Raw genomic sequence first — 144179 nt, forward strand, 5'->3', positions numbered from 1 at the left:
ACTAAAAAAGCAACAGAGTAGGTGGGTGAGATAGGAAGAAAGGGGTCCTTTTAACGGGTGAAGAAAAAGCAGGTGGGAAATAGGTCACTTGCCTATTTCCACAATTTTGACATGGTCCGTCTGCTTCTATTCAAAATTTCATGCGTAAATTCAAGCTAGACTCATAAATGCCTGTACTTTATTCATGAAGTCATGGGCATGCCATATTGGAGAGTTTAATTTGATTGGCATAAAACTGGTACTTGGTGGATTGACTACATTTATATTTGCTTCAATGCCTATGGCTGACACCTTAGTCTTTATGTGGACATTGGAAAATGGTGTAGCACCATATTTGTGTGCTGAACAAAGACACTGAATGGGTGCTGGTTTGAACAATGAAAAAGTGAAAAAGAGAGGAAAAACAACTGTTCGATGTCCCCACAACCAGGTTGAAGCATCGCTCATTTTCTGTTCCATCACTTGTTAATTAGTAAAATTATGATGACACCGCCATGAAGAGAAGAAAGTTTAAACATGTCACTTTGCCCAGAAATAAACAGTCTTCATTACATAAACTGAGAAAACATTAATTTGAACTAAAGGGAAAAAAGGCAAGGTACCAGGAGGAATAGAACCACGAGACAAGGTTAGGGGTGAAAGAGTAAGGGCTGGTCATGGTTCCCATCATCATATAACATCCTATCAGGTAGATGGAGGCTTGGTATCCCATAAACACAAAGCTGATGTCTCAGTATAAGAGCAAATGATAAGGAGACTCTGGGAACAAAAACATAAGTCAAAATTCAACTTGTTAAGCAAGTGAAACCAAAGCACCAGAAATTAATGACATGCTTCTCGTACGTTGATAAGGCTTGTGTTCTGACATCATAAATCTCGTGCCAGAGTGACAGGCAACAAGATTTTCTGAAGTTTCTATAATATTTACCTGAACTCAGAAGCTAGTAGGTGATGATAGACACATATAATCTCTTAAGATTATTATGGCAATTTATTAATAGCAGACATTATGTATTTTCTGAAAATAAATTGGGGTCTGGGAGAAACTTAATTCGCCTAAACACATCAATTGTACATAGCCAAGTGATTTAAAAGTGAGGGCTGATATAATGGCAAAATATCCCATCTCAGGCTAAACTAACACAATAAGGAAAGCAAATTGTAATTATACCCAAGAGATATGAACAAAAAAAAAGTTAACCTCAACTATGTGGAATTATTTGGTATTGCAACAAAGAGAATAGGAAAGATTTTGAGATTACCTTCTCTTTGGGATTTATTAGACCTACTATTTTCTGTATAATATTCCTCTACCAGAGTGTGTGCAGTAGTTCTCTTTTTTTCTTATTTCATCCCTGTGAAAATAGTGATTACATTAGATATCCTGGTATTATCCCTGGATCAATTTTGTCCTTAAAGCTAGAATTTGGCTGCATGAAGAGAACGTTAAAATATGAATCTAATCAAGAATTAAAGATAATGAATTGGAAGAATTTGACCAGGACATGTAATTTAGTATAACACTAGAATTTTCTCATTCAAATGATTTTACCAGAAGCTTTTGCAATAGTTCTCAGGAAATATGTCTATGGCTAGGATAGTGGAGAATAAGATAATGATATTGATTATAGCCAGGTGTGTGTGTGTGTGTGTGTGTGTGTGTGTGTGTGTGTGTTAATAGATGGAACTGCTTCAGTATCATGAAAGTTAGCCTAATAAAAATACTATCAATAAATCTTCACCACAGTCAATGAAATAAGCATTACGATAACCTCAGTTTTACAAATATGTTAACTGAACTTTAATATGCTTAATTAATCAGGCCAAGATCAAACAGTTAGTAAATCATTACGTGAAGCCCTGTTTCTGAGAGGCCATGTTTCCACTTCCTTTCTTACCCAATCTCAAAATTACTGCCCAGGGGTAAAACATAACAAACATTAGAGAGTCAAGGGTGCTTGATAACAAGAGCTGTCACCCTGAGCAGGACACTTAACACATTTGGTCCTCTGCAGCAAAATACAATGGTTGGACTGAATAATTAATTGGCAAGGTCTGTGGCAGAGCTCAGAGGTGTAAAAGGCATCTCTATCAATGAGAGATAGGCATTCACTTACACTGTTTTTGCTGTAAAATGTCTTAAGTGAATTCCTGTTTAACAACAAGAAGACAAACCTCATGACATTTTTAACTCCCTATCCCAGCCCTCTGCATGGTAGCACCAGTAAAAGTATGACAAGTAATGTTGGTCACATGGTGCCCCACATTGGAAGGCCAAATTTATCACAATGAACAAGACCTAAAAGTGGGAGATGCTCAAGATTCCATAGACAATGTGAGCTCAAGAAATACCCATGCCCCGCATTGCTTTGAAATGCTTTTTTTTTTTTAAATGTCAAAGCGATTTGTAGGAAGCACTGTTTAAAGAAGAAAGATGATTAAACGAGGGGTCAAACTAGTTGCAGCCCTGTGAGAAACTGAGACAGTGACCTTGGGCAAATTATCTAAATCTCTGGGTCTCAAAACATTCATTTTCAACATAAAAAAATTGTATGAATCTCTAAAGTTCCACCTTCTTCTAAAATCATAAGATCTTCTATCTACGGGAAAATGCCCATGTGGGGGAGAGCATCAGAAAGTGGCACTGCGTGCTGAGTGCTGTTAAGAAGAATTTACTGTTGCTGGTCTGTGGAAGTTTCGTGTGCATTTTCAGAGAACAAAAACATTTCCTTCATAAATTTAAGACAACTATGATGCTATATTATAGTTTAAGAACTGGCTCCGGATACTAAAACTCATCCATAATTGCGAAACATAAAGTAGATTTAACGTAACATTAAAAAGAAACATTAAGAATTCCAAGTTTTAGTTGCCACATTTCCTTTTTAACATCACAAACTTGATTTTTTTGACAAATGCACATGAAATCTATGTAATTTCCCTAAGAAGAAAAATTATATCAGGACCACTTAAATTTTGAGTTCATAATCCAGTTAAAGTGAAATATTATTGTTCAGGAATATAGTCCCAAAACTATTTGATGGAGATAAATTGCCTCGCAGGCTCTAGCTGGGATTTCTTTACTGTACACATGGTTTTTCAAGGTGTTTCTCCTATTGTCCCAATCCTTTTAGGAGAGTGTTATATGAAGGGACTTAGTTTAATATTCTTTGAGCTATGTCTTGAGTTATTTGGATAATAGGTGAGAGTTAAATATAATAAACAAATGGTAAACTTTAGAAAACATTAAATGGGAATACATTAAAATGCACTTTCATTAAGCTGTGTTTGGCTTTGACACTGTACATAACCATTCTATTATAGATTAAAATCATTTCTACCCTAATACCAGCTCACCACATGTTTTAGACATTATTTTAAAAAATGTGATCTTCCTTGAGAATGATCACACTTTTCCTAAATATCTCAGCTTTAAGCATTAGCTGAAAAAGTTTCGGTTGTAATACTCCAAATTTTCGTTAATCAATGGCACACAGTATTTGTAATGTCTGTATATGAAAATTATAATATCATTGGGTACCAATAGTTATATTTTAATTTCTCAAAGTTCATAGGTTTAAGTGGGAAATATATTCAAGCATATCTCATACTATGGTGATAAAAGTCTGAGAAATACGATGTAAAATGGCATAAACTTTTTCTTCAATTAGGAATTACCAACACTTTTCCATATTTGATGGATTACATATTATTCAAGCACTAAGTATACATTAATTTGAAAACAAATGCATTCAAATAAGAGTTGGTTATCTTTAGTAGGATAGTCAATCAGTGAGGTGAAAATACCTTTCCTTTGCTCCCATACATTTTACAGAAACCTGATTGTTCATGGTCCATCTCTATGTATGTATGCGTGTACCATCACAGACTAAAAGTGATGAAAGGAACTTAATTTTCCTCTCATCCAGCATTACCATTTTATAGTTGTCAAAATCGAGGGAAAAAGTGCCTACCTTATACGTAGTCAAACAAATGTAATAATGGCAAACTCATCACTCGAGCTCACAGTAAAGAGGATAACTCACTATGAAATAGAGGGGATCCCTAAGCCACTCCTTTATTCCTATATGAGCTTGCACGGAATATAATGCAGATGCTAAAAGTAAGGCATATCTGAAATACACTATACAAAAATGTGTTGAGGAAGTCTGGTTCTTAGGGAACATATCAGGGATGTAGTGTTCATTTCTTCGGTGACAGAATTTAATCAGTGGAAAAGCAGGATATATGAAGCCGGTGGAACTGGATAAAAGAAGACAAAGTGTCCCTTTTATATGGAAAATTTGTAGTTCAATGGAATATCTTCGAATACATGTGTCAGTGAAATATGGGACCCAGACTGAGGTCAGTAAACACATGTCAAGCACTATGGAGCAAGGTCATAATTTTTGCCTTCTGATAATTAAGAATTGGGGTTTTACATGTAGGTTGACAGGTAATCTACAGTTTGGCCAGAGACTGTGTGTGTATATAGTGTGTGTGTGTGCGCGTACACACATTTTTGGGTGGAGGAATGCTATCATTGTTTATATGTAACATTCAGAGCTTTCTGATACAGGTAACATCAGTGTATGAAGAGTAGGAAGAGAGGGACGTTAGACAGTGTTGGTCAAAGGCAAAACCTACTTCAAAAAAAAAAAAAAAAAAACGTGAAATTAGACCCAAACCAATAGCACTAACAAAAGAGTACCAGACAAAAGAAATTTTATAGTTTAATGTACAACTTGGTTAAAGTAAAGGCAACACTTTACGAAGATCAGGGCTTCTACTCTCGTAGAATACATGCTAAACTCTCAAAATCACTTGAAACAGTCCTACCTTGGCAATAGTAATTAAATGACATCCTTTATCCCTTCTACCAGTGTTATAGAAACATGAAAAGCAAATATATATATGTATATGTATATATATAAAAATTAGTGTTTCCTATTTTCTTGTTGAATCTCTTTTCTCTTAGGGAAAAGTCTATATAGATTGTGAAAATGGAAACAAATCTATGAAATAGCTCTAACACTTAAGATAATTATAGCTTACTTGTGTGATATCAGAGGGATATAAACATGCAAATATATACAGCACATGTGAGGTCTGACAATTATGTTTGCGAACTCATCCTAGAAAAAGTGCTGCATATCTCAATGCTGAATATCACTATGGTCACCTCTGAAGTACTCCCATTGGTAAGCTATGCACCGACGCTAGTGCCTAGTCCACCCTTGAAAGGAACTCTCAAAGAGTTTTGGAACTCTCTTTGTGGAATGGCCATCAGAGCTATCCTAGTATTACACTTGATGTCCTGAATATCATCAAAATGTCTGCCTATCAATATTTCCTTTATCTTCAGGTAAAGAAAGAAGTCATTTGGATCCAGATCAGGTGAGTAGGGAGGGCGTTACAGCACAGTTATTTGTTTTCTGGCTAAAAACTCCCTCACAGACAGAGCTGTGTGAGTTGGTGCAGTCTTGATGCAAGAGCCATGAATCGTGGGCAAAAAGTTCAGGTTGTTGAACTTTCATGGAGCCTTTTCAGCACTTCCAAATAATAAACTTGGTTAACTGTTTGTCCAGTTGGCACAAATTTATAATGAATAATCCCTCTGATATCAAAAATGGTTGGCAACACTTTTGCAACAAGTTTGCGATCTTAATCGTGAGACCTAGTATATCCAAAATTACATATGAAAATATTCCTATCTTTATCTTGTGTGCGTAGAAGATTGTCTGCCAGTTAATACATTGCCAGCAAATATTTTCAAATAACAAAAGTAATAGTTTAAACTATAATTGCCTTTGGAGATCAGAAATGATATGAGTCACTGTACACTAAGGTAGAAAGATCTTCACAGAAAAGACCAGTGTGACACAGGAGTAGAATATTGGCACCAGTTTGGCACAGGTAGAGAGGTTTATGGAAGATGTTATATGACAGCAAAGATGTTATATGACAGCAAAGATTCAGGAGTATAATAAGCATGATATATGTGAAGGGAAGTGAGGGCCAAGGCTTAACTAGAAGAGTAACTTTATCTGGTAGTTTATATCTATATTGGGCCAACAGGGTCGTATGAGGTAGGGGCAAGTTATGGTTTGACTTTCTGAAAAGATCGGTTATAGTGCTTCTGAATGAACTCTGCTTTGTATTTGGTGGTTATGTGGTATACAGAAGATACAAAACTTGGTGTTTGGGACTTTTTTATAAGATAGATTTTTATTGTTACTGTTGCTATGAAGAGCAAAGTAGATCTTTCAAGTTTAGTGTGACTTTATCAAATATTTCCACACCAGTTGTTCACATAGTGTGCTAGAATGTCTTACCCGGTACAATTCCTACTTTTCCTTTTCCTAAATTTTTCCTAACTTTATTCAGGCATACCCCTCCACACACACACACACACACACACACACACACACACACACTTAGACCTGTGCTCTGGAGATATTAGATATTAACAGTAATCTCTGCAGGGGCCAGAACACTTTGAAGGTACTTCACTCCTCTACCCCTGTGTCATAATGATTTTCTTTAGGAATTAAGGTCTAGGGTAACTATCTCTTACTTTATTTTTCACTTGATTGCAGGGACACTTTCAAAAATATCAACGCAACCTAATTCAAGCAAGGAGAAAGGGGGAATTTTTGTTATAGAACATTGGGAAAGACATCTCCTTACCTTTAAGAGAAAAACACCATAAAACAAGCTCTCTCTTCCCCTGAATTACCAAGTATGTTACTGAGAAGCCTGAACCTCCTGCCTCCATTTTGCAGTCAACAAGAAGGTCAAAGTCCACTGGGTTAAATCAAACATCGGACATGAGCCAACTCCAGATTCCCAATATATGAATCACGGAATTGTGAAGCATATATCTGGTTTTCTGTTACCTACAGCTGAAACCATCCTAATTAAAACACAGAACTTTAAAAGAAAATCCAATTAGAAGAGTAAGCACTAATTGCGGTTTTGTTCATATGTTATTCTATGCCAATCCTTCATAAAACATTTATGTGCAGGCTTTTTTTTTTTTGCAATACAAGTTGACCTTTTAGTATTCTAAAATCTTCCTATAATATGACACAATTTCTTGTTAGCATAAGACAAATTTAATTAACTCTGAACATTTCTGTTACTTTAGATAAATCCAATGGCATGTCCTTAGAGTAAAGTAATTGCCTTCCCAGTATAATGCACATTATACTAATTATAATATATCTTCTAAACATGACAGAATACAGGTGCCTTAAATTAACTTCATTTGAATTTTGGGAGAGTTGGTTGAATTTAGGGGGAGTTGGTTGATTCCTCCAAATTTATATTCTTTTTTTTTTTTTTTTTTTTTTTTTTTTTACATTAGACCCACTTCTTCCCAACTCTAGTTATTTATCCGGTCAAATAAATATATTTCTCTAAGGTAATCAAAGTGTCAAGGAGAACCCACAGTATCTGTAGAGTCTAAAAAGAATCATGGCATCAAACTTGATTTAAACATATTTCAACCATGAGAAAAATAAATTGCTAGTTGGCTTTGTTTTGAAAAATACTTTTTCATAAGTTTATTGAAACATTTAAAAGACTTTTATGGATTTTAGCTTTATGATAAATAAGCTGCACATTTTGCTTGCATACACTGGAAATCACTTAAAGTAAAAGCAGCACTGAGTATATATATGATGTCATTTGAAAATGCAGTGCTTGATTTTCCTGTTTGTAGTTGCTTGAGGGCTGCCTTTGTGCTACCAGAATGATTTCATTTACTTAAAGTATGTGTTCTGTTAAAAGATTGATTTTCTTCTATACATTTTCCATATCATCTCTGCTTTAAAGAAGCAAAGTTTATATTTGGTGGTGTCATGATCAGACCAACTGTGTTTTGCTGTTACTGTTATCATTCCCATCATCTAGGAATCCCATGTTTATGGCAATGATAAGATGGACTCAAACCGGAGATAGTTCAAGGAAGTGAAATCAAGCTACTCTTCCCAGATGGGTTCATTTGCGGGAAGACGGCATGACTTGCCAAAACCACAGAGCTACTTATTGTATGAACTGCTACAAAGATCCTGGACCTTCAAACATCAAACTAGCTCAATCCATCACTGCTTATCTAAATATCCAAAATATGAAAGGACAAAGAAGCCATGGTCCTAAAATCATTATGATTTTAATAGTATCTGTATAGTATAGTACTATTTGTAATAAACTTATACAGATGCTATTTATATACTCTCAGACTATTACTAAGGTCGTCTTTCTTTTAAGATTCCTTTGATTTTTTCTTTCTTTCCCTTTCATAAAGTCATAGGTCTAAATGTTGCAATTTCTTTTGGGGTACAATTCAAGATCACATATATCTTTCTCTGAACATTGCAACTATGTTTATATTATTTAACCCTGAAGATCTCCATCCACAACTGAGTGGTCAAGGGGAGAATGACTGAAGTAGCCAACCAAAATTGGGCCCTTTTATTTTCTGTACAAAAAATTAGAATTTGGACACTGAGGTTCTCATTCATCTGTGTTGAGTTTGAATTAAAAAAATCATTGAAAGTCAATTGTCTATGTTAACTCCAAAGTAGAGAAAGCTGTTTTTCAGAGAGGGGGATAAAAAAATAAAGAAAGCCATCTGGACCAGGAGAAACTGAGAAAAGAAACCATAGGTCAGAGTGAGGGGTAGAGTAAGAACATGGATACCTCCAAGAGAAACCTATCCATGCAATAAATTGCCTTTATTTAACACATTTTTTTTTTTTTTGCAATCAAATTCCTTGGGACTCTCACATATAAAAACCATCTTTGTATGCACAGAAGTCCATGTAGCATTGGCAAACAGGCATGATAAATAAAAGCAAAGAAATAAAACCAAAGACGGATGCATTTTTTTATTCTCAAAAATTATCATGTTGGGTTTAAGAATATTACTTATTCTTTGGGCTTATGTTAGATCAGAGCTTGGTGTACTTGTACATTAATTTATTTAATTATTAATTCAAGAATGCTTACTCTGAGCCAAGCTTCATTGAAAGGCATTGAAAGGCATATATAACATAAAAATTCTAGCTCTCATTTTTGACAAATTGATTCTAAATTTTATATAGAAATGAAGGAACGCAGATTAGCCAACATATTCTCAAAAAAGAAGAACAAAGTTGGAGCATTCACACTTTCCAATAACCTAACCTCCTCAAAGCTAAAGTAAAAAAAGATAATGTGGTCTAGTCACAAGCGTAGATGTATAGATCAATGGAATAGAACTGAGAGTCCAGAAATAAATCGTTACATTTATGGTTGATTTGGGACAAAGGTGCTATGCCATTGCAATAGGGTAAGAACAATCTTTTCAACAAATGATGTCAGGACAACTAGAATCCACATAAAATTAAAGCTGGACTCTTAACAGAACAACAAAAATAATGATAATCAAAATAGATTATAGACCAAACGGAAGAGCTAAAATTAGAAAACTCTTAGGAACAAATAGGAATACATTTTTATGACCTTAGATTAGGCTGTAGTTTCTTGACTGTTACACCAAAAGCTCAAGTGACAAAAGAATAAAAGTTGGACTTCACCAAAAATCAGCTCTCTTGTGCTTCATGGCTCACCATCAACACAGTGAGAATACAACCCAGAGGATAAGATCAAATAATTGCAAATCATATATCTGTTACAGAACTTGTATCCAGAATATAAAGGACACTTATAACTAAACAATACAAATGATAAATACCCAATTAAAAACTGGACAAAAGATTTGAATACCCATTTTTCCAAAAGGGATACAGAAATAGCCTATGAGAAAATAAAAATATGCTCAGCACCATTCGTCCTCAACATCATTTGTCATTAGGAAAATATACATCAAAATCACTATAGAGCCAATAGCATGGCTTAAATAAAAAGGAAGACAATAGCAAGTGTCGGAACCATGTGGAGAAATTTGAACTCCCTTACAATGATGGTGAGGTTTTAAAATATTGAAGCAATTTTTGAACAGTTTGGCAGCTCCATAAGATCTTATACATAGAATTTCCATATGAACCTAAAATTCCACTCCTGTGTGTGTAACCAATAGAAATAAAACATGTGTCTATGTAAAAATGTGTACATGAATGTTTATAGCAACTTTATACATGGCAGCCAAATAGTAGAAACAATTCAAGTATCCATCAACTATAAATAGATAACCAGAATGTAATATATCCATATAATGAAATATTATTTGGAAATGTTAAAAAAAAAATGTAATGACTACTGACACCTGCTCCAATATGGATGAACTTTTAAAAGATTATGGTAAGTGGCAAAAACCAATCACAAAAAATGACATATGATTCCCTTTGTCTGAAATGTTCAGAATAGGCAAGTGCATGGAGACAGACAGCAGGTTTATTGTTCTAGGGTCTTGGGGCAGGGAAATGGAGAGTAGCTACTCATGGATGCAGGGTTTCTTTTTGGGATGTGAAATATTCTGAAATTAGATAATGGCTGTTGTTACAGAACTCTGTAAATATACTAAAGAAAAATCTGAACTGCGCATTTAAAAAATGTGACTTTTATGACATATGAATTATATTTCAATAAGCCTGTATAAAAAGTAAAAATTAATGAAACACCTAGTAAATTACAGATTTGGACCATGAACCCATGTGATCTTGTCTCAGAACTGTATACATATGTCAACCAACCTTCAAATGCAACATTAGTTTTACAGACATCCTCTGCAAGTGTTGATCCTTTCGATGGATCTGTGGGTACCCAGGTAGCAATTATTGTCTTAATACTGAGGGTAAAGTTTAAAGGGAAATAGTTTAAAATAAATGACAATAAAGAAGAAAGAACTCATGAGTATATTGGTAGTAAGACTGAAAGCCCGGTGTTTGCTTTCTAAATCCAAGATGGTTTCTTTCATCTCACTACTCCATGTTGCTACTAAGTAGATTAAGTACTGAATAATTTTTGTACTTGTTTTTGTTCATATATTAATAGTTTTTAATTCCTGCAATTTGTTTTAATAAATTATGAATTATTTATATTGCCTTCTAAAATCTGGGCAAATGCTGAGTGTTGATATAAAATTTAAATACCCATGACTAGGTATGATAAGATTTATCACAAGTTTATATTTATCATAAGTTTGTATTCTGATGATAACAACAATTTCACCTCCTAAGTCAACTCAGCTTCAAGTCTCAGTCCTTTGAAAAGGAAGGTTCCTAACAATTATACTTCTTTAAGCATGGAGTTAATAAAGAAGTCAACACACACACACACAAGGTGTGTTCCAAGCTAATGTATTAAACCAATATGAAAGTGTAGCCATGACCAATATATTCTTCTAAATATTGGTTCACTGGCACACCATTAACTTTTCCCTAAAGTGTTTCAATTTACATGGAAACCATTTATTCTCCCAGTAAACATCCAAAGCACAAACAAATCAATAGACTGTGCACACAAACCAATACATTAAACTTACAGTTCAATAAAACTTGCATGCAACAATTTTTTCACACATGTGACATTCTAATTTTGGCAATATCTTACAAATGTTAGTTGATTTTCCCCAAATGACACTAAATTTGAGTAGTTAATATATAATTTAGGGTTTCTCCCTTTCGTTGTAAAAAATATGCACACAATCTTACGGCTCTATCAATTTCTAGTAACTTAGTTGTTCCTATGCAAGTACCATCTTTACTACTTTTTAACTCTAGAATATAGATATGTAAGTATCAAAAAAGCCAGTGATTCCAGTTGGATATCATTTCCTGGTTCATATAAGAACAGCTTATAAAAAGAAAGTAATTACTGCTTTATGCCACTAGGTTATTATTGAGAAGTGATTAATTTTTTTGGTTCTTGCAACAATAAGAGAAGCTCTTATTTTTACTTAAAACCGGTTTGGAGATTTTTCACGTAGGTGGTAAACCTTATATTTGGTGAGCAATGAGCACTATTTGCTCATGGGGTTGTGTTTTTATCTTTCTATTATATTTTTACCAGTTTTAAATGTGACTTCATATCCAAGATGAAATTGCAACTAAAATGCAATTCATTAGAACTCATGCAGGCTGGCAACCTCAGTGGGAAAAGGCAGCTGCCATGGAGACCCAAGCAACTCCTCTTCCTGGGAGAAAGGGCTCCAGCTTGACATTTTGCGTGATACTTTCTGATGTCTCCATGCCTAATAAATATACCAGACTTTATAGGCCACCTTTCTGTACATCTGTTTAAAACAGCCAACCTACTATAAAAAGTGACATTAACCTTTAATTTTAATTCCTTTCTCTCTCTTAGTCTAGGCCCCTGGATTGCTCACTCAGTATAAAATCATGTTGCGTGTTATTGAAATGTCATCTGCATGAAAAATGGATCCCGTACTTGTAGAGATGAAACTCATAAAGAAGGTTTACCAGTGTGGCCACCATTGTTCATGTGGGCATTTTGAATGCAATGTCTGGATTGCTGAATTATCCCCTGTAGTTTCCCTATACCTACACGTTTATAAATTAACCACTTCATGAATGAACCCTCTTTGTTTTATCCTGTTTCTGATAGGTCCTCTGTTTCTTGTTAGGACCCTACTGATCCCATAGCATAATTTAGGATCAAATGGAGACCTGCTTTTTCTCTGAAATCTCTACATAAAGTGAAAAACTTACTCAGATGGCTAGATCTAGTCTCTGTAGAATATGAAGAGTTAAATATCCATTGAAATGCTTAACTGTCTTTTCTTTTAGTTTTCTTTTTTCCCCTTCCTTTTTTCGTTTTTGATGGAATTCTTAGGTGTTTCACAGCCAAAGACTTGCTTACACAAAATGGGAAAATCCAGGAAATTTCTGGTGTTACTATCTAATATCATTCTTCTCATGCAGAGATATCTTTCTAAGCTGAGAAAGTTGTTAGACACACATCTAAACTGATTTAATTGAGACAAAACCTTTTATGTATAGCCCAACAAAATTAATATTCAAGTTCCTTGCACTTTAAAATATTTTTACATAGTATCATTAGATATACTTGACCTGCTTCATATAAAGTTGAAAAAAAAAGTATTGATATCTTCTTGGAGTACAATTTATTTAAAAAAATCTTTATGAATTTTCTCACTAACATATTTATAATAGAATTTTTATGTAATAGAAAGAAGCCAAAAATTCTGGTTTCCACAAGTCAACTCCCTCTGGATCTTGCTAATATTTCACTGATTGCTCTTTTTCATCACAATTTGCTGCTGATTCCCGCTCTTATTATTGGCCTCTTAACTTTGAGGTAAACTTTCCCTTGTCTACCTACACATCCTCTCTTAGTGTCTGACCAATCTTATTACTTTAAATACCTTTTCTATGCCAATGACTCAATTTCTCTCCAGCATGAAACTCTCCCTGAAATCCGGATTCGTATATTAAACTACCTACTCAATAATGCATCTTGGAAATCTCATAAACATCTCATATTTATATGATGTCTCAAATCAAACTGCTGATCTTAAATCCAAATGATGTCTCATAGTCTTTTCTGTCCTTCTGGATACTCAGTCCGAAATTGGACTTATTCTTAACTGCTCATTTTCTTTCACATCCAATCCATCAGCAAATCTTGTTAATTTATTTTCAAAACATATAGAGGTTCCAATTTCTTCTCACTATTTCCATTGTTATCTCTCTCTGGTCCAACCTGTTATCATCTCGGTTGTACTGGCCTTCTAATTTGTTTCCTGCTTCCCCATCCCTCCCTCACCACAAAATTTTCTATACTGCTATACTGCTTCTAGAGCCACTGATTTAAAACTGAGGTCAGAGGGAATCCCTCTATTTATAATCACCAAATGACAGCCTCTATATTCTTTCCTAGAGCTGCCCAAACAAAGTATCTCAAACTAGGTAGCTAAAACAACAGAAATTACTTCTGTGAAAGTTATGGAAACTAAAATCAGAATTAAAGTGTCAGCAGGATTGTATTCTCTCTGAATACCCTAGGAAAGTATCCTTCACTGTCTCTCACCTTGCCTCTGGTGATTGGCAGTAATCCATAGCACTTCTTGGCATGTTGACTGCATTGCCTCCATCTTCTCAAGGTCTTTTTCTTATGTCACTTCTGTGCCTTTGTATACAGAAGTACCTCTCATTTCTTTTATAAAGACACCAGTCATTGGACTTACGGCCCACCCTTATCCAGTATGACATCATCTTAACTTGATTATTCTACAAAGACTCTATTTCCAAATAAGGTCACATTCACAGGTTCCAGGTAGACATGAATTTTGGAGGGACTTTATTCAACTCATATTCAACTCCTCCATTCCAGTTCTACTTAGAACAGTGGTACATAATTGGGGCAATATTGTTCCCTAAGAGATATTTGACAATACTTGGAGGTATGTTTGTTTGTTTGTTTGTTTGTTTTTAATGTGTGTGGGTGTGTGTGTGTTCACAACTGCAGTCGTTATGGGAATCTAGAAGTTAATGGCTTAGGATGCTGTTAAACATCCTTCAGTGACCAGGACAATGTCCCAAAACGAGGTATTATCAGGGCCAAAATGTCAATACACCAAGGCTGAGAAACCTTGTGCTTGGAGTGAAAGTCAAGATACTAAGAATGGCCTAAAAGCCCATATTTTCTGTTTATTCCACTCAAGCTCCAATGACACCTTCCTTTATCATCAGTAGACCAGTCATGCTCCAACACTCACTATTTGCTTTGTTTGGAATTCTTACCTTACAGATAACAGCATCTCGAAATTCTTCACCTCCTTCTGATCTTTTTTTCTCAAATGTCACCTCTTGATGAATCCTATCCTGATAACTCCATTTCAATTGCAACTGCTATCCTGAAATGGTATCAAGTTCCATTATTCTTCATAACACTTATAACCTTCTTTCATACAAAGCCGTGTGCTTTTTTATTAAAATTATCAGGCTTTTATCTTCACTCACTAAAAAGAAGTTACATAAAAATAGGGATTTTAGTCTGTTTATCTCAGTGATATCTCCTTAGTGCCTAGAGTGGTGTTTGAAACACAGTGGCGCCCAATATGTGTGTGTAGAATGAATATTTGAATAAATAAATTAACCAACAAATAAAAACACTTGTCATGTACTACCCAGAGATAACCATTGTATCTTCTAAAAGTGCACAAATGGAATTAAACTGTGTATACTAATGGGTTTAAAATGCACAGAGGTACATGTTGTCCAAATATTAAAATTTTATTTTGCTTCAAACAAGTTCTGATCGTTTCCTTTATTACTATAAAGAAATGATGTATAATATTGTTTTAATTCATCACAAACTACACAAAGTAGTTATAATGAGATGCCATATGGGTATTCATATGATGTTTCCACAATTCAAAAAGGCTTTGTAAACCCTTCTTGTGGTATGGTATTTCTGTCTTTATGGCATATTATTCTAAATAGCACCAACAGGGGAAAAACAGTGGTCTATGGAATAAGCTAGTAGTCAAAACAGGCAAGTCTGATGAGTAAAAAGAGAAAATGAATAAACTGCGTAATGTGTTTTGGTGAGACTATAAAATATGATAGAACCTTGTGTAATATCATCACCTATAGCTAAATGAAGGTGCTCCTTTTTAAAAAATATCTTTGGAACTTTATTCATTTATTCTAATTCATTCAAATTTTACATTAATATATGATGACAACAATGAAATATATGCAGAATATATAAAGTAACATTAAAACACTGGCTGAAATGTGAAGCAAAGCATTTTAACATTTCAAAAATAATAGATAAGTGTGGAATACAAAAATAATAGATAAGTGTGGAATACAAAAATAATAGATAAGTGTGGAAAACAATAACTTACAGATATACCTAAATCAATGTGACAAATCACTCTTAATATATGCTGGAAAAATAGTAGCAACTTCATAAGTACTCATTGAATTAATAAATATATATTGATCAATAAATGAGAAGATTGTTCTGAAGTTTATTTCAAAATTGAAATAATGGCTTTCTATTTTCCTTGGGAAATGGTAAGTCCTCTGTGAAAAGTCTACTATTCTCTCAAAGCCCAGGCCACTTCTAAGCCAGAAGCACCATCTGCACAGTTCTGTATTTTCTTGAAAATATATTGCTTAGATTTATCCTATAGATTGACCCACAGTTTGAGATTCTATAATGCTACAATATCCTTCTCAAGTATCTAATGCTCAAGTCATGACCCAATGGACAAGCATGTAAGATTTTTGTCTGCATAAAGGTAATTAGTACAACATGGTCTATATTGCTTCAATAGCATTCAAATGTGCAAATTATTATTGATTGGGAATTTGAAAATAATGATTATGGGCGATGCTAAGTAGTAGTCACAATGTTGAGCTGTTTATGCTTGTTGATTTTGGTTCTCAACAAAATTAAGTACATAAATGTTATGAGGAAAATGATACACATCCATTGTTTATTATGTGGGATGTTACACAAATTAACTTTCTAGAAAATATGATTGTTGTCTAAAAAAATTACATTGCCACCAGGACAATTTATGATGTGAATGTTTGTTAAATAATTGCTAAATGATATTTGTATCTCTTAATGAATCTTGTGCTTAAATTCTAGCTCTGATGATAACTAAGACAGACCAATAAAGTACATTCTATTTCTGAAGCCTGTTTACCCAACTTATAAATATCTACAATAGCTGCCTTCCAAGACTGTATTCAGATAGTAGATATACCTCCTAACAAAGAACACTGGGGCTCATAGTGTGTAATTCATAATTACTAGTTCTCATTTCCCACCCTGTAGCTCTTCATTCTTTCTTGAGTAGAGAAATTGTACATAGCAGAGTCTTTGTAGATGATTGTTGTATTGACTTATGGAATGACAAAAACTAATGGGAAATGTTATTTAACCCATGAGACAAAATTAGGTCTTTATGAAGTATAAAACCATTCTTTGCTTGGTTGTACCATTTTATTATTATTGTTAGTGTCATTATTGTTAGTATTATTTTAGTTTTATCAATTTTACCATTCATTTTAAGTCTCAGTTCTGTTCTGAAGGCAAATAATAACTAAATTATCTCACTTTCATTCCAATAGACCGCTGAATGTAGCACTATTTAAGAAATCAAAATATGCTGCCATTTTGGCTCAATCCCTGTTTGGGGCACTCAGATACAAATTTAAGTAGAATTTGGAAAAGAGCAATGAAAATATGAAAAGGCCTGACAGACATGATTTATGAGTTCAGATTAACCTAATTACAGATAACATATCTTAGGGATTAAAAAAATAATAATACTAAGTGAAACTATCATGAAAAAACATGCATAACTACTACAATTGTGCCAGATAGTGAATTACATCACAGAGAAAGAGAAATAATGGATATATTTGTTAAGAAAGTTTAACACCACAGTGCAAAAAAACAAAAATCCTAGAAAAAGAACGTTTAGACTAAAGATCAGAAATAATAACCTAAGAGAACCTAATGCCAGCTGTAGGATATTTTTCCTGGGGAAGCAAGTGGTGGGGGGGAGTAAGCAACAACATCTCAATTGCTTACAATGAAATGAAACTAAGAAATTAGAAATCATTTTATTTTCGATCACAGAAATAAGACTACTTTATGAATTCCATTTTTTAAAATTATACCCATGTAAGTATACTAGAAATCATTCTGGGCAGAAGCATGATTATGAAACTGAAAAGAGAGGCTATTTAAATTTCAATTTGAGTGATGGTAGATAAATGCAATATCAGAGCACACAGCTGCTTCTTTTAGATAGAAAAAAAAAAGAACCAGAAGTCAACTTTTCCTTTTTTTCCCTTGTTGGTATTTTGCCAAAGGCTAAAATATAAAATCCATAAATGACCCTTTCAGCAGGTAAACAGAATGTTTCATTGGCATGATTAAAGCAAGAGTTTGCTCTACCTGGATAGATAGTCTAACAGGGATTTATAGCTTTCCTCAAAGCGATTCCAAAGACGTGTAAATCCCATTCTATCCGATTTCTCTTAACCTTTTCATTAAAATCTTTCCATCTTTCAAGTATCTCAAGTATTTTTAACAGCCTTCATTAAAGTGTTTTAAACAATGTGAAAATAAATAAAAAGAAATGGCATATAATAAACTTAGTGTAATAAAGACCACATATCTTAGCTTGATTCATCCTTTCTTCCTCTCTTTGATAGTAAGAAAACATGTTCTATGACAGGATGGGTCACCACAGCCATGAATATGACACATGATAATTTATGGTGTGAATGTTTGCTTGTCAGTTTTCAGTGGGCTGTACCCTGAACACTGATCTTCTGAGCAATCCATTGACGTTGAGAGAGGAAAGGGAGATGGGAATAATCTCTGCTTGAGCCTTTGCATGCTGTATTTTCTTTACTTTCAAATGGAAAGATGCCCAGTTTTTTGTTTTTTGTGTTTTTTTTTTTGAGTTCTGTTTTTTTTTTTTTTTTTTTTTTTTTAATCAAACGGGAAGAGTTCTTATTTGAAATGTGAAATTCAGTTCTTACTCCAACAGCGTGGTCAAGATCATGGTGATTTACGAGTTGTTCAAGACAGACATCCAGTTCCCATTCTGAGCTAATTTTGCCATAAATGAGGCAAGGGGTGAAGAGAGCTGCCCTGCCCCTTGGTTCCTGTGGGAGTAGCTTATGCAACTAAAAAGTAGCATCATTTTATGTCTCCTCACATCACTGAACACATGTTAGACTCTGGATTTATACTGTTGATTCCATTTTTCCATCTGGTTTATAGTGAATGCACTTAAGTTTCATAAAATAAATAGACTCAGAAATAAACTTTAAATAGATTCAATCTTTACATTTCTTAGCAACTGTAAATACACATGGTTTCTAGGAATTTCTTTTCTCATCTTTTCAAATATTTGGGCAGATTAGATGTGTTCCCCTTTATACATCAGAAATAAGGAATAGGCACACATTTCTAATAAGTTCAAAGAGATAATATTTGGGGAACCAAGAGAGATTTTATTTCAAAACACTAGTTTCTGATTGGAAATAGATTGTGACACTTAAAGTCCAGTTACCTTTGATGAGATTTAATGAATATGCAAACATTGGTAAAACTGCCAAGTATTAGCATTGATCTTGACTAAGGTTCATTTTCTACTTAAAAACGTAAATAAGCTTGGGGTTTCAGTATCTGTGAGAGTATCTGAGCTTCAAACTTGACAAAAAAATTATTTTCTTGTTCTCAGTTTTCTTTCTTTCCTGGACTATGTTTTAAAGTGATAAAAACTGCAGTGATTAGATTACTTCTTAAAGCTTGATAATGGTCCAGACAGCTGAATTTGCACAATGGAGGCTAATAATAGAAATGAAGAAATCTTAGTTTAGGATGAGTTCTATTCCTTGAGACCAGGTTCACAAACCTCTGGGCTAAACTAATGTAATTCCCGTTGATAAAGTAGGCTAATTAAGCATTGTTTGAGTTATTTAATGCAAATTAATTGCCAAAGTAATAATTTGTTTAGTGTAGGTAAACTATTAATTTATAGGCTCTGATTAGCAAAATTAAAAGATAGAGGTGCTATTAGATATAGTAAATATATACATTATGATTCTCATACATTGATTTTCTAAAGATTATTATAAAGTATATTCATTTGACATGATATTTAAGAGACTTGTTCAACTTACATGTTTGACGATTAATTTCAACCATCTCTAACATGGGAATCCCTCCAGTGCTGTAGATCTGAAATTGAGGTGACTGTGTGTCGTGCAGGGGACCCTGCTCGCTTCGCCATTTGTCCTGCGGGGCGGCCTGAGGGGTCTCTGCTCCCGCTCCCCCCATTAAGAACGCAAGACATGGTGAGGCCAAAAAGGAACACCCACGGAGCCATAGATAGGGGAGTCAAACCAATATATTTTTGCTGGCGGCTGGGCTGGAGACACAGGAAGCAGGATCTACATAATCTGCCTAACAGCAGTCCGCGCTTGCCAGCCACCATCTTCTTGCTAGCCCCCATTCCTCTTCTGCTAGCGTAGTCACAGCCGTTATATTAGTGGCCAATGGCTTACGGGTTACAGCTGACGGCCAACTAGCCACAGCTGCTGGCCATCTGATCACAGTTGATGGCCATTTACTACCTGAGCCAGCACCTTTCTATGTGAGGCCGAGAGCCTGGAAACTGTTTTGGGGGGCTTTGTCCCCACACTGTGTGTTTGTGTGTGTATGTATAAATTTATATGTATGTAATATTCTTAAACATATTATAGCATATATATATATATACATACATATATATATGTGTGTGTGTATATATATATATATATATATATATATATACATACTGAGGTTGCAAAAAATGTATACACATTTTAAGAGTTGTCAACACTTTGGTCAACATTGCTCAAGCAGTAGTTTGCTGTAATCAGAACTGTCTGGACGCTGATGGTAACCACTCTGAGCACCTCTTATAATTGCAGAAGTCAAGCCTGTCTTGTATTCATCTTTTGTTATTGGTATATATTAATACAGTTTTTTTTCTGTTTTAAAAGGTGTATACATTTTTTGGTACCCTCTTGTGGGGACAAAGCCCCAAAAAGCAGTTTCCAGGCTCTCGGCCTCACATAGAAAGGTGCTGGCTCAGGTAGTAAATGGCCATCAACTGTGATTGGATGGCCATCAGCTGTGGCTAATTGGCCATCAGCTGTAACCCGTAAGCCATTGGCCACTAATATAACTGTTGTGGCTAGGCTAGCAGAAGGAATGGGGGCTAGCAAGAGCAGATTGCAGAGAGGCGGATGCCGCTGGTGAGAATATAGTGATATGACTCCCCTACTTATGGCTCCGTGGGTGTTCCTTTTTGGCCTCACCATGTCCTGCGTTCTTATGTGCAGAGCAGGAGCAGAGACCCCGCCGGACGCCCTGCACGACAAATGGCGCAGCGAGTAGGGTCCCCTGCGCGACACCTCTGTATATGTTAATCTCGTGATATACATGTACTCCAGATCTCAGAAATCACATGCATTTATTTTTTTTATCATTCCCTAATTTAAATTATGAATAAAACATATATTGTGACTTCACTGTTTTAGAAATAATATCACTTCTTCAAGAAATAAAATTTCTTCCAGCATAATTATAATTGGTGGATATTATATATTTATATATGTCTGTTTCTTAATACTTTTGCTCTTGGATTTAATTCAGCAGCTTAATGTTAGACTACACACTATGGTATGTCTGTTAAATGAGAACATTTGTAATTAAAGAAGCTACAGCTCTGTAAGATTGGCATTAAACATCCATTTTATAACACACCTGCTACAACCTGTGTATACTTTCTGTCTCCTTATTTGGAACAGTTATTTATCACAAACACATCTTTTGGTTCCTAAAGCCCTTCTGAAAATAATGGTCACAATGGTCCATGCATTTAAAACAAGCAGCCTATTCAATGGTTTAATGGCAGCTTCAGTCTCAGAGAGAGGGGAGGCGTCCATTCACAGCGTAAATGACAGCTGTCCCTCCTCCTCTATGCAAAGCACTAGACTCTGTTCTGCCCAGTATCACAGCTGCAAGGCTCTCACTTTCCCCGGTCTCCTGAAGGAAACATACATTATAAGTGAACCTTTCATGGATTGGCTTTTAATTTTATCTCAGATTAGAAAGTAGCAGTCATTCATTTATTCAACCAATCAATTAGTCAACACATGTTAAGGTATTTACATGCTAGACATATGCTCTGTGCTGGGAAACACCGTAACTGAACCCAAGGATCTCACAGTGAAGTTCGGACAACAGCCTCAATCTAGGTCACCTGTGTTGTGGACACAGTTTCAAAATAATTTTCATGCACCACCCATGCAAGCTTTCAACATTCCTGATGTTTCTTGTCTTATTTCCTTTGTATGTCTGGAAGACGCCTAATGGTTCTCTGAAGTCTTTCTCTGAAGGCTTCTCCAGACAGTTTCCATCCCCTGAAGCCTCGGAACATGTTAGGACTTCTTTTCTCTCTGCACCATAGACCCTGCATGCACCAATGAGAGAACACTTACCACATTGTTTTGTAGCACTCTGTTTATCTGTCTGTCTCCCCCACAGACAGTGAGCAACGTGAGAGCAGGATTTTCTCTCTGATCATCAACATATCACGAAAGCCTGTCTCGGAGTTTGGCAGAACATATATTGGAAGAAAAGAAAGAAACGAAGTGAAATGAAACGAAATAGACATCCTTGGCAAATGAGTCCATGGAGTCTCCTTGTCAGCTTCCTATGATGGAATTTCAGTTTCTCCAGAATGTGCAGATTAGGAATGGGGGTAGGTGGTGTTGCTGTTTAAATATTAGATTCAAACACTTTTCAAAATATTATTTTAATCCCTTAAAAATAAAAAGAAAAACTAAAGCATAGTGCTTTGTCATTAAAGGTACAAAGTAAAACAAAAATACATCACCAACAATCACAACTGAACACCTGGTATGTGAAATTTTGGCAGAGGCAATTTCCCAGGAGAGGCTCAGAGCTGAGCCCCACTCCAGCCTCTTGAGGTTGTCATTTGGCACTTTAGGTTAAATAGAACAAAGAAGACAATCTACTGCCTGGTGGCCACCTGGTGTTCTTTCAACCCAGTATCTGTCAAGATAGGAAGAAGATAATGCCACTTTACATCATTTACAGTGAGTCTGGAGCAGCAGGAAGCAGGCAGGTTGAAAGTGCACAGCTCACATTGCTTCCTTGAGGTTATCCTATTTTCAGAAACAATGCATATTTCTCTGAAGATTAGCTTGCTGAATGGCAAGAGTCACACACACACACACACACACACACACTCACACACACACACACACACTCCCTAAAGAGAGCAAAGACAGAAGCAAATTGAAAATCCTGTGCAATAAGATGAAAAATAAATTTAAATTTCCTACTAAAACAAGGTGACAATATCTGAATGTATTTCAACTTGATGTGTAAAAAAATAGTGAAGGGAAATGAAAATAATTATTTTAAAGTGAGGTTTTTTTTTAAAGCAGTAGCATTAATTCAAAAATATAACTGAACTATCCATACCTAATCACCCAAACACAAAACAATTTGTATTATTGCATATTATCCAAAACAATTATGTATATTTACATAACAGTACATTCGATATATAATAGATTACTTAATTTTAATTATCATATCATTATTTTGTCTTTATTTTCTTTTAGTTGCTGAATAAATTTGTATTGTATCCAAGTGACTTGATTTATATGTCTTATGGAAATCGCTGCATCCAGTTTGGTGCTACATTAGTTAATCCTGCAATGAACATCTTTGTATTATATATTTTGTCTGCTTAGGATAAAGTCCAAGGGTGGAGTTCCTTAATCACAGGACATGACGATTGTTAGGGCTCTTGTTTTGCCCTGCGTATTGCTTATTAAAAGTCTGCTTTGAAGTTATTATGCCAAGAGCAATAGTTGAGCACATGGGCCTCATGCACTCACAGTAATGCCCTTTCATTTTTAAATAATCTGTTTACTTAATAAATCTAAAGAGTTGTTTTGGATGCTTATGATTTTTAAATTAAGTGTGACTTGTCTATTCATGTGCTAGTCTCATGTATTTACTAGGACATTGATGTTAATAGATTTAGCAAAGTGCAGACTAGATGTAAACTGTTTGACATTTTTAAAGTTGTAGGTATATAGAACGTTTGCATTTCTATATATTAAATCTACAAATTTCCGTTTGTGATATCACCATCATTACAAACAGCTAAAGGTAAATTTCTCCTAAGTTTGATATATTCAATTCTGTTTTGGCTAGTTTTGTTTTCCTCATACGTTATTTTTTAGTGTAAAGCTCTTTAACCATTTAAAATTTACTTAGAATGATGGTACGATGAGTGGATTAAATTGTATCCCTTATAATTTTGTAATCAACATTGTTATTCATTTAGCTTGCCTTCATTTAGCATGTAATCTTCTCTTACTCCACTGATTTTAAAGCTTACTTTTTCATAGATATTGAGTTTGTATATGTCATTGTATCTATTTATGGCTTTCCATTGCTTTGTGCAAGTATTCTATTATTTAAATATTGTGGTGTTTTAACGGGGCTAGTATCAGCATATTGGGTTGTACCTCCATTTTCCCTTAATATCATCTTTGAAAGTATTCTTGCCTATTAATTTTGTGACACCACTTTATTTTTTTTTTTATTTTTTTATTTTTTTTATTTTTGTTGAGAGCCCACTGGCCCATGTGGGAATCGAACCAGCAGCCTTCGGAGTTAGGAGCATGGAGCTCTAACCGCCTGCGCCACCGGGCCGGCCCAAGTGACACCACTTTAAAAACTCAGATTTTAAATTACCATCATTGGAAATGATCTTTAGATTCTCTATCTTTTCCAATATCAAGTCGATATCATATTATACTGAGTAAATCACAGAGCATTTTAAAGTTATATTTAGATTTGACTTTTTAAAAAAAATCAGTTTGTTTGTTTTTTTTAATTTATTTCAGTGGTTCATGTATTTACGAGTTTTTCCTTGAAAGAGACATTCAGTAACAGTCACTCAAGAAAGTCTGTTTTATTGTTTTGTCATCTATTTAGATTTTAGAATCTCCTTGAAAATATTATCTAGCTTAATAATTCACATAATTTATAGGACTGGACATCAAAGGACAATTTTTTTTTTTATATTCGTTAACTATAGCAAAATAATGCACTGATATGTATTTGGTTAAACTAGACATTTTTGATATACGTTTGTATTATTGTTTATTTATATTAAATAAGATAATAGAGATTATTTCTAACCACACGTTATACAAAGCTGAGTAACATAATGTAGAGCTAACATAAACTTTTACCTACAATATTGGGTTAATTATACATGATTAGATTGATTGAGACAAAATTATACCTATATTTAGTCCTTCAATAGTTAATATGGGAGTGATCAGACAAAATATATGGTAATAAGACCATCTTTAAATGAATCTTCTATGACCTATGAAGAAAAATCGGGACACAATGTACTTTGAAAATAAATTGTTTAGCATTTTCTGTGTTTCCTCTCTGGATTTATAAAGCACAGCAAAGAACCTATGTCCCTTAGGTATTTGTCAAGAGAGAGGCAGGGAGAGATGCCAAGACACAGAACACTCTTCATGGCCAAGCAGTTAAGATCATTAGATCTGCAGTTCATTGATTATAGACTCAGAAATTCATAACTAAAAGAAATCTTGAGAGAACGTCTCATTTAAACTCCTCAAATGATTTGGCAATTATGTCACAACAAAGACGCTTGATGTCTTAATGCTAACTAGTTGCTAGACCAAAACTCTGCTCGCATTTCAACTTCTTCAGTTTACCATCATAATTTGATTGGATAGTTTTTATTTTCTTATTCATACTTGAATAAAGAACAAAGCAAAAATCCCAAAATAGGCTTAAAATTGCATTTATAATAAGGTTAATAATAATGTAGCTTAATCATGTACTGTAAAAAATTAGGTTTAATCTTCATTTTATCATTCTAATACAGTTATGAAATTCAACTTTATAATTACAAGCAACACTAAAATTTTAAATAAGAATGTCAGTTTAACATGATAAATTTTTTTACTGACACAAAATCAGTTCTCATCAATCAAACATGGGGTCGGTTTGCTTATCTTAAATACCATGGGCCAAATTAACCGAGTTCTATAGACACTTCCATCTATACAACTGCTTTAAAAGCTCTATTCACAAAGCACAGATTGATATATACGAGCTTCAGTTGGTGTGATGGTATCATTTATGTGTTTTGTCTCCCTAAAATAATTTCTATTTGCCTGCAATAATTAAGTAGCACATTACTCCACCAAATGTGGGACAATCCAAATTTGTGGTGTCTGAATGTTACACAACTTAGGGAGACCTTTAAAATTTGAAAAACAAAAAACACAAAATTAGATATAAAACTAAATGCTATTAGAATGAGAAAAAATGTCACAACAATTTATATATTTGGAAAATGCAAACAACTCAAATATAAAAATTGAGAAAATAGCAGATGTTTATCATTAAGCTCTTGATGATTAGAAATACGTAAATTTAATTGAAAATCAAAGCATGCACCATAGTAATCCAAATGTGCTACATTGTCAATGCATTGTTTTGAGCTACACAATTTAGTAATAAAATTACTCTTATACCCCATCCATTGCCACATTAATGACTGTGTTTGAGAACTTTTGTCACTGGAACTCCTGTTTCTTCAGGTTGTTGTGCAACATTGCTAGAAATTTTGCATGTTTCAACTGGAATTATTATTAGATTTTAACAGTGCAAGATGAGTTGGTACTCAAAGACGGACTCTGAAATGTTGAAATGTATAAAGTGTGTGACTTTAGACACAAGCAGAATCTCTGTTTTTAATAGTCAGGTATGTGCCCAATTACAGAGAAATTTCAATGAATTTTATGTGATTTCCATAAAAAACATTTATATGTGTTACATTGATAATTGTGTATGTTGCATGATTGATACTCCTGATAGCAGATATGTTCCCATTTGACAAGATGCGAATCAGAGCTGAATTTTTAACTTTCAGGTTCATACACTGAACAATGAAAGGACTTCCCATAGAATACTTTTTGCTCTGTATGTTTTAAACCTCGTTTCTTTCTGCTTATTAATATCCTTTTGATATTAATCACTACTTACATTAAGACCCTCTGTCTGGATGTAGAGAGGTGATGCAATGGGCCCAATGTTACAATACATGCCTAACAATAATTTCACTTTATTTGGATGTTCCTATAAACATGTGTATGCATATATGTATATATAGATTTATTGGTTGAATTCAGTCTTACCAAAATTCATATGTTGAAGCCCTAACTCCCAGTACTTCAGGATATGACTGCATTTGGAGACAGGGCCTTTAAAGTGGCAATTAAATTAAAATGGGTTCTTAAAATAGGTTGTAATCCAATCTGATTGATGTTCTTATCAGAAGAGAGATTAGGACACAGCGAGAGAGAGAGAGAGAGAGAGAGAGAGAGAGAGAGAGAGAGAGAGAGAGAGAGAGAGAGAGAGACCAGACATGTGCACACACAGGGGAAGAAACATATGAGGACACAATGAGAAGGTGGCTAAGGAATGGGGCCTCAGGAGAAATCAGTCTGCCAATATCTTGATCTTGATCTAGCCCCCAGAACTGTGACAACATAAATGTCTGTTGTTTAAGCCGCCCAGCCTATGGTATTTCTTATCAGAGCCCTAGCAAACTGCTACACTATATCTACACCCCAATTAGTCCCACTGTCACTCCATTCCCTACCTGACATGAAATGAGATGTTCCAGGAAGGAAGCAGCACTAGAAAGAGACCACGGTATTAAGAAGTGTGTTAAACGCACCTTAAATTTCTAATTTTTACATAAATATATGAGAGTACAGTAGTCCACGCTTATCCATGGGGACATGATCCAAGACCCTCGGTGAATGCCTAAAACTGCGGATAGTACCACCCTATATATACTATGATTTTTCCTGTACATACATACCTATGATGAAACTTAATTTGTAAGTTAGGAACAATAAGAAATTAATAACAACAATAACAAAATAGAACCATTATAACAATACACTGTAATAAAAGTTTTGTGAATGTGGCATTATTAAGTAAAATAAGGGCTACTTGAACACAAGCACTGCGTTACTATGACAGTCGATCTGGTAACGGAGAAGGTTACTAAGTGACCACTAGGCAGGTAGCATACACAGTGTAGATACACTGGACAAGGGCAGGATTCATGTGCTGGGGTGACAAAGTGGGACAGCGTGAGACTTCACGATGTAACTCAAACCGACAAGCAAATTAAAACTTACAGACTGTTTATTTCTGGAATTTTTCGATTTAATGCTTTTGAACCATGGTTGACTGTGGGTAACTGACATGATGCAATGTGAAACTTGGGATGGGAGCTGGAAGGGAGAGGATTACTATATATACCTAGTTCTACGATACTTCCAAGGACTTTGGAAGTGATCCATGCAATTTAGGGGCCCTGAAACTTCAGTATAAGCTCCCCGGTAAATATGCCCTGACTATATCGTAAGAAGATTTTCACGATGCCGAATCAAAGTTTTCATTTATTAAAAGACTTAAAGTGATATTCAATGAAAATAAAATTCAACTTCAAATTTCCACTGAAAAGTACATATTTTGTCTGTATAACTGGTACAAGAATTCAAAATGTTTGTACTGGCAGCGATGGACGTTTTCTGCCATTTTAATGTTAAAATATGCAAGCCTTGTCGCAGCCAGATAGGAAATCATATTAAAAATATTGCTATCAATACAGATTAATGTCAATATAATTTAAAAAACACAAACGAAGATCACAAATTACATAATGATGGTGAAATTGAGCTGCAGTGTAAGGTTGTAATAGACATCAAGATGACCCAAAATATAATTATCATATCATTTTAAAATTGTCATTGAAATGGGAAATAATTAAAAAACAAATACTTACAAGGGGGGATTTTGGACCCTTGGATTTTTTTAGCCTCAATTTGACAAGGGTGCTCTGGATCTTACTGCTTTTCCTATTTCCTTTAGGCATAAGAAATTTGTAATGTTCCTTCTTGTTAATATAATTTAAAAGTTGAAATTTTGTTTGTGTGGTGTCTAGGACAAGTCTGCATAATTAAATTCCAGAGAGCCACTGGAGCATTTTTATTTAGATTTACTCTAAGTTACTAGCTTTTCAGCTTTTCTGGAAAGATAGAGCATGGATGAGAACTGCTACAATTATGATCTGTAAGCCTTGGAAAATGTGTTGTTTGTAGAATATTGTATTATTTCTAACTACTGAGGAGAATTAAGTTGGCTTAAGGCTAACAGTGCTAAATAGGATGAGAAGATACCACAGAGAACATCTATCTATATGAGACGTTAAGTAATGAAATTAAAAAATAAAAAAAAAAAAACACGTGTTCATCATTGCATCTGAGCCCAGCATTTAGCAAGATATATGGACAACTAATTTCCCTACATCATGAGCCTATGGGAGTACAGTGAATATTACCAACATCTACATTTATGCAGATTAGAAAATGACAAGGGACCTAGGACATCATAAGTGATATATAGGTATTTGTTATATAAAATAAACATAAATCATCCAAACAATTGTATTTTTTTACTTAGAAGCTTAAATATTGTCTGTTTGTATGTTACACATCAATACAGATCTATTTATATATCCAATTGATATTCATTAATGTGCCAATATGTATAAGTATCCAAATAGAGGTGATTTCATAGTAAAACTATATACATAACATTTTTTCCACTCTATAATCAATATTTAATGGATGACTAATGGCCAATGACCTTAAAAGCTTTGGTAATTATTTGAAGTACTTGCTTAATGTTCTTAAAAATCTAAATTAAGTATAGCAATTTTAAGATAAAATTATCCAATCAGCCACATATATTAAAGATATTTTTCACTATTAATATAAGATAAAATGCAAAATATCTCACATAATAGGGTGTTCAAAGATGTTGAATCTCTCTCTCTCTCTCTCTCTCTCTCTCTCTCTCTCTCTCTCAGCTCTTTATTTTTGTGAAACATCTTTGTGAAATTTTACAAAAAGAAGACAAGCAATATTTAATAAGGCAGAATATAATGCATATCAGATAATACTGTCATCAGTGGGATAGTGCTCTCAAAAGAGTGCATAATTTTAAACGTGTTATAGTATTTTAGAACTGTTTGACCTTGGAGGCTTTGGGGTCATAAAGTCACTCCTGGGTATATCTTCCTGGGCATATAAATCTATCCTTGAGGACAACACCTGATTAACTTCTCAGAGCTCTTTGTTGAAAAGGAATATACAGCATTTTATCAACTCTGTAAGGAAGGAGTTCTGTGACCTATTAGTGATGTCTTCTGTGGTACTAGACAGATTAACTGTGTATTCTCATCTGTTAACTGGGGATGATAATTTCTGCCCTGTTTAGTTCACACTGGTTTCTAAGAAGAAAATGAACTAAAATGTGCTAATAACAGCAATCACCATTTAAATGTTTACACATGGTGTTATTCTTTGCACCCCTTCTTTTAAAATGCTTAGCCAACAACACTGAATTTACCTCCTGTATCATGGTAGAAATACCAACTAAAGCCTGCTAAAAATGCCAATTATTCAAATTAGACTTTGTATTTGTCCGCTTTTATAACTGCTCACATAAAGGAAAGACTAACCATATTGTCCTCCACTAGCCCTTGAGAGTGGAGCTGTCAAATTTCTCCCCATTGCTGTTCTGTCAAGGGAAATCTAGATACTCTGTTCACGTATTATTGTCATTTATTTTCATTCTAAACGTGCTAGGTGCTGCAGAGACATTCTGTCTCTCAAATAATAAAACAAATGATTTTGTCCATGTAGCCCTGAACTTAACATGGGCACTTCCCCACAATAGAAATTCTCTTAGCTCCGAAGGAGCAAAATGACAGGGATGTTCAATCGAATAATACGTGAATAAAAAAATGGTAGAGCAAAATGAACATATTTCTTCCCGTGCACAAAGCTATTATTTTCCATAGGATTAAAATTTGAAAACCAATCAGAAGTCTCTTCACCTGTGCAGTCATGAATTCCACTGTAGCCACATGGCCTCAGATGATCTTCCTCTTAACCCATTCTTTTTTTTCACAACACCCTCACCACCTCTACAATGCTGAAGTCCATTTAGTTTAATTAAATTTACCTAATTTTAAATGAATAACATTCACTACTTATCATTTGATATAAGCCACTTGAGGGACAGGTATCATTAGCCATTTCTGCCTTATTTATTACACTTATCTTGACACAAGGACAATCACAAGGTAAATCACCATTCACTTGTTCTTTCAACGTATATGTCGTGATAGCTCACTATTTGTGCTAGGTGCTGGGCACAATTAATATAGATCTATATATGTATATGTATGTTTAATTAGAATTCATTGAGTATAACACTACACAGCTCACACCCTTATAGAGTTTATGCTCTTGGTGATATTTGGAGGTATCAAGGGGAGAGAGCATCATTTAGAAAGAGGCTCATTATAAGATAAGTTTTCAGAGGGATGTACTGAGCTGAAATTATAAGATGTTAGAGAACTAAAAATACAGAAGATGTATTCTTTGAGAAGGGAACTTCTTGTGAAAGACAGGTACATATAAAATAACAGGCGGTCAGGCAGCTTTGGAGGGTGGTATCCACCTGAGGGATAAGGTGTGTGTGTGAGGGATAGACGGATCAGGATAACTTGCTCACCAGAGCCAGCAAGGGCTAAAGAGTATGACCTGACACCAACAGGTAGGCCATTGTCATGATAGAGTACCATATGTGACTGTGATGGACTGGGACCCAAACTAGACACTTCCATAAGCATATTGGAGCACAGACACAGCAGACTGCGCAAACCACAAAAACGCTCAGACATCACAAACCTAGCTTACCTGAGTGAGTGCCATTTTTAAACCAGTAACACTTTTAGCCTTCTTTAATTACTTCCATTTCCTATATAATTTAAGATATCATGTCACCGAACTATCTCTGCTTCCTGACATTACTCAATCCACAACAAACTCTTACTTCCTTGAAGTCTTCCCCAAGTCAGCTAATACAAGCCCAAATCTTAGAGCTAGCCCTTTCTTTCTTATGGTGACACCCCATTGGTCCCATGTGGTGTGGCATATTTTGTGGCAATGAGTAATGCAACAAACTGTGTTTGATTACAGTTGTATTTCTTGTAGTCTCTGGCTGCTCAAAACTTAGTCATGACAATTGTTGGGTGAATATAAGAAATGATATTGGAAACTAAAAGGACCCCCAGATCTCCTGTAATAGTAACATGGTGCAATGTGGACACTTGTGATTAAAGATGAAGATGGTGCAACAGGTTATGAAGAGGAACGGAGGAAGAAAAATCACTTTGTGTTTTTTCTTTATTTTTTAAAATTTTTAAGTGTGTGTTAACCAAACGGAGATACTCAATAGATGTTTCAGAGTCAGTATACAACAGTAGTTAATCACATAGTTGTAGGATCAAATTCAAGTTCTATATTTCCATGAGAAGCATAAGTTTATTTCTATTGGCCTCAAATGCCTCAATATTAATGCAATGGGCTGAGAAAACAAGGACTATTTATTTAAATGATACAGCTATAGTCACAGTAAAAATAAGGAGTGTGAATATGACAGATGGCTGGGGAGTTCAAACTTTACAAGATAAAGTAACTTGTTTTCATTTAAAGCTCGTTGATTTTAAACTGTTTTTAACAATGGCCCCTGCTATTTTACATATATTCTGTCCAGAAAGAGGTTGAACATAGTCTAAGAATAACAAGAGAAAGATAAACACTATGTTCATTATCAGAACAGATAGTAAAATATAGAAACATAGACACTGCACTGCTTTCCTGAGAACATGACAAAAGACATTGAGGTTACAAATTGCAAAAGGAAAGAACAGCCCAGTGTGCTTAGTATTTTGGAAGTATTTCTGATTTGCTAAATATTTTAAGCAAATTATTTACTACAGTCCCTGTCTCAATTCTACTAGAGATTGATGCTTAAATGTTAGACATTTCCAAGAGGTGAACACCAGGTGATAAAGGCTTATGACACAGGCACATTTTTTCAGTGGCACTTTATGCCACCTCACAGCCAACAATTCACCTGTTACTCAGGAGAGTGTTTTTATAACAGTTCTTATTTTACCGACATCTGTACTTTTCTCTACCAGCTGCCCGGAGAAGAACTGTATGCAATGGTTCTAAGTTAGAGGGTCACAGAGTCAGAGGGCTTAGACCTGTAGTGGTGAGCTTGTCTGGGGAAAGAAGTGTCACTGGGCCTCTGATAGATGTAACTGCAAAAATCTTAACACAGGGCATCCTCTATTCTATGTTTTTAGATCTTACACATTCCATCCAGAAGACCCAAGAAGCAAAACTCAAATTCCTCATTCTCTGTTTGTAGGAATCCTGCTAGAGGAGAATGCTAGTCAATTTCAACAACTATGCAACATTTAGGTAAAGCACATAAACAAAGATTTAGGTAAAAATCACTGTCCCTTATTTGCAAAACTAGTTTTTGTTTGTCTTTCTTTGATACAATTCAAAATAGTGCCAGAGGTAAATATTACTAAATCTATTCTACACAGTGACCAAAACACAAAAATTCTGGTTTTTTTCCATGCAAACAATAACTCAAGTTGGTGAATCAGCAGACGTATTAGATGCTTTTTTTCACTTCCTATAGCAGCACTTCCTGTTACATCAGTGGTACACCTAGGGAAAGTGAAGCTTTTCTCAGGGCCTTTCTATGAATGTGGGTGTAGATGTGAGTATATCTAAATTTTTGCCTGAGTTTACTCCTAAGGTTTTACTAAGTGAAGTCACTTTGGCTGTTAATTCAAAGCAAGGAAAATGTTGGCTATTTTGTCTTTGGGTGTGGAAGACAAAGAGGAAACAATGTCTTTCCAGTGTTTATAATGTATCTTAGCCGGAAACATATTCAAGAGGATTCGTCAGCATTTCTTGGATGTACGCGGTAGAAATCAATCACAAAAACATATGTTGAATGCCCAAGATGTGCCAGCCGGTGTGTTTTACACTATTGGAAACATGTGGTAAACTACTTTCCTTCAAATAAAAAGATATACTACACTCCCCTTTTAGTAAGACGATGATGGCATAATAACTGTGATTGGGAACCCACTGTACCCACCAAACTATTGTCTCTGTTCTTTCAGTGGTTCTTAAAGTCTTCTTCTTTAGAAGCAAGGATAGAGACAAAGGAGGGTAAATTTTTCCCTTATCAATCATCTGCCGTTCTTTAGGAAATGCTAGCTCCAAGCTGAAATTTCTTTGAATTCCTTACTTTTGGCTTCCTTAAAGGTTAACTCTGCATTTCTTTTCTATTCCATACCCCACCATTTTTTGTTTGTTTTGTTTGCATGTATTAACTGTTCCCTTTCTTATTAGTTATCAAACATAATTTTTGTAAAAATGTTCAAGGAAAGGTTAGACTACTAAAAAGATGTCAGGTGGTTTAACATACTCAGTGTCTCAATTAAATAGTTCTTCATTTCATTCTTACATCACCTCCCCCTCCTCAGATTAAATAATGAAGGTTTCTAAACTTGTGTGACTTGTTCAAGACCACAAAGCTGGTGAGTGGAAGACAGAACTAGAAACATCGTCTTTTTTGTATTTTTCCCATGTTATTATAGGACTTCCTACACACAGAGAAATGGGATGCGGAAATCAAGCAGCACGGTCCAGGATGGGGCTCTTGATGGTGTAAGCTCTTAAAATGGAATAAAAGAAAAAGGTTTTCAAACTAAAATGGTTCCTTTTAATCTATTCCACTCTGACAAGTAGGCCAGATTTTTCTCATTGTGTAAGGAAGATGCTTTTCTCAACTCAGTCTCTTATGCTTACACAACTTTTTTGTATGTGAATCAATAAAATATCTTAATACTAAGTGTAACATATTTTTTTTAAGTAGGCATGGATATTGTTTACTTTAGTGCCATGTCCTCAGCATGGAAAACATGCTGATTGAATTAATGATTATTGCTTTCTTTAATAACATAACATAAGAATAACAGACTATTTAAGAAAATCCAAATTTACATCCAGAAAAATCATTGTAAATTAAGGTTTCCTTTGGTATTTTAAATATTTGACAGTATTCATCCATAACCATTATTTAATTTGCTTTATCTAATCAGCGTATGGAAGAAAAAGGGTTCAATTGGCGTTTACCACCTAATCAGAAAGAAGTGTCAGAAGTACAAAAAGAATTAGGTGTCAATCGAAGTTGGTGAACATTTTCACAGGGTGTTGGTTTCACACAGGACTTTCTACTAGATGCTGTTATGCTAAAGTAAATTGCTGTCACTATTCCTTTCTACCGAGATATCTAGGGCAGTAGTTTGAAACTGAATGCTGGGATCACTCTATCCTCTTATCTATTTGCTCTTCTCCCACCACAGTTCTATGCCAGGTATCTATTAAATATCGAGCCAGGGGAAGAGGAGTGGCATTTCTAAACTCCCAAGCACTGCTAAGTATAACACACATGCAGAAGAATGTTTTTAAATGTTCATATGTTATTGTATTCCCTTAGCTTCCACTGTCCATTCCTTTTTCCAAATTTCTTAACTATTCTTCTCACTTTCCAGCTCCCTCTAGATAAGTCATCCTATATTATGTCAGATTCCTTTACCCCAAACCCTGCATTTGCATGGTGATACTTTGTTCATAAAATTTCAATGAGTCTCCATGACTTTAACAAACTGTTAAGTTCTGATGTCAAACATTAACTCTCTCCCTATTTTAGCTCAAAATTATCCATGGAATTGTAGGTGACCCAGAAGGTACCCACAGTAATGTCAAGATCCCATGTTAATTTTTATCTGTGTATTTTTGTGACCCCTCAAATGTCTTTCACTCTTCCCATTCAACTATCTAAATATTTTTCAACTTGATTTAAGCCCCATTACTTTAATTATAGTCTTTTAAACCATTCTGATTATATAGCCTTTCCAACCATTCTAAACTTGCAAAATTAGTTCTCTACATTGTAAATTTTCATACCCATGTGTCGACACTAGTAGACTATCCTATAATATTTTAATTTTGTGTTTGAACATCTCAACACTTGTCCAGATAAATTGTCCACTATTTAAAGGAAGAGGGCTCTTAATGCTTTTCTTCTTCATAGCATTTATTCTTATGTTAAACAGATAGTGGGGTCTTTAATTGTTCATACAAATTAGATCTTTGAAATCTTGACTTTACTCTGAGCTATTTTTATTTTTTTTCAATAAGAGAATGAATGAATGAAATTTGTATTTTTAAAACATTGATCTAATTACAAATTCAATAGCAATGTCAAGATAATGATAAGAGTCCAGGATAGAACCAGTATGTATAGATATTTGAGTGGTATGAACTTGGACCAAGTGAAAGTAATGGGAACCTAAACAAGTAGAAATGTTTGGGAGATATCTTGTTACAACATAGCAGAAAAAAACAAATACCTTGTAGATCACCATATTTCCAAAAACCTGGGTTCAATTCCAGGTCCTTCAACACTAGTTGAATCAATTTTGGTTACTTTTCCCATCTATGAACCACTATTTTAACTATTCAATTGTTATAGTATACCTGATCGACAGTATAACTTTTTGGTGAAAATGTTATATAATACATGGGAAATTCTTATACAGAGTTTGCCAGAAAAGAAGTATGTTGTATTTTTTGTTGTTGTTGTTAAAATGGGAGTCCAAAGCAAGGTCATATGTACAGATATTGATAAAGTAACTCTATGGTTTTTGAGGTTTCAAACATTGAGAGATACTTTACAAGTATTGATGAAATAACCTTATGATGTTTGAGGTATGCTTCCTTTATCCGTCCATTTTCCTCCACCTTACTTCCTTACTCCTCCCACAATTTTAGTAGCAGTATATAAAGGAATCAGTCATACTCCTTTTCTTTCTCTCTTTCAGAGTTTTTAAAAATTTAATACTTATTGTACAAACAATTGCAAACATAATTGAATTAATATATTTTCATTGTGAACAATCTAAGATATAAGATAAAGCTGGGGGAGTGTTAGAGATAAACAGACAAGTAGATGATAGATAGATAGATAGATAGATAGATAGATAGATAGATAGATAGATAGATAGATAGATACAAATGGAAAAAGAAAGATTCTAAGATAATGCTATATTCAGATATTTTCATGAAAAATACCTACATTTGCTTTATATTTCAAAAGGAGAACATCCATGTGTAGAACATGGGCTGTGTTCACTGAGATGTGTAAGGTGTTCTGTACTCATAGAGTCGATACCAATTAAATCTTTAAAATAAATGAGAAAGACAGATTCTCTTGAGGTTAATCTATAATTTTAGAGAAAGAAATGATACATTGGAGATATTCAGCATATGGAATAAGAAAGGGAAAAGAAAGTTATCTTCAAGAGCCCTCTTGGTCTGTGAATTTTATTAAGCCTGGATCTCCAAGCAAAAGAATGAATTAATTTAGTTGAAGGAAAGCTTTAGTGACAATTGTGTGATTTTTTTGGCAATTATTCAGCAAATGCTTTTTAATATCTCATTTTGAGTAATTTCTCAGTGCAGAATCTCTCAGTGCAGAATCTCTGCAGGGTAGTTATGAAGTTTAGTGATCATACATGAACAGTAGACAGAAGGTACTAGAAATCAGCAAGACAAAACCCTTGAATGCTCAGTCATAATTGTTAGAGTGTTTCGAATTATTCCATATTTATCTTTAGAATGTCAATATTAAAGCATAGAATTCAATTATTAGACTTCTCTCATAGTTCAAGAAATATAACCCTACTTCATTCAAGTTTAGCTAATTTTATTAATTTTATATTGTTAATATAAACAAATTACCAAAAAAGATGGGGCTTAATCTAACACAAATTTATTATCTCATGGTTTCTAGTAGTCAATGATCCAGGCAGAATTGGTTGGTCATTCTGCTTGGTGTCCCACAAAGCTTTAATCAAAGTGGAGGCAGGGCTGCTGTACTCCACCCTTGAAGACACTGAGGCTGAATCTGCTTCCCACATCATTCAGTTTGTTGACAGAAATTCAGTCTACATGGCTGTAAGAGTAAGATCCCCATTTTATGGTTGTAGGGGTGAGTTCCCCTCTTCTTTGCCGGTTGTAGGCTGTAGATTATTCAGAGTTTCTAGAGGCCATCCATATTCCTTAGTCAGTGCCTCCAACCCCCATCCTCAAAGCCAGAAATGGTGGGCCAAGGCCTATTTATGCCACGGTCTCTAACTTTCACTTTGGCTATCATCCTGACTTTTTCCTCTGCCTTCTTTTTCTGTTTTTAAGAGGTCATGTGATTACATTTGGCTCCCTTGGATAATACAAATAATCTCTCTATGCTAAGGTCAGCTAATTAGTAACATTTATAACATCTGCAAAGTCACTTTTGTCATGTAAGATAACATTATCTTACATGGGGAGGCAAGATTCTGCAAGCCAAGATTCTGTCTATGATTTGGGGGATGATAATATAAAGGAGTAGGAATGAAGGAAGGGAGCCATGAATTGAAATAGGTTATTCTGCATTTATTTTCCCAGCACTTCATTGTAAAGAATGAAAGATTATTTTATTAAGGGAACTTCATAAAGGCAACGACTGAGCCTGTGGCTTGAATTCTCTGTATTATATTCAGGAAAGGGTTTCTCTTTCACTCTGCCTCCTCTCCCAACTTGGAGCATGTCTAGAACTATTTGGTTGAGCTTTCTCAAGAACCCTTATTTTTCCCTGGTTTTTAAATGATGAATTGAATATCAGATGCCCCTTCATGGAGCCTGCTGTATCAGGCTGAGGTGATCCTGAGGCAAGCGTTGGAAGCCTGGAAGGCAAGGTCAATGCCAGGTCAGCAACTGGATAGAAAATTTGGCTCATCACTCAAGGTTCTACAGCCAATAAGAAGCTCAGTCAGGGAGGATGAGTAGACCCTGACCAGGCTCTGGGTTTCACTTGCAGCAAAACTCAGCTACAAATGGTAGCAAGGCAAGAAGCTCTTGGTGGAAAATAGCCTGGCATACAGTCCAGAGGATGTTCTAACTGAGGACAAGTTGCTCATGTTTGACACAGGGATACAAAATGCTGTCTCTTCACACAGTGTGTTCTTATCTCACCTCAGGAATAGAAACAGGAAAAGGAGTAGCTATCTAAAGGATGAATTTTTTCCCCCAAAGCCAGCTAAACAATTCTTGGAGGAATAATTGAAATTATCAGAATAATGAAATTTAAACCAGTTTGGGCTTTTAAATAATTTGTCGCCCCTTGGATCACCACATAGGCGGCTAGAAGAAAAGACTAGTGTAGTAAAGCAAAATTTTTAGATTCTTTTTAGTAGGTAAGAAAAGTAATGTGTTTGAAGAGGGCGACTGTTAGCTATTCTGCCCACAAGTTGATAAGCACTTTTAGACTAATTGTTGCTACAATACAGTCATTTATCAGTTAAATTTTATTAGCAGAACAGACACAAACAGTTTACCGATCTCATTTTATTAATTTTATAAATTTAATGAAGTTCTGTTACAGAAGTGTTCCCCTTAGAAATAATATCAAACAGAAAGCTGCCAAATCCAGAGGCTGGAAGGACTATTACTGATTAATTTGTGGGACCCATTCCCCCAGGGTAAATTTATAGAATTTTCTGGATATCCATAACCTATTCACGCAAGAGTGTTGGATTTGTATAAGGAGTTTAAGTAGACCACACTTTGTTAATATCTTTAACTTTATAATGAGACCCCATCCTAAACATTCATCATTCCAGTTAAAAGGACACCAAGTTTGCCAATAAAATCTAATGTCTCAATGTGATGGCTGAAAGACTTATGGTAGTTCTCCCTGAAGTGTATACTTCCTGCCATAAAAGCAAATTTAAACCATCCCGGGAATGTGAATTTTGATTAAGGCAGTAGCTGCCCTTATAATCAAAGCTCAAGATAACTCGCACATATACATTATAAAACTGTGCAACTTGACACTTTTAAGTAAATTATGAATATCATAACACAAAGTCTCTTAATGTGAATGAATTTTAGCATTAGTAAAATCAGATGGTAATGGAAGACCTCTGTAAGGGTACATTAAAACCAAAACTTAAATGACAAGAAACAGTTGAAGAAGATTCACAGTGAGATTTAAATGAGTGACAATAAAAGCTAAAGCTCTATAGTAAAAAGAAGCTTGGCTTATTTGAGAAAAAGGAAGAAGAGTAAGGGCGCATGAGTAAAAGAAGCAATAGTAAGGTGGTGTGGAAGACAGTCACGGAGGAATGCAAGGTAGGTTAGCTAACATAGGACCTTGCAAGGACAGGGTAGAGTTTGTATTTTGCCATAAGTGCAATACAAGGTCATTGGAGATTATGAGGCAGAAATAACATGATGTGAGTTATATTTATACAGGATCATTCTGGTTCACGTGGACTATAGAGAAATAATATTTGAAAGGGAGACACATCAGCGTCTATTGCTGTATTCCAGCAGAGATACCATAGTGACAGAGGAAGCAGGGAGTAGTAATTTGATTTTGAATAATGTATAAAGCCACCATGACTTGCTGATGATTGTCTTAGGGGCTACTATTGACTAAGTGCTTGTAGCATCTCAAAATTCAGATTTGAAACCTAATCCTTAACTGTGATAGCATTTGTAGGAGAGGCATTTGGGAAATGATTAGGTAATGATGGTGGAGCTCTTGTGCATGGGATTAGTGCTGTAATAAGAGACCTCTGAGAACTTCCACAACTCATTCTTCCATGTAAGCACACACAAGAAGATGACCATTTATGAATTGGGAAGTGAGCTCTCACCAAACACCGGATCTACTGGCACCTTGATTTTGGACTTCCTGACCTCTAGAACTGTAAGAATAAATTTCTGTTGTTTATAAGCCAGCTGTCAATGGTACTTTGTTATAGCAGCCTAAACTGGCTGAGAAAGGGACAGTTAAAAAAATCAAGGAATCAAGGATATTCCTGAAGATAGTAAGAGGCCTATCTTATAGCCCAATGAGTATGAGAGAATGGCATCTGATCTGCAATGGAGAAAGAAGCAAAATTAATAACTTGAGCTTTTGGTCTGTGCAACTGGATTCATTTGGGATGCTAAAGAATTTCTTGAAAGATAATATTCATCTATTGATTCAAGTGACGTCAATTATTGAAGTAACAGACACAAACTATACTTTTTAGGGTCGATGTTTCATTATTTAAGAACCAAAACTCCAATGAAGAAGACACAAAACCAAGACATTTAATCCAAGCTATAGTCAGATTATTAATTTTTATGATTTATTTGTTGGAGAAACATTGTAAATGCTCCCTACTAATTAGTATACCAAATAGCATACTTCTACTCATTGATTTGTCAGTTTGGGGCATGTTATGTTTGAGATGCCTATTGGATATAAAGGTGGAAACAGAGAGGGAGCAGAGTGTAGGTGGAAGGTATGGACTGAAACATAAATTTAGGAATCATCAGCAGATTGATGGTGTTTAAAGCCATGAAACTTGAATGGGATCACCAAAAGAGTATGCTATTAGAAAAATGGAAAGGAGAAAGGATTAAGCCCTATAATAGTCTGGTGTTGGGAGGTCAGGAAGATGGAGAAGGACCAAGAGACAGATAGGAGCACCCAAAGAAGGAGGAGAAAACCAGATGAGTGTGGTGTCTTGGTAGTTAACTGAATTAAATGTTTACAGGAGGAGAGAGTGAACAACAACTAAATTCTATTTATTGGTCAGTAAAATAAGGACTATGTCAGTTTCCTAGTGCAGCCTCAACAAATGATCACAAACTGGGCAGTTTAAAACAACAGAAAGTAATTCTCATGCAGTTCTGGAGTGTAGAGTTTGAAATCATAGTGTCAGCAGGACTATGCTCCCTCTGAAGGCTTGAGGAGGATCCTTTCTCACCCCTGCCAACTTCTGCTGTTTGCTGATAGCCCTCAGTATTCTTTGGTTTGTGGCAGTATAACTCCAGTCTCTGCTTCCATAGTCACGTGGGCCTCCTACCTGCACGTCAACATTTTCTTTCTTCCTTCCTTTCTTCCTTCCTTCCTTCCTTCCTTCCTTCCTTCCTTCCTTCCTTCCTTCCTTCCTTCCTTCTTTCCTTCCTTCTTTTAAAGGGGTAGTTTTTTTTTTTTTATTTGAGTCATGTTTTTTTCTCTTTTTTCTTTTTATAAGGACACCACTCATTGGATCAGGGCTCACTGTAATCCAGTATGAACTCATCTTAACTCATTACATCTTCAAAGACTCTATTTCTTAAAAAGGTCACATCCTGAGGTTATGGGTGAACATGAGTTTTTTTTTTTTTTGGGGGGGGGCAATCTAAGTATAAGGACTAAAAATTAACTATTGTATATAGTCATATGGAAGTTACTGGTGACCTAAAAAGGTAAAGTGGAATGGAGTGGAGTGGAGTGGAGTGGAGTGGAGTGGAGTGGAGTGGAGTGGAGTGGAGTGGAGTGGGAGTAGAGTGGAGTAGAGGATGGAAAAAAAACATGAATTGGTTTAAGTTTAACAAGAGAGAAGAAAATAGAGAAAATGATAATTGATATCATAAGGTAAAGATAGGCCAGAAATCACATGGGATACAGATGATCAGTGAGGTCCCAACTGTTTTGTTTTGCTTTACTTAGTTTAGTTATATTTTGCTCTTTTTTTTTATTTGGAAAAATAGGAACATTTTTCTATGCTGATAGAAAAGATGTGGCATTAAATGTAACATTAATGGTAAAAAAGAGAAAAAAGAATTGCTGGAATGATTTCCTTGAATGGTCAAGAATGAGTGGGATCTGATGCCCAGATGAAGGAGTGGCCTCAGCAGGAACATGGGTATTTTATTCTGGGCAATGGGAATATGTTAGCAGAGAAGCAGGGAAATGGGTAGATGAGGTGGTGTGAGCCTGCTGATCTCTCCTCTGATTGCTTCAAATTTCTCAGAAAAATGGAAAGCAGTCTAGCAGCCTTACCTAGAAATGGCTGGAATTATCACAGCAAGCGAGTGTTACAAATATCTAATAAGGCAGGGAACATGTTAGTCTTAGGAATTTATAGACAGAAATCACAGCATAATATGAGCTGTGTTATATGGGATAGAAATAAATGGAAATTTGTATCACTCTCAATAAATTCTTGAAACAGCTAATGAGGATAAAGGGTAAGACTGATTAATGGGACTAAATAGTAAGTTATTTTGCAAGATTTTTTTCAAAATTACAATGTGAATAATTTTACTTTTTAAATATGAACTTATCAGTAGAAATGAAATGAAGATGTTATTCCAAACCCAAATACATGATAAAATTTATAGGTTCCTAATTTCCAAGACGGAATCAATAAACATAAGCAGAATTATTCATGCATCTTTGTTTCTTAAAATTCCTTTGACTATAATTGGAAACAAACAATAAAGAGAAGGAAACACTTAACCTCCATGTAAGTTGTTTGACTTACTTAATAATTGAAAACATTAATCTGATAGATCTATAACATGAACTTAAATAAAACATTTAGTTATCATTTGGCCTTTTTAAGACAGTTATTATTGAATGACTGTGTGCTCTTATAAACAGAGGAATACCCTTGAAAGAGGTTGATCTCTTAATAACACAACTGTTGTTTACTATTTTAAATAAATGTATCATTGAGTTGAGATAAATAGTAGGTCACTGAAGGCATAGGTGACAATCTACTCTTGGTAGATGTAATGATGCTACTTCTTTATTATTCTTGTGATAAAATGTTAAAGGAAAGCTCGGTGACACTAAGCTTAAAGAACAAGTCAGATATATACCACACATGCATAGATTTATTTCTCTTCTATATTCTTGTGGGTTCTGTAGAAATTGTATCTATCATTATACACACACTAATTCACCCTATGCATTTCTGCTACACAAAAGAATTGCAAAAATGACATGATGACATGTGATTCATATTGTGTATGTCCTTGCATTGGTTTATAAGGATATACTAATATAACTATGTACAAAATAAATAGATACTGTACTTCTGGAAACATATATACACATGCACCAGGTACATAATATGTATAATTATCAATAGCAACTCTTAAAATACATTGATAAATACATCTACTCAAAGCAAAATTTGTACATTTTAAATATAGACAATGTCAAAGATGCATACTTGTTTACAATTAGAAGGTAATTTCTTTAAAAAACGAAAACTCTATTTTTAATTGTGGAAAAAGTTTATGTCAGAGCACCATGCCGTTGTGTTTTATGTGCCAGTGTGTATATGGGAAACTGCCTGGATTATGTCCACCATCACAGTAGCGTGTATTTCCCAAAGTACACACCCACTGGAAATTAATTAACATTAAAACACATAAATAGCAATCTTGTTCTCAAAGGGTTATAGATAGCCTTTAGGCAATCTTTATTATTTTGTCAGTAAGCTTAAGTCAAAGAGAATTTATTTGCCAGGGATATGTAGATCTTACAAAAAAAATTAACATTCAACAATGGACAGTGCAATAATCAGCACAGTGAATTAGTGTTGTAGGGAGTAACCACAACAAATATAACCACTCCCAATAAATTGTTGTTATTCTTTAACATAGTTTTCGTTTTCATACACACACACACGCACACACACACACACACACACACACACACACGTTTCAATTTTTATTCATTTTAAGTGTGTTTTTCCAGGACCCATCATCTCCAAGTAGTTTCAATCTAATATGGAGGGCGCAGCTCACAGTGGCGATGCAGGAATTGAACCCACAATCTTGTTGTTAAGAGCACGGCGCTCTAAGCAACTGAGTTAACTGGCTGCCCCCTAACGTATTTTTCTGAACCTACTTAGTTGTTTGTTTAGCTTTGCTCTTCATTAGGACATGCCAGATTGATATATAGGAGACTACGTATTGAAATATTTTATTAATGAACAGAGTAAGTGGAAAGAAATGACAGACACCTGTAGGATATTATGCCATTTTTATGTGTGGAAAATTGGATGGAATTCTGACACTTCTAGTATACTGTTAAAGAGGCACCTCACACATTATGCCATTGACTTTCTAATAAACTATTAAATACATTTTTATTCGTAACATAACTATTTAACTGCTAGACCAACATAACCCTGCCTAAAGCCTCAGTAAATCGTGCAGACAAATCCAGCCTGAAGAGGTAGGATTCAATAGCCTGGGTGCAAAGATCAGGGATGAAGTGCAGATTTCAAGCGAGAGGTTAGTGTCTTCTAAATCGCAGGCATAAAACACTTGTTAGAGTGGAGATGTGCTGTTCGCATTTGCCTAGTTATTAGAAAATAGGTGCAGCCAACTCGGGTTTGAGGGGAGTTTGAGAGTTAGAAATAAAGGCGTAATCGCTATCATTTCAAAAGAGATGCTATGTACTCTGTCATTCCCATCAGGCAGTTGGAAAGACCAAAGACGATGTCTGAAAATACAGGAAAGTCATGAGTGCTACTATACTACTGCTTATCTCTTCTCAGAAATTGAGCCTGGTTCACCAGTCCAATTTAGCCCCCCATTCTTCTCTCCCAGAGCACACTGAGCATAACCCTAGCATGAGCAAGACGTTTTTCTTGCAGGGGTTTTTATTTTCTTTCACTGCAGGTAACCACCTTTCAAAGGTATCTTATTAATCAAGTGCGATTAACTTTGTAAGCTCAAAGATGAGTGATTGTTGAATAAATTAATGAATAAATACATGAATAAATTAATAAAATGTATACTGATAAATATAACAAAGGGTAGATTTTAAAAATAAAATAGAAATATTTGTGGTCACAGTGGTAATATGTATGCCTCATTAACTCTCTCATCACCTCACTTATTTAGTATTAAATTTTCCTTTTATTGAATATTTTCTATATATTCCCATTAGTTGTATATTTAACTGTCTATTTATTTATCGGTATTAATCTGAGTTCTCCAGAGAAACAATACCAGTAGAATATATACTATACACACACATACACACACATACACACACACACAAACGTGTACACACAAACATATATATACATACACATATATAAAGAAATGTATTATAAGAAATTGGCTCATGTGTTTATGGAAGCAGAGAAGTTCCAAGATCTGCAGTGTAGCCAATGGGAAACCCAGGAAAACCAAGTCCCAGGCCAAAGGGGTTGAGAACCAGGAGAGTCAATGTATAAATTCTAATCTAGGCCTGAGTCCAAAGGCAGAAGACCAATGTCCCAGCTGGAAGATAGTCAGGCAGCGAGAGAACGAATTCTCTCTCACTCACCCAACCTTATTGTTCTCTTCAGGTCTTCAATGGATCGGACGAGACCCACTCATTAAGAAGGGCAACCTGCTATACTCAGTTTAGTAATTCAAATATTAATCTCAACCAGAAACACCTGCAAGACTCAACAGAATATAGTTTAACCAAATATCTGGATACCCCATGGCCTAGTCATGTTGACACATAAAATTAATCATCATAACATCTCTGTATCTCTATATCTATCTATCTATCTATCTATCTATCTATCTATCTATCTATCTGACATCACTGATGTGCACAGTCCCCATACAAATAAACACTTCGTTACAACAAGATAATGATGGGTAAATATCACTTAGAATACAAAGAACGTATGATGATAACTCACCATTACTTAAAATTAACCACGATATAAATTTAATCAAAAACAATATGTCCTTTCTTTTTTTATGTAGCATGCCCCTAAATTAATATTTATTTGTTTTGAAAAACTAAGTAGTAAATATCAGCCACTGAACTAATTTTTAGGAATACAATAGGCAAATGTATAGTCATTTGTGTCCTTTTGAACCTTACACCTTAGTTGAAAGAACAAACGAGACACTAGTGCAATGTACATTTCATTCCCTTTACACAGTTTGGTCTTCAATCAAAAAATAAATAGAAAAATAGCAGTTTAAATAAATAAACAAGAAATCAACATGTATATGAAGACCATTTTCTATCTGTCCAAGAGTGAGTCTGAATATCCCTTAAAACAAACTCTTACTTAGGTCAAATCCACCTCTATTGTTTAACTTCCACAGTGACAAATCGTCCTTATATTTATACTTTTGTTGCCATAGCCACTAGCTTTCATTTTGTATTAAAAACCTTTTTGATGTGTAGTAGAAACCCTTTACCATGAATTGAGAAGTAGACTACCAACAAGAATAATATTATTTACCAGAAGGTAAGAGGGAAGTGGGTTCTAGAAGAGGGTAAATAGGGTCAAATATATGGTGATGGAAGGAGAACTGACTCTGGGTGGTGAACACAAAATGTGAAATATAAATGATGTATTACAGAATGGTACACCTGACATCTATGTAACTTTACTAACAATTGTCACCCCAATAAACTTTAATTAAAAAACAAGAATAATATTATTATGCTAATCATGGATAGACATTAACTGTCAGCATAAAGCAGATAACCTGATTCATACCATTTCTCAACAGTGGAAAGTGCAAATATCAGAGCAACAATGTCATCCAATAACCCGGGTCGTTCACTCTCCTTTGTATTCTGCAGTGTTACGTTTTTCTAAGGCTGGATCCTAGCCCAAAATTATGACAGATACATGGTTTTCTGGAGTTACTGCTTCCTCATGCATGTGCAGGAGAGAAGAGATTCAACACAATTGGCCTGCCTTAGATCTCATGCCTCCACTTGACCTTAGCATGGTAATCGGCAAGATGGGAGGACTAGCTGACTTGTCTGATGTCATTCACACCACACCAGAAGAAATCCTGGTGCCAGCTTCCCCATAATCACACTGCCTCCAAAATGAACACCTGGGGCTGTTGGAAAGTGGTTTGATGGTGGGGAACAGTTGACAAAGACTGTCATTGAGATCATGTACAGACAAATTTTAAGAAGGGGAAAATATGACCTCCGAATCAATTTTTTCTATAAGGAGGTCTTAAACACATGTGCTTTGTAATTGAGCTCCTTCAACTGCTGCAGCCAAGGTTTTAGAATTTAAAATTAACATCACTGATGAGTCAATCAACTTCTGTGTCCTATATTGTTTATTAGCAGAGATCCATAGAGTTAGATAAATTACAGTTTATGGAAAGTGTATAGGAAATCTTCTTGAAAAATCCAGTTTGAAGTAGGTTTAAGAGTTGGGACAAGCTTATTTATGACATGAGAAAGTTGTGTGAAAAAATAAAATTCTGCTATAATCCATAAAATGCTAACAGCTCTGCAAAGTCTAATTATAATCTGTCCTATAACTAAGTAGTAGTTCCCAAACATAAAATCAAAAAGGTGTTAACAGAGACTACCCAAAATCTGGGCTCCAAGACTGGTAAATCAGATTAACACAGTCAGTCCTATTCTTTAGTAAATGATCTTCTTTTACTTTCTCATATTCTGTATAAAAACAGGTTCATAAGCCTCTTGGAGGTGTTTTCTTGACTACTTCATTTAGATATTCCCTGCAGTAGTTCTTACCCAGATTCAATTCAGCGGCTACTTTGTCCTTAACAATTATTCTTGATGATCTTCAAGAGCCCCTCTAAGACTCACATTTCATGTTTTTATAAAAGTCAAATACCAAAAATGGACAATATGATTCCTCAGCAGAAGGATTTCTAAACCAAAAGTAATTTCAAATGAGACAAAAGAGTAAATATATTTCTTAAATTATTGTGAATATAAAATGACATTTCCATGTTAATTAACTCAAGTAGTTTTAATTAAGCTGGGTCCCACTCACCTTATGGAGCAGGGCATTTATTGTTTCTGACTACAACATCAAGCAATCCATTTCATTAGGCTCAGTTTAAGCTTTGTGGCAATGTCTCTCTCCTTTCCTTACTTTGTCTTGCTTTTCCCTTCTCTCCTCTCCTCTCCTCTTCTCTCGTCTCCTCTCCTCTGCAAGGAGTACAACTCTATCTCCTTCTATCATTCTCTACCAGACGTGTTACATTGCTCTACACTCTATCTGAGCTTATTCTGGGGTAGAAGTTAAACTGCTCTTAATGACTGCTGTGTGTGATGAGGTCTCAAAGCTTTCAAGAGTCTGAAACACATTGCTTTAGTCTCATTAAGATGTCACTTTGTCCAAATATGAATATATGTCTGCATTATCTCAATTCTTGGCATACTGCTTTAAAATAACATTGTTTTAAGTTTCTCAGACAACATGGCACTGTTCACAACATGTCCACAACATCCAGACAAGTTTGGAAATTCTTCCAGACAAACTGATCCACATTTATTTCTTACTTACTACTGATGACTCATGAGTGAAGGCAGAGCCCTTGGCTTGCTAATAGTTTCTGCCCTACACTCAAGTTCATTCAGCATGTCAGTTCAACAATGTGTGATGTATCAACTTCAAAAATTAAACAAACCAGACAACACAGCACTCACACTACAAAGAACTTTTTTTTTTTTTTCCCCAACCGTCCATTGCTAGCAAATCCCACATCTGGCTCAATTTCAACTTTTGTTTTCTGTTTATTAATCAGGAACTTGTTTCATCAGTTGATCAATATACCCAAAGATTTTCTCATTTAAATATCTCTTCTCTTTTGGTAAATGCTTTCATTTCTGACCCAAGGGTTACTGACAACGTAAGGTGCTCTTTTTGTTTTTTCTTTTAGAAACATTCATGTAACATCTAAGGGAGACAATTGTTCTTCAGTAAATTAAATTGTTAGTTATTGCCTTTTTTCTAAATCCAAGAAACTCATTTCTACATGTTGCTCTTTGGTATAAATAGAATGTGAATGGCCAGATTTAGAACTATAATTTAAAGGTGTACATGATAAATCATGCGCATCTATACGTGTGCACAGGAGAAAATGTGGCAAACTTGAAGGAATGCATCCATTCTGTGGTGTTGTACTCCTCTCTCCCCGCTCTAAGGAAGAAAGATTTGGGCATGTTTGGTCAGCTACATGACTCTCCTTTCAGAGACAGAATTCCAGCAATGTCATAACAGAAAAATTGCCAGAATACAGAGAAACTGCTACTCTGGTAATAAAAAGCTGAGTTGAAGAGAGAAAAGGGGAGATAGGAGCAATCCAGCTTGCTCTGGATTTGGGAAGCAGCCATTAGTGTGAACTCAAGTGAGACACAAAATCAACTGTGTGGAGACTGAGCCTGGAGGAAAAAAATATAAAGATACTTTAAAATATTTTGATTTATTTTATAAATGGCACTCACTATTTTCATGAAAGACTGAAACAAAGATGTTAATTTTAATTTGTATTGCATGCTAAATTGATAAATCTTCGACTGTAACCTTGTCGTGTCAAGACAGAGCAACAGACAATGAGATATTATGCAGGCTATGTATATTGACATGTACATTTAAAAACATTTACCAAGTGGTTACTTGTCATAAAAAAAGACTGAGGGCAGGTAAAGGCAGATTTCTATATTTATTTTGTATGGCCATATAATGAATATTTTAAATAAGCATACATTACTTTTTCAGTTTGAAAACAAACACATGTCCACGTTTTATGGCCCCTACAACATTGATACTTTGTTCATCTAATTGGTAATTATCATTCTATAAAGAGACAGTTATCACTCTGAAGGTATCACGTAGAGGACAAGAATATTATTAGCTAAAAATACAATTTTACAAGTTCTATTGCAGAAAATTCTAGAAATGTTTATATTATCCCAGATCCATGAGAACATCTACTAGTATCCACCTTACACCCCCCAAAAAGCACTTTTTTAAACGACCTTTTTGACCTAATTATTTCTAATCCTTCCTGAAGTGTTGGTTTCCTCCATGACCACAATTCACCTCCTAATCCATCAGAGTTTTATACCATATCTTTGAGAGCTGCCAAAAAAATTCTCCAGCTTATAGTCAGTTCTTGGAGGCTCTCAATCTCCTTTCATTTCAAGACACACTTTATTTTTTATGTAAATCCTGTTGAAAATTTTATTAGAAAGAGTCACAGATGGAAAAGGTTGAGATGTCTTACTGAAAAAAAAATGCTAAGATATTTTGGGTACTCCTTCATTTCTATGTTGGGAAATTCTCAAATAATACTGCCAGATAATAATGCTGCCATGTGCATAGATGCTCAAATACAACAGTAGTTCCTGTTACACTGATCACAATAAAACAGAAAGACCTCTACTACAGAGAGAAAGGTAGCACATCCTTCACAATAGGGAAACAAACACAAATCGGATCTTTTTAAAGTTGCACTTCCTTAAAATATAAATTAGTCATTTTGCATAGATATATGCTGCATGACTTAATGAAAATTTACATCTTATCTCCAAGCATGTGCTTTAAAAAGAGAAGTTAAGGATGACTTTTTCCTGCATGGAGGGTAGTTCGAGTATAGTATACTCCTCTGAGCGCTTTTTTGTCTAATTAAGATTCAAAATGAGAGGTGGAATTAGAAATCTTGGTATCAGTCTAGGAATAGAGGAATAGAGTGGAACTCCCAAATCATGCTGCCGAAGGTAATTATATGGATATTTTTGGAAACTAAGACTATAGTCTCATCGCCAATAATGTAGAGAATTACTTTTGCAACACACTATAGTCTCTTAAACAGAGTATCAATATAATTTTTGCCATTTCACAAAAATTATCGCATAGAGTGAGAGTCCTTGGTGGCAATGAAAAGAGTGTAACACAGTGTGCAAGCCAGAATAGGAGGAGATAAAGGTATCTTCTAAAGAGAGCTCTCCTTCATCTCAGTCTCTCTGACACTCTGTTTCTCCGAACACAAACAAACCATCAAAAATATCCAGCATATCAATAGCAGCACTCACTTGGCTCTTTCAAGGCTAAAATCAAACAATGAAAGAGAATGTGCTTTGAAACTGGATAATATTGTATGTAAGCCCCAAAATATCATTACAGTGACGGTTAATAATAACGAGGATAAATATGATTGTTTTTTCAGACATTAAACATGCAGATGTGCTTCCAAACTTCTCTGGTAGCTAGCACATTCCTTCATGTCTATAATTCTTTTTTTCCAAATATCTCATCAACCAGGTTTTGATCATGTTCTAAACATTTTTTTGATAACATTTTTCAAGATGTGATACTTTCTGTGGAAAAATGGCCCTTACTTTATTTGGTCATGCTTCATCTTATTGTGAGCTTTAATTTCTAGTGTACCAGGTGTTGTGGGCTGAATTGTGTACCCTTAAAGTTCTTGGGTCGAAGTCCTAACTCCCAGTAGTTCAGAATGTGACTGTATTTGGACACAGCGTCTTCAAAGAGGTGATTAAATTAAACTGAAACCATTAGAGTGGGCCCTAGTCCAGTCTCACTGGTGTCTGAAAAAGAAGGAATTTGGAAACAGAGAGGTACCAGGGATATACTCATACAGAGCAAAAACTACGTAGAAACAGGGAGAAAGCAGCCATCTACAAGCCAAGGACAGAAACCTCCAAGGAAAGCAACCATGCTGACACGTTGATCTCATGCTTCTAGCCTTCAGAACTGGGAGAAGGCAAATCTCTGTTGTTTTACTACCATTCTCTGGTACTTTGTTATGGCAGCCTTAGCAAACTAACACATCAGGATTTGGGGAAAATGTTGGGTTTATTGTATTCATGTCTGTAACGAATGTCTAATCTTTAAATTATTTGTATGCCCCCACTTGCCTCTCAAAATAGCAGAATGTTCACATTTCAGCAGATTTTTCTACATTTAAAAATTTAAAGTCATATTTAAAATTAATTCTTAGCTCCAGGCTTTCTGTGCCTTCCATCAAGAAGACGCAAGTCGCTAACGAAATTGTCCAAAGGGCCCTCGGCTTCTCCAGCCTCTGATGCAGTCCAGTGGGCAAAGAAGCACTTGAGAACCGTGAGCTCAGGTTTATTCCAGTGCTCTGCCCACAGCCCATGACTGGACTCTATAACAATACTTCAGATGAGGTCATTCCAACAGGTTCAGGGACAAATCTGTCCATAGGCAGGTGCCTTGGAAAAGCTTTATGTTTATGGAAATAATTCCTCATTTCCCATTACTATTATACCTGGATTTTAAGAGCCTATGAGTTTTGGCTAAAGGAGAATTAAAAAGTTTTCTTTACAGACAGGGTTTCTACAGATGTCTTTTATGAGTTGGTATTGTATTTCTTGGCACCATCTCCCATAAACGGTGTAAATACCTGTATCCTTAGTCCCTGTATACGTAGAGGGTCCATTCTGCTGTTTATCTCTTCCTTCATCCAAGGCTCTGTTTGTTGTGGGTAATAAAATTCAAGCAGAAATTTTTAAAAGCTTCAACCTCAAACTTAATTAAAATGTCTGTTTATCACCAAACATAACAAGCCATAAATTATATGGATGTTTCAGTTTAGTTGGCTCTGTAAACATGTCACTTTGATCGATATAAATTTCACTTTGCTCATGTACAGAAACAGTCTTGAATGTGACAGCTCAATATTTCCTCCCCAAAAAGAATGAAAGAAACTGTAGACTAGAGGGCTGTCAGTGAGTCTAAATAGGAAGTTTAGAAACAGTGGGCAGGTAGATCCTAAAGCAGGTTAGGGAAACTTGCGAAGAGTTTAAAATACGATGACAAGATTATGGGAAAAATAGAGTCGCCATGGAATTCTGCCATCCACGTTGCCACTATATATTACAATGGAGAAATATAGATGAATGATAAAGGAGTGGTAGGTTTTTACCTAAAGGGAAAAATGCCACAGAAAGCATGTTTGGCTATTCACCGAAAGAAAATGAAGAAAGGATCCGCTAGCCATTTCTGAGCCAAAGACATGGAAATATTACAAAGGAAAAAAATAAAATGGCTTAAAAAGCATTAACAGAGGAGATTGAAGAAAAAAAAAAAAAAGAAACTTGGAACTATCTTGAAATATCTGACCAAATAAAACTCTTTTACCTCTGACCCTAAAGCTTATGTTAGTTTTCTTAGGATAACTGGTAAAATATTAATGACTTCATCTCTTATTGAAAATAGAACTGGATTGAGCACTTTGCTGCTTTTGCTGAAGAGAGGGCTAAAATACTTCAATAAGTTCTCCTTTTGAGAGTTTTCAAATGCAAGGTGCTCACTATAGATTTCTGAATAACTAAGTAACATGGCAACCCCCTTTTTTCATTAAAGTATAAAAGCATGCTTGAGCTTGTCTGGATTTCATGAAGTCTGGCCTGCAGGTACAGAATGGGTATGTGCTAAGGCCCACAGTTTGTTTGAACTCAGCAGTCTTTATTGCCCATTTTAATTAATTTTCTTTGTCACATTCCATATATTTCCTTTACTGCATTCAAGGGACTATGTGGAGGTACCCCTGGGTGGCTAATTTAACACCTGAAATTCCCTTTTTTTTTAAAATGTCTTAGATTGACTAGTGGGCAATGATATGCATGAGTATGACATAGAAAATACCCATAGCAGGCATTCTGTTTTGGATAAGTTTGCATTAAAAACTCTTAATAAGGATAGCGTATTTCCTTTGAAGTTCCTGGGCAAGACCTTTTGTAATTCCCTATGTTGCTTTTATTTAGCCAAAATGTATAGCTGCCCCGATGTTTGTTCTCAGTTCAAGTCTCATTAACTTGGTGTTTGCATTCACTACTTACGTAATGATGAAGATTTTTTTTTTAATAGGCCATTGGGAATATGTACATGTGTGTACATGATTTGATTAGAAATTTTCTGTGCAGTCATGACTGCAAAGCAGAGAAATGAAGACATAATAGTAAATCTCTATTTCCAATCCTAGGTGATGACATCTTGGGCAAATCACACAATAGATCCTGAATTCCTCGACTATAAGTAGGGAGAACAATAGTGCTTTTATCACAGAATTACTATGTGGGTTAAACTTAAAAATAGTACAAATGTACCTGGCAAACTGTAAAGCAATATAAACACATTGGCTGTTTATGGTGAGGAAACCAGCATAGCATTAGGCACTGGATTCCAGCACACCTCGGTCTGAGGCTCATTTTTCACCACTTATGTTGGCTACTTGAATTTTCTTTGCCTCAGTGTTTATTATCTGTAAAATGGGGATAATAGAGCATCTCTTCTTCTGTTATTGTGAGAAATGAATGAAATTCACAGAGAGCATTTCCACAATGCCATCGTAGAATGAGTATTCAATGAATAATAGTTATACTACATTATGCTTTGAGGACAAAGTCCATGTACCTCTGATGGAAACCCTGTGTAAAGAAGTGGAAGATTTATCATTCCTGCTAATCACTCCACTTTATTACTCATGAGTTCAGATGTTAAGTAAGGGTCTCTCTCAGTTCTCTAAACCACCTGTTTAACAAAACCAGCATTCACAATACAAGGAATTCTTTTCTTTGCAGGTATCATGTGTCATGTCAGTACTTATGTATTAATAGCTGAGAACGGAAGAGTAGGGACTAGATAAACCACTGTACGGTTTCTGAAAACAAGGGCAGCACAAAAAGTAGCCAAATACATAAATTTAGTCTGGTAAAATCCAGAATTTGTCAGATTGGCCAAAGCAGGCAGCGTAGGATCCAGGACATAGTAATGAATAAATAAATGAAAGAAGGAATCAATGAGAAATCATTGGCTACACTAATTATGGAAGTGAGCTACAGGGAAAAATGATTTCAACAGATGGAAAGCATTATGAGTAACCGATATAAGTATTTGCCAGACATGTGATAGAAGGATGGACACCCTAGTAAAGAGAAATGGGGAAGGACAGAAAGGATTAAACAGAGTTAAGATGCAGCTTTTCTTCAATGCAGTATCTTCAGAACGTGTTTCTTCATTTCAGTGCACATCCAGCCACCTCCCATTATTGCCTTCACCACTTCTCACATTTTGCCTAAAATTAGTCTATTATAAGATATTAGTCAACTATAAGATCCTAAAGGTGATCTATCTATCTATCTATCTATCTATCTATCTATCTATCTATCTATCTATCTATCTGTCTGTCTATCTATCATCATCTATAGTTTTATTTATTTATTTTTTTTTTAATTTGAGTGGACTACTGAGCACCTTCAGATCTATTATGGGTGCTTTTCTTTTAAAAAATCAGTTAACACATTTATTGAGAATATACCATGTTTATGTGTAATTAAAAAAAAAAAAAGAAAAAACTCTGAAGACTAAAATCTTACCTTCCAAAATGTAGCTATAATCTAAATGGGGATATAGATATTTGTGCTTTTTTTTTTTTTTTAAGCAAAAAAGAAGACTGGAAAATCATCATTAACACATAAACTGGGAGTAACAAGCTTTCTTTCTCCTCTAGTTTACTGAGTACTTACAATTTCATTACTATACATCAGGAATTATGATGGACAATCAATTTACAGTTATTGAAATGGTAAATTGGAGAGGATACCATTCGACAGCCAAAGGAGCTATACACATGTCCACACCTCTGTGTTAACTGTCCAGGCTAATTTGTGTAGGCTCTATTCATCTGTCATATAGTTAGAGGGATGCAGTCATTTCTCCCTCTCCACACTCTCGTTTCACTTTAATCCAATTCTTATTTTCATATATGATCTTTCACTTAGCCAAGCGTAAAACTTTCCCTTTTATTCAACCTTAATATTCCCCAATTCAGCAGGAAAGTTGTGGGAAACCACAAACAATCCACCACATCATGAAAATAAAAATAAATTCACTCAGTTTTGTTAAACAAATAATTCATTACTGAGCCAAGGAAATCAATCATTAGGCTTAGTTGTCAATCAATTTGCCTGCCTTCCAGACAAGATCTGGACCAATCTTCAATAATAGATTTAGTGTCCTTGTTCCCTATAACTTTCATTTACCTCTGTGTCTATTGTCCATTGGGAATACTCCTTCTATCCTCTCATTTTGTTGCCTTTTTTTCTGTGCTTTAAAAAAAAAAAATTGCTTTAACAGTTTGACACACATTTTTCATATGAACCAAGTCACTTATGGGTAATTATTATTTGTCTTCATCCTATAGGTGACTAACTTGAAAGTAAGTGCCAGTGTGGACTGTTAGGGTCACTAAAACAAGGTATTTGGTTGGCTCAGCTAAATGTTCTTAGAAACTACTCCCAAATTTCAGAGACATAACACAACAGAGGCTCATTTCTCACTCATATAACACATCAGTACAAGTGTTTGATGGTGATTTGAGGACTCTGGCTCCTTCCACATGTGAGTTCATCATACCCTAGGGCCGTATTATTCTCTCCTAGATCTCTGCATCCAGCTGGAAGTAGGAGAAGAGAATGTGGAGAATCATGCAGGATCACTTATGGGCCAGGCTGGAGGTGATGAATATCACTTCCATCCCCACTCCATTAGCTGATACTCAATCTGTCATATATACAAGAAAGGAAGAAGGGATACACAGGCTACCTTGAGCCAAGTGGGAGAGTGAAACATATTTGATGAAAAATTAGCCAACTTCTTTCTGCCATGGTCTGCACCTTAGGAAACAGAATATGCATTTTACTTATCCCCACACCATAAAATATGCACATTTTCCCCCCATGGGGCCAATTTAAAGACTCTTTTAGTTGCTGTATCCAGTTAAAAGGCCAAATTCTGCAGGGAACATATAGTCCCCAGTAGCTGCTTGTGATGTAATAAGATACGAACTAAAATGATACACTATCCACCACTCACCAACACCTAATATCTAATGAAGAATAGGGAGTAGGTAAAGCAGTGAGTTTCCTCATTTGAAAAAAGGAAGATTGGGAGAAAACAGCAGCCATTGATCCATAACAGTTCTGAGATTGTGCTGGATTATCATTATGAAAGTCTTCTACCAAGGAGGTGCAGAAATTTCATTCATTAGACCAGAATCTTCTCTCTGAAAGAAGCTCTGTTTTCTCTTGTCTTCAGTCCCTGGTTCTTCTCTCTGGTATATTCTTCATCTTCCATTATTCTCCATAGCTAGGGATTGCTCACCGCATCCTAGTATATTGCTTTTGTCTCTGCATTATTAACAGCACCCCCTTGCATTCCTCAAAGCATTGGTTTGGGCACTAAAATATATAGTTATGTCATCCACACCCATATAAAAAATGGGTATTGAGAAATACAGTCTCCTTAAGTTCTGTAGTGCTGATCAAGTCGACTTTTGGTCTCTGCTAGTTTTGGAACTGAAAGATTGTTTTAATGCTTGGACAATCAGACGATTTTGGGTGAGTAGAGGATCCAGGTTCATTTGTGTTTCAAAGAAACACAATTCCTTCAAAAACTTAGGAGGCTTTTGATCCAATTAATTCTAGTTCCAAATACCTCATCCAAATTTCCTTCCTAGGCAAAATTCTCATACCTAATTTGATCAAGCTAATGCTGACTGTCTTGGGGCTATTTGGAAAATATTTAGATGGGAAGGTAATACTCATAATAAGATATTTGAGATTTGACATTTTTTTTCTTTCTTTTAACACAGACAGCTGTCTGTAAAGATGTCTTATACTCATAGATAACATAATTACTGAATCGATAGCTCTATGGGAAGCCATTGGACAGAAGTAGTTTGGTGAACAACAAGCACCAGTCTTTATTAGTAAATATGTGATCAAATATGGTATTGTACATTGATCCTTGATAATGAATTTTATAGTTTTTTCCTCTTTCCCTACAATTTCATCTAAAACTCAATATCCATGTCAAGTCTTTCTTCACTAAAAATATTAGCTGTAGTTAAACATCACAGTCCAGAAAGACACATTTTAAATTATTGAGGGAGTTATTTCTATTGTACTTAAAAATATATAGTTGATTAATATTTGGCCCTGCAACGATTTGCAAGGATCTATGAGCCTTCTTGGTAATATATCTAGCTGAGAATGTTCTTGATGTTATTTCCTTTAAAATAGAAGAACTACATAGAGTGGGTGCCAAGTAAATATGCATTATTAAATATCCATGGAGCTTTACAAAATGCAAATCCATTCAGAATTACATTTGTTTAAAATTTTTAAACAAATTATTCAGATCACTTAAGAGAATCTCCTAAATATTATAATAGCAACCAGTGTCCAATTGTCTGAGATTTTTTTCATAGAAATTTAACATGTGTATTTACAAGTTGATGTACCAGGTGTGATCACAAAATATGGTGAATGTTCAAATAAAAAAGAATTATTACAGTAAAAGACACGTTGCCATTAATCCCCCTCAAAATACTCCCACTCACTTTGAACACACTTATCCCATCATTCTTGCCACTGTCTGAAGCAGTTCTGGAAGTCCTCTTTTGGGAGTGTCTTTAGTTGTGCTGTCGTGGCTGCCTCGATGTCCTGAATCATTTTGACTTTGGGGAAGAGCCAGAAGTTGCTCGGTGCCAGATCCAGTGAATAAAGTGGATGAGGACACACTGTAATGTTTTTATTTGACAGAAATTGCTAGATACCAGAAGCGATGTGTGACACAGAACATTGTCATGATGGAGGATGAAACCGTTTGCCCATTTCATGTTAATGAGTTGTTCATGGTCCATGATTTACAGCACACTTTAACACACACCTTCTCTCAACAGTAGCTCACACCTGACTGAGTGCACCAAACAAATTGAAACTTGCCACACTGTTACTAAAGTTTGACACACCACTTCCCTTATTGAAGATCTCTGCCTTTCCATTGGATGGCACTCAGGAAGCAGCAGTCACCATATTTGTTTCTCATCTTCATATTAACCACTGTCTTATGTCCACATTATTTTTTTAACTATAGAGGTCTTTGATTAGCTATCTCCATAAAAATATTCACTATAGCATATTAATAAAACTAATTTAAAACAAGACACTATTTTTTAAAAACCCAAGGAAGTAGTATATATTTATGATATTATATAAAATATAAAAATGTTAAGAAAATGCAAATCACCCTTAATACAATTTATATAGTATATGAAAATTCTTGTAAAAAAGAAATATATTCATATTTTAAGTATTTTAAATGAACTATATCTACTTTTACTTATTAAATTGTTAATATTTCCTTTCACATTCAATGATTTCACATGAAAATATTTAATAACAAAAATATTTTGACAAGTAGGTGTAGAATCATAAATTCTACTAATTTTTAAGTTTGAATAATTAAATTATTTTAGATTTTTCTCTTATAAATTATTCTGATGTAAACATTCTTTTATAGACATTTTTCTGTATATCTGAATATATCTACTTTATAAATACCTAGGGTTATAATACGCTTACTTTTCAAATACTCTTTATTTTAATCCATAATTGTCCAGGGTTATCGATCAATAACTCCTTTCTGCTTTAAATTAATTTTGTGGTTGCCCTTCTAATTTAGTCACCCTGAGTTCTACACTCAGTCATATGCCAGTCAAATAAATCCTATATGTAATGCCTTAGTTAATAATTGGACACTATAAAAACACACTTTTAATCTTAATATGATTTGTGGTTTTTTTAAATAATATTCCGGCAGTGAATGTTTGGTGCTTTGGTAGCTAAGGTTACCAATGAAATGTACAACTACAACTAATTTTAAAGCATATACAACCTTTCCAACATACGCAGGCACACGTGCAGGCACACACACCCACCCACCCACATACATACACACATATATGTTTGTCACAACTATGTAGTTGCATACTTTAATTGTCTAATATATGAAGTTCGTGTTTATACAGAAAAAGCCAATTACAAAACTCACAAAACGATAGCACAGCAACAATTACTCCAACCCATATTAAGAAAAACTTAGTTTCACTGTGTCCTAGTCTCTAAAATGGAAATAACCTCAAGTTCCTCTATAGTTTACAGGGAACTTCCTGGCATCCTCAATCATGTGTCCAACAAAATGTGTTTCCTGTTCAGGCAGCATCATGGCTCAGTATTTTCATGGTTATCAATCTTTATTTAAAAATCATCACTTACCTTATTATATTGCAACTTGTGATAGGCTTTTATTCCTCAGTAGAATGTAAGTTTCTCAAAGGCAGAGAACAGGTCATAGTCATCTTTTATTCCTACATATTTCCTAAGAAAATTATTTGACCTTAGAGTACTCAATAAATGCTGAATAAATGAATAAATAAACATTGGAATAAAGTAGCAACAGTTAACAACATTGTAGTCAGAAAGAAACTTTCACTGATAGTCTACATACTGATTTTATATACTACTTCCAACAAAATTTCATTTTGTTGCTGTGTTTTTGTAATTTCTTGCTTAGAATAGCAGATGTTTGATTAAAAGGATGAAATGAAATAGTTTCCCAATTTTCTTCAAAGTTTCAGGAGAAGAAATAACTTTTACAAGTTTTGAGCACATTTAACTGGAGGTAAAAATCGTTTAAACTTGGTGGGGTGGGGGGGCGTGACAATTAAAAGAAATTATAGAATGATATTTCTTTAAAATACATAGAAAAATGTCACTAATATCTAGAGTAATTTTAGCTTTTAAGAACATCTAATTTGGAGTGCTCTATACTTCACCAATGCCAATAATTCTGAAATATCCCCTAATTCAAATGTTTTATCTAAAACCAACACAATAGGTGTTATTCAGAGAATAATTCATTGTTCTGAGGAGTTATTTCTAGCCCTTTTCTTCTTCCTCACTACAGTCTAAAAAGCAGACTGAAAGTTTCAAGAAGTAGAGCTCACATAAATTTTACAGTCTTAATAGTGCCATCATAAATATTTAATCTGATTGTCTCAGAGAATAAAATGCAATAATTTAAAAATCCTCCTTTGAAGTAAGTTGAGTTAACACCAAAACTGCCTTTTGCAGTCCAAGTTGGAACCACATCTAAATAGGTATATGCAGGACTAAAAAATTAACGTGAGTAGTTAACTTGGTTTCCCAGGAGAGAGCTTGCATTTATAGGGTCATATTCTTACAGTTCACATTCATCTGAGACTTAACAACACAGCAAGAAACAAAGAGCAATTAAAGAGGTCTTAAATAATGGTGAATTTTATAGTTTCCAAGAGTAATTTTTAAAAGCTCAACTTTCCTAGGAAGTCCTCTTTGATTTCTCTTCTAACGTAAGACCCAGCTTCAGTTTTGTGCATATTTTCATATAACTGTATGGAAACAGCATCATAGAGAAGATAAAGTAATTGTCTTTCCAATCTAATAGTTTGTTTCAAAACCCACTTTCTCACAATGTAGGTATATTCTACATTCTCAGTAATTTAGGTATTAACAACAATAAACATAATACTTGAAAACACGGGAGAATAATGAAAACAATGAGAGAATTTTCCTTATGCCAAGTATCTTTAGAGATATTATTTTCATACTCATGCCCTAGAAGATATATCATATTTTTCCTGTTTTATTAAAGGAGACAATTTAGCTCCAGGAGATGAGTGATTTATCTAAGACCATATGTCTAACCATTTTAAAAGGAGTTATATTTTCCTTATTCAGTTTTTCACAATGGCTCTGTTTTTCCTGCTATGTTTATGTTTTTATCTCATGTGCAAACTGACTTCTTTCTCCATAAGTTTGTAATCGAGTTCAGGTTGAAGCCTGAATGTCACCCAAATTCTGTTCTTTCCTACTATTGACTGCAGCAGAATTCATAAAACCGACACTTTATAAGCATAACGACAATGGAATTATTAAGATGTGAGTCAGGCAGAGAAAAAATTATTTGAATCTTGGGCATGCAGAGTTAATTGAATCAAAATGTTCTGAACTGCATGGGCGTAAGAAAGAAAATCATTGATGGTGGCATTCAGTCCCATAATTCATTTTTATGAATCATGCTGATGCTTCTGTGTATAAGAACAAGATGAAAGTGTGTTGTTAGAATTTGTTCATATATCATGCCTGCTAAGTGGGAATGGAAAATGTAATAGTAGAAAGACTGATCTTCCAACTGCCAAAGACAACCAGTTTTAGGTATAACTGAAATCCAAGTATCGTGCCTCTTAGTATTATATCTATGACCTCTACTTTGATAAGTCTATACTTCAAATTTCATTAGAAATTTTTCAATGCCTCTTGCAGTTGACTTTTGAAAATTAAGTTTAATTAAAGGAAATGGCAAGAGGACACTAATCAAGCCAGGCAGTCTGAAAAATAAATACTTTGCAACAACAAAGCCATCCTCATTTTTGGAATATGCATTTACACACCTACATGAATACAATATTCAGTATCAGGCCTCAAAGAGCTTACAGTTTAGGTGGGGATATAGTATTAATATATCAATGTATATTTTTACAACAAGATAATAAAACTTCAAATTTTCAGAAAAATAAAACATGATAGAGTAATATGGGTTGGAATGGTTTGGATGATTTTATGGAGAACATGGACGTTGGGCAAGCTTGAAAGTTGAGTAGAGTTTGGATAAATATAATATTGTTTCATTCCAGACAAAAAGGGACACACCTATATAAAAACAAATATATAAAATGTATCAAGTAGACCTATCTCCTCAGATGTATAGTGGTGTTTTGGGAGCAAATAAGTGAGAAGGTTGCCATTATTTACATACTGTCACATGGAATAATTCTATCATTTCTTTCCAATGACATAGAGTGTTGGGAGAGGAAGAGATGAGAAAGAATGAAATTTGAAAGTCTGTATTGAGAACAGGTGAGACCCTTAGTCGATCGCATGTATCCAGATGTTACATATTCATAAGATTTGAGTGTGTGGTCACACTAGGGTTGAGTAGTGAGCAGAGAAATAAATCACCACACATAATGTAGTGAGGCAACAGTTTCAATAAAAGCTTTATGAGAGAAAACACAGAGTGATTGATATGGTCAGAGGGAGGCTTGTGATTGACAGCAAAGGTGGTCACTGGAGATTCCAAATATTCTTGAAGAACTTACAAAACAGGATGTTAATATACTGTTTACCTGAAGTGAAATGGCCCTAGCGTCCTAATTATGCAGTCAAATCTTCTAGTCACAGAAATTGTGTGATGATGTTTTGGGAAAAAAAGGAAAAAGAACAGAAAAACAAGGAAAGATACTGATTTCCAGACACATATTTGTTCAGACCAGAGGGAAGAGAATATATGCACAATATTTATTCTCTTGTGATATTAAAAGTACAACTATAGCAGGGCCTGTTTACACTTTGTTTGGTAACATCATGGGATTGTACTTTGGAGAATTTAAGTCATTCAGGTGCCTGCTATTTATCAATTACAATCTCAAGTTGGAGATCTTATGAGATGAGTAATGATCGATTTAAAGCAATGCCACAAGAGTAATCCCGTCTTAGACTTTTGAAACTTACTTTGAAAGTATTTACTGAAACTTTTCATAAATCCTTTGTATGATCTCACGAGAAATTGTTATTGTTATTCCAATTGAATTTACCATTCCTCTACTTACATCTCTGTCCTCTGGAATAACATAACAGAAGTATAAATTTGTCCCACCTAATTTTTCCGCCCCAAAATGGCACTTGTTTAAACATAAGGAAATAGCTATTATGTGTTTTTCTTTTTCTTTTTTTTCCCCAAATAAAAAGTGTGTCTGTTTACTTCATTTCTTATTAGAGAATGTTTTGCTTATCATCCTCATAATTCAGATCTTTTCTTTACCAGATCAAATAGTTTTCAGTACTTCCACACCAGTCTAATTGTACGATACTCAGAGCTGACCACAATTCTACAGGTTACTAGGATCAGGGTAGAGATGGAAGAATGTAGTGTTTGAAATATGCTACAGAGAAAAATCCCAAAGTGATGAGAACTACAAATAAAGCTTTGATAAAAACAAAAAATTAAGGGAATTTTTATGAAAAGTAAATAAATATTGGACTCACAATTAAGCAGTTGGTAAATAAATATCCTTAGGCCCACTTACTATAACATGCTAAGAAAATGATACAACTATCTATTTAATCAGTTAAATCTTGTTGCCATTAATAAGCTTGAAATTGAAAAACAAGTCCATTCTAAAGAAGTTAATCAATGTTTTTTAATTGATTGAATACAATAATGCATACTCCAGATGAAAACTATTTGCAATGTTTGATCAATAAGATGCAAACAACTATTAACAATTTGGGATAAAGCAGTTTGGTTCAAAATGTAGAAAACTAGTTTGTCATGGAAAAATTCACCACACATATTTAAATCCTTGATTAGGTGCTTTCCTCCAGCCATGACTTTTGTTTAGAGTAGGAAGGATTTAGTTCTGCATTTGTTAGTGGCGAAATATGCACACCAAAAGATACATTCAAATACAGAAATTGTACATAATAATACAAAAAAGTGGGAATTTCCCAATACCAAATCAGTATGAGTTAAGAAAAAATGTTTCATTAAAAATGAAGACCTAGAGTTTGTGTCATTGAGTTTCATATACACTTTCTTAACAAAAATCAGTTATTAACATTTGAAAATATATGTGCCAACTATGTGTCAAGTATTGATTTAAGCATTTTACAAACATGAAGTTAGATAACTTAATGCTTCCAACCACTCTGTAAAGTATCTAATATTTATGAGAGGATATGCTATTTGTTTTTTTAAAATTCATAAATACTACACTAAAACTTGTTATTGTAAAACTATATAACAACTATATATAACCATATATATACATAACCATACATATGTATATATATATTATATATGTGTATATATATATATATATATATATATATATATATATATATATACTGGATATTTCTACAATATCTAAATTTCATTTTATAATCCCAGTTTTTGGATTTAACATCATATTGAAAATACTTTGACTTATGAAGTAGATGAATTTTGATATATAGAGTGGTTTTTCAAGAACAGACAGTGTTTTAAGACAATAATCAGAGGGGAAGAATGAAATCCAATATACAGTAGTGTAGAGATGTCAAAGAAGTATGGTTAAGTCATATAAAATACACCAGAGGGGGAGAAAGGTCATTGGAATTAGCAAGAAAATATTTGAGGTCTCTGAAGAATCTGTTTCAGAAGAATGATGACCCTGGAATTTAGATAGCAGGGGTTTAAAAGAGCCATTGGTTGGATAGGAGGTAGAAACAGTAAGTGTAAATTAATCTTGAGAAAAATAATGGCAGTGAAACAGAAAGAAATTGCATGGAATGAAATAGGAAGTAGGGTCAAATAAAAGTTTTACTTTACTGTATTTTGAATATTGCTGAAGCCCCCGAATATTTAAATATCTAGAAACAAGAAGGGCTCAGAAGGAAGGAAAATAGAAGAGACAGACAGGTGGGGAACCAGAAGGAAACAAGGGATCAGTCCAATCTAGTGGTCATAACTAGAGAGAATCAGGTATTTGGATAACAGACAATGTTAAGGATGCTGAATCTAACAATAACTCCCATAAATAAACTGCCTCCAAAGTTCGAGCTTAGAAAACTCTGTATTACCAATTAGAACAAGAGTGGCTAATAACAAATAGGTCTTGAGCTTGATCCTGAATTTGGCTTCCTTTTCAAGTTCTTGGGAAATTTTTTCATGATTTACCGTGTTAACAAGATGACTAATTTTCTCCAGGGATGACATGATTTCCTTTAGTATCCTAGCCATTGAGTGGCTTCTGATTCCTTTTATTGTCAAGGTTTTTATCATTTACATTCAAAAAAAATAAATACAAAATATTCCCGACAGTCCTTCTCCACGAAACCCCAAGCATACAATGTAATTTCCAACGTGAGGGGTTCTCATCTCCAGAGAAGAAACCGTGACATGAAAAGCATATTGTTCTTCCACCAACTCTTTTACTCAGTCTTCCAGTCCTCCAGGAGCGGATTCTGCCACAACTCCAGCCCTCCCACCCCACCCCCAGTCACTCTCCAGCAGAGGGAATGGCTGATCTCTAGCACATCACGCTTTAAAGTGTTAAGGTTCTATCTCTTCAATTTTCCCTTCCCCTGTTTTTTTTGTGTATTCTTCAAAAACTTATTTAGTAATGACATACTTTTTGAAAACGTGTGACGGTTTCAATTAGAGTTACTCATTTTCTCTTCTATGCCATATTGGTAACAGACATATTCCCACTATTTAACTTTTCATCCACATCATAATCATTATAATAACTGCTTGACATTTGGTTATTTCTTCTAGCAAACAAAAATACTTATACTTGGGGACTGTTAGTTTTCACATCAACATTGCCATCTCCTCGCAGATTGCTTGAAAAGAACACAAAATCATTTAAAATAAATTTGAAAATAAGGAAAAAAAGAAGAAACTAGTAACAATGATAATAATTTAATACCTACCTAAACTTGCCACAGATTTATCTATCTACGTATAGCAGATATCACATTCTCTGCCATTCCAGAGCAATCTCCAAAGGAAACTTGATCCTTTCTTTGGAAAATTCAAAAGCTCACATTTGAGCCTCTCTTATCCATTCTCATTAATTTCAAATTCCATTCTCATTAATTTCAAATTCTTCTCATTAATTTCAAATTCCAATACTGTGATGTTCCTCTTTATTTCTGAGATCACCAGCAGACCATGGAAGTGGAAACCAGAAATAACTTAGGTGTTCCTCTAGTAGCCCACTCAGGATTAATTTTACAACCACTTCTGAGGAAAAACTTTCCTTGAAATCTATAATGCTAAAGCTAGAAATATTAGGATGCTAATGATAAAATAACCACAATTTTCATTCACCTAACAATAACTGCAAATTCCAGCAATAACAACCAAAACACCGCATAATGATTCATGTGTGGTGTGCCTGTGTTTGAGAGGGACATATATGTTGAAATCAGTGTTGCTTAATTCCAAGAAAATAAGAAATATATACAAATATGAGCTTTTAAAAAAGGTTCATTATTTTTAAAAAATCACAGATTTACATTCAAATAATAAGAATGCAAGTAGCAATAAACTCGGCATATGTGTATCTAATAGTATATGATTAAAAACATTCAGAGCAACTATCACTAATTGAGTTATTCTCCAGAGTTTGCATAAATTTTATCTTTGAATCATTATAGTAATACTGTGAGGTAGAATTTTTTAATAAGCTAATTGGAGTGACATTGGTTAGTAAAATTATATAGGTTTCAAGTGTACAATTCTGTATTACATCATCTATATATTGCATTGTGTGTTCATCACCCAGAGACAGTTCTCCTTCCATTACCATATATTTAATCCTCTTTTTCATCTTTATTTCACCGTTTAGGAAGTAAGCTTGAAGAGGTTAAGGGTGTTTGTTCAAAATCAAACAGGTAAATTTAGGATCAAATGCAAATGCATCTGAGTCAAAGCCTGGGAGCTTCATGAACATTCTACAAGGCCAGTGTAGGGGGTTTCACAGGACATCAGAAACTTTATTCAATGTAGAAATATTTAGTGTTCACGTTTCAAACATCTGATTTGTGAAATGATTATACAGCAGTTCTGCTGTAATGATTGTTTTGAAAACAAATTTTATTCTAATGCCTTGATGTATTAGGAAACAATTTGAGCATAATGGAAATTTACTTCTGATCATGTATAATTTCATCCCTGAGAAATATTACATGAGCACAGAAAATGGCACCCAGCTAATCCTAGCACAAGGGATTACACAAACTGTACACACCTTGAACATCTATGAGCTACCTCAGTTCACCGTGTGTGTATGAGCCACACCCGTCGTCTCTGGGGTTAGGATTTTCCATCAGATTTCAGACAACCCTCCTTCTACTCTGCAACTCTGAGTTGCAACCTTTTCCATGCACACTTCCATAAGTAAACTCCAAATCTTTTTCAAAGATGCTATAGTTATTATACTAATCATACATTTCTTAATCATTTAGCATGTGTTAGCCGTCACCTTTAAGTTCCTAATTTTTTAACATGTCACTAATGACATGGTTGAATGCTATGTCCATTTTTCTCATAAACATAGTGAATCTTATTATGTTAATTTGCACAGCACAATGATTTTTAGGAATACACATGTAACCTTATAGCAGACATGACTGTATACCACTCCTTGAATAAACAATATTTCATGGCCTTGTTTAGGTATCTTAGAGACTTTTTTTCCCAAAAGAGTTGACTATCATTAGTCAATAAGACAGCTTCAGTGTGGGATTAGGAATGAAAAGTATCAGTAATCATAACACTTTCTATTTTGTTGATAAATAGTAAGTAATCAGCCCACAAAACCAATTGTTACTGACATCTATGGAAATTAAAGACTGACTGGAATTGGTGAAAGATGCTGTTTCTAAAAATCCACAGTATTTCCCTCATGGTTTGTCAAACTTTTAATTTAATTGTTTGTTTTAAAATGCCAACACTGACATTTTTAGTGAAATCTGTTTGTTTAAAAAATAACACAGCTGTTGGTCATATGGTGTTTCACATGGAAGAATGGGGAAAACCTGCTAAGAGTAAGTTCAAACTGATCAAGATGCTTTCCCCTCCAGGTTAGAGAAAACATTCTTTTTTGATGGGTAAAGATCTGATATCATTTATCTATGTCTATGTTACAGAAGGTCAAATTCTAAAACGAATCACAATTCATTTACGTATCAAGACGTGTGAATGAGACTTTGTATTCAAATAAAAAAAAATAAACTATTGCTTTTCCTGTTCAGAACAGGAAAGCAATCTGTGTGATTGCAGCATATGTCAAAAGGACCTTGAGTCTTCTGCATAAAGACCCCCATACCATGGCATGAAAGAGTGGTGATGTGGGAAATATCGAAAAACTTATATGGCAGAGGCACTTACCAATTAGAATGAACATCAGCCACATAAAGCAATAGTGCTGCCCCAGCGTGCACTGGCTGGAGGTCATCCTGCCTGGCAGAAAAGAAAGGAAAAATTATTATCGCCTATGAGCGGTCAAACTTCAAACAAACACGTACGAACAACCACAGTATATATATTACAAGTGTTTTTCTTTACTGCACTCTAAGCTCTATTTTTTTTTTTCGCTTTTTCAGGGATAATGTCTTATTCTTCTCAGTACATTTAGCAGGAAGCACTGTCCTGACCCATATAATAATGTTCAGAAAACAACAAAAAAAAATAACCAAATCAGTTAACTATCATTGGTTGGGTGCTCACTCTGTCAGAACGGGGTTAGGTGTGTATGACCTATAACTCCTCCAAAACCTAGAAGGTAATTATAACCATCCCCGTTTCATAGGTAGTGAAGCCAAGGCTCCAAAGGTCCATATACTTGACCTGGGCCACAGTGTCAAACAGGGATTTAAACCCATGTGTGTCTGTTTCAGGATTCTGCAATTTAATATGCCCAGCGTAGTGCAAATGTGTTTCATTTTGGTTGGATCTAATTAAATCTCTTTATCTTAAACTGACCTTCAAAAAAAAATCTACGTTAGGCCTATTTCTTAGATCAAGGGAAAGTATCTCAAGGTTGCCATTTAACACACATAGAAGATGGAAACATTAAGAGACAAAAATATCTTTGTTTCCAAATTGATTTACATATCAAAGCTTTTCGGAAAAGGCTGGAATAAACAGTTCAGTTTCTGGAAACTTATTTAAATCAACTTTCACATTCTTTGGAGAAGTTAACCACAACATTTTAAGGGGAATGTATAAGCATCTCAAGTTGGCACAAGATCCATTCACTTTACTGTGGCTAAACATGGCATCCATTTTTTCCTGATGACCTCACCAGAATCACGGTGGCTTAACTGCACAACTTTCTCATTTTAAGTGTGTCATTCATCCTCAGCATTTTTTTCTCTTGCCTGGAGACTTTAAAAGTTAAACCTATTGAATTTATTCTGTGGACAATGTGCCAGATACAGATGCTTCACATATGATCCTTTTGAAGTCACATTTCTTAGACTAAGCCATTTACCTTGAATAATATATTAAAGAGAAAAAAAAATGAATAAGCAGTTTTCAAAAAAAAGTCTACAAGGAGATGGTTTTGTGTGATAGTGAAAAAGGCACTCTTTTAACTCAGAATCCTAGAGAGTTGTCCCAGCTTTGCCATTATTTAAATGTCATTTGATATCTCTGTGATTCAATTTCCACAACTACATAATACATAGAAAACAAATTATCTCTATACTTTGAAGTGCATGAGTTCTACATAAGTAATAATACTTATATACTCATTCTATGTGACAGAATTTCAAAAGTGTTAATATGGTGAAAGTAAAAGGGAGATTTTTAACCGTTTACAATGCAATTTATACTACTTAAAATGTGAAAAAAGAAATAAAAGTTACACAATCAAAATAATTTAGAGTATCATTTGGTAATGTATCACACATGAGTGTAAAATAAGCCATTTTGGAGAAAAGTCTATTAAACTAATTTCTTTCCTAATGACACTTCAACAAGTATCTACAAAGATTGGGCTGCTACAAAAACTTAATTTGTGTGCTCTAGATAACGTACCAAAGATTGAAATCCATCAAACCACAAAGGAGAGCAAGAGAAGAAGAAAAGAACAAAGGAGTTACCAAACAGATGGAAAATAATTCACAAAATGGCAATAGTAAGTCCATATCTATCAATAAATGGACTAAGCATTCCAATCATTAGATAGTGGCTGAATGAATGAATGATGATGATGATGATGATGATAATAATAATAATAATAATAATAATAATAATAATAATAATAAACAAGACCCAACTACATTCTGCCTACAAAGACTCACTTCAGATGCAAGGCCACATACAGACTAAAAGGGAAGGAACGGAAAAAAGGTATTCTATGCAAATGGAAACCGAAAGAAAGCAGATGTAACTATACTTATATCAGACAAAATATACTCTAAACCAAAGTCTATAAGAGATAGAGAAGGTCATTATACAATGATAAAGGGGTCAATCCCACAAGAAAATATAATATTTTGTAAATATTTATGTCCAATATAGGATCACCTAAATATATAAGAAAATAATAACATATCTGAAGAGAGAAATAAACAGAAACACAATAATAGAGGAAGACTTCCGTACTCCACTTTCAACAATGGGTAAATTATCAAGGGGGAAATATTAATAGGGAAACTTTCAACTTCTACAAAACATTTAAAGAAGAATGAATACTAATTCTTCTCAAACTCTTCCAAAAAATAAAACAGGAGGGAACACTTCCCAACTTATTATATTTTACAAGGCTAACATTACCCTGATACCACAACCATACAAGGACACTATAAGAAAAGAAAATTATAGGCCAATATCCCTGATGAATATAGATTCAAAAATCCTTAACATAATAATAGCAAATCGAATTTAACAATATTTCAAAAGGACCATACACCATGATTAACTAGGATTTATTATAAGGATGCAGGATGGTTCAACATCTGCAAATCAATCCATATGGCATACCACATTATTAACAAAATGAAGAATAAAAATCATATAGTAATCATAATAGGTGCAGAAATAACATTTGACAAAATTCTACATTCACGATACAAAGTCTTAACAAACTAGATACAAAGAGAATATAGTTCAGCATAATAAAGGTCATATATGACAAGCCCATAGCTAACATGACACTCAACACTGAAAAGCTGAAAACTTTTCCTCTGAGATCAGGAACAAGATAACTATGCCCACTTTCACCACTTTTATTCAACATATCATTTGAATAAGGAAGGCCTTGCTGGGGTAATGAGGCAAGGAAAAGAAATAAAAGTAATCCACATTGGATAGAAAGAAGTAAAATTCTCTCTATTTATAGAAGGCATGATATTATATGTAGAGTCATTAAGACTCCACCAAAAGAACTGTTAGAACTAATAAACTATACATAGTGCCAGGTGGGTACTAGACTAGTCAGGGGCATTACTTCTTAAATTATGTAAATGTATAACCACCATGCTGTATACCTGAAATTAATATAAAATAATATTGAATGTCAAAATCAATAAAGTGTAAAGAAATTTTTAAAAGAAAAATAGTTCATATTTCTGCTTGAGCTATAGATAACATGTCTCTCAGATTCTAAGAAAATCTACTACTTTGGTTAGCCCCTAGCTTTCATACGTCATTATTTCTTTACTTTGTACTGGTTATTAAAGACATTGCCTTTAATACCTTTTCTAGAAAATCTCATCTTTAAAAATCCTACATTGATCACCAGATCTTTCCTCAGGTATTTCATCTCTTCACAGAACTCCTTTATTGTCAAATTTCAGAGAAACCTGCTTAGTTTTTATGACTCTACATTTTCACCTCTTATTCTCTCCTTGGTGCAATCCAATGTGGTTTCCACACTCCAGTATTCAATAAAAAAATGCTCCTGAATTCCATTATTTCTTTTCTTAAAAAGACTTATTATATTTTATTTATATTTATCAATCATGTAGTTATTTTTATTTAGTTGTTTTTGGTCTATGTTAGTTTCACTAAACATTAAGTTAAATATTATTTATTCATATTACATCCCTACATCAATGGCTGTTGTCTGTAAATAAATATTTGCTGAATAAATAAATTAAATATCTATATTGGAGAATGTCATTCAAATAGACAATTTTAATTTAGGATGATGCTTAGAATGCATATATTTCAAAAGAAAACAATATAAATCAGTATGTATTTAAGAAATCATTTTCACTGTTATGACTACCTATGCCACCCAAATGTTATTTTGTGGAGGTTGGGGGTATTTCAGTCCATTTTTTAAAATTTAGTTATTAATATAATATTTAGTAAAAAACATTCTACACCACCTAAATTATATTATTAAAGCTTGCGTTGTCAAGAATTTACTCCAGGTCTGTATGCTTTCTAATAAGAAATACAAAGACAGATAATTCCCTCTTCCATATTTTGTATGACCCCTCAAGCTTCATTCTGTCTTTTTCTGGATTTAAAACCTGAAATTTATGTTCATTTCAACTTAATTTCATCTGTAAATATATAGCAACTCTGTAAAGAATAAATATAATGCAAACCAAATAGGTATGATAATTTTTCTAGTAGCCACATTAAATGGTTAATAAAAGCAAATTTAATTTTAAGGAAATATTTCATTTAACCCAATATATCCAAAATACTATCATTTCAGCTTGTAACCAATATGAAATTATTAATGAGATATTTTAAATTCTATTTTTCACACCAAGATTTAAAAACCCAGTGAATATATTTTTATATCAGTCCTTCTCAATTTAGATGCTACATTTTCATCTGAAATATTGATTTGAATTTAGGTTTCATAAATTAACAGTTGAAAATAGATTCACATATCCAAGTCATTGTAGACATGCTTAAAAGTCTTTAAATAACTGGTATGTTGTCTTTAAATTAATTAAAATTAAATAAAATATTAAAATCTAAATGCTCAATAATCACATGTGAATAATGGCTGCCATTTTAAACTGGACAGGTATAGAGAAATACTGAGGCTTAATTTGATTATTTTTACCTACAGAAGCTTATATCCAAATGAATTATTTTAGATTTTAAAATATGTATAAATTCTTCTAAGTATATACGTGTGTGTGTATAAACACACAGGTGCAATTACTCTAAATATCAGACATATAGCAACACGCAAATGGTATCTTTTATTCTTATAATTTAAATAATTTCTAATGACAGTAATCCTAATTAGTAGGAATGGTAAGTATTATTCTTGTTTTATAAAGTAATTATCCAAAATTCAGAGAATAAATTTACCTCAAAATCTAACCCACATTTCTTTGCAGTCACTCAGTTGGGTAACAGTGTAAAGCAAAAACTAGACTCCACATATTGTCTATCTTAACTCATTATTATATCCACAGATATCTAATTCCATATCCACAAAGGTTCATGAAGGGTTTGCTTTGTTGTAGTATGTGCTTATGGCGGTAGTGGACATTAAAGAAAAGCATTTAAAAAGTTTATTGAGGAAACTTACATATATGACTTGGACCATTTTAAAAAGTACCTTTTTTGTTAATTTCACTTTCCTTTGATTTATTAAAGGAAAAATCATTGGAAAAGTAATGCTTAAAAACACTTGCTCATTAACGAAAAATATGTTAAAACGTCTAGTGGTGGAAAATCCAGCCTAGAAAAAGGATAATTTTTTTAATATACCTGAATTGGCAAAATTATTTAATAGTCTCTAAAATTTCAGCAATTTATTAGCTTCTACGTCCAGGGCTGTAAAATGCCATAAAGTTGTGTATTATAATTGTTTGGAATAGGAAATAGGAGGAGTATGATATATTAAAATGGAAAATTAATACAAATAAAGATTCAGGTTGAGGCTGTTTTAAAAAACAATGTAAGAAATATCAGGTGAAAAATGCTTTCCATTGTGTTTTATTAAATGTCTTCCAATATTTTGATTTTTGCCCAAACATTTGATTATACATTTCAGCTATTATTATACACAAATCTAAACATGTCAATAAGAAATACCTTTCTGTGAAATCACTAGATGACCTGGAAATACAAATATATTAATAGGCTCTTAGAGGACTTTCATTTCTAATTTGTTAGGTTTGTGTGAAGAAAAAAAAAAAGTGCTCAACTCTGTGCCATTTCTAGAAAGGTAATGTGGCATAAATTCTTCAAAATTTGGAATAGAGAGTGGAAAGAGTGAGGGATGGCGGAGGGTGAAGGGATTGGCAAATGAGATTCTCAAAGAAACAGGTGAAAGAGAGTTAAGGAATGAAGAAGACATTTTCAACAGTGTTGTTATTGGTTACAACTCAAACCACTTTTAAAATTCTTTGAGAGTTGTAACTGAAGCCAAGAATTCTTTTTACAGTACTTCTGGTTGCTGGATTGTACTACTTGGATTTTTTACATTAGAGACAAAGCCAATGTACGGCCATAATTTATGTTTGCTCACATTATATTTTGGAGGATACAGTCTATAGTTTCGACCCTAAAGTATCCAGATCCAACTTAAAATCTTCACCGTAAACCTGGGCTCAGTATGTGTTTACTCCAATAGCCTGACTGTTGAACTCCTGAGGTAACAAAGCAGGAATCAATCAGGCAGGATTCATTATAATTCTTAGAAAGTGACGTCAAAGTCAGAAAAGACTTGCAGATGAAATTAAAATAGGAGGATTTTTACAGAGAAAAATGAGGCTTATGCGGTATTTTGTGGGTTTACTCCACTGGTGAGAACTCAAAACCCTCTTGTGAAACTGTACTTGGAAATGGGGATTTCGGCAACCTCCTGGACTCCTGCTTTCTTAAGGAATTACAAGCCCTTTTGATTTTCCAATCACTGTTTGGGTTGGTTTAAGCTTCTTCCGGATCTCACCAGCAAAGAGCAGACACTCTTTACTACTGCTTCTTGCTGAACTTACTACCAGTTAGGAGTTTTGCCCCCCGCCCCGGTCGTGTGTAATCCCTCACAGAAACTACAGAAATCCTAACTCATGTGATCACCTAATAATAAGTCAGCGAATGAGTGCTGATGAATTAATACTTAATACTAGCCCTCCTGGTAGGGACTTTTTCAGTGCTTATCTAAGATGGATTGGGGAGATCACACCAGGGAAAGACAGACAGCATCTCTGCAGATGCTGCCTTCAAATTACCCTAAGTGTGTGCTTTCTAAAATTTTTAGCTTTATAATTTCCAAATAAAATTGCATGATAAACTTTAATATGTAAAATACATATAAAGAAACTACCCATTAATTGGAGTGGGAGTGAGAAAGTTTGCTTGCTTAAGCCCCATTATGCCTCTTTCCCCTTTCCAGCGAGTACCCTAAGGCCCCTCCAAAAATTGCTTTAGGGCCTAGTTAGGTGCATTTTGAAAATCACTGCTCTAAATCATTCCCTTTAATTTCCTGGATCCCAGCCACTTGGTGCCAAGTTGTTAGGCAAAGCCGAACTTCTCTTTTAATAGACTTGTCTTCTGGGAAGAAAAACATATTTTTCATTTGATTATTTTATTCCTCTCACTAACTCAATGTCTTTAACAATCGAAAGAGCACATAATTACCGAGTGCATACTGTGTGCAGGCCAGTCTTCTAAACCCTGATTACATTATGTCATTTAATCTTCACTGCAACCGTATAAAGTAGATACTATTATTTATTTTCTCATTACCCAGATGAGAAACTGAGGTTGAGAGAGATTAAGAAATATATGCAAATATATACAACTAGTGATACATAACTCAGTCAGAGTTTTGAACCCAGGTCTTTAGGACTCCAACATCCTCTTGTTATAACCATTACCTGCGGCTGCCGCCATTGTCATAGCTTGATACTTTGAATAGTCACTCCTAATTTCAAAATAAGGATTTTTGTTCACTTCTGCCATGCTGCTGTTTTTCCACCATTAAAATTATCTGAATATATTTTCGTTTACTTGTGAACATTCAAAACTATTAGTGATGCACCCTAAATATATCATGGGGATATGTTAAGGACAACTGGGGTCAAAATGCTAGTTTAGTGAGTAGCTGGTTGCTCATTTGCTTAAGTGGTCGCCACTTGTCTGTCTTGATAAACCAGTTCTTATAATGGATAGGTCCGCTAATGCACAAAATACTACAGATGTTGGTTGGCCACAGGAGTGATTATTTACCTGCAACATCCATGATGTTTCCCAGCTTTCACGGGAGAAAACATGTCCATTTTCCAACGTTTTGCAGCTCCAGCAAAGCTTGTTAATCAGGTGCAGCCTGGACTCTCTTTCTGCCAAGATGGAGGCAGGGTCTGTGAGCTCTCTGCATTCCTCAGACTCACTGGAGGGTGCACCTGGTCTTGGTTAATTGGGTAAAGGAGATTTGCCTGTGAGGTGAAAGGAATTAGTGACAGCTTTCCTATTCTCTCGACCCCCTAAGGTGGGATAAAAAGCTTCACTGGCTCCCCCATTTTATAAGACCAATTGGGGAAAGACATAATTAAAGGAAATATGGTGTGGCATGAAGTTTTTGTCTTGTTTTGTGATGATAAAGGTCAGAAACACATTTAGATGAATGTTGGGTTAGCTGACTTTATTTTCAATATTTAGTCAACAAGTACCCTATTTCACTGAAAATAAGACCTAGTCAGACAATCAGCTCTGATGCATCTGGAGCAAAAATTAATATAAGACCGGATCTTACATAATATAAGTAATATAGTAATATAGTAAAATAAGACTGGGTTTTATATTAATTTTTGCTCCAAAAGACGCGTTAGAGCTGATTGTCCAGTTATGTCTTATTTTCAGGGAAACACAGTAGTAGAGACAAACAACTAGATCATTTAGGGCCACTGGGTTATAAATTTGCCATTACGTGATTTAGTAGAGTGATGTTGAATAGGTCTTATAAAGTTTATTGGAGTTCAAGAAAGGAAACAATCACACCTGGCTAGCTCTGACATAAGGGAAAGGCGTTGTGGGAGTTGGTTAGACCTTCTAATATGATCAATGGGCTGATGTTACCCAGCAGAAAGAAATAAAAGACTTGACTTGGAAAGTGTGTTGATTCTTTGGGGCTATTTAGTGTAATTTAATGCACTGTGTAGTGCCCCAGGGTATTGAAAGACTTAAAATCCTTGGACAAAATGAAGAATTAGACTCTCTTTCCTGGAAAGATCAGGCCCATATGCGCAGAGAAAACTTTATTAGCAAGGGTATTAAAACTGGTTTCATTTTAAGTGATTTTCCTAGGTTCCATTTCTGTGCCATCTGTCCTTTTTTCTTTACAATAAAATGTATACACTCACTAAAAAGAAAAGAGTTTTATATCATTCAAGGGACATTAAAATTCCATTCTTTTGTGGAATATATCTTGATCTTTCAGAATACTGTTTTAATGACTGATTTCTAATATATCTACAGCAAATTGTTCATATTTTATAGTGATGGTCACATAGACAAATTGGGTAAAACCCATAAACACAACAAACCTCAATTAATGTAAGCAATAATTGCCACTGAGAATACAAATAGTAATTATAGTTTTGATATACAAAGGAGAATCACAATAGATGAGATATGAAACAGGGCTAAGCTTGCCTTCATGGACTGTCTTTAAATATATATTATATAAATATGTATATACTAGAAGTGCCAAAAAAATGTACACAAGTGGACACTTTGGTCAGTGTTGCTCAAGCAGTACTTCACCGTAATCAGAAGTGTCTGGATGCTGATGGTAACCATTTTGAGCATCTTTTGTAATTGCAGAAGGCACACGGGACTTTTATTCATCTTTTGTTATGGTTACATATACTGAGTATTACAATTTCAATACAGTTTCCCTTTCTTAAAATGTGTATACATTTTGGCACCCTCTGTGTGTGTCTATATGTGTGTGTGTATATATATTTTATGTATATATTTAATAATTATATATTTAATATATACTATATATGTAATACATATATAGTATATATAATATATATTTTAAAATATTTAAATTTATAGGTAATAAATTTAAATTTATTATTATAAATTTAAATTTTTAAACATTTCAAAGAAATGTTCCTCATTTCCTGGCCTCGGGATCACAATAGAAGACCACAAGCAATAAAGAATCAAAGGATTTAATCAGCCATGACCATTGACATTGCTTTTGTTAATAAAATACCACCCTCAATGCAGGCCAGTTGGGTCTATCTTTTTCTCTTATCTGTGCCTTTGCCAGGACTTCAGTTTCTTTTATAGAGTGTTTTCCTGTATTTGTTTATCTTTAAAACTAGTAGCACTTAGTTTAAATTGAATAAAAGTTTTCAGTTGTGCTTTTAACACCGAATCCAATATCCTCTGCATTTGTAACAGAATCATATTAAATATAGCCATGAAGGAATTTGGCCCAAACGACGAAAGAAAACTGTGTGCCTGTGTAGTGCTAGAGTTTTGACCTTCAGATAATTTGGGTATGTCATTTCCTAAAATCTTGTGAGCTGTAATATGTCATCCTGTGGTAGTAATAGCATTCTGAACTAAACCCTTTTAATGCATTGATCCCAAATCACTTTTCAAAGAAATAAAGAACATTATGTGTGTTATTCAACAGGGGAAAGTCAAGGACAGGAAGCTTAACTTTTCTTCCTGAAGTTGCTCTTTGAGTAGGAGATAAGTCAAGGATAGAGTTTAAAATAACGTACTATTGATTTTTCTGGGCCAGTAGATCATGAGTATTTCATTCAAGGCATGTTTCACATTTTACCAGAATTGCAATGGCACCTTATCTCTATGGGTCTTTAGGGTTTTTAAAGCCCTTTCTTGCCCATTATCTAATTTGATCTGCAGAACATTCCTGTGTGCCAGTCGGTTTCTCTGAACTTCAATTTTCTCTGTCCTAAAATGAGCATGTGTAGCTTATCCAAGCCTGATACCCGTCAACCACGGAGGAAGCTCATGGGTCTAGAAATGGCCTCTCCTCTATGTTGCACACTCTTTAGAACACTGAAAATGTTTCTCGATTTCTTTTTAAACAACATTTAGAAATAGCATATGTACTATTCTCAATAACAGAAGTAGTACAAGATTGCTGGAGAATACACATAAGTAAAAGAAAAAAATCCTCTTCAGATGTCCCCATCAAAAAAAAAAATACCATAACATTTTCTTTCTAACCCCTCATCTGTGCATTTGTGGCATTGCTGACACAATGCTGTATTTTCAATTTTGTGTTCCATTTTTTTCTACTGGGATTGTAATGTAAATGTAATACCAAGATAATAAAAACTCCTTGTAAATTTCATTTTACTGGAGACTTAGTAATAACAACTGCATATATCAACATCTATTTCGCTATTCTATATTTAGACACATAAAACTCTTTTGAACTGAGTACGATAAATGAACACCTTTGTTCACAAAGTATTAAGCAAATTTAATGTTCATTGCTTAGACTTTTCTAGAGGTACATTTTGCCAATTATGAAAATAAAAGTTTTAAAAGCTGTTGATCATCTAAGTTCTAAAAGTGGAGTCCTTGGTCTCTGAATGCCTGCATTCAAATCCCACTTCCAGATCTTATTCTTGTCACTTTTTGGCAAACAGTTGTTCCTAACACCCTCTTATTATCTTTTTAATGACTACGTCTTCTATAGTTATATCTTCTTCTTCATTCAAATGATTTCTTTGCTCCCTTTGCCGTGATTAATTATCAGCAGTTTTTCAATGTTATTAGTCTTTTAAAAGAGAAACTTTTGATTCTGTTGATTTACTCGATTTTGCATGTGCTTTATTTCACTAGCCTCTCCCATTTTTCTACTTATCATTTTGTTCTAAATGCTTAATTAATTTTCATTGTGTGGATAAGTTTAATCAATGTTATAGAAATACAAGTCAGCCAGAAAGTATTAACAACAAACTTGGACACCTTTTATTATTAGCCAGAAACTCAATCTATAATCTATAAGGTATTTTTGCATAGGCATATTAACTCACTATAATAATTGTTAAATGAAAGTATTAATTTATGTATTAATTACTTTAAGTCATTACCTGGATGTGACAAGCACAGTTGTGGGTGCAGGAGAAAAAGACAGGGCCTCTGGTATTCAGGGACTAATCATCTTGGCAGTCCATTATTTCCTCTAACCCAAGGCCATATCCCACTTTAGGAAGAAACACTAAATGGCCATGGGTGGGGCAGCCTTCTCACACATAGCCTTCCTGCCAACTTCATTGGTCTATTTTGCTGGCAGAATCTTCCATTCCATTAAGCAGCTCCATACTTAATTATGTAAAAAGTGGCTCCTAGTCCATAATTTTCTATCCACTTATTTGGCAAAAAGTCACAGGCTTCACTTAAATCTTAACCCCAAACTTAAATATCTGCAGTCATGTAGTTTCTTGGTTTCTACTTTGTCCCAAGTCAATAGTCAGCTTTGATAACATTACTTTTTACTCCATCTTAATTTTCTTTTGTCTGGTCATTTTGATATATGAATGATTTGCCTCTGATACTATACAGTCATATAAAAAAAAACTTCAACATCTTTATAATTTTATCACTTTTCTCATAATTCCTTCACAAGATCATTATAACATGGCATTTATTTGTAAGTAAATGATGCGTATTCCTTGACTCTTAATATCTGATTCAGTACACTTTTTCCCCTTTACTTAATATTTGGTTCTTTCTCATTAGAGATAACAGCTTTTAATCTAAATATACCTGCTTTTTTGACATATCACACATATTTGGTGGCAAGTGTCTCTTTTAGATACAATAAACTCAATTTTCACCAAAAATTCTCATGAAGTTTAGAGGACAGCAGATAATCCCTTTGCATGATTGCGTTTCACTTGTGTGTGCATATATGTGCTTTTCAACTTTAGTTTTTTTCTGACAGCAGAAGTTGAGCATTGAATGGAATAATTCACTGTGGAATGCCGATGCCAACTGTGAATACCAGAACCCATATGATAAAATCAATCTTTTAAAAATTCCTCACTTCCTTCAACTGAGCCTATGGGACTCCTTCTGTGATGAATGTGGGAATGTTTTAATGGCCAGTTTCTAGCAGCAGAAGAATGTGCCTTACTGTCTATAGTAGCATAAGTACTTAATAAAATCCTATGAATTTATAAGTGCCTTTTTGCTGACCTCCAAAGATATTTCAAATCCTTGGACAAGTGAATTGGAATATTTTTAATCCAGATTCCTACTCTAACTGATGATAATGATGGTTATGTTATTTAGGACTCTCAATTGCCCACTTAAAATCAGTTGAAATTAATAACAAACTATAAGCTCCTAAAATTTGAAAATTTAAGTGTAATTACAAACAATAAATGTAAATACAGATCTCAAGATATCATATGTGAAGAAACACATCTTATTACAAATAGGTAGCATTTGTAACACAAGTTTGTTTTTCTTGGTGTCAGTGTCTTCAGTAAGCACTCTGCCAAATTTCCATTCTAGATCAAAGAGAGAAAAGGTCACAATGATAGTAATAACAAGGTTTGTAATCTTTCCATGATTTTTGTCAAGTGAGATAAAATTATTTTTAACAGCTGACATACCGAAATAGACTCCTTATTTTTTAACGTAAACGTTTTTCTTTTTTAATCTGAGAGCTGATGTTTTTTGAAGTGTTTTTGGATTTGGGGTATATATATGAAGTGGAGGGTGGGTGTTCCTACCTGACTGTAACTCACATCTTTTTCTTCTTTCTTCTTTTAAATTGTTGAGATTATAATAGGCCTGACTACAGTCACACATAGAAAAAAATTATAATAATAAAATATGTAATAAGAACAAGGAACTTCAAATTTTTTAAGAGCTTGAACTTTTTACCCTTCTAACACTTTTTTTCGTTCTTCATTCTCAAGACATCAATCTATCTGTTTAATCACCATCAAATCCTCTGAGGATTATTTTTTAAATGTGGATCTGTGTGTGTGTTCATTTCCAACTGAATGAATTGGATAGGCTGAAGTTCTGCTAAGAAAGCAAATTAAAACAAAAAATGTATTATCACTAAAAATTTATCTTTTTTTTCTTCCTTTTTTTTTTTTTTTGGTCTCTGTTTACTGGCTAGTGTCCTAATACTTTAGTCTTTCTGAATAATGATTGTTGCTATACACTTGGCGCATTGACCTCTAACCTTTAGACAAGGGAGTAAAAGACATGCTTATGAAAAGACAAAACTGCTTATACACATGTCTATCACTCTAAATAACTAGTTCCCTGGAATATTTAACAAAAGGACTACATGCCATTGCCCAGGTCTTGATTTACGTATTGAGCTGTTGCTTGATCAAATTATGCATCTATGAAGCTCCCTTTCTCACAGCACGCCACAGAATGACAGGCATCTACACAATTCTTACCTGAGTTGCATTATGGAAACTTCATGCCTGAATGAGCTTTCTTCTTTATAGTTCATCTTTATACTCCGTGTTCTCCTTCATGATACTCACACAGAAATGGTGAATTATAAGAAATAGATAGGATTAAAGTTTGGATCTTTAAAGTTTAAAATTTGTATATTTGTTATTTAGAAGGTTATGAACATTTCTACTTGTTTTTCTTAATCTTTATTTATGATGGTCATTTGAACTTCAGATGCTAATTCATACAAGCGATTTTTCTTTACTTTTAAGGTGTTTTAAGTACTTAACTTTTTCAAAATATTTTGAAAAATTAATTTTGACCTGGTTATAGCTGAAATGTTTTATTTATTTGATAGAGTAGGAAGTATTTGGGTTCTGGCATGCAGAATAAATTTCTAACTGTGGTAAAAGTCTATTTAAAGATTCATCCTGATTAATCTTTCGATAACCTCAATTAAATACTTCTATGCTTTTTTTCAGCGTATATTCTTGATGACACTCTCGAATTAAAAATTGAAATTAAACTTAAATATTACAGTGAAGAAGACTTTTTTTAGAAAATAACATATTCTCAAGAATGTTGGATAATCTCAGGAAGCTTGTATTACAATAAATCATAACAGTATCACATATTACATTGAATAAAACTTTTGTTTTTTGAAGTTATGTTGATATTAAATAATTAAGTTCTAATCGATATCTCTGTCTCAGGCATAGTTTATACACAGTCAAAATCGCATATAAAGACAGAATAAGTATAAAACACTTAATTGTATCTGTCTATAATCAAAAACTAGCATATTAGATAAGCTTCCTTAAGCAAACTAAGCCTCAATGTTAAATTGGAAAAAAAAAAAAATCAAAGTAAAGATCAACAAATTGTCATAAGGTATGAGTACATAAATAGTATTATCAAATGTGTTAAATTTAAAGCATCAGGGAAAAGCTGGTCATGTTGTTATTGCTGTTTTTAAATTGCAGCAGATATTTAACTTACTGAAATTTAGCTAATTATTTCAACTCTTTAACTGAATTAATTATAAAACAAATCTTCAGATACTGGTTGTAGCTATGTGTACTCATCATCAGTATGAACCCCAATTGTGATATTAGTGCCAATTAATTTAAAGATCTTCATATTATTTTGATGATTAAAAATATAATTTTATCTGATTTCCAGGGACGTAATTTAATAAGGGACTGAAGTGATGAAAATAAAATATTAATTATTTAAATCATGAGTGTTGACATGTTGAACCCGTAAAGCAATCTCATTTGAAATCAAATGTGATAATAACAGAAGACTCAGTAATAGTAGATCAAAAGATGAAAAAATTCAAACTCAATATTTGTTGTAATTAGTTTTTATTCTATTTCTCTTATCTTCATATAGGTAAAATAATGAGCATAAAGTAATTAAAGCAAGTGACTGCTCCTGGAATACTTATCTGATATCTAGATTTATTTTATAGATTTATTTTTTTATGGAAATATTATCTTAAGATTGTGAACATGTCTTGAGATTGGTAGTTCCCCACTATATCCTTTACTTGTGTTGCCTGCTTCCTACTCAAATAGATAGATAGATAGATGAAAGATGATAGCTAGATGATAGGTAGATAGATAATTTGACTAAAGATATTAGCATTGGCTTTAATACAGATGTTAAATATGGCTACAGATTTCCTGGTTATTTCCCTCTTCCACACACATTTTATTATTTGGGGATTATTGCAAATGTATGCAATTCAAGATTGTTGAAACATATATGGATATACCTGACTTGGCTTAGAAACGAAGGATGAGAATAAAGAGGTCACCAGATATACACTTATTTGTTTCAGTATTGACATTCTGTTGTTTTGTTTTGTTTTTTTCTTCAGATATACCTCAACTACCTGAAGAGAAAGACAATTTAAGAGCACTATTTAAGAGCATAATTGTGTAATTGTGTGTAGTTAAATTTACTTGAAACTTGTATTCTCTGTTATAGAAAAATGGGTTGGAGGCAAATAATCAAGAGGTTTGAACTGTAAGGTAAAGATCCTGGACTTTAAACTGTTGAAAATAGAAAACTATTACATTTATAAGATTGCAACATTTTAATTTTACTGTATAAAGCATATTTTCTATGGACTATGAAAAAATGATACAAAAATAATTGAAGGAATGACATGTCTTCAGTGACATTGTTATCTAGTTTAGAAGATAAAAAACACTTAAAATATGTAATACTAAAAAAACAGTAATTATATACTCTCTGTAGAATGAGGAAATGGGATAGTGCTCTGTTCAAAAATACAGACATTGGATTTGCAAATTACATGATTTTTCTACATAGAAAAAAAACCAAAATATGCAGATTACTAGAAAAAAAATGATAGAATTTAGCAAAATAATTAGATAGAAAATCACACTCCAAAAACAAAAAAAAATCAATTGCTTATCCATTTGAGCAAAAAGGTCAATGAAGAAAACATGGATATTTCAGAATTCAGAAGTTGATTAGTACAACACTTTGATCATATATGCATATGAATTATATTTTTATTTTGTACTTTGCCCAGATATTTCATTGGAAATAGTGTTTCACTGTTGTATTTGTTTACCTTATGCTTAAATGCTTTAAAACTGTTGATGCACATTAACTTAAAATATTATTTAAATTACTGTATAATGCCTCATTTTGATACCATTAAAAAGCAGTGTTTGAAACAAGGACTGCAGCTCATGTAGTCTGTCAGGGAGGTGAGTCCATAAGACAGGAAGAAGCAAGTGCGTGTAAAGAGTAAGAGAGGGAAAGAGTCAAGCCAGTATGAAGACACGTTATTCCTGTGGCCTCTCTAGGCTGCAAGGAATGGGCTCCCCCAGAATCTCCGAGCAGCCCCCATGCAGCCTCTTAAACTTACCAGTTCAGAAGAGGGTGGCTGAGGCCTCTCTCCCGATGGCAGTTTCCACTGGTTGCAGGTGACCCCTGGATGGTTTAATTCTCCTGTGCTTTCCCACTGTGTTTAGGCTTAAGTTATTTTCTTTGTTTTGGAGACAGCCCTGAAGCAGAAAACAAACAAACAAACAAAAGGTAACATGTTTTGCTGGAGAATTGACTGTCTGAGTGAATTATGTTTGAGTTCTGCACGGAACTGTCTCCTGCAATTGTGGCTGAACTCAAAATTGTTCCACACTGATGTGATGCGGCCCTCAGGTACCAGAGACACCTGCCACATTCATTTGTTGAAAGAGCAATCTTCTGAAGCCATAAAGACCAACAGCTCCCTTAAATAAGTAGATAGATGAGAGATAGATAGATGATAGATAGATAGATAGATAGATAGATAGATAGATAGATAGATAAATATAGAGATTTATATTTATATTTAATATTATCATAAATCCTTACCATTGTCCCAAGATGGGTAACTATTTGATTGAAGCTGTAAAGTTATCTTATAAAATAGAATAGACTCCAAAGTTTACTATTAACTAGGCAATACAATGGAGATTATCTTAATTTATATTCACGTTTCTCTGTAATTCTCTACCTTAGCCTAAACCTTTTACTTTTTAGTTATAATTATACATACACACATATATATGTATAATTACATATATACATATGTATATTGCTAAGTTAACTACACTGACACCTTGCTAAACAAAATATCTATATGGGGCAGAAAAGAGTTTTTCACTCTTTTAAGTGTCTGCAAGTACAAAATAAGAAAGTAATGACCCCCATGAGATCGGTTCCAGCAGTATGAGATCATGCTGAAGTAGCTATTCACAAAATCACACAAGTAATTGCGAACTCCAAAATGCTTCACACCTTAGAGTGTGGCTTATTTTACTACCTTGAATAAACTAATGTTCCAAGCTAGTGTTTGGGACCACTGAAGCAAAGAAATGGGAAAGATACTGTTTTGAATAATGCATTGCTGATGTGTCCAATGACATAAAGGCCATACTCAGTCAGAAGATGAAAAAAAAACAAAAAACTGCACCTGTTAGAGAACATGAAGAGAAATGCTTTGAATAATGGCAATTTTTCTTCATGGAAATATTAAAACAAATTACTTGGAATGAATATGCAAGTGGAAATAAATATTTTTAAATAACTCTATGTGTTCTATGTACATGAGCAGGAATACAAAGTCTCGTGCCATCGCCAAGACCCATATCAACACGCCCAAATCTCCTCGGCACTGCGGTTTATTTGTTGTTTGATCTACAGCAAACAATTTCAAACCTCTGTCTGGGCACCATAATTTTTAAAAATGGAGAGGGCAATATGTCCTACACCATAGGACATTATGAGAATTAAGTAAATTTATATTAGTAATACTAATCATATAACTAAATTAATATTAACTTGACAAAGGATATTTCTTGTTTGTACTTCTTGTCATAGCCTAATTGTTAATAACAACCATTTACTCATAATGTCTTGCCTTGGAAGATCAATTATGTAGTTAATATTTATTCTGAGAAATCTGGGATTTATGTAATGTATTATTTAGTCACAGAGAAGACCTTATATATCGTGGTTTGCCCGTATATCCAGAACTTTAAAAGATGATGATACTAATAGAGTGAAGGTCACTGCCTTTCTTTGACTTTATAAAAAAGAACTAAAATGAGAATACCACTCTGTTTTGTTTCATATGAAGTGCTTTTGTCTGCAAACAATGTTGTCCAAAATTTATGAGTTGAAGAAATTTGTTTTTAATCTGTGTACAATTATTGTGTAATTATTGTGTATAGTTATCATTTTACAGATTGCTGAAGAATAATTATTGGTTTGCCAAAGAAGCTGATTAAAGTGAAATTGTTTAACAACTTGAATAAACATATTTTATTAACTGTAAAAACTGCATGAAGTATAGTACCATGTATTGATACCGTTCAAGTATTTTAAGCAAAACTTAATTATGGAAAAGTATGATTAAAATTTTCAGTGACATTATGTAGTTATTCTTTTAATTTGAGTCATACAAAATAATTATTAAAAATTAATAAAAAGGGATTCCGGATCAAAATGGCGGCGTAAGGTGAGCCTCTGTAAAGCTCTCCTGGAATTTACAACTAATCAGACAACAATAACTCCACAAAGGACTCCCTGCACAGCAGACAGGCAAGACGAAGAGGTCCACTACTGAATTCACCTCCAGGTGGGCGCATCGCGCTAGCGGGGGAGGAGGGAGAGAAGTGCGGAGACGGAGCTGCGCGGGCGCAGGACGCAGACATAGCTCAGTGCTCGGAGCCCGCTGCTCCCGGATCTTCCGCAGCTGCGGGAGAGGAAAGGACTTGGACTGCTAGGGCTCCGCTTACGGCCCACAGGGCTGAGGGGGCAGCATATAACACGGCTGAACCCAACAGTCCCGGCAGACACCTCGGAGCAAAGACTGAGAGAAGAAGGCTGAAAACTGTGGTTTAAGCCCTCACTGCCGAGCGGAGAACGGAAGCCTTAGGCACTGAGACTAGCCGCCCCTCCCTCCCCTCCCAGAGCTCGCCCCACCCCAACCTGCTCGGTGCTAGAAGCGATAAAGTAGCAGTCAGATCAAAAGTACAGGATTTTTGCTGTTCTGAGAACTGTGGACCACAGAAACAGATTCGCAGCCCAATAGTTCCTGCAAAGGGGAGGGAGCTGTGGAAGCAGGACCACCTGTGGTGGTGGTCTCGGCCATTGCTCTGGGCCACCTCTCACAACTCACCCCGCCCCTGGCCCCATCTATCTGGGCGGATCCCTACAGGAGTAAACAGAACTGCTGAAACATACGGGCTCTGAATCTGGTGCAGAAAGAGCTTTGGAACTTCAAAAGCTCTCCGCACCCCCACAGGGACGTGTTGCCCTATGACCCAGGTGAACTGTTAACAGAGGAGAGACCCGTCTCCCAGGGAATCCCCCCATTGTGTGAGAAGCTGGAAAAGTCAGAGAAAATATAGCACTACTGTGTCAGAGAGAATAAAAAGGCTGCAGTCAGAGAGAAAATAAAACATTCTTCCAACAAGTATTGGAAAACAAAAGAAAGACCTCTTCCTATCAACCTATTGCAGAAGCCACTCCTGTAGATGTCTAGGAAGAGAAATAATAAATCAGTAATTGCCATGAATAACCAAGGCAACAAGACAGCTCAGAGAGAAAGTGAAAAGTCTCCAGAAAAGGAACTTAAAGATATGGAAATATGTGACTTAAATGATAGAGAATTCAAGATTGCAGTTCTGAAAAACCTCAAAGAGATGCAAGAAAACACAGAAAGGCAATTTAATGAACTCAGAAACGCAATCAAAGAACAACATGAGCATTTTACGAAAGAGATTGAAATTTTAAAATAGAGCCAAATGGAATTTCTGGAGATTAAGAACTCAATAGAAGAAATTAAGAATGAAATAACCAGCTTAGGTAATAGAGTTGACCAGATGGAGGAAAGAATCAGTGACATCTAAGATAGAAACCTGGAAATTACACAGATGGAAGAAGAAAGAGACTTGAGACTTAAAAGAAATGAAAGAACTCTACAAGAACTTTCTGACTCCATCAGAAAGAGCAATATAAGAATAATGGGCATACCAGAAGGAGAAGAAAGAGAGAAGGGAACAGAGAATATACTCAAAGAAATTGTTAATGAGAACTTCCCAAATTTGTGGACAGAACTGGATCCTCGAATCCAAGAAGCAAATAGAACACCTAATTACCTCAATCCCAACAGGCCTTCTCCAAGGCACATTGTATTGAAGCTGTCTAAAATTAACACCAAAGAAAGAATCCTCAAGGCAGCCAGGGAAAAGAAGACGGTAACCTACAAAGGAAAGCCCATTAGATTATCATCCGATTTTTCAGCAGAAACTCTACAAGCCAGGAGGGAGTGGAACCAAATATTCAAATTATTGAAAGAGAGAAATCATGAGCCAAGAATAATATATCCAGCAAAGATATCCTTTAGATATGAAGGAGGAATAAAGACCTTTCCAGACATACAGAAGCTGAGGGAATTTTCTAATACACTACCTGCACTACAAGAAATACTAAAGGAGGCTATTCGACCACCATCAACAGGGACAATTTGTGGCAACCGAAACATAAAAAGGGGGAGCGTAAAGGCCTGAACCGGAATATGGGAATGGAGAAAGTAAGCGTGCTGAAGAAAATGGAATACTCTAAATATCAAACTTTCTTTTACATAATCTTAAGGGTAACCACTCAAAAAAAATCCAGAAAAAAAATCCTGAAATATATACAGTAATAAAAAAAGAAACAGAGGGAAACACCATAGAATACCACCACACAGAAATAACAGACAACAACAAAAAAGCAAAGAAACAATGGAGACACAGCCTTACCAGAAAACTAAAGATAGAATGACAGGAAATCCTCACATATCAATAATCACCCTAAATGTAAATGGACTGAACTCACCAATAAAAAGGCACACAGTAGCAGATTGGATCAAAAAACTAAATCCAACCATATGCTGTCTCCAAGAGACACATCTCAGCTACAAGGACAAGCATAGACTCAAAGTGAAAGGGTGGAAATTGACACTCCAAGCAAATGGTACCCAGAGAAAATCAGGTGTAGCCATAATGATATCAGATGAAACAGACTTCAGGGTGAAAAAGATAACAAGAGACAAAGATGGACATTTCATAATGGTAAAGGGGACTATACAACAAGAAGACATAACGGTCATCAATATTTATGCCCCCAATCAGGGAGCACCGAAATATACCAAGCAACTACTAACAGAACTAAAGGGAGAAATTGACCAAAACACAATTATACTAGGGGACTTAAATACATCATTGACAACTATGGATAGGTCATCCAAACAGAAAATAAATAACGAAATAGCAGCCCTAAATGACACATTAGATGAAATGGACATCATTGACATACATAGAGCACTTCATCCTAAAACATCAGACTATACATTCTTTTTGAGTGTACATGGAACGTTCCCAAGATAAGACCATATATTGGGGCATAAAAGCAGCCTCAGCAAATTTAAGAAGATTGAAATCATACCAAGCATATTCTCTGATCACAAGGCTTTGAAATTGGATATCAACTGTGAAAAGAAAGCAGGAAAAAACACAAATACATGGAGATTAAACCACATACTTTTAAAGAACGACTGGGTCAAAGAAGAAATTAAAGGAGAGATCAAAAGACACATAGAAACAAATGACAATGAAAATACATCCTACCAAAATTTTTGGGATGTGGCGAAAGCAGTTTTAAGAGGGAAATTTATATCATTACAGGCCTATCTCAAGAAACAAGAGAAACACCAAATAAATAACCTCATGTTACACCTCAAAGAACTAGAAAAAGAAGAACAAGTGAAACCCAAGGTCAGCAGAAGAAAGGAAATAACAAAAAACAGAGCAGAGCTTAATGAAATAGAGAACAAAAAAACAACAGAAAAAATTAATGTGACAAAAAGCTGGTTCTTTGAAAAGATTAACAAAATCGACAAACCCTTGGCTAGACTCACTAAGATAAAAAGAGAGAAGACACTAATTAACAAAATCAGAAATGAAAAAGGGGAAGTTATCACTGACACCACAGAAATACAAAAGATCATTCAAGAATACTATGAAGGACTATATGCCACCAAATTCAATAACCTAGAAGAAATGGACAAGTTCTTAGAAACATATAGCCTTCCAAGGCTGAGCCATGAAGAACTGGAAAATCTAAACAGACCAATTACCAGTAAAGAAATTGAATCAATCATCCAAAACCTTCCCAAAAGCAAAAGTCCGGGACCAGATGGCTTCACTAGTGAATTCTACCAAACCTTCAAACAGGATCTAATACCAATCCTGCTCAAACTCTTCCAAAAAATTGAAGAAGAGTCAGTACTCCCTAACTCATTTTATGAGGCCAACATTACCCTGATACCAAAACCTGGTAAGGACAACATAAAAAAAGAAAACTACAGACCTGTATCTCTGATGAATACTGATGCAAAAATCCTAAACAAAATTTTAGCAAATCGAATACAACAATGCATTAAAAAGATTATTCATCACGACCAAGTGGGGTTCATACCTGGGGCACAAGGATGGTTCAACATCCGCAAATCCATCAATGTGATACAGCACATAAACAAAATAAAGGACAAAAATCATATGATTATATCAATTGATGCAGAAAAAGCATTTGACAAGATACAACATCCATTTATGATTAAAACACTCAATAAAATAGGTATAGAAAGAAAATACCTTAACATAATAAAGGCCATCTATGACAAGCCCTCAGCTAATCTCATAATTAATGGTGAAAAACTGAAGCCCTTTGCTCTACGTTCAGGAACACGACAGGGCTGTCCCCTATCACCTCTGCTTTTCAACATAGTGTTGGAAGTCCTTGCCAGAGCCATCAGGCAAGAGAAAGAAATAAAAGCCATCCAAATTGGGAATGAAGAAGTTAAAATGTCACTCTTTGCAGATGACATGATGCTATATATAGAAAACCCTAAAGACTCCACCAAAAAACTATTAGAAACAATCAATGAATACAGTAAAGTTGCTGGCTACAAAATCAATGTACAAAAGTCCATTGCATTCTTATATACTAACAATGAAATCTCAGAAAAAGAAATACAAAAACAATTCCCTTTGCAATTGCAGTAAAAAGAATAAAATACCTAGGAATAAAGTTAACCAAGGATGTGAAGGATTTATATGCTGAAAACTATAAGACATTTTTGAAAGAAATTGAAGAAGACACAAAGAAATGGAAAGACATTCTGTGCTCATGGATTGGAAGAATCAACATAGTTAAAATGGCCATATTACCCAAAGCAATATACAGATTTAATGCAATCCCCATCAAAATCCCAATGGCATTTTTTAAAGAAATAGAACAAAAAATCATCAGATTTGTTAGGGACCACAAATGACCCCAAATAGCCAAAGCAATCTTAAGAAAAAAGAACAATGCTGGAGGTATCACACTGACTGACTTTAGCTTGTACTACAGGGCTACAATAATCAAAACAGCATGGTATTGGCAGAAAAACAGACACATAGACCGATGGATTAGAATTGAGAACCCAGAAATAAAACCACATAAATATGGACAGATAATTTTTGACAAAGAAGCTAAAAACATACAATGGAGGAAAGACAGCCTCTTCAATAAATGGTGCTGGGAGAATTGGATAGCCATGTGCAAAAGAATGAAACTGGACTGTTATCTGTCACCATGTACCAAAATTAATTCAAAATGGATCAAAGATTTAAGCATAAGACCTGACACAATAAACTGCATAGAAGAAAACATAGGTACTAAACTTATGGACCTTGGGTTCAAAGAGCATTTTATGAGTTTGACTCCAAAGGCAATGGAAGTATAAGCTAAAATAAACAAATGGGACTATATGAAACTTAAAAGTTTCTGCACAGCAAAAGAAACCATCGACAAAATAAAGAGGCAACTGACTGAATGGGAGAAGATTTTTGCAAACAATTCCTCCAATAAGGGGCTAATATCCAAAATATACAAGGAACTCATGAAACTCAACAACAAAAAAACAAACAACCCAATTGAAAAATGAGCAGAGGACCTGAGAAGACATTTCTCCAAAGAGGACTTACAAATGGCAAATAGACATATGAAAAAATGCTCAACATCACTAATCATCAGAGAAATGCAAATAAAAACCACAATGAGATATCACCTCACCCCAGTCAGAATGGCTATCATCAACAAGACAAATAGCAACAAGTGTTGGAGAGGCTATGGAGTAAAAGGAACCCTCATACACTGTTGGTGGCAATGCAGACTTGTGCAGCCGCTATGGAAGGCAGTGTGGAGGTTCCTCAAGAAATTACGAATAGAATTACCATATGACCCAGCAATCGCTCTCCTGGGTATCTACCCAAAAAATTTGAAAGCATTTCTCTATAGAGACACGTGTACTCCAATGTTCATTGCAGCTTTGTTTACGGTGGCCAAGACATGGAAACAACCAAAATGTCCTTCGATGGACTAATGGATAAAGAAGTTGTGGTATATATACACAATGGAATACTATTCGGCGTTAAGGAAAGATGATATAGGAACATTTGTGACAACATGGATGGATATTGAGAATATAATGCTAAGCGAAATAAGTCAGACAGAAAAAGCAGAGAACCCTATGATTTCACTGATATGTGGTATATAAACCAAAAACAAGACAAACAAATGAGAAACAAAAACTCATAGACACAGACAATAGTTTAGTTGTTACTAGAGGGTAAGGGGGGTGGGAGGAGGGAGATGAGGGTAAGGGGGATCAAATATATGGTGATGGATGGAGAACTGACTCTGGGTGGTGAACACACAATGGGATTTATAGTTGATGTAACACAGAATTGTACACCTGAGATTATGTAATTTCATTAACAATTGTCACCCCAATAAATATATTTAAATAAAAAAATTAATAAAAAAACATGGCATCAATATTTTGAAATTCATGATATAAAAATGTTTGAATTTCAAATCCATTTTTATAACCATAAGAAATTTTAACATTTTATTTATTAATAACATAAAGGGAAGAGTGATAAATTTAAAGACTGATTACGTATTTAGAGTACAATTTAGAGACTATCAGAAATCTTGTTAATGTTTACAGATAAATTTCTTTCAATTGGCACAAAAAACAATAAATTATCTTTTGTCATTTGCTACCACTTACATGTGTGAATAAAAGTTACTGTTGAAGGAAACAGTAAAAACCAAAAACAAGAACAAGAACAACAACAACAAAAAAAACTGGAGGCAGAGGTACCAAATGACCTAGCAATTCCACATCAGGGCATTTATCTGAAAAAATAAAAAACACTAATCTAAATGCAACCCCTATGTTCATTGCAACATTATTTACAATAAGCAACTTAGGTGTCCACTGAATAAAAAAAATAAGATATCATATGCACACATACACACACACACACACACACACACACTCACACAAATACAATGAAATAGTATTCAGACATAAAAAAGAAAAACATCTTACCATTTTTGACAACATAGATAGACCTAGAGGGTATTATACTAAGTGAAATAAGTCAGGCAGAGAAAAATAAATACTGTATGATTTCACTTATATGGGAAATATGAAGGGCAAAAACAAATGAACAAGCAAAACAAAACAGACTCATAGATATAGAGAACAAATTGATGGTTGCCAGAGGGGAAAGGGGAAGGGGAATGGGTGAAAGGTGAAGATTAAGTGGTACAAATTTCCAGTTATAAAATAAATAAGTCACAGGGATGTGATGTACAGCATAGAGAATATAGATAATAATATAGTAATATATTTGTACAGTAACAGTAGGTTACTAGAATCACCATGGTTATCACTTAATAAGGTATATAGATTTTTTAACTAAGTACACCTGAAACTATTATAAAATTGCATGTCAACTATACTTTAAACAAAGAAAAAAAGATTAAAAAAAGAATTATTTAATATCTTGAACAATATTCAGGTTAAATCTGAGAAAAAGTAATCTGTTCATAGAAACAAATTCAAGTTTCTTATTTAAAATATGGAAAAGATCCTATTGGACATTTTATGAAATTCCAAACTTTAGTATCACCCATATTCCATTTATTTTGTGTTTCTTTTACTTATGTAAAAGAAAAAGAATGCATTCCTTCACCAAACCCCACATAGACACATTCTTTATCCTCCATTTACTCCTTCATGTTACATAAATACAATTTTCTATGTGTACTGTGACATGAAGAAATTGGGGCAGTGATTCATTTGTTAATAAGCAGTAGCTGGAATCTTGGAAAGTGTAACCATGGGAGAGGGGGAGCTATCGTATGCATTCAGTGAGATTAAAAGTACTTCTCCACTTTCAAAAGAAGTGAATTACAAGTCTTGATAAAATTTCATACAATAAAGCTGAAGGAAGTGTAAAGTTTAAATTGAGACATTGTCAAATGTATCCCAAAGCTTCTTCTTAAAGGTCCATCATGAGCGCTCATGAACCAGAGACTATATGCTTGTCAGGATTCCTGAACCCACAGACTATGAATGTAAAAAATTCTTGATAAGGAGTCAGAAAGTCAGTATTTGACCTGGAGCTCCATCATTTACTAAGCCTATATCTACAGAATGGTTAAGTTTTCTGCCAGAATCTTTTTCTATTAAATATGAAATGAAGGTAAAGATTTGGGCCTTATTCATCTCTCATAGAATTATTATACTGACCAACTGTGACAGTATATTTCAAAGCTCTATTTAAATTATCAAGAACTTTATGAACATAGAGGAAGTATGTATTAACTAATATAGTCATATACCATGATCATCTCTTCCTTATCAGGTGAATTTGATGAGAGAGAGAGAGAGAGAGAGAGAGAGAGAGAGAGAGAGAGAGAGAGAGAGAGAGAGAGAGAGAGAGAGAGAGAGAATAGACAAATATAGATAGATGATAGATAGATAGATAGATAGATAGATAGATAGATAGATAGATAGATAGATAGACAGACAGACAGATAGATAGACAGATAGTTGGAAAGTAGATTATTTTCACAGTTTGGCCTCTCTGATCCAAACTTATAAGGGAAAGAGTTAAGTCTCTATATTTTTAACTTCACACAAACTGAGTTTGTTGTTTGGACAATCTACAGAAACTTGTCAAATAAAAGGGAGTAGGTATCCATATAACATATAACTTAAGGTTATAAAAACAAAGTCATTTAATAGATATTTCTCCTGCCTCAGTTTTAGCCAGATGTCTGGTCCTGGACTTGAACCTATAATGAAGTCTGATAAGGAATATGGTTTATTGGTGACATGGATAGTAAAACTCTCAGCTTGTGAGGCATTTGTGAATCAGTAAAATAACATTTCAGATAACATGCTCAAGTCAAAGAGCAAAAACACCCTTTTTAACACAACCTTGGGCAACTGTAAAATACAATCTGCAATAACAGTTAAACATAACAGTTCTTTGGGGACTTATATACCAATATATAAAAGTAAATGGGTCACCAGCTTTCCAATGTGGTTTGCCTTTAGAAAACCAAAGGTACAAACTAAGAGGTATGCTGGAGAAAATCAGTCTGTGGACAGGCGTTTAGTCATGTCGGGTTCTGTTTTGTTTTCTCAAATGAAAAAGTTACATGGCATCTCCACAAATGGTCCCCCTCTCTTGATTATTAATTAGAGGTAACGAAGGACTAAATAGTCAGGGGCTTTAGTAAAAATAAAGCAGCTCCTACTTCTGGAGTAAATTTTATAATTTAGTGATAAGAGAATTGATGTTTCATGATTATTTCAAAAATCTGTCTTTCACTTATTTTTATCAGGGAAAATTATTATGCAGCTTTCATGATCTTAATGACTGAAGGCTTACATTCTTTTAGAAAATAGCATTAATAACCGCAGTAAATAATCAAACACAGATCCTAATTGTGGATTACTAGTTGGGACCTACAATATATCAAATTATTCCTACAATGTTACCTTGAACACAAGTGTTTTGATTCTGTTATTCCAAGAATAGCGTAGGCAAGGATTCACACTATGGCTCTTGTCCCTTATCTGAAAAGAAAACCTCAAGTGTATATAAAGATGGCTAAGACTTAAAGGGGAGAGAGGGTGATAAGTTTATTTGATAGCCACTTGGATAATAGCATGTGAAAATGACAGCTGGCCATTTCAGGAAACCAATAATTATATCTGCACCATTGAATTTAGCACTTGGCAATATATAGTCTTCTTATTTTCTCATATATACATATATTACTGGAACTCCCACCCTGTGGGAACAAATGATTCACTTTGACTCAACAGTCACATTAGAATGTCTTTTTAGTTGCATACTATGACACCAGCTAATCTGAACACCCCCACACCCATGTCCCACCTCTGTCATCAGAGAAATCTCCAGATTTCTCAGTGACGAGATGTGAATCTACCCACATCCTCTCATTTCTTTGACAAGACCCCTCCTGGTTGCCTCTGCTGTCATTACAGAGCAGAACTACATTAGGGGTTGTCACTAACTCTTCTCCCTGGGGACAAATATCCATCCAGTGAGTCTTCCTCTGGGGCCAGTGCATTAGACACATCCTCATTCCTTTAACTGAAAATTGAAAGCCCCCCCTTTTTTAATAGAAACTCAGTTCAGGGGTCACACAGACAGCCAGGCCGTGCCCACCATTCTATAAATGTTGTATCACAATTTAAACTCTGTTGAAACCACTTGCTCTTCTAGTATCTCCCCTCTTTTCCTCCTCGTCTACTTTCACTCTCTTTTTTTCCTTTCAAGATTCAATTCCTTATATTAAATGGGTAAAGAACTTAAAAAAAACAAAACAAAACAAATCAAATCAACATACGTATTCTAAGTTTCTATGTCATGACAAGGATAAGCTCTGAGGACATAAGAAATCACATCTCACTTGAGACTACTGAGAAATAGATTTATTTTAGGAAAAAATGTTTCTATAGTACATTTGTTGACAAAAGATATTTATTAGCTTTGGATGATTTCCATTAATGAGTGTGAATCATGCCCTATTAGCAGTGACCCACATGTATAACATGTTTTTCCTCAGATAATTGCAACTCACCATTTCATAGAGGAGATTCAGCCCAGTGACATTTTCCTTATGGGGACAGAGTCTGAGGAAAGCTATGTAAATCCAATGCTAAAAGACATATTACACCCTACAAAAAACAAAAAAAGAAAGAGAGAGAGGAAGAAAAAAAGAAAAAATGATTTAATTAAATTGTGTTTCATTTTTAGAATCTGTAAAAGAAAAACACTGATAAGAATGTGACATGGAAAGCTAAGTAGAGGTTTCCAGAAGAAGGCATTTTGGCTAATATTTTAAGAAGATGATGAGTTCCTGAGAACTGTAATATTTCTAGTCCTCTGAGGTTGTTAGAAAATAATTATATGTAGAATGCCCCTCCACCCAATAGGCTCACTAACTACTGGAATAAGCAGGGAGAGTGGATTCAGTCAGTGGAGAAAGGGAAAAATAAGTTATTTTGATCATATAACAGCCACATAATCTTTCAGGATATATGTATAATATACCTGTCCCTGTAATTTATTAATTAAGAGACATGAAAGATAAGTTTAACAGTTTATGCAAAAGGATTAAAGTAACAGTGCACAGAGAATTGGGAAAATAGGACCATTTGGGTTGAGCAATATGCCTGTTTCTGTAAGACAAGGTAATCAGAAAGGAAAGGAAGAAATAAAACTTAGGGAAAATAAATAAGCAAGCTGGACTTAGGCATACAAGAAAAATTGGATAATCTGGGTTAAATGTTTGTCTTAGCATACCTTGTGATTATGGGTTGAAGCACTTATTTTTAAGTAATTACTTTTTTACATACTATCTGTATATGTCTGTATATATCCATTTCCTGCTAACCATCATGGCAGGATGTGAGTTTCATTCACTTTTGGATTTCTGACTCTTGGCATTGTTTAAAGTAATTCAAGATGCTCCCATGTATTATCTCACTGGTTCCAACTTATCTCCTTTTGAGCATGGAGATCTGCTTTTTGTTGCAAACTGAACCCTTAGTCCTGTTCATAGCATTACGAACACAGTAGACATTCCATAAATACTTATAGAATGAGTAAAGTAGTGAAGGAATCCTGGCCTTCAGGGGAGTGAGTCATAAATATCTGCAATAAAATAATAAAACATGAAACATGAAGGTGCATACAATGAGTTGAATAATTTGAGATTGACACATTGTGGTGCTGTGCTACCACACGGTGGACATTGCCCATTATAAAAAATGAAAATGAAAAACCGAAGAAACCAATCGCACCGCTGTCCACCATGCCCCACCCCACCACTTTATCTTTCTTCTCTGTTGTGCTACGAATGAATGAAGGACGAAACAAACAACTGAATTCCTTCTTGGAGCATTTTGCTCTCTCTGTAGACATCTTACACCAGAGCTACGTTGTGACTAGTGTGTTTTCAGTAATCTGAGTAAAACATCAGACCATTTTCTATGAGCCAAGAGAAAATATGATGGAACCAGTAGGTTTGGAAGTTTGGAGATGGATTCATGCAAGTGAGGGGGTGTGGAAAGTAGACATCGGTCATGTGCTAAAAATAAACCAAACTTCTTGCGAGATTGACTGAATTAACTTAGAGGCAAAGAAAAAAGAGCAAACCCAAGTCCCAACTCTGAATACTCCCGTCATCCCTTGTTTTCATGTTGAATATATCATAAAGCGTACAACATCAGCTTTTAATGTCACAACGCATCACAGTGCCTCCAGTTCACAGTCTACTGGCGAGAAATAAGAAGAATGTGCATCCAAACACCACTTCTCAGTTACATTATCACCTCCCCTTTTTTCTCTTTCCCAGTTCATCCTTTTACTTTCCTGTCTCTGGATCAAAGTGCAGCACTTTAAACTTAGCAACTGAGATCATTTTATTTATTGATCCATTGACTTTACTTGGACCAGCAGCTTCATTAGTAGCTGCAACTGGGTACTCCTCTGAGCCCAGGATTCCAAAGAGGAGACACTTTAGACCTGACATGTAAATCGCTCAGAGGGAAGCTAGGGGCTGCAGCATCCATTACTCCCATTATTGGCCAATTTGTCAGCAACTCAGAAAGCAGAGCAGCTCTATTGCAAGTCAAAGAAGTTACAAGATTGTCCCTAAGGTATGAAGAGATGAATTGGGAGAAGTTGATTTGTGAATGCAATGCCAAGTGACAAAGTTATGATGCAAAGGGAGCACCACAACCCTCCAGAAGGTGGGAAGGGGGAGAGTAAAAGAAAAACAAAGTGCGTGTATGCCCATAAGTAATGTATTCTATGGAAGTCTCCTTTGTTTCATCGCATGTGTGTGTGTGTGTATGTTTGTGTGTTATCCCCACAGTATTGTTGTAAAACTGGTTTCAATAAAAGACAATTCAACTGAAGTTTTTTTTTAGTTCAATGACTAAAAGACTCAGTGAGATACATTTGGTTTTGATCTTTGATAACAGCTCCCAACAGATTATCAGAGAGAATGAATGAAGTCCGGCTGAGGTGGGAACACACACACATACACGTACACACACACACACAAACACACACACATACACGTACACGCACATATACACACAGCATCATACACACCTGAAATAACCCAGTTGCTGTTACATTAAACCTGAAATCCTCTCATTATAAAGGAGCTCGTGTCTACACACTAGCCTGCTTGCTCACTCTTTGTTTTATCTGGCACTGGTCCCCGAACAAAAATCAATCTCCAATTCTGTTTAATGCTTGGTACTAAATTCAGAAAATAAAACGAAACACGGGAGCCTCGCATTTATTACGGAACCTCTTTTATCTGGCTGGAGGGCAGCCTTCTAATCAAGGGAATGGATAAACAGTCATTTACTTACTTTCAGAGAAGAGAGGAGACAGCTCAATCTTCCTGAAGGCCAGGCCAACCAAATGGGCCTCCAATTTGTAAATCAAAACATTAGCAGCTTGTTAATCTAGCCTGGCAATTATTCAGATGTAAAGAAGTTTGTATTCCTGTGTTTATTGATGGAGACTATAGGTAGGTAGGAGCAGAACCAGTTACTTTTTCTTTTTCCCCTGTGGAAGAAAAACATTCATCCAGTCATTGAGAAAAGGCCTTTTAGGGGACAGATATTTAGTGAAGCTTCAAAAATATTTTTTTCTTGTTTTTCAAATACAAAAATAATAATAAGAATAATAATTAATAAAGAAAGAGAAGAAGAAAATAAAAGGGAAAAATAATTCAGTGACCTACATGTAAACAACAAAATGGATTACAATGTTGCCCCACCACTTGTTCAGAGTTTCACTTCAGAGCTGAGTAATGTCAGTACATTGTACTTGACAAGTGGGCAGACAGACAAGCAGACAAACGCATGCGCTCATACACACAGTGCTAGATAAATCCAGAGAAAATTACTTCTCATGCTTGCATATTCGTCACAATTATTTCTTTATCTGCAGCAGTAGCTACATTTCTGTGTGCTGCTTCACCTACAATTCAAATTCACCAAAGCACAAAAGGACTCTGTTTCACATAGGGCAGAACATGTGAATATTTCTCATAGAAATTGAGGAAATAGGATACTTTGATGCAACCAGCTGGAGAACAAGCTTTTTGACTTGGATATGGCTTTTATTTATGCTGTGATTTTACAAACCTGAATCCAAATTGTCCCACATTAATTCTTCCCCTCTCACTTTTCTCAGTTTTATTTCACTCAGTGGAGCTGAAGTGGAGGGAGTGGTGGTAGAACATGTCTGCTTTATGCATTATCTAGTGATAAAACGAATGAATTTCATTGGCCTTGCTCCTTTACTAACACAATTTGCTAAACTGAGTTTCTTGATATGTAATAATGCGAGGCATGATATCATGGCAATGGCATAACAGGTTCCACAACTTTACAAAGAGTGGTTCTGGCAGAAGCAAGGTAGAAAGGAGGGGTGAAAAAAAGTGGTGAGGAAAATCACTCCCCCTTCTAGTATTCCGCTGAAATCAATTTGCCACCAGGTGGCTGGTTGTTCATCCCAGGACACTGTACTCCACTGGAGTCTCAGAATTGGTTATTGCTGACGGCACTTTGCATCAAGCAGTAGGAATTACCATGTCAATCAAAATGAATGGAATCTATAGTTTTGAGTCCATGAGTAACTTAAATTACTGCCACTAGAGGCACTTTGTTCATGAGTTCTCTGAACAAGCAGTTGACTTGCTGGAGGAAAAGAATCGAATCCATAAAGATTTATCTTGTCTGTGGGTTTATGGACTGTACTGTCTGCAGGGAGGTTTTTTTTTTTGTTTGTTTTATTTTTTTGTTTTTGTGTTTGTTTGTTTTTGTGTTTTGTGTGTGTGTGTGTGTGTGTGTGTGTTTAGCATTCAAATGTAACACAATTCTGAAACACGTATCCTGAGCCCATTCTCTTTGATCCTTCTAACACTTGTTTCCTCATCCAAAACATCCAGCCAAACACTCATCCATTACTCATGTGCTATGTAAACCTGCATCCATTCAAACATCCATACAAAACAAATGGATAGTGAAACATTCTGGTTGGTGTTTGCCAGCTAGAAGAATCTATCATCCCATTGTCTTTCAGGAGCACCTAAAGAATGCCTGAATACTTGAGAAGCCCCCTGCACCTCACGTCCACTGACTACCCAGTATAGTCTATGCACCAGGGCCAATTTACTTTTTCTGTAGTCAACACCCTCTCAGAGGAGCTCCATTGGAGACGAAGCTGGGTATGGAAGTCACACTAGCAGTGCAGCCTTCAGAAGCACAGTGGGTACAAGTCAGCTACCCTTGCAGTATTCTTGCTTTTGGACTTGCCAACTTTCTGAAGAAATACATGAGAAGAGGGGCTAAGTCTCCACCATGTAGGGGACCTTGAGGGCTATGTTCTCCTAACTTGGGTGAATCTCCTTTAGTCCCTTTTCCTCTCTTTGTATTCCTTTTTCCTATTTCCAAGAAACTTGGCATAATCTTTTCAATGGGTTTAAACATTTAAAAGAACATAGGTTGAAAAGGTAAAGCTGTTTTAGCAAACTTGTACTTTTCACTCAACGATATACTTCTCTTAAGACAAGAAGGAAAACTCAATTATCTGTTTAAGTAGGATCAGAGCAAAAGTGAAAATACAGAAAATGAAAAAAAAAATACATCATGCAATGTACAAAAAATTGTTTGGACACACGTATTTGTAATTCTCATAAGTATAGCCATATTGCACTCTAAAAAGTTGAACCAAGGAAAGTCAACAGTTAGCTATTTTTTTAAATATGTCACTTTACTATTTATTATTTCTCCTGGGTTTTACTATGTCACTTTGCTACAGCTGTGCATTGCCTCTCATAAAGGATCATGATCCAGGTGTGTACTATTTTGTCTTTCCATTAAGAGTTAGCTGCTTGCAAAACTGTGAAATATGGAAAGTGTACCTGCAAAGCCACTTCTTTCTGTTTGCAGTGCATTTTAACTGCTGTTTGCCCAAGCTCTGGCTCTTCATCCCTCCTCAGTAGCACCAGGGTTTCCCAGCCCTTTAGTGTATTGAAGGAAAAGGTTCTGAATGGATTAACAATGTGCTAGGTGAGCTAATATTTGTTTCTTTTCCATGCAGGCCTACGAAGGGTAAGGCTTAGCCTGAAGTAAATGTTGTTTACTGACTGGTAACTTTCCGGCACTCCCGCACTTGAGAATGGCATTCTGCAGTCACTATTCCTGACCCTCCATGGTGGGATCCAACTAGATTACTCTGAAGGCAAGACCCCTCAGAAAAAATGTGTTGAAAAATCAAGTTCCTGGCAAAGGAGAAAGCTATGTCTAGTAAGCCTGGATTCCCAGCAAGAGTTTCTCCATGCTGACAAATGGTTTGGCTCTTGGAGAGCCTCCCTAGTCCGTTAGGCAGCATGAGGGTCCTTGAGGAATAATGTCACTGATGATCATATTGTTGATACAAGTAAGATCCCCAAAACCAGGGACTTTAAAAACCTATTGTGCATTTGTCATTTCCTGAATTTTTTTCTGTTTTGGATATTTGTCTCAGCATAAGGTTCATGCAAAGGTGAATATTAATCGCAACATTTGAGAAAAATCTCTTAGCTCATTATGTGTGATCAGTATGTGAAGGACAGGATTAAACCACTGCCAAAAATGTTTCTTGTGACATTTTAGTTAATTATGATAACTTCCAGAAAAGAAAAAAAGGGTAACTTTGAACTTAGTGCCGTTTGTAAGTAACTCCAAGCGAGGAAATCTTGTTCTTACAGATTTAAACATTTTGCATTTCCCTGATTTGCATACCTATTAAATCATAACTTTGATTCAGTATTTTTTATAGCCTTTTATTATTAACATAGCTGAGAGTCTGGATAAATTCACACCTCATAGAAGTTAGTGAGGACTTTTAATAAAGTACCTAAGGATTCAATTTTTGATTAATTGAAAATAGTTTTCCAAAATAAATAAAAAAGGGATATACAGGGTCTCTATTTTTATATACTCTCCTTTTATTTTAAAATCCATTCATGATATAAAGAACCTAGTGTAACATCGATTTAATTTTTATAAATTGTATACCAAAGAAAATATAAGTCAAAATTATTTTTTTCAAAAACATATGCTCAACTATACTTGCATTTAAAATATTGAATGTGCTACTCATTTCACTCAATGATTTGCCTTTTAAAAGGGATTAAGATATTTAATTGTGTTCATGATATAATCTTATCTATAAGTAGGCATCTAACTAATGATTTCAAAATAAAAATGATTAAATTGGGGGTCTTTGCACCCTAATAAAGACTTAATATACTTGTAAATTGTTTCTTTTATTCTCTAGGGAAGCTTCTCTCAATATGTAGAATTAAACTAATGTCTATACAATTCCGAATAAGTGATAATCCTTCTTTAAAATAAGTCTGGGGTATGTGTATATTGCCCTCACAGTTTTCTTTTGTTTTTTGTTTTTCTCTAATTGCTTTAATTCTACTTTGGGAGTAATCTGGTGGTGAAGATTAGCTAAATATTAGTTTGTTCTTACACAGAAACTAGTTGAACCCATACTTTTTTTCTTAAGCTTTTCAACAACTGTTTGGGCATTGTGTAGACAGTTTAACAAGTGCTCAACTCCCCCAGCTTTTGTAGCAGCTTTGGCTCCTCAAGGGAAAAACAAATATAGTAACACAATGAAGGATAATGCATTACGCATTTTGAGTCTATTGTTTTTGCTTTTGTTGGCTCACTCCTTGCCAAGATCAACATAAAAGAAACTTTAAGTTGCCAGTGAAGTGCTGACAGGGAACAAATTGTCAACCTAAGTACCAACATGGATCAGTGTTTACCTAAACGGTGCTTCTTTCATGTTGGTTTTAATCCTGAGGCTGAATTTAGCCTAAGACTGATGGAAGTGTGACAGAGGGTGCCTACAGCTCCAACACAGTGGTAGACACAAAGCAAGCGCTGTACAAACACTTGTCAACGCCGTCTTTACATTGTATGATATGCCATCGATAGGCATTCTCATATGATAGTCATCATACAAATATTATCTTGCTAATTAATCACCATGCATTGAAACAGTCTCCATTCCCAAGCCACGCCTCTTCCCTAGCATTGTTTCACTCTTCAAAATTCAGCATTTGATCTAGTGATCTAATGTCCCGTGCTCATGTATGGAACATACCTCTCCTTGGCTCTTCAGAAAGTTTTTGGCTCTGCTTAAAACCAGCTCTTGGACTCTTGCTTAAGTTTATTATTAATAACAAACCACAGTTGGGCCACCCACTCTCCCTGTCTTTTTATGTCTGAAGTAGATTCCATTTGGTATATACTCAGAAATTGTTGAATGAAGCCAAAAAGCTATTTTTACAGAAGCTCCCCGATGTACCATGGGGTTAGGTTCCGATAAACCCATTGTACATTGAAAATATTGCTCGTTAAAAATGCATTTATTACACTTAACCTACTGAACACCATAGCTTAGCCTAGCCTACCTTTTAGGGTGCTCAGAACACTTAAACTAGCCTACAGTTGGGCAATTATCTTGAGTTTATTGCAAGAATAACTGCCTTCTTTGTTCTTCTCACCAGAAGCAGGAGACAGTGTTTTGGAGACATGATGGGGATGCGAAAACATGAAATGCAATATCCAAAAAATGCTGGCAACACAGTACACTGTAGATACCAGTTGTTCCCCTCGTTATAGTGTGGCTGACTCATGAGAGAGTAGCCTACCGCATCTCACAGCCCAGGAAACATCTAAATTAAATATTCAACTTACAGTTTCACTCAATGTATATCACTTCTGCACCATCTCTCTCTCTCTCTCTCTCTCTCTCTCTCTCTCTCTCTCTCTCTCTCTCTCTCTCTCTCTCCCTCCCTCCTCCCGCTCTGTAAATTTTTTCACAGGCTCTTCCCACCCCCATTTTAATTACTCATAAAGAACAAAAGGTATATACCCGGGGCGCCAAAAAATGTATACACATTTTAAGAAAGAAAAAAACTGTATTAAAATATTTATACTCAACATACACCGATAACAAAAGATGGACACAAGTCATGTGTATACATTTTTTTGGCACCCCGATATATGTATATATACGCACACTTCATACTGAAGCCCTACTTTATCACATCTCAGTGTTTAGTGAGCAGGGTTGGAAATCTGCATTATTTTGAGGAACGATTGCAGGTATTTCTGTTGACCAGTCAGTTTTGACAACTACTTGAAATTATGATAGGAACTAGAGACGCAATGATAATTTGCATCCTGAAACTGCAGAGTGTTGCCAATAATATATTAATTGAAAACTAAAAAATGCTCAATAATATATACATTCTAACATATCAGATAAATTCTCATGCAAACAACAAATTCAGCCACTTCAAATGTCATTCAACAGGCCTCATGACCCTTCTGATTTTCTTTATTATCTTGTTAGCTTTCATATCATTTTCACTCAGCATGCGTTTTCCTCAGTCTCAGTTTAATGGGTATCCAATTGGGATAGTGCAATATTCAGAGCTATCAAAAGCAGGTCATTTCAGGGGTATGGCTGTTGGAAGGTTTCACTTATACTCCTCTAATCATTGAAATATCAATGAGAGTGACTTAAAGCCAAAGTGACAGTTATACATTCAGTCACTCTCCAGGACTGTATCTATTCAGGGCAAAGTGAACTGAAACTCCATCAGAAAAGAAAATAAGGGCCATTCTCAGCCAGAGTTCATTATCATGATATTTTTCTCTGATGATTCTAAATTGTCTTTGTGGATGGATCTGAATTCTTAAGTTCTTTATACAGCTCTAGTTCACTTTAGTTATTGGAGATCATTTCTAGAATAAGGCTCAAGGTGAGGCACTGGAAATATATTACAATCAATGGAAAGTTTTGATTATAATATGAAATGCAAATAAACCCTTCTAAGCAGTGTAAATAAAGGAAAACCAAAAACAGAAACCCTGTATGTGAAAAAAAGGACAGTCACAACTGGATTCCTGGTAAAGCAAGTCATTTATGGTTTTCTGAGCCTCAGTTTTCTCCCCTGAAAAACAAGGATAATAATACTTATCTAATATGATTACCTTGATGACAAAGAAAAAGTACCTACAGAAAAGTACTTGATATGTGTTAAGCACATCATAAAAATCAGCTAACATCATTGTAATTAACATTAGCTCTATTTTAAAATTATTTGGTGGATATTCCTAGAAAATATATAACTGTATTACTGTATGTTGTGTGACTAACTTAATGTAGAAACTTAAATCAGAGGTAGTAAAAATAAGTAATATAGGATAAAAAGAACAAAAGAATAACATATGAACCAAGTAATTTTATCTGTTCTTAAAGAATTCATCAAAAACTCAACCATTATTCAGTAACTCTATTCATTATTTAAATTATCTGATAATGATTACTTGGGTTAAAGCTACCTAATGAATATATTCTTCTATTTTTCTTAAAACCATGAGTACACTTAGTAAAATATATTCTTGTTTGAACTATGGGACATAGAAATAAGTGAAGATAGAGCTTCCCATGTCACAGATTATAAAATAAGAAAAAAATGAAACAGTTTTATATAAATAGTAAATGAATGAAATGATAAAGGAAATTAAAGTCAGACACAATTAAACATGATGGAAGACTTAATGGGACACCTGTAATTGAGGAAATTGAAAAACAAAAAACAAATGTTATTGATCAAATGATTATGAATTAGATTCTTAGCAACAGACAATTGCATAAGGTAAATGTATAAAGAGTAGTTTAAGGTACACATTGATTTTTGAAAAGTGACAATAAGTTTACATGCTGATGGGCAAAAAAGGAGGGATATACGGATTAAAGAGTGTGTTAACTGAACGATATACATATAAAAAAACTATAAGGCAAATTAAAAATTTGAATAATATATTTTAACATATATTGTAGACACATTTCAGATTAAAGAGCTTTTAAGAATCAATAAGAACAGTAATTTTCTAAAATACTCTGAAAGACAAACTGGCCAAAGTTTATAAAGGAAAAATTAAATAAGACATAAAAATTATGAATAACCACATGAAAAAAATTAAACAACAAAACAAATCAATAAAATTGAAATTATAAGTTATAGCTTTTCAAGCTAATAAGTTATTATTTTAATGACACTATGATATGCCAATCTAGGTTCAAGAAAAAGGGTTATGTCATACACACATTGGGTAGTGGTGTTTCTGATTGAAGATATTTATATAAAGTATTGAAATAATATATATACAGAAAAAATGGAATTACATTTATACACTAAAATTGATGTTGATGAAAATGTTCTTAACATGAAAGTATATTAATAACATATTATATAGCAGCTTACAATATGTACATTACTCAAAAATAAAGACAAATTACACATACGAATTCAGACAATTAAGTTCACAAACTTGTTGCAATAATGTCGCTAACCTTCTTTGATATAAGAGTGATTATTCATTATGAATTTGTACCAACTGGACAAACAGTTAAATAAGTTTACAATTTGGAAGTGCTGAAAAGGCTGCATGAAAAAGTTGGACAACCTGAACTTTTCGCCAACCATTCATGGCATTTGCATCAACACAATGCACCAGCTCACACTGCACTGCCTATGAGGGAGTTTTTAGCCAGTAAACAAATCACCGTATTACAACACCCTCCCTTTGCACCTGATCTTTCCCCCAATGACTTCTTTCTTTATCCGAATATAAAGGAAATATTGAAAGGAAGACATTTTGATGACATTCAGGACATCAAGGGTAATATGACAACAGCTCTGATGGCCATTCCAGAAAACGAGTTCCAAAATTGCTTTGAAGGGTAGACTAGGCCCTGGCATCAGTGCATAGCTTCCCAAGGGGAGGACTTTGAAGGTGAAGGTGACAGTAGTGATATTCCGCAATGAGGTATGTAACATTTTTTCTAGGATGAGTTCACGAACCTAATTGTCTGATCTCCTAATTAAAACACACACACACACACACACACACACACACACACAATTTCCAGTACAAACATCTGCAAACAGCAACAATTATTTTGAAAACACATGGATGGTAGATATGTTTTCATTTTATGTTCTTCTGCATTTTCCAACTACATATTTTATACATATAATATTTCTTAAATTATGAAATCTAAAAATCAGGTAGTCAGAGGGAAAGCACAAAACAATCAAAATGTATTTTTCTTTCTTTACCTTAGAGATAATGTACTTCTATACGTAATTAGGACAAAATCAGTTGGGATGGAAATAAAGATGAGGGTGGGAGAGATAATTATAAAAATATTCTATTGTGAATTTACAGGGGAATCTAGATTTGGAAATCTACAGATATGTAACCGCTTATATGAGAAGGTTGCGAGGGGTTTTTCTTTTGTCGTTTTTTTTAACTTTCAGGAAATTCATTGGAATCCAAACTTTATAGGAATACATCAATCTATTAATGTGTTTTTTTTTTTGTTTTTTTTTTGTTTTTTTTAAATTCTGTATACTGACATGTTGTCAAGTCAGCCTGGGTGAACATGTTAAGTTATGCACATTTAAAAAAAAATACAACTAGACTTTTATATTCCTGTGTTGCCTGAAAAGTTAATATTCTGAGTTTACCACCTCAGCTTCTGGACGACAGAGGCTCTTGTTCAATCCAGTCTGAGTGAAAACTGTAGCACTTTTGATGGAGTGGTGTCACTAAGGTGGAGATGCTCACAGAATACAATTTCCCCACGGGAAATTAGACTTCTCAGAAAGCCCTAATAAAAGTCAGAGAAGAATTCTGTAATTGTAAATTTAAATCCTACTGACAGGCCCTACTGTCAAATTTAAATATGACAGGTTGTATTTCCTCAAGTTTTAGGATCTTCACAGTCTTCCTCATCTTAAACGTACAATTGTCTCTTGGAGTTAGTTATATTTGAATGGACATTTTATAAGGTGATTACCTAAGTATCTTATTTCTCTTCGAGCCTCACCTTCAGAAACATGTGCACAATGTACATATCCCAGACAGCTTGAATTTTCTTCACTCTATCATCTACATTTCAGTGGAAAGATAATATTGCAGAGCAAACTCCCCTTTTATTTCCAAGTGTGAAGACATATTGCAGTGAAACCCCATCTTTGTTATGTGCTTATAAGTGCTTTTTTTTTTTCTTTTAATGATAGTAAAGCCTGAGCTGGAGTGCAAATTAATTTTGTCATGGAGGAAATTACCTCGACAACTGTAAAGTCCAAATACACTCATGGTAAGCGATCCTAAAGATACCGGACAGAAACATTCAACAGACTGAATTACAATGCTTGCATTGTATGGCTTATTAAATCTATTTGAAATGCATGCTGCAAAAATCTTTAAAAAAAAAGAGAGAGAGAGAGAGAGGAATGAAGTTCGTTAGCACATAGGACACAGTAGAAGAGAGCAGAAGGATCATACAAATCTTGGGAGGTACACTGTTCAGATGTCCTCTCTTTCTCAGTGTGGAGGGTACTTGGGACAAATTATACACACATGCTCTGGGAGTCGCAAGAGTAAATCGGCTTTGCCACAGCCATAGCTCACTCCTGGATGAGCACTCTGGATTTTCTGTGCCTCTTGGGGAGAGGACATTTGGCCCCAGAAAGAGTGCCACTAAGTTTAATTGGCCCTCCCGATTATTGTGTCTTACATGCCTCATGTATATTTAATTATCATAAATATTCAGTGCCTAGATGATGCATCTATATTTAATGCCTGATGAACATTTAGTGTTTCTTACATTTGGAGTCTTACGTATATCAAGTGTCTTTAGCGTTTCAAGTATATTGTGTATCAATATGGCCTTTCATTCCTTGTACATTCACACATATGTAAAACTCAGCAACTACTTATCTATCCTAAATCGTCTTAGGAGTTTTATCAGACCCATCTGCTTTCTTGGTTCTCAGTAGCAAGCTTGAATATTCTGAAGCAATACAACATATGCACATTGTAGATTATAAATGTTTGTATTGTTCTATGCCAAAATATAAAACAAAGATTCTTCTTTCTCTTGTAAGTATACTTGACATTTAAGGAGTCATATTGTAGGCTTTATAGTAGAGTTCTTTTTCTCCTACATAATAATTTTAACACTTTTCTTTTAAAAATCATGTTTATTGTTAGGGCATTAATGATGGGGGGGTCAAACACTATCATTTTTATTAGCTGATTAAATGTGCATTTTTTAAAAAAGCTCTAAAAATCTGTTGAAATTTCTTGCACCAATAAATTAACAGTGAAAATTAAATTCAGCCCTAAGTACTATTTTTTCTTGGAACATTTATTTATTTTTGTGAGGAAAATAAAATCACATCACAAATTTCAGTAATCACCAAGAACTTTAAGTTTACTGAAATTTTATTTTTAAAATCAAGTTTTATACGCTCGACAGGTACACAATTTAAAGTCCTATTTGATGAAGCTGCCTCCCTTTAAATAAATACAAAAATTAAAATCATAAATGAAAATTCTAAAATGAAAGAAAAAAGAAAACTTTCTGTAATACTCCCTTTAAATAAACACAAAAATTAAAATCATAAATGAAAATTCTAAAATGAAAGAAAAAAGAAAACTTTCTGTAATACTAGTAATATCACAAATCTAGTCATACCAATTAAGGCAAAATTTTACAACAGCACAGTTCTTTTTTAATTACTTTCTGTTAGACAACAAAATATTATTTGGACAAAATTGCCAAAAAATGTACAAATTATTAGTTTGGTAAATTTACACGATTTTTCTGAATAATTCATACATAGATATGTATCCATATATGCTTGTAGATAGATACAGATACATATATTTGTGTATCTTTTGGGTTTCTGGACAGAATTCTTGTGTGTGTGTGGGGGGGGGGCGCTTCCCACACAACATCAACCAATACTTGGACACCCACTGGGTACCCTACAATTAACGTGATTGTGATACTATCTACCAGAAGACAGCATCACATTCTACAGGTTAAGGGTTCAGTCCTACAAAACTGCCTTCCCCCACCCCTGCCCCAACTTCAGAGGCCAGTCACTAGCCCAGGATATCACCTGTGCTTCTGACCAACCACCTATAGATTGGAGGTTCCAGTGAACCCTTCCTTAGACTTCAGATACCAGTTGTATGTCCAGGGTTTTCCCTGCACTTCTGATAGAATAGCCATAAATCAGAGGTTCCCATGATTCCCTCTTTAGGTTTGAATAATGTGCAAGAATGGCTCACAGAACTGAGAGAAACATTTTACTTACTAGATTACTGGTTTATGAAAAAAGGATATGTAATTCAGGAACAGCCAGGTGGCAGGGTGCACTGGAGGAGGTATGGAGATAGGGAGTAGAACCTCCTGCTGTCTCCAGGGGTGCCATCTCTCTGCATGGTCACGTGTTCACCAACTTGGAAGTTCTCCAACCCAATCCTTTGTGGGTTTTATGGAGGTTTCATTTCACAGGAATGACTGATTAAATCATTGGCCACTGGCAATTGATTCAATCTCCAGTCACTGTCCCTTCCCTGTGGGTCACAGGGTAGGAAGGAAAGTTCCATCCTTCTAATCTTAAAGTTGGTTCTCCTAGCAACCAGCCCCATCCTTAGGTGTGGTCCAAAAGTCATGTCATTAACATAACAAAAAACAACTGTCTCCCTCTTATCACCTAGGAAATTCCAAGGGTTTTAGGAATTCTGTGCCAGAAACCTGGACAAATATTTATTTCTTATTATAAATCACAGTATCACAGTATACACACACACACACACACACACACACACACACGAGATCAATCATTCAGAGTTGCTTTCATAATTCTTGGGGGAGTGACTTACATATGAGATGTCAATTTAATTATACCGTTTTGATAGGCTCTACCAAGAATACAATAAGGACTTACACAGTGCTGATCACAAATATAGAACTTCAGGGAAATGTCATGATATCCTGCAAATGAGAATTCGTATACTTGGATACACATTCTCAGTAGCTATATCATACGGTTTTCAAAGTGCTATCTCTCAAAAAGAGGGAGAGAGAGAGAGAGAGAGAGAGAGAGAGAGAGAGAGAAACAGAGAGAGAGAGAGAGACAGAGAGAAAAATAAAAAAGAAACAACAGTGATAATGAAGTTAGAAAGTGGTTCTAATGTTGAGAAAGACATTGATGTCCAGGATTCAAATTAAGAAGTTGGAAAAAAATTGTTCCATGATCTGAAACAATAGAAACACATTCCAAATTATATTAGCTAATATTGTATGTTGCTAAAGAACAAATATTACATGTAAACATGTGACTATTTCATTTGCATTCTTAAAAATTGATATACTCACGTTGATTAAAATTTTTTCTTTTTATATTTTAATAATGAAAATGAGAGATTGCTTTGTATCCAAATTCACTTAAAATCCAACATCAAAGCCATTATAAAAGAAATGTATACCGTTATAGAACTGGAGAATACACATAAAACTAAAAAAGTTTCAAAGAGTGGTATCACCCATTAATGGCTGTCAATGTTTTGTGGTATCTCTGAGACATACTTACATTTATGTAATTAATTACATTTATGTAATTACTTACATTTATGTAATTAATATCAAATGTGTATATGTATACACATATTGTGTGTATGTGTAGGTACTTATATGTAGTAATTTTTCATCATCAAACATAGCTAGTGATGAAGCTCATTTTGTGCCAAGACAAGGCCTATACCCTACCACAAAAAGTATGAAAAATTAGTTTGATTTTTGCTTCAATATTGCAAAGGTCCACCAAATACTTTATTACATACTGATTTATATTTTTCTAGATAACTGTATTTGCATTCTTGTGTTCTAGGCAAACAGAACTTATAGTTACTTTTTACTGAAAGTGTGAAACTAAGTGGCAATATTTTTATTTCAAAAATATTATGCTAAATGTCTTCAAGAAATTCCAATGAATAAAAGGCTACTAAGAATACGTGTTCTGTATCTATACAATCTGTATATATTTAAAAAGTGTCAGAATATAGCCTGCAACCTCAAATAGTTTTAATACTCTTCCTACAATTAAAAAAACAAACAAAAAACTTTACTAATTAGTTTAATTTTAATTCACAATAACCACAGATCAGATAATAATGATCCCTCTCTCAAAATCCCTTTTCATTAGTAATTAGTAATTAGATTCATCTTTAAATACCATTTTTCTCCTGTTCTAAATTGCTAGCCTCAGGCTATACATTCAAATTTGTTCCAAAGTATGTAAAACGGGCCTAAAACTCCCAATACCTTCCAAACACTTGCTAGTATGCACCTCATTTTAGGAGGTATAAATATCAACAAACATTTAGTGGCTCAAAATATATCTACTATTACTTTCAAACACACAATAGTATGAGATTTGGGTGTAAAACAGAATGGATGTGTTAAAAATTAGTATCCTCCCTTTCCATTCACGAATCCAGGATCATCCATGTATCCAGGTTAGGGATTATTCTCTCTGGCTTTTGGACATGAATCCATTCTGAATATCATTTAACTCCCTACATTCTGGCACAACTGCTAGTGTTTGTTCCAAGAAGGCCCAGAGATGAAAAAATAAATGAATAAATAAAAATGAGGCCTCAGGTGAATCTAGCAGAGAGAGCAGAGAGAGCTGTGAAAAAATGCCTCACTGTCATTTGACTCTATCTGCGTGGCAGCCACAGATACTGCTTATCAAAGGTGGTACTCAAGGGTGTTCAGAAGAAGGACCATATTTTGGATGTTTAATCAGCCTCTTATGTCCGCAGGGCTGAGTCCACATTGCTCAAGGACTTTCTCAAATGTTTGCAATAGGAAACAGCATTTTTCTTATAAATGTGAAAGGTAAAAATCACCTGTAATGCTCCTCTAACAACTGCTTCTGTAATTCCAAAGTGATTATTTCTAGTAACTGATACATGACCCAGCAAGCTCGTTGAAACATGCAGTTTGTCTCAGGAAGTTAAAGTGAGATTTGCTCATTTGGTATGTTCACAGGAATTACAGCAGGGCATTTTTTCCACAGTACAATGACACATGTTCGTCAGTCCAATTGTCTCTCATGCCATTCCGCAGCCCCATCACGGTGTTGAATAGTTCTTCGTGAAAAGAAAATAGAAAATGTAAAATTACACACCAATTAATGATGTGAAAGAGTGAGTAATTCCTCTTAATTCTCTCACTAAACACAAATGTTGAAATCCACACTGGTTTCAACATTGTGAACTGGGAGTAAATGGTAAGGTGTGGTTAAAAGCATTAATTGAACTTAGATTGCTTCAACTCCTAAGTTATATGGCCACTTATAAATAGGGAAGTTTGAGAAATTGTAGAATTATGCAAAACCATGGTACCCAGATCCTATACTTGAGATAATTAAATGAGTCTCTTTGTGAAGCATCTTTAAAAGTGTGCTAATCCACAGGAGATGCTCAATCAGCATTCACTGTTATGATTAGTAATGTTTGTGTTGAATTCTCTAGTGGTCCTGGTGCTTGTTTATATTGGTTATGTTGATTACTATTGTTTGTGTTAAATTGCCTAACTTTGCAACTTTGGAAAAGTGTAGCCCAGGGATTAAATGAGTTTCATTCTGCTGCCCAGTTTCTACAATCTCAGTAAACTCTCAAACAAGCACCACGTAATTTGGTAGAATCCTCCAGGAAAAATAAGTACACAGAATCAATAAATCAACATTTGGATGATTTGAGGCCAATCTGACCTTAAATGGATGTTCTGTCACATGATCATCTCTATCTCCACAAGTATGGGAGATAGCCTGATACTGACCCAGGAACTATGTTTGCTATCATGTCTATTATTGTTCAGAAAAAGGTAACCAATCGTACTTTTATATATATATATATATATATATATATATATATATATATATATATATATATATATATATATATATATTAGAATCAGGCGGGATTGTAACAGGTCTTTTATATATATATTAGAATCATGCAGGATTTTAACAGGTTAAGGTAATTGAAAGGTCATAGCTAACACCAAGTCGCAAAGAGCAAAGTTCCAGGCGGTTAATCGCTATTGCTGCACAGGACAGTTACATTCTGTCCTGTTCTCTGTCTTAGAAATTCAGTAGACTATGACTGATATTTACAGATGTTATATTTTTTCAATTGAGCATTTTCCAAAGATTCAGCTTTATGTCAGTTGCTCGTAACGTTGGGGGAGATACAGATAGCACAGTTTCCCATCAAGCAGCTTACAACCTTGTTGAAAAAGGTGTGTTTCGGAGACTTGACCTGATACCTACTTCAGGAAAGAAAATTAAAATATAATTGCCTATTGGAAAAGAACACACATCTACTTATTTTTTTGTTTTGTTTTGTTTTGTTTTAAATTTTAAGTGGAAGAAATTTAATTGCTTAAGAATATATTATCCAAGGTTTTGGATTGAAGAAATTGGTAAATTGGTAGCATAATTTAATAAAGACATCTTCGTTACATAGAAATGCTAGGCAAATATTTGAAGAAATTTAAATATATTAACAAATTTGAAAGAACAAGGAGATACCTTCAGGTATTACAAATAAAGGAGGAAACTCATAGTCAGAGCAGTACGTGTGGAATACTGAGTGAGTGGGAGTCCAGTAACATATGAATCGCACACATAGACTCAAGCAATTATTATTGTTATTTGGGTATTCGTTACATTTTAAGAGCCTTTATTGTGTTTTATGACTTCATTTAATTTTTGTTATGTTAAACATTTTCATAGTTCAAAAGTCAAAATTTTTGAAAAAGATATGTTCAGGGAGGATGGCTCAGTCTTTCCTATCTCACACTATTCCTATAGGTAGGTAGTTACTGTCAATGAATTCTCTAGTCTCCGGTTTATACTTCCATATATGTATAAATATACACACGTACATATACATTTGACCCCATATGTGCACACACACGTGTGTGTGTGTATGTATATGAAAATCTTCTTAAAGGAAATATTTGTTCTATATTCTGGAGTGTATCTCATGAATTGACGTTGTATTTTGTCAAAGCTCTGTTTAACCTCTCTGGAGATAATCATATTTTTGCTCTGCACTTCAATTGATGCAGTAAAGTGTATTATAATTTTCTAATACTAATGTATCCTAAATCGTGAGGAAAAAACACTTTGCCATTATATATTATGTTAAGGTTTTATTAGCTTCTGTTTTCTCAGAAGTTATTTAGTATGCTGCATTGATTTCATAAGAAAGATTGGTCTTTAGTTTTCATTTTAATATCCTATTTTTCAAAGTTATACTTTATTTAAAAAATTGGGAATTTTCTTTTTTTTCCCTATACTCTGGAGCTATCTTAAATTAAGTTGGGATTATCTAGTTTTTGAAAGATTGGTAAAATTCCTCTGTGAAACCCATATAAGACTTCATGTGTTTTTATGGAGGCAGATTTTTTCTGATAACTATTTCTCACATAGACATTTTTCCTAGAATATTTTTCATTTCATGTAGGCTTGCAAATATATTTACATAGAATTTTATTTTATCTGAAATTTCTTGTTATTTTCACTGAAATTTAGTGTGTATATTATATTTACTGTATTTGTTTCTTCGTGCTTTCTGTTTCTTTTGTGCATATTTTATAGTTAAGAAAGTTTGTATAGTTTTTCTCCTGGTAAAATTTTATAATACTCTTTATAATAATTTATGTCTCCCTTCCCAACTTTCTAGCATTTGCTTCTACCATTTTAAATAAAATCTCCCCCAATACCTACACAACACACTACACAACAACCAATGAATTTCCCTTTTTACTTTCCCATTTCTCTTATGCCACAATTTTTAATCATGTTATTTCCATGTTTATCTGTCAGAATATCTAATATTTACACCCCGTCTTTCCACTCTTTCCCCACCTTTACTTCAATCTTAGTTTTACCATAAAATAAATTATCTCCAGAATACCAGAGTACCCTATCATTAATAGACAATTAAATTAAAATAAAGACATGATAGGAGAAACAAAAATCAAGATTTATCACTCACAGACGCTCAATTATTCAAGTACTAAAGGATGTTCATGACATAGAACGAAGGAGTTTGATATAAGAGACAGAGATGATCAAGTAAACTTTTAAATATAGACAAGTCAAAATGAGCATTAACACTAAAATAATGTGGAAATAACAGCAATGACTAATTCTAGTGGGACTTAAAGAAAAGAGGAAGCTAAAATATTGCACAATGACAGCATGGACAATGAGAAAGGATAATGAGAAATAAATTACATCAATTGCCTTACCTTGTTTGTGAAGGTAGAAACAGTGATTAATTTAGGGCATTATGCTCTCAGTAATTATAAAAAAACATATTTGGCCATGCGGATAACTATGACGAACATCAACAAAAAGATCTTCTCCTAGAAAAAATTAATCTGAATGTAAGTTAAATAGATATCTATTTACAAAGTCATGTATTATTACAGAAATCCTTGAAGGAATTATATTTATCTTACATCATTTTTAATATAATTATCGTTATAATTTAAAACCCATATTTGTTGGCTGAAAGATAATAAAAATAAATTACTGAACAATATAAGGTTTCCAAAAATGGTACAAATAGATAATATCATACACCCATATCCATTTTAAAAGAAAGGACGGGTGTTTTTCATGTTTATGTATTAGGAATTTACATTTTTAGAAAATATATTTTTCAAATTAGAGTCATTAATTTATGATTTCATATTCCAACTCATTTTCTTATATTTCATAATACACCCACACAACTGAAGACTTATTTTACAAAAGTAATCAAGATTTAAAACAACCTTTTCAAGTTCCATTCAATAACTTCTAAATACCTTATTGAGTTGAAAGAAGAAAACTGTAGATCTGTATATTTACCCATGGATCCTAATATTGTTCAGGGACAGCAGAACAGTTGTAACACTGGAAATACAGTTGTCTTCTCCAAATACTGTGTTAGAGAACTGAATGACGATATCTTCAGTGCCTGGGTGAACACTTGTAACTTATATCCAGGTTAGATAACTGAGTCTGTCAGGGACTATCTGCGACTAACACATTAAGAAATTTGTAGAATAATGACAATGATATTTCAAAATGTACGAGTATGTCTAGATACAGAGAAAAAAGGGTAATGTACCTAAAAGTCAGTTTTAAGTAAAGAGGCTTAAATCTGATGCTGTTATAACAGTGGGCAAAGGCCACCAAATGAAGAAGTAATGTGTGTGGCCTTTTGTAAAATCTGGTGAAATGTTTTAAATTATCGATTCAAACAAAAGCATACAGAAAGCCAGAGGGAGTTAGGAGCATGGGCGTGACGGAGAAAAGGAAGAATGAAAAGAAAAATTCGCAAGTATAGTCCTTGCTTTCTGGTTTCTGTTAATGGTGTTCCAAATTCTCCCAACAAAAATGCAGACTGTTAACCAACATATTTAGGGCCACCCTCTAAATGTCCAGTAGCAGCTCCCCTTCTATACAGACGGCCAGTTGATCTCTGGGCTGTATGTGTACCTGGTTGCCTCTGTCTCCTTATTTACATGGCATAGTCCCTAAATCGATAGAATGGTTAGAGAGCCACAGACGTTGGCTTAAGGAGACAGCCTGATTGACTGCACATGATACTCTTGCTGGTGAGCAAAGGCAGCAAGGTCCAGCCAAAGCTCTAGGGACGATGCAACCGAGACATTGAGCACTTGATACCTCTGAAAGGACATGCTCCAGTTAGGATGCATTCCCAGGAAAGCAGTTGACGTGCGATTCTCATGCTAAGCTATATTTACTTATTTCAATGTATTGAGTTTTGCATGGAGAACTCAAGAAACCTCAGACGAAATGACGAAAGTTCATTAAAGAGATTTTTTAGGGCCTGACAAAAATTTGCTCAGCAAACTCACAAAGCCAAGCCACAGTTGAGCAAGTGGTGCTCTCCTGAGACCAATCTGCCCCTACCCCAAAGGCATTCATTTACCTTTTCATTGAACTCTTCCTTTGGTATTCCTTCAGGATCACTAACATTTCCTTTGCCACCCATCTGGTGTAAACAGTGTTTCAGAACCACCTGTCATCCTTTGCTTAAGTATGTGAGTGTATCGTTACATTGATTTTAGGTTATTTTTAACATCTTGTATTTAATAAGGCATAGTAATTACATTATTTCGGGGGTATAAAACATGTGAAAACCTCACTATTCCTCTCTACACCTTGTGCCAAAGCTAAGACTCAACGCATTGATCGTGGTTCTGCTATCCACTCAGTAAACATGTTACAACTAAAGACAAAACAATCTTATGCCAGATGAAGACTGAGGGAGGTTTTCTAAAAAATTATAAACCATGACTCTTGTGCTCCAACATAGGGGTCATTTTGTGGAGAGAAGACTTCCAAAACTGTAATATAAGACAGGCTGTAATAAACATATGTTGAGTCTAACTGGATACAAGTATATAGGCATTTATAAATAAGAGAAATAAATATTTCTCTTGCTTAGGCAATCAGAGAAAAAGTGCTTAAGGAGTTGGTCTATTCAGACAGGTTCAATACATCAAGAAGAAAAAGAGATTGCCTATGTTATTTGAACTGTGAGCTGCCAAAATGGAACAAATATTCATCGAACTAGGCACTAAACTAGGCAAATGACAGATATTCTGATGACATGTCATTATCAACCGTATGAAGTAGCATGAGCTAATTTTATGTACATGAAGACTAGACAAAGGCATAAATAACATATAAAGTGTCAGAGAGTTCAGTCTATTCAGTCTTTTTTACCAAACCGCATCATGGCATTTGTTTTTCCACATCTCGGCTTTTTGAACTGAGTAACGCTGTATACCTAGGAAAAGGACCTGGTGTGTAAAATAAAATCCAAAAAAGTCAATAGGCAAATGGATTATATCCTGATAAATTAGTATAGTTATTTTTCACACTTGACTCTAATGTAAAAAGACTTCATTGAGTAGGACTGCTATAACTCTCTGAATTAGGAACTCTTCTCTCCATTTTCAACGACAAGAAACACAGTTGCTTCCAAGAGGGTGAAGGATTCTGACAGCGGCTCTTTTAGCCTTGTCTTTTTCCGAAGTGTGCATTTCCTGTTTTCACAGAGAAAGGGGCTGACATTTCCTCTTTTTATCAATTTATTTGTCATCGGTTCTATTTAAGGTTAATTTACCTTGAGAGCAAAGAAATCTTATGTTCTGTAAGAAAAATAACTCATCTACAGGAACACAAAAGGATTCCTTACAGTTTTGCTGTTTTCACAAAGAAACCAGCAATAGCAAAGCTCTCCCTATGTCAGTTTCAGGGAGAAATAAACTAGAAAAGTAGGAGCTATCTTACGAAGTGTTTGAGGAAATGTTGACAATTTGCTTTTTTGCTTGTGTTGTTGTACTGATTATTAAGGTTATCAAATTTAAATAAGTAAAGCCCAATTCATATATCTTTTTTTATTATTTATAATGCAAGGGTAGGAAGAACATTTTCCTTTTGTCTCCTAGCAATGTATCAGCCCCAGACATGGATTTCTGCCCAGATACAAGTGGGTCATTCAGCTGGTCAACAAGGATGCTTCTTGTGAGAGCAGATTTTTTATGTGGACGGCTGTCTAGCAGGAAGTATATTGCCATGTAGTCTTTTTGAATTTAGCAAACGGCTGTCAAATACCCCTAGTAATGACCCACTTAATTTTATAGTCAGTACTTTTACATATAACTATATTAATAATCATAAATCTGGATCTGGAACTGAGGTTACTATAGTTGGTTACAGACAAGACCAAAGTGTAAATATATACTACATAATAAATGACACCATTTATGTATTCAAGTGACATGATTTCTAGTCATGCCGCAGAAGCAAGTAACCTTGAACATAACCTTGTTTCTTAGAACTTTGGAATCCCAACCTGAAAAATGCTCATACTACCACTTTACAATCATCTCATGGAAGAAACATTTTTTGCTATTAAAGGGAGATGGAGTAATAGCGTAATTTGTATTAAGCTTGCCTATGAAACCTTATCAGAATCAGCTTTCCCTAAGCCACTATGGGAATATTAAGCTGTGTTTCATTTTCTTTGAGGTGTGAGCATTGACCTTGAATAAAATATGAAGCAATTTAACGTGGTCATTCAAAATGAGCAACGGCCATTATGAGGGATGGACCCATCTCTTGTTTGCAGTGGTGACAAGTTCTTTGTTTGGGGAATTTAACATGATGGCTTTCAAAATATGAATACTAGCCTCTTATGTTACGCTAACAGTACTGATACCAACAGCAGGTATTATTAACACACCACAGAATTGGATTTACTGGACTCTGTGGTGGTAAAAAAAACATTGACCTTGAAGGAGATAAATTTATAAAGTTTAAGAAACCAGGTTCTTAATTTGCCATTTATTGTCACTGAAGAATTTACACAACTACTTAGCTGAGATGAAGTACTTGGGTGTGCTTCTGTCACAGGAGGGGAGGAGGTCACAGAACCACGTTTACACTATGTGACACATCTGATAATTGGCCTTACTTTGATTCAGGTCTTGATCCTCGGACATTTTTAAAATGTTATTAATCATAGAGATGAGTTTTTAATAATGTGAGAGGCTTATAACAATATGTGCTCTGATTTCTACATCTTGCTTTCAGTTCTCACATTCAGAATATGTTCCCAAAGAGACAGAAATCCTGAAAACACGCCAGTTGCTATTGTTCATCAGCCAAATGTTGACCATTTACAGACCTCCCTTTCTGCTATTCTCACTTCCACTTGTTCAAGTCCACAAACACATAGAATCCTTTCTTTCCTCCCTGAGTCCATACAATGGCAAACCCTGATGCTGGAACAATCCTGAGGGAATTGGAAGGAAATTGTGGCTCTTGGCTACAGAAGGATCTCAGCTTTCTGCCAAGGACCCATTCTAAGGGCAGATAGCATCAGTGCTTTGATGAGACCCAATTTGGTGGACCACCTTACGCATACTGCTCAGAGGGTGATTATCCATTCCTGTTTGCCCAAGATTTTTTTCAGTTTTAGTGCTGAAAGTACCTTGTCCACAGAAATCTCTGAGTCCCAAGCAAACAGAGACAGTTGCCTTCTTTAGTTCTGAATCTGACCTAGTCAATCTATTTCAAAGGCATTTCACTGGGCTTCCAATGTGTACAGGATAGAAAGCCACCAATTTTGACAGGATTGTGGCTTACATGAAATGTTACCCCTTGGTTTCAGTGTGGGCCCTTTCCATTTCAGATGGGTCTGGCTTACCTCTTACAGATCAGGCCTAAATGGAAAAGGTGTTTTGCTAACAGAGTTTCCTATTAACCAGTGAGATAACAGAGATCAAACTTTCTGATAAAGGAATAGAAAGTTTTCTGTGGAGTAAAACCACAAAGAATCTAATAATGAACAATAACACTCTTTAAAAATAAAAATACTTCTACTGTTACTAGCACTGGTGACATAGTATCATTGGACCTGCGATTGATGAATTACTAATTCAGATTGCATGATTGAAGAGTTTGAAGGTAGTCATGATCCTTGAATCACTCTGATGCCAGCGGGGCGAATCCCAGAAGTGGGGACACAAGCCCTGGGCCAAGAAGCTTCTTGGCTTCACGTAGGAGAGAATTCAAATATGAGCCCATGTGGAGTTTAACGTGAAGGTGTTGCAGGAGGCTTGGCAAGGCCTCTATCCTGAGAAACCAGGAGGAGGGACCTCAACCAGTGAATTCCTGGCAGCAGCTCGCAGGGAAGAAATTCCAGCAGGAGTCAAAGGAAGCAAGGCCAAATTCATTTAAGCCAAGGAGAGACCAGGGGTGGGCTACCCTATAGACAGAGCAGCACACTCTTTTAGTCTATTATTAGTGTCTGCTTAATTAGGGGCTGTATATTTCAATTTGTAGGAGGATATTCAGGGGTATTTTAGGAAATGGTGATTTCTTGTTCTGAGGCTGGTAATAAGTTTCAAGGATATGTTTTTAAAAAGGGCTGAGATTTCTTGTTCTGCAGCTGGTCCTGTCTTTCATCTTCCACAACCAGTCTTGCCTTTTATCTAACTCAACTTTACCTTTCTGGATCTCATGACGTGTCTTCTACCAATTGGGACACAAAGTTTTGTGTGTTTGTTTGTTTACTTGTGACCATCTCTTCTTAAAGAATTAAATGAACCATGAGATGTGAGATTCTCTCACTGATTTTCTATCCCCTCATGATAGTCCAGGAAACTTTCATAGCCTTTGCCTGATTTATTTAACATGTAGTTTATTCTAGTTCTAAGAGGGTCTTATTTTTGTTTTCTTGTTTGTTTGTTTGTTAATGTTGGGCAGATACATTCCCGTGGATTTTTAGAGTGAAAGCATCTGATTGTTCTCCCTGTTTTCACAGTGTTTGAACTTTATTATGGTAAACCATTGTCTTTTCTATTCTAACTTCTCTTTATATTCATATATTGAGTTATAATTCGAAATAGGAGGTGCTCAAGAAATGATTATAGATAAGTTAATCAATAGTTCGCAAAAACCATGTAAAGTGATAAACCTATCTAGGTGATATAAACTAACCAATTGAAGAAAAGTTTGATCTTTTTGAGCAGTAGCACAATATAATACAATACAAGATAGGAAATATGTTTTCCACTTCCAGACTATATGATTACAAACTATAGTAATTCACTATTTCTCATGTGTTAAGAATTCTCTCATTCTCTTTTTCATCTATATAAAAATAAAACAGATACTATTTTAACATTAAAAAAAATCCATAGCCATTGAGGAATTGGAAGAGGCAAGGAATACTGTGTATTCACAGAAGCTACGTGTCATAACATAACAGAAGCACAGATTCTGGTGCCAGATTGCCTGAGTTTAAATCATAACCCTGCTACTTACCAGCTCTATGACCTTTGGCAAAATGTTCAAACTCATTGTGTCTTAATTGCTTATCTGACAAACTGGGGTACTAATAACCTACCTGACAGGGGTATTCAACAAGTTAATTAAACAAAGTAATATATGTAAAGTGCTTAGAATAGTGCAGGCACGAGAAGAACTGTATGTATCAGTTATTATATTTACCATTTTGATTTACACCTCCATTTCTCTAGTTTTTTTTTTTTGTGTACTTAAAAAGGAAGGTGTGTGCTAGGAATGTATTTATCTTCACACCTTTTTAAATCATTCAGTATAGATTAGGAAAATGCAGCAAACAAAACGTATGAGAAATCTTTAAATAGATATGCGTTAATATCTTAATGGTTAATTATTTGGGACATGTTTCCCAGTTATCAGATATTAAAATAATTTATCTTATTCCCTAAGACCCAAACATAACTCTTAATCACTGTAAGAAAGGGAGAATTATAACCAGTTGCTATTTGCTGGTCAAGTCAACTTGGTAAGCACTGACTCAAGGAACAGAACTGATCCTAAAATAGAAAATTGTAATAGATGTGTGTGTGTGTTTGTGTGTGTTTAATATTCTTCTATTCTCAAGACTAAAGCCTTGTATGTATTTTTTATTGCTTTCTTGTCATGTCTAAATATACAGATAAATTCGTAAAAGTTTTCTTTTAGTTGTTATTAATCCTTTTGTTTAACATCTGTAAAACAGAGATAATGCCTCCTTTATGAAACTAATGAAAGAACTTAAAAGGATAACGAATATGGAACCAGTTGAACAGGCACTGGCCTAGGGAGGTTTGATACTGACAACACATCTCACCTACCTCCCACTAAGTGTTCAATCCTTCTGCTTTGCTGACTCAAGAATTGACTCCAGTATTTTAGAGTCCACTGCGGTCTCCAAGACCTTATTGAAATGTTCCCATCTTCTTCACTCACAAACATAGGAATTTGGTTTTAGATGACATGCAATTCTGAATTTTCCTCAGAATTACCTTGGAAAAGACTTCACTCCAGACCTGCCTCAAAATTTGCATCTGCTCTCTACTCTCTGTTTTCCTTCTTTTTGAAATACTGTCAACAAGAATTATTTTTATATTTTAGAATCAAAATTCTTAGCTTTTATGAAAATCATCTCTTAGTGAATCCACATATAAAAACAATTGAATCCAGGTACAAGGCTTGTGCAAAAGGAGATCCAGCATTTGGAGAGGGATTACTGTTTTACAACTCCTACGTAGTAGCATTTAGGTATGGGGAAGCTTTAATTGTACATGGAATTGAATAATCACTTATGCAAGTGTATGCATGTGCACACACACACAAATTCACACTTTCTATTAATGTTATCTGTGCCATAAAATGACTATAAAATGAAGCATTTGTTCCCACAATGTTCACTTTTCTGCTCACACATTAATTTGTAGAAGGAAAAACAAATAAAAAAAAAACCTAATAGCCATCTAGAAATTCATCTTACAGATGACTTAATCACAAAGTAAGACAAGGGTGTATCTTTGGTAGACATATTAGAAATAAAGAATCTTTTTGTAAAAGAAAATGCACTAAAGTCTGCTGTTTGTGGGAGTCCATCTCTATTGCTAGCCATCTCTACTCACTAGAGGATTGCTGTGTTACTTTAAGAGTGTTGGTTTAAAAGTGAAAATACCTTTACACAGACACATAAACTTCAAATTAATTGATATAGTCTGTCATCTAGAACACAAACGCTGAATCGAGACACTTGGGCTTTGTTGAAAATTCACATTTCAGTTGCTTGAGCATTTGCAAACAGTTGATTGTCCCATAGCCATACTTCTGCCAGAGAGCCTGGTTTCCTTCAAGTTCAGTTGAAAAGATACACCCTACTGAAATATAAATCTTAAATTAAAAGATACACCCTTCCTATTGTTGTCTGTATAAACAACATTCCAAATCTACTTTGTTCTGATGATAGCTGGGTGTGTGCTAAGAACATGGTTGAACATTATTTCAACTCTGCTGTGGGGAATTGTGCTCAATTTCAGTCAAGAGACAGTGTGAAACATGGTCTTTTACCATGTACCAACAGTTACATTTAATCAAGTTTCATTGTCACTGCTTCACCCTAGGAAAAAAACTAAACCAAAAAACAAAAAAGGAGAAGGAGAAAGAGAAGGAGGAGGAGAAGAAGCAGGAAGAAAACAAGATGAAGAAGGGGGCAGAATAAAAGGTATCTAAAATCCTCCTTCTCTGGTCTAGCAGGTGACAATCTTAGAAATCATGTATGTGACATTGTTCATTAACCAGCAACTTTGCTTCCCCCCTTTTGGCTTGCCACATTCATGTTTCCTTGGAAAGATATTTCAAGGTTGGAAAGCCATAAAACCCAGTGTTGGGGGTCTGTTGAGATACTGAGTTCTATAACTGAAAGTATACAGACTCTTCCACATAGTCAGAAGATTCACTTTTTCATTTTCTTTTTAATACACTTTTTTGAATCAGTAAAGAAAAATGAAGGGATACAGGGCTTTTAGTTTTCTATATATATATAAAAAACAAACAAACAAACAAACAAAAAAACCTCACAACACCCTATTTTATCTTGTCTATAACCTTCACACAATAAAGAACAAATGCTGGGTAGAAGCTGCAGTCATATTTTTGCATCACTGAATTTCTTGCTCTGACTTGAGTCAGAAAAATGATTTTAGAATCTCTTAAAATCAGTAGATTTGAATGCTCTCACTCCCTACCAAAGAAAACGAACAGATTTAAAAAGAAGAATGAACTTGAATTGAGTGTAGACTGTGCACAGGCATTTAGTAAAGTGTCACATATATATTAATTCTAGTTCTAATTACCTTGCCCTCATGTGTTGAAATTTAAACTATGTGTTTTGCTTATTTATTTTGAAAGATGATATTCCAGTCAATTGTTATCTATAAAATAAATTATGAGCTATGGAGTTTCCAACACAGTTTAGTTCTGGGCCTTGTACAATACATATAAACTAATTACCTGATTACATCCTCAGTGTACTTAGTAGAATCTATTTGGAAAAATAAGATTAACAAAGGCAGGATAAGTGGAGAACAATTGAGCATCTGCTTTGTGATGCTGGGTAAAAGGACTTTATGACTTCAGCGATGGGAGAGATCAATGTGGTTTAATACAGTGAAAATGACAAAGGAGAGGTGGCCTTGGAGTGAGTTGGGATGTGAGCAGAGCCTGGCATAAAGCGCCAGGTCAGATGCTGACCTGACTGAGCGGAGAAGGTGGCATGGTGAGGAAGGAGTATGATTGTTTACATAGAGCATCCTCAAATTACAGGAAACTTTCCTTTTGATAACACCCTAAAACTTTAAAGGGTGGACCTACTTTCCCTTTTGGGTTGCATAAGCAGATGAGGGCTGGATTTTCCAAACAGAACCTAAACAATAATAATTTTTAGTGGAGAGAATAAACTTACTTGGTGCTTGTGGAACAGCAGTTATACCAGGGGTGCCAAAAAAAAGTATACAAGTGGACACTTTGGTGTCGTTGCTCAAGCAGTAGTTCGCCGTAATCAAAAGTGTCTGGTGGTTGATGGTAACCACTTTGAGCACCACTTGTAACTGCAGAAGTCAAACATGACTTGTATTCATTTTTTGTTGTCAGTATATATTGAGTATTACAATTTTCATAGTTTTTTCTTAAAATATGTATACGTTTGTTGTTTTTTGGCACCCTCGGTATTTAATAATCTGCAACAGGAAAGCAGACAGATACTAATCAGATATTTCTGATCCCAGAATCCAAGACAAAACTCCATTCTTTCTAAATTCTAAAAAAAAAACAAAACAAAAAAACACACACACAGAAACAAACCCACAAACAAACAAAAAACTTTTACAAAGCAAACGAGAAAATAAATCAGTATTTTACATAACCAGAATCCTAAACTGGAATCCACAGTAACAGATTTAAAAAATAAACTATTTGCAAAGTTGGGTGTCTTTTACCACTGTTCCTAACAAATGACGTCAGAGCACAGCTAACACTTCTCTTTAACATGCAGTGTGTCTTAACACTGTAGCTGAGAACCATTCCTTGGTGCTTAATGCTGTGTGTCACCTGTATGTGCAGCTGTAAAGTTCAGGAGGTGGTTGGAGTGAGAAGAATTTCATTACTGTGATGTCCCCTTGCTCAGCAGAGGAGGCCTGCACTCTACATATCTACACATTCAAGCCCTTTTAGCCTCAAGTAACTAACAGGGAGATATGGGAAAACCCATAGAGACCAAGTTCTTTTACCAAAGGGCAGTGCCTTCCTAGGAACACATTACGACACTAGCTATTTCTTCCCACCAATTAAGAAACAAACAAACAAAAAATGGTTGGGGGAGTAGTATAAAAAAAATACCCCACCATAACGTATTAGGAAAAGAAACTTTGTGATTCACTGATAAGTCAAAGGAACTGAGGCAAGAGAATTCAATGACTTAGAGAATCTCATCCTTCAGAGTCTCGATTTTCATCTCCATCTGCAGCCCAGTAATACCGGTGTCATTTCAGATCCCACTGATGTCATTCTCCACAGACTAACTAGTATGCAGGGCCAGCTCCACCATCTCATATTTGGCTCTGATGTCATCAGAGTAAGAACGATGCAGGCATTGGCCACAGAACTTGCAAAGATTTGAGCCCTCAGGTTCTCGATGGTTTTCAAGCAATGCCCCCAGTCTCTGACCTGGGGACTCTCCTTCTCCAGATGTTCCCGGATTTTGCTCTCCAGTCTTCAATTATCAGCCTCTAGGCTCCTGACCCTCTCTAGGTAGGAGGCCAAGTGGTCATTCAGGCATTGCATAGTCTCCTCAGTCTGGATGTCCCCTGTGTCCTCCAGACTCCTGGCCTCCCTGGCAGCCAGGTCCCTGGACCCCCAGGTCCCCGGATGCCGGTGGAGTGGGACATGGAGATCAGGGAGCCTGAGGCCTCTCTGCTTGCATCCATGCTGACCGTGCTGCTGGCCAGTGGGACCCAGTGGTTGGGCGAACGCACAGAGCCCAGGGTCCAGCAGTTGGTGAAGAGGCTGGAGTAGGTGATGAAGCTATTTGGGTGGAAGGTAAGAGGCCAAGATTCAGGTTCGGGCCGCCAGCGATATTTTCTTTCAATGACCATTTTCAATGTTTAAAATTGTTCAAGTCCATATTACTCAGACTATAGCTACGGTAACCCATTTGAAAACCAACATTTAAAATACTGCCCTCCTTTATCCTCTGATCAGAAGTGTATTATTCTAATTTGGAAATTTGTCTACCACTGTAATTTAAATGGTGAGCAACTGGAGAAGGAATTGACTTTAGATATAGTCTTCCTGTATTTACTTTACAGTATATCAAAGTTCTATAGGGAAAACCAAACACCAGACTGCTTCTAACTAAAAGAAAGTTGTATTCCCTCTGTCCTACTTCCTGTCACTTATTTTTTAGAACTTCTTATCTCAAAAAATAAACATGGCTTTCTTTATATTAGATGCCAAGATCAGAGCTAGAAATCAAAATCCACAATGTTATTGAATTATATAATTTAGCTTTTAAAAAGTTTTCTGTGGAACACTAGCAATAGGTTTTAGGGAGTATACAAAATGCCCAAATTTCTGCAAATTTGTAAAAGTACATTGCCATTTGTATGTAGAAATGGACATACCCGCTGAGGCTTTTTATTACTACCTCAACAAATTAGCTTTTTGATGAGATGAGTCCCCATTATTTATTTAGGATTGATCTTTGAGGACATCGTTGCCACAGAACTCAAAGCAAAAGTGCATAAGGATATGCACGTGTGTGCAGGTAAGTATGCTTGTGTTGCAGGTACACACAGATCTCTAAATGCGCTTTTCCAGTATTTCTTATTATGCTGGAAGTAAACAAATAAATGAACAAAGAAACTAGAAATACTTAGACTCTCCATGAAGAGAAAAATTATTTGAATCTAGTAGTATATTCATTTTGTGAAATACTTAGGCAGTTATTAAGTAGAAATATATATCAACCTAGAAGCATTAATGAAATGTTAAGTGCAAAAAGGAAGCTATAGAGTAATGCATGTAGCAAAACTGCTAATCAAAACAGCAATAACAAAATACAGACTTGATTTTAAGCCTGTGTATGTTTATGTGAGCACAGAAGATGTGAGCAAGAAGACACACATTTAAATGTTACTGCAACGACTGGGATTGGAAGGGAGTTATATTGTCTTTATGCAGTTCTATAGGGTCTGATGGTTGCTGAAGTATGCTTGATTTTTTACTTGCAAAAAAAGTGACGGGGGCAAAAATGTAGACCAAGAGAGAAAAGTGGAAAATGATATGAATAAACATTCCTCATAAAAATAAAAATAAATGGCTAACAAGAATAAAAGATTATGCAATACTGATAATTAAAGATGCAAATTCAAGCAATGAAATTCTATGTTTTACCTCTTCAATTGGAACATGTTAAAGCAAAGATCATTCTCAATGCTGGGTAAGGCACTGTGAGAACAGCGCTTCTATGCAACGCTAGTGTGTAATTTGGAACAATCTTTCTAGAAATCAAATTGAAAATGGGTATCAAGCACATGTGATATCTTGATGTGGTGGATCCCCGTTTAGGGACTTATAGTAGATAAACAAGCAAGAGTGTGTGTAAAAATGATCTTCACTATAATTTTCTTAAAAAGTAGCACAGATGAAATAAAAATCCATAAATAATTATCTCTCTCTCTCTCTCTCTCTCTCTCTCTCTCTCTCTCTCTCTCTGTCTCTCTCTCTCTCTCTCTCTCTTTCTCTTTCTCTCTCTCCCTTCCTCCCTCCCTCCCTCCCTCAAACCCAGAGCCTCTTAAAAGCCCTTCCTGTCTCTTATGCATGCCATCCCTTGAAAGCCAGGCTGGCCTTGTCCATTCCATCCGTCCCCAGGGAGAAGGACTTGAGGGTGTCCAGCCCCGAGTCCCCTGGAGAACTGGGCTTTTTTTGTCTGACCACTTTTGGACAGAAACCCAACCACAGCAGAATGATTCTGTTAAATGAAATGACTAGCCCTACACCAAAGGAAATGATCCAAGATGTAAACATGTAAACAGCGGTTAAGAGCTTCAGTGACGGTGGTTTTTCTTTTTTTTTCTGTTTTTCTATATTCTACCAATTTTTTCTAAAATGAACATATGTTGACTTAATCTAAAGGAAACAACTGGCTTAATCATTCCATGTCTGCAGTCCTCTTCAGAGGGGCCTGTTGCTTTCTATAAATTGTGAAAACTACTTATTGTAAGATGACTTATTTGTAATTTGTGAAAACAAACAACTGAACGCCTTCAGATAGACTTAGGTGCGTGGAGTGAAGCCTTAGAAAGACTTTCTAAAGTAAAAATGCTTTGATTTAAACATATGCAGAGGTGGTTCTCCAGGCTGCTCTAAAATAGTGGCTCCTCATTCTTTTTGAATCAAGGACCCTCTGGAGAATCTGACTGATGGTAGGACCTTCTCGCCTGAGAAATAAATATCTGCCCCACTGTATTAGATTCCTAGGGCTGCCATAACAAAGCACCACAAATTGGGTGGTTTAAAAGTACAGAACTTTATTGTCTCACAGCTCTGGAGGCTGGAAGTCTGAAATCAAGGTGTCAGCAGGGCCGTGCTCCCCCCTGAAACCTGTGGAGACTCTGTCCTTGCCTCTTCTGGCTTCTGGAGATTTGCCTGCAATCTTTGGTTTTCCTTGATCTTGTAGATACATCACTCCAATCCTCCCTCTTCCCATGTCTTCACACAGTCCCCCACTGTGCATGTCTCATGTATCAGTGTCTCATGTCTCAGTGTCCATGTTTCCCCTTTTCAAAAGGATACAAGTCATACTAGATTGGAGCCCCCTCTCATATCCTCATTTTAAATTGATTACCCCGATAAAAGACCAATTTCCAAGCAAGCTCACAATCTGAGGTACTAGGGATAGGACTTCCTATCTTTTTTGAGGGAACACAATTCAACTCAGAACAGCAACATGTTTTATCATCCCATACCAGGGCACAGACATGCTGACATCTTGTCTCTGGACCCCAACTTAAGGACCAGGTGTGAGGATTGCTGGAAATCTCTTATTCCTGACCCATCCTCCTCACTAAATTAGCTAATGAAGCTTCCAAAGACAAGTCAGGTCAACCCCGAAGGCAGGAAACCCTTTCCACTAAGAGTATTAGGAAGCTGTAAGGAAAAGGTTTTCTGCACAATCTGTCTTGACTTCAACTGAGACATCCAGAAAACTTTGCTGATAGGTACTGGCTTCTTTCCTAATGTAAACCATCTCAACAGTGATTACAAATGATACAATGCTGACTTCCCAAGGGAACACAAATGCTTCTGATGCTTACCTGTCTAAAGCAATGAAAACTCATTGAAACCTCTTAGTAACAGAAATAATGTTACTTGTAATTTTATGTTATTATCAGAATTGAATTATATGTATGTAATGGTATTAGCACTGAACCTCACATGTTTTTCCTTAATATAATATAAAATTTGCTGTACTTTGTTCAGTCTGCATCTTTAATTGCAGTTACTAATCTATGCTAGTCATTAGTATGAAATCTGAAATCAGAGAGGCTTTGGTTTTGTAGTTATTAACTATTCGATGATCAGCCTGTTATTCATGCCTTCTCAATTTCAACTTTTGGATTTGTAAAATGAGGAAAATGTCTACCCATGGGATTGATATATGTAAGTAAGACTGGCTATCTTCAAACCCTAGCTCCAAAGGATACTCGTATGAGCTGCACTTCCCAGATTTATATCCAATGTGTGCCTCGGTTTATCTATGTACAAAAACTGGGAGGAAAAAAAAAAACAAAACAAGGATCACAACACTATTTATTGTACCTGTTTGCTATGCAAATAAATTGAATAGATCACACAGAAGGGACCCTCCATGCAACATACTGTGTTAGCCAGGATTCTCCAGAAAAACAGACCTCAGAGGATGTGAATATATATAAATGGACATTTAATATTAAGAATTGGCTCAAGAGATTATGAAGTTTGGTAAGTGCACACCCGCTGGCCTTTGGGACAGGACTGATGAGAAGACTCTCCAGCCACACCCTTTATGCAGAGTGGGGAAAGCTGTTCCTTTTCACCAGATTCTTCCCAGTGACTTTCCCTGTATCCAGTGGCATCTGCCCACAGCTGTGACTTATTTCCTAGCCCCAGGTCACAGACCTCCTTTGCTCCATGTCTAAGATTTCTTAGAGCCAAAAGGGTGCCTTGAGCCTTCAGCTCCTACCAGGTCTGGGGATCTGGCGTTAGACTGCCTTGGAGCAACACGAGGGGAGCCGGTGCCAGTGAGGTTGGTGGTGCATGCCAATGTCAACTCTGTGAGGTTGGCTGAAGTGGGTCTGGATATTAAGCAGGCTTATGAGGGCACTGTCACCTACACAAGAAGCACACCGCAGGCAGGGCAGGAGGCCGGTGAGAACTTTCTCTCTTCCTCTTTTGTTGGGCAGGGGTCCGAGAGCCCATATGTGATCCCCTCCACCCCTGTTACACTGTGCAAAGCCAAATGCATATTATACTCTCAAACTGGCAAAAAACAAAACAAAACAAATACACATAGTTTGGCAGGCTGGAGACCCAGGAAAGCCATGATGCAGTTTCATTCCAAAGGCCAGCAGGTGGAGACGCAGGAGAGCTGATATTGCACAGAAAGTCCAAAGACTGCTGGAGAATTACCTCTTGCTTGGGGAAGCTGACCTGTTTTTTTCTATTCTACTTTTAACTGATTGGACAAGGCCCACCCACATTATGGAGGGCAATCTGCTTACTCCACGTTCACTGATTTAAATGTTAATCTCATCTATAAACACCCAGTTGACACACAACACTAACATCACATGCACTAAATAAATCTGGAGTCTTCTTTCAAGTTCTTAAGCTCTAGGTAAGTCAGTGCCCTTTCCAGAAGGAGGAGCTTGTTAGAGGGCTATCAGAATTATTTTTAAGTCAGGAGGTAAAAGACGGCTGGATTTAGAGCCAAAACTGAGAGGTAGGATTCCAAGATTGAAATTAAAAACAAATAAACAGAAAAGAACATCAGCGTTTGAGATTTTAGAATATGAACAGAAGCAACTGAGAGGGAAGTTTGTTTAACAGGAAGAACGAATAAAACCTTTACAGAAACCTTAAGGAAGCAGCAATTATATTGTAGCCAGAGACTGCCGTGGAGGCTAAGTTATTTCCTGTTCATGATTTCAGGCCTGCATGGATCCATTCTGTGATAAGACGCCTGGTCAGGGCCAATGTAGAGCTTTTAAGATGAGGGTAACATGGGCATTTTCATGGAATTGGAGAATACAGAAAGGAGTTCTTGGGTTAACATAGCAATTTCTGCACCAAACTGTATGTTCACTAATTATACGTAACTGGTGAACTTAGTTATGAAAATCGATCTCAAATGTGCATTCTACTGCTTGGGATGAATGCATGCTGTTTAATTAGCAGACACTGTTGACTTTGGATTGAACATGTAATTAATGATTGGATATTACAAGTGAGGTACTGGCCAGGAAAAAATTTCCAGTAAACTCAGTATCACAGGTCCCTTGCCTGCATTTTTCTCAGTTCTGCTGTTTGCATAAAGTAGGCACCAGCATAGCCAATCAAATATCTGTTGACTTCCTGAACTAAAGCTGTCAGTCTTTTTAATTAGTATCTCTTTGCAGAGCCCTACCTGTGATCATATTTTAAACCCTCACCTCTGACCACATCTGTGTCATACATAGTTAGCAACATCCCTCCTGCCTCAAATTAAAATAATATACCAAAGAGAATCAGTATTGGAAAAACGAGAAATCCAGCAAACTGCCCTGCCAACATTTTGAAATACTATCTCTGGGAGTATTTTCAGACTGTGAAGAATTTTTATGGGTGTGGCAACAAAAATATAATAGACCTACTCTCTTAAACTTAGAAAAAGTTGTTTGGAAGTCATTTATAGCTAAGAACACTATTCTTTGGGAAGTTATGTGAATGCTGTAGTGTATGCATGTGTGTGTAGGCATGTATTATGCATTCATTGATGTTAACTTTATTTTCCAGAAAGTATGAGATTATAACATCTACTCATTGAGTTTTAAACATGTGATGTGCTTACATTTCATGAAACAATGTGTGTACACCTAACTGCATGATGCCTTTATAATGTGGGTTCTCCTTAAATTAAATCTTCAGTGGAATGAGTAAATCCATGAGGTGCTATTTTCCTTAATTATGAATGAAAACTGACTCGCAAAGCAGTTTGTGACTTTTTCTGGATCCCACAGGTCTATCCACTCCCAAAGCCTTGTTCATCCCACTGGATCAGGGATCAGACAAATTCAGGCTAAATTTAGCTTGTGCCTGTTTTTGTAAATAATGTTTCACTGGCGCACAGCCATGTTGACTCATTGACGTATGGTCAGTGACTGCTTTCACATGCCCAAGGCCCTTCCAGCATGTACTGTGTGGCTGGTAAAGCCTCAAATATTTACTACCTGGCCCTGGACAGACACATTTGCTGACTCCTGCACTAGATTATGCTGTCTGCTTCGCGTTTGGGCTATTTCCAACAAATAAGGGCCTGGTTAGACTTTTCCTTGAAGACAAACAGTCAGGACAAAGAAATAAGATGCAAGTTTGTATTCCTGTTTATAAATACTCAAATACCTGACTGAAAAAAAAGATTTATCCATTTCTATTTCTTTGGATTCTTGGTTATAAATAAAATGAAACCACTTTGAAGAACTGAAGTCAAAAGAAGTTTTTGGATAGGTAAGTGCTCCTGAATCAAAAAAAAAGATTGAAGAACAAGGCTGTGGGGCTACCAGAGATGGAAAGCTATGCCAAAGCCCCGGCAGCAGGGCCCCTCCTCATGGGACTGCTTCTGTGCTGTCATCTCTGAAGACCCCAGCATCGTGTCCAGGAATGAACGATGCTGCTCCTCTCCATGTGGCAGGAGAAAAAGTCTCCAACCTCAAGATGTGGGGCTCAGGCAGAGTACCTGAACGTTTGTCCTTGGACAACATGGCTCAATAGTCACCAGGAATGTGGAGAAGGAGTGTGTATGTTCACCATTCCCATCAGTGTTGGTAGACATATGACAGGATATCTCCCTACCTCAGAAGGATATCCAAATGCTAAGCTGGAAATTAGTAAATACGCATCACACCATCCCTTTGATTCCCTGTCATGATCATTCTAGTCATCTACTAACTAAAATACAAATATGCCCATCATTTATTTCCAGCCTGTTCGCACAAAATGAAATATTAACATTATGCCCAACTTTTGATAGTTGTGGGGGTAGAATCTGTATCCTTTGTACACACACACACACACACACACACACACACACACACACACACTTACTTTCAGAATCCTTCCCCTTCTGTAGTAACTGGAGATGCTCCCAGGGGTATCATAGTGTATTTATGAACTATTTATAAAGTACATTACCTTTTCCTGCAAGTGGTTACAAAATTACCATAGCTTCCTTCTGTGCTCATGTTTCATAATCCCTTAGTGTCACCATTCACCATTTTTGTCATTAGGTTGCACCAAGACATGCTCCCTTCACTTTGTTCCTTTTGCCAGAACCAGCTTTAAATCATCACTCCATACCTTTGGCCACCATCCATATGGCTGCCATCTGTCACCTTGGGGGCGTGCTCCAACAGCTCCACTCAAGCTGCTACCTGCATTGCTAGACTCCAGCATTGCAGCCTCCACCTACAGCTCCCTCTGGCTGTTGCAGTGGAATATTTTGCTCCCAACTGACCTCTCTTTGCTCCATTTCATTGATGGCCCATTGGTGGCCACTGCCCATTGTCCCCCCCACACCCCCGTAAATAAGTTGGGAGACAACTCCTTTCTCCTTGTATAAAGCTTTTAAAGAGAAAGTACATAGATATTGAGGTTTAAAACTCCTAGCTTGTATTTGTAACTTATTTTTGCTCCCTAGATTGTACTCACTGTACTCAATGGTCAGACTGAGTTTGGTGCAACTAACAATGAACACATAATACTGACAGCCATTGTCCCACTCTGATCCTCAAGGACTGTGATTGATTCCAACTTGTGTTGGATCCTTTTCCTGAAAGAGTTCTTTTCAGAGAGTCCTAAAATCCCCATTTGAAACTGTCCCCATATCAATTAAGCTTCAAGTTCTGGGAAGTGTCTAAACACCGTATGTATAAACACAACCATTTGCACTCTTCAAATTCCTTTTCTGGGAGATATCTTTGCTTCTATATAAAACAGTTAATTCACATGTACACCAAGTGTGGAGAAAACTCTGAATCACATACCAATCCCTGTTCCCTCAATTAGGAAATTATTTTAAAATTCTTGTTTCCCTTCATTGAAGCTTGAATTCTTTCTATTGAGACATTTTAAACATAAACAGAGGATTTGTAATCTTTTCTGTCTTTCATCTCTTCCACTTACTCAGAAATGAAAATTAAGGATTTAAAAAACAATTAATTCTTAGAGAGAATTAACTTATATAATTCTTATATTCCGGAAATTACTTTAATCACCTCCACATAAATTACCTTTTTGACCCTCACCATAAAACTATAAGATTAGGAGCTAGGTAGTCTTATCACAGTCCCCATTTTACAGATGGAAAAGTTTAGGCACATGGAGTATATGTGTGATATAAGAAGAAAAATATATTTGGTTTCTGGCCCTGGCTTTCGATAATATTTAGTTTCTGCTCCCATTTCCTGGCACACAGTTCCTAAAACCCTTGGGATCTCTGAAGTGGTAAGTTTCCTTTTGTAAGTCAGTGAGATGAATGGTAGCTCCTGGACAGTCTCAGGACAAGGGTAGGTAGCCAGGGAAGCCTACCTGTGATTATAGGGTTGGAACTTTCAGCCTCACCCTATCAACCTTCAAGAGGTGAGAGGGTCTGGAGTTTGAATTAATCACCAATAGCCAGTGATTTAATCAATCATGGATAGGTAATTAAGCTCCCATAAAAATAGTGAATGACAGGGTTCAGAGAGCTTCCAGGTTGGTAACACGGGAGGTGCTGGGGAAGTAGGATGTTTGGAGAGGGCAAGGAAGCACCGTGTCCTTTCCTCCATATGTTGCCCTCTGCATTTCATCCATCTGTTGATTCCTGAGTCCTATTCTTTTGGAATAAATGGGTAATCTAGTAAGTAAATGGTTTTCCTGAGTTTGGTGAGCCATCCTGAGTTCTGTGAGCCATTCTCTCCAAGGAGAGGGTTGTGGGAACTTCTGATTTGTAGTCAAGTTGGACAGAAGCTGTGGGCAACCTGAGGACCCAATACTTGCCACTGGCATCTGAGGTTGGGTGTGGGGGTCGTCTTGTGAGACTGACATCTTAACCTGTGGGATCTGACTTGAACTCCAGGTAGATAGTGTCAGAATTGAAATCAATTGTAGGACACTGAGCTGGTGTCCATTGCTTACTGTGGGACAACTACCCACACATTTGGTGAACAAAGTGTTGAGAGTAGAATATGGAAAGCGTGTAGCGAGAAAAACAGCGAGCATTTTTCTTTTGGTTGGCACCATTCGCATTCACTCTGTGAATATGTGGTAGAGTCAGAAACTGGACCCATGCCATCAGACTCCGGAGTCTATACTTCTAAACACTATGTTTTCTGTCTTTAATAATAGTGCTTATTAAAGGATAGAACAAATCTGTCCTTCAATTGCTTAGCTTAGTTCACTATGAGTTACTTATTTCTTTTCTTTAATATAAATAATGAGGATGCAATTATTTTGATATTAGTTGTGCTTTTTTCGGTAGTGAATCTGTAGAGGATAGTTCATAGTTATTTGATAAGTACCCTGATTTACATTATAGTTTTTGTTTACTCATATTTTCGTGTATGTCATTTGTTTCTTCTTCATGTGCAGTTATATTCTGAAATAAAGTTCAGTTCAACCAAATTTCATTGCAGGCCTTATTAATTATTGAATTCCAAATGTTCAGCACAATTCTTGGAACATATGTGTGTTCAATAAATATTTGTTGAATAAATATATATTAATGAATTAGTTAGTACCAGTCACTGTGCTGGATGGTAAGGGTAAAAAGATAAAATGAGATGGGGTTCTTGACCATATGGCATAGACGTATAAAAAGAGTACAATGTAGTAAATGCTGAGATGGGTAAACTCAGGATACTTGGAAACAAGGACAGTTAATGCATATTTGTACTTCTATGACATTTAAAGAAGTGGGGATTTTACAAAAAATAGCAGAGTGTTGGTTTCTATTATATGCATGCACATATTCCTTTTTTTCTTTCCTGTCTGAAGATGACCCTGCTAGTGGTACAACTATAATGTCTGAGAACAACTAAAGAGAGATGGATTTGTCCTGATAAATGCCTTACAAATTGAAACATAAGTGGTCAATATGTTTTCTGTTTAGTATCCGTAGCCACAGTCTTGGGTTCTTTTGATCTTGGTAGCAATGACTAATTATCCTTTAATAGCCAAAGAAAAGCTCTACTCCAAAGGGAATGTTCTACATCTATTTCAGCTTGGTTCACACTTAAGTTTCCGTCATCTCTCCCTGCCATGGATACTGCGCTGGCTGACTTAATGTTGGGTGTTTTCTCCAGCCCTCCTGGCTTCAGTTAAAAGCATATCCTTACTGCTTTCTTGGCCAAGACACGTTCGCATACACTACATTCTGTTAGAGTGACCAAGATACATGTTAATCCATTTCCAATGGGATACCTTTACGTATCATATGCTATAGGAAATAAAGAAGAAAAGAAATCCTAGTCCCTGTACTCAACTATTTGAAATGTGATTAAAAAGACTAAATTTTTCTTTAGGAACAACCACAGAACAATAAAAGTAAGTAATCAAGAGGTGAAATGTGTGGAACCATTAATAAGCATTATAAGGAAAACTTTTCATCACATCATAATGAAACTGCTGAAAACTAAAGACAAAGGGAAAAATCCTTGAAAACAACCAGAGGAAAAAAGACATCATCTAAGGGTGACAAAGATCTGAATAACTGCGGATTTCTCATCGGAAACCATGAGTCAGAAGGAAATGGCAGGACATTTATAAAGTGCTGAAATGGAATAAAAGAACTGTCAACCTAGAATTCAATATTCTGCAAAAACTACCCTTCAGAAATAAAGGTGAAATAAAGGAAACTAAGAGATTTCATTGTCAAGAGACTGGCTCTAAAAGAATTGCTAAAGGAAGTTTTTCAAACAGAGAGGTAGTGATTCTAGCATGAAACATGAGACCTCAGAAATTAAGGAAGAGCATCAGAAATGGTAAATATCTGGATAAGTCTAACAGACTATTCTGTTGAGTTTCTTAAAATATATTTGACAGTTGAAAGCAAAAGTTAAAATATTTCCTCAAAGAGTTTTAATGTAATGCATGTAATATATAAGACTACGATAACATAAAGGGAAGAGGGTAAAAAGACTCATACTACAGTAAGATTTTTACATTCTACTTGAAATGGTAACATATCGATCCTAAGTATAATGTGAAAAGTATGATATTTTTAACATTATAATCCCTGGAGCAATTATCAGTACAGCTATTCAAAGAGATGCAGTTAAAAAACATTTACTAGAAAATTAAAATTAATTACAAAACATTCAAATAACCCCCAAAAGGCATAATAAGGAAAAAAGAGTATACATGTATAACAATTATGAAATGATAGATATAAATCTGAACAGATTAAAATTACATTAAATGTAAATGATATAAACACACCAATCAAAAGACAGAGGATGACAGAATGGACTAAAATGGTTCTGTGATATGTTGTGCATAAGAAACTCACTTTAGATATAATTAAATGGTAGAATTACAAAAAACAAAAAAAAGGATAGAAAGGGATATACCATGCAGACCATGATGAAAATCTTAAGAGGCTATATTAATATCAGACAAATTAAATTTTAGAGCAAGGGATATTACTAGTGACAAAGTGGGATTACCGCATAATGCTAAAAGTGTCAGTTCACAAAGAAACAAAGCAAACCTGCCAGAACCACTGTGCCAGAGTTTGACAGTTTCTTATAAAGTTGAACAAACACCTGATGACCCAGCAACCCCATTCTTGAATATTTATCCTAGAAAAATGAAAACTTGAGTTCAAATATAAACCTGTATAGGAATGTTTATATCAGCGTTATTCCTAATCATTAAAAATTAGAAACAACCCAATTAGCCAGCTCTTCAATTGGCTAATGGATGAACAAACAATGACACATCCATCAAGTGAAACACCAATCTGCAAAAAGAAGGGATGAACTGCTGAGCTGTCCAACAACTTGGATGGATCTCAAATACATTGTGCTCATTCTCGAAGAGATCAAAGAATAAGGAATGAGGTTGCTGGTTCTTGGGCTTTGTAGGTAGAGAGAAGATATGATTATAAAATGCTAGCATAAGGAAAGTTGGGGGAGGTGGTGAAACTGTTTTGAATCCTAAATGTCATGGTGCCTTGATGAATCTATACATGTATTCAAATTCATAAAACTATACACAAAAAATAAGTAAATTTCACTGTATGACATATTAAAAATAATAAAATAAATGTGAAATACTTCAGTCAGACTTTTTCCAAACTGTCCTCAAGTCTAAGGATTAACCCAACCACACATACACAGTACACACCCATTATCCCCAATATGTTATCTTCTCCTGATCTTCAAACAAGGCATTTTTTTTCTGCCTGGATTCTTTTATTCTCTACCTGACAAAGTGGAACTCAGAATAGGAGTTATCTTTTGGAGGAGAGGGAACGTTGTGCAGGAGAGCTCCTGAGAGTCATGGCGTGATGCTAATATTTAATATCCTGATCATGGTGGTACATTTTTCTAATTTCATCAAGAAATCTATGCTCTTTTTTATAAGAATAAAATGGTTTGAAATGAAAATTATAAAAAAAGCATAACCCCCAAAACAATAAATTTATTCAGTATTTAAAACCCATTTAAAATGCTAAGTCCCC

This window comes from Rhinolophus hipposideros, assembly GCF_964194185.1.
Source record: "Rhinolophus hipposideros genome assembly, chromosome: 5".
Classification (NCBI taxonomy): domain Eukaryota; kingdom Metazoa; phylum Chordata; class Mammalia; order Chiroptera; family Rhinolophidae; genus Rhinolophus; species Rhinolophus hipposideros.